Source organism: Puma concolor, chromosome C1 (assembly GCF_028749965.1).
Source record: "Puma concolor isolate L17-30 chromosome C1, mPumCon1.1.hap2, whole genome shotgun sequence".
Lineage (NCBI taxonomy): Eukaryota > Metazoa > Chordata > Mammalia > Carnivora > Felidae > Puma > Puma concolor.
This window is the reverse complement of record NC_141674.1, coordinates 73,235,291-73,379,469: the sequence shown is the minus strand read 5'-3', so window position 1 is coordinate 73,379,469 and position 144,179 is coordinate 73,235,291. Positions and strand designations below refer to the sequence as shown.

Genomic DNA, 144,179 nt, shown 5'->3' with positions numbered 1-144,179 from the left:
ATATTTCAGGTTCAGTTTCAGACCACTGCAATGAAGTGAATATCCCAATAAAGTGAGTCAAATGAATTTTTGGATTTACCAGTGCAAATAAAAGTTATGTGTACACTATATTATAGTCTTTTAAGTGTGCAGTAGCATTATGTCTAAAAAATGTAACATACCTTAATTTAAAATATTGCTAGAAAATACTAAGCATCATCTGAGCTTTCAGTGAGTCGTAAGATTTTTTTTGCGGTAGAGGGTCTTGCCTTGATGTTAATGGCTACTTACTGATCCGGGTGGTGATTTGGGGTGATTGTGGCAATTTCTTAAAATAAGACAACAATTAATTTTGCCTCATTGATTGAGTCTTCCTTTTACAAACGAGTTCTCTCTGGCATGTGATGCTGTTTGATAGCATTTTACCAACAATAAAATGTCTTTCATTGGAGACATTTTGGAGATTGGAGTCAGTTCTCTCAAACCCTGCCACTGTTTTATAAACTAAATTTATGTAATATTCTAAATCCTTTGTTGTCATTTCAACAGTCTTCACAACCTGTTCACACAAGGAATAGTTACCATTTCAAGAAATCACTTTGCGTGCTCATCTGTAAGAAGCAACTTTATCCATGAGACTGAAGCAATTTAGCCACATCTTTAGGCTCCACTTCTAATTCTAGTTCTCTTACTATTTCTACCATATCTGTAGTTACTTCCTCTACTGAAGTCATGAACCCCTCCAAGTCATCCATGAAGGTTGGAATCAACTTCTTCCAAACTCCTGTGAATATTGATATTTTGACCACTTTTCATGAATCCCAAAGGTTTTTGTTGTTGTTTGTTTGTTTGTTTGTTTTCAGCAATGTCTATACCCAATGTGTAGCTCGAGCTCATGACCCCAAGATCAAGAGTCACATGTTCTACCAATTGAGCCAGCCAGGTACGCTACAAACATTCTTAATGGAATCTATATGGGTGAATCATTTCCAGAGGTTTTCAATTTCCAGCTTCATCAGAGACAGGTATAGCCTTAAGAAATATATTTTTAAAATAATAAGACTTGAAAGTCAAAATGATTTCTTGATCCGTTGGCTACAGGTATTATATTAGCAAGTATGAAAACAAGATTAATCTCATTGTACATCTCCATCAGAGCTATTGGGTACCAGGTACATTGTCAGTAAGCAGTAATATTTTGAAAGGAACATTTTCTTTTGAGCAGTAGGTCTCAACAGTGGGCTTAAAACATTCAGTAAAACAAACCACGTTATAAACAAATGTACCATGATCAGGCTGTTATTCCATTTATAAAGCACAGGCAGAGTAGATTTAGCATAATTCTTAAGGGCTTTAGGATTTTTGGAATGGTAAATGAGAATTGGCTTCAACTTGATGGTAAATGAGTCACTATCTGTGTTAGCCCCTAAGCAAGAGAGTCAGCCTGTCCTTTGAAGCTAGGGATTGACTTTATCTGTCTAAAGGTGAAAGTGCTAGATGGTGTCTTTTTCACAATAGAAGGCTATTTCATTACACTGACAATCTGTTGTTTAGTGTAGCCACCTTCATTACTCTAGCTACATCTTCTGGATAACTTGCTGCAGCTTCTGTATCAGCATTTGCTGCTTCACCTTGCACGTTTATGTTATGGAGACAGCTTCTTTCCTTAAACCTTATGAAACTCTGCTAGCTTCCAACTTTTTTTTTTTTTCCTGTGGCATCCTCACCTCTCTCAGCCTTCACAGAATTGAAGACAGTTAGGGTCTTGCTCTCTGGATTAGGCTTTGGCTGAAGGGAATATGGTGGCTGGTTTGATCTTCCATCCAGACCACTAAATCTTTCTCCTTTCAGTAATAAGTCTATTTTATTTTTTAACATTTCTGTGACCTCTGGAGTAGCACTTTTAATTTCTTTCAAGAACTTTTCCTTTGTATTCACAACTTGGCTAACTACTAAGCACAAGAGACCTAGCTTTCAGTCTGTCTTGGCTTTTGACATGCCTTCCTCACTAAGCTTAATCATTTCTAGCTTTTGGTTTAAAATGAGAGACATGTGACTATTTTTTTCACTTGAACACTTAGAGGCCTTGTAGGGTTCTTAATTGGACTAACCCAATATTGTTGTATCTCAGGGAATAGGGAGGCCTGGGGAGAGGGAGAGAGATGCAAGAATGGCTAGGGCAGTCATGGGGCAGCAGAGCGCACAAAACGTTTGAGCTCACCATGTTATATGGGCACAGTTCACAGTGCCCCAAAACAATTACAGTATTAACATAAAAGGTTGCTGATCACAGATGATGGGAACAAATATAATAATGAAAAGTTTGAGATATTATAAGAATTACCAGAACATGACACAGAGACATGAAGTCAGCAAATGCTGTTGGAAAAGGGTGACAATAGGGTTGATCCATGGAGGGCTGCAACAGACCTTCCGTTTGTAGAAAATGCAATGTATCTGTGAAGTGCACTAAGATAAAGCACAGTAAATAGGTGATTACTGTATATAACACGTCATATATACTTTAACCTAGTTCCTAGAATACTTATGGAGTATTCGTTTTGTGATAAGCTCAGAAGATAAAAAAGTGCTTGCCCTTAAGTAATCTACAGTTTACTGAAGAAGACTGACCTATGAAGATCTCAAATACAAGGTGATAGATGCTATAATAAAAATATGTGATAACATGAAGGAAGGAGCAAAGAATTCTGAGTCAGGGCTAAAGATGGATTTAGGAAATCAATCAGAGTCTTACAGAATAGATAGAATTTTAGTGTTTTATTTTATCTTATATATTTTTTTACCACAGCATAATAGTTTATTTAATCTCTACATCAACTCCAAAAGTTAGGTACTATTATTATCTTCACATCATAGATGAGGAAACTGAGGCAAAGAGATAATAAGCAACTTGCTCAATGTTCAGTTTAATTCAAATTAATTGACTTGGTTTTCTTTCTAAAATGAAATTAGTCATATGTTTAGTATTTAGAGTTTTTTTGTTTTTAGGAGATTAGTTCAGAAAAATAGTATGGCCCTAGTTTTTGGATGAAAAAAAAGTACTTGTGGAGTTCCAGTGTGTTCAAGACTTTCAACCAGACCTTGTTGGGGGCCTAGCATGTAAGAAATCAATAGCTTATTATTTTACTATTCTGATTTTTTATTTTGTTTTATTTGGAAATTTTACTTATTCTATTCTTTTTTTCTAATGTTTATTCATTTTTGAGACAGAGAGAGAGAGAGAGAGAGAGCTCAAGTGGGGAAGAGAGAGAGGGAGACACAGAATCCAAAGCAGGCTCCAGGCTCTGAGCTGTCAGCACAGAGCCTGACATGGGGCTCGAACCCACAAACCATCAGATCATGACCTGAGCCGAAGTCAGGCGCTCAACTGACTGAGCCACCCATGTGCCCTACAAGCACCTAGATCTTAATGTATTTGCTCTTGTGGTCCAAATAGCGGTGCTTCTTTCTCTGATTGACTGATAGAGTAGGCTGGGTCATTGCTGTCTTAGGATAACCCCAAATTACTTTATAATTAGAATTTTTGCCTCCAAACAGTGGCTGCTTATATTCATAGCTATATTAAACATCTGATTCTAAAATTGAAGTTTTAAAGTTTCAAATGTTTCCAATATGGAAATGCCAACCTAGAGATGTTAATAGCAGCACTGGATTGGGAGAGTAATTTCCCACCTGTGGACAAAGCCCCTTGGGGGACTAAAGTTTATTGAGATGAGTGTTCAAATCCGTATGCATATATGTATTCCTTTTTAAAGCCACAGATACCAGAGGTCTTATCTTATGTGGCAGCGATAAGATAAAGTGCCTGAGAATATGAGGTTTTGGTGTTGTGCTGCCTGAGTCCAAACCCCAACTTTATCATTAAGTAAGTGAGTGAACTTGGTTAAGCTACTTAACCTTTCCATGCTTCAATTTCCTTATTAGTAGAGTGAGGAGAATATTAAACTTGCCTCAAAGAATGGTTTAAGACTTAAATGAATTAAACATATATACATATGGGACATTTAGAACACTGGCTGACACATGGTAATTGCTCAGTAACTATCAGTTATTGTTATGTATGTAAGTTGGGAAAGCATATCACTGACATTATTTTTGATGAGGTTTTGGCATGATGGGGGTTCGTGGAATCCGGAGCCAATGGCCAAGAAAGAATTCTTGTGACGTCTTTCGTGCAAAACGTGATTTTATTAAAGCACAGGGATGGGACCCATGGGCAGGAAGAGCTGCCCCGGGACCACGAGGACAAGACTGGTTTGTTCTGCCTGCTTCAAGTATTTGCCAATGGGCTGCAGGTTATAAGGAAATTTAATTTTATCTGCCATTTCCTTCTGCCTTTGTTTCCCATATCATTCCCCACTGAACAGTTATGACCCTTAAAATCTTTAAGGTTGCTGAGGGTGGATGGTCTTCTTTTCTGTAACTTCTTCCTGCTGGATAGGGGCATAGAGATGTCCCTATCTATAGGTCAACATTGGTCAGTTAGAGAAGGTATAGGGTAGTTGCAAAAGGCAAAGATGACCAGTCCAGGGGAAACAGCATGTATGAGCTTCCTTGAGTAGAAAGAATCATCGGTCTTCTGGAAGGTATGGTGATGAAGGAGTCTTGGCACCAGGCAGGGAGACACCAGAAAAGACAACAAAATAAAGGTTAATATTATGAGAAAGAGAAGCCTAAATAAAAAACCTTTGTTAGTTTTCCTCCAGTCCTTTATTGTAGTTTGAAGAGAAAATTGAGGTTTTCCACTGGTTCACAGGAATAAGAAGGTGTGTCAGCTTGTATGCTGGATTTCTGTGAGGAAGGGACAGGTTTAATTCTTGATTATGGCAGTCCATGAGGAATGGCCTTCTAATTTTATGACAGTGGGGATACATACTAGGACCTGTCAGGGGCTCTTCCATTTTTGAGTTAAATCCCCTGCTGTATTAGACTTCCAATCCTTTAAATAGAGTGTATCTGCTGCGTTTATATGGGATAGGTTTCTAGTAACTGTCGGATAAGTTTTAGGAAGGCTATGACTTGTATATTTATTTAGAGATGTATGAATTAACCTGGCCTCAAATGAATAATTTAATAAGGCACTATAGTCTTTTCATACAATTGTTGGGAAAATCTATCCCATTTTCCAGTTGTTTAAACAATCATATGCCCATGGGGTCCTGTTATCCCCACAGAATAACAAGCAAGAAGATTGTCCATACCTGTGCTATTGTGACAATTTTTTTCAAGTTCATCTCAAGTTGTCCAACTTAGACAAACAACATTTAAAGAGTATCAGAACTAGAATTTAACATCCAAAAAGTTGCATTATTGAAACATAATTTTTCTCTCTAAAAACCCTCATTTCTAGAGATAGCCAAATAAAGACTAATTCATTTGTAAAACAAGTCCAGTTTTAACAAATTTGGCCTGATTATTTACATAAGCTCAGCAAAAGTAGCAATTGATCATATACATCTCTTAAAGTTTGCTTTACTGGAACTTTTCATAAGTAATCTAGATTGAACATTTAGTAGCCTCTCCAGGCAGAAGCCAAGCCAAATACTTGACATCAGACATGCCTGCAACACCTGTAGATTTGGGCGAATTCTTCTTCATGAGGTCCCTGCACCTGCCGGGAAGTGACATTCTTTACTCACCTGATAAGGCTGCTGGGACCTCTGTAAGCAAGGTATCAGGCCAACATTAACAAGGGACTTTATTGGCATCAGGCTTCATAAAGTCAACCTTAGTTCCTTAAAGCTGTATGGTCTTATAACCAGTATTTCCAATGGTGTCCTGTTATAAGATGAACAGATTCTTATTGAACTCATGCAAATAAGTACAATTGCCATGGAAGAAAGAATATTCACTGAGAGTTTTTGAATTTCAGAGGGTTTAGGTAGAAAAGTTAAATGATTTAGTTTGTTGACAAAGGAATACTTTATCACATTTCTGTATGTCATAGATATTTTAAGAAAGTTCCCTTAATCTGGAAGAGCAAACATTGGAGACCCAACCATACTTCCAACAAGAGCCACAAAACTACGACAGAAGAGTCAAAAATGGACGTGATTAAAGATCTGATGAGAGTTCCTTATAATGCAATTGACAAGGAAATTCAGTTATTTCTGTGGCACATAACACTTAAATAATCAGAATATCAAGTGAAGGCCTTTTACCAGGAAATATTACAACTTTAGGAATCACACATATGTTTGAGCAGTTATAGTATTTACCCAAGCAGTACACCCTAAGGCTTATATTTGACAGTGCTTCCAGAGTAACTTAACATACCAAAGAAGGCTAATTGGTCAAAAAGACTTTATTTACAACTTAAGTCCTGGGAAGTTTGTTAAAAAACAAACACAGGAAGTTATAAAGTACAAGGCTTGTTTACCATTAAACCCAAATATCCTTAGTTTCTCTGCAATTAAGATAAAAGCAGATAAATCTTATGTTTAGTAATTAATTAATGCTGTAGCATTCCATTCTGCTTGGAAAAGACCTAGAAGTCCAATGGATTCAATCCCAATTATCATGGAAGCAAAACTTTAAAGCTTTCAAAGATTGAAAACTATCTTAGCTACTCATGAAAATTTTGAGACAGATATTAACCATTATTTTAAGTAATCTTCTTGCTAACAAATTGTAATAGGGACAACACAAGCTTATTTGACCTTGAGCACACCTAGATAGAATAGAAAATTTATATTTAATGCTGATAGGTCTATTTTAATTAAACCAACAAACTTAAATTAGTTTAAACACCAAATATGTTCCACTTGCATCCACTTCAAAAACAATCTGTTCCCCATGGTCAATTTTTACCTGGGACACCAGTGGGGAAATCAGAAATGGGTAGTCCAAGTGGGTGCTCTTCTCTCCTTGACACCGAGGATGGGAGGAGGAGTCAGTGGTGCCAGTGGAGGAATGGAGGATGGTATAGAATCAGTTATGCAGGCCCTAGGTGGTGCAGAAACAGGAGGCTGAAGAGGCAAGATGCCACCAGCAGGTAGAGAAAGAGGATTCCCAGTTCTAAATCTCATCAGCTGGGACAGAGGAGTAGATGTCATGTTTGTTTTCCTTTCCACCACCAAGTGGAAATATGCAGTCGTCAGGCCAGAGAAGACAGGGAATCTCCTCCAAACAAAGGGAGTTTTGGCAGCTGCTTTGCTTGGGAATATTTCTTAAAGCCCCTGTCCTGGGGTACACTAGCCACAGTTAGATCCAGTTAGAGCCATTACCCAGGAAATGAGTAAGGGAGAAACCCCCCATGAGGAACAGAGAGAAAGAGTCAGCATCCCCTTCATTAGGGATGGCCTGTGTTCATCCAGCGACTGAGTTCTATCAGGAAGAGGCCTATTTAGACATCCAATATATCAGGAGGGAGTTTAACACATTCTGTTAAGAGGCTTTTTGGTCTGGGTCCTGATTTAGAGTCGTGAGGGCCTGGACCAAGGGTACCTCTACCCATTTGCCCTGTTTCCTGCAGAAGAGATGTAACTGCTAGATCCTATTGAGGCCATGCAGAGTTAAAGAAGATCAGTCCTTTCCCAAATTTTGCAGTCCAAATGGTTTTCAGTGGGTTAAAAAGGCATCCCAAGGGAGAGTCCTTGAGGACCAAAGAGAAGCTCCCAATCTCCTCCTAGAGAGAGAGAAGCTCCATTACCATGAAAATCTCCCCCCCCCCCGCCCCATTCCTGGGTGGCGTCCCATGCACAGGATATGTCAGATGTTCCTGAGGTGTCAAAGCAACATGAGGCGTCCCTGAAACAAAATCACTCTGACCACTGACTAAGCCACTAAGGGTTCCTGAAAGAGGGAGGCTGGCTCTCCTCCCGCTTCCCCAGTGCATTCTAGACCACAAATGGGTGCCAGCGTATGGACCTAGTTGGCCTTGCTGACTTGTTGCAGAGCACTGGTGTGGGGTGGGGCGTTTGCTGTGCTGTGCTGTTGGTGGCCATGTTGCACCACACTATGGCTTGCCTCTTGGAGAAGGCCACGAAAAACCCTCCGTTTTTAACCCATGGAAAACACTGGAAAATTTTTACAAAATTACTCAATTCTGCAGTTTTAGTTACTGGAAGACATTGACTGAAAAAAGTAAAGACAGAAATCCATCATGATCTAAGCAACATTCCAACACATATAGTCTTTACACCCAACTTCCCTAGGAAATGTTTCCTGCTTGGGTTTTTAATTCAGTTGGGTACTGGTTTCTGCTGGCTCCCAGTGGAGGTCCCTTGGCCAGAAGCAGCTGGATCATGTTAGACCAATGGGAGGAAACCTCACACGTGAGTCTTAAGATTGGCAGCCATCCTGGTGACTTAGGTGGCTGTCCCATGCCCAAGACAGACAACTTTATACAAGGACAGGAATAAAGAGAGGGCATCGAGTTTCTGAGGCTTAATACCATTCTGGCCAGGGTACTAACTTCCAGCCAAAAGGCAGGCTTTCTCCTCCCCATAGAACAGCCACAGGTGAGAGGATTACAGCCTGAGCAATTGACATGAAAGTGTTCCAATAAGACCATACTTCTCAAAAGGCCCCTGAAATGAGAGTAAAGGAAGGAAAGACTACTCCTCAAGTTTGCACCGGCTCAAAGTCCAGATGAAAGGAACCATAGCCCCGTGTTTGGGCACCAAATAAATGATGAAGTCTTTGGGGTGATAGTGGGGTTTGTAGTGTCTGGAGCTGAAGGCCAAGAAGGAATTATTGAACACATCTTTGGTGCAAAAAGGTGATTTTATTGAAGCATGGGGACAGGACCCATGGGCAGAAAAAGCTGCCCCGAGACCATGAGGAGAGCCTGGTTATATACTATGGCATTAGGTGAGGTGAAGTCCTGGGGATGTTTCCAATGAGATTTTCACATGCTAAAGAAGACTCACAGGATACTGGAGGCCTGTCTGTTGTCAAACTGAGGTTGTTTTCCCCTCTAGCAGAGCATTAACATTAAGACAGTAGGGAGAGTTTCCTGGAGAAATGTTTTGCTCTGCCAGCCTCAAGTATTTGCCAATAGGCTGCGGGTTAGAAGGAAATTTAATTTTATCTGCCATTGCTTTCTGCCTTTGTTTCCCACATCATTTTGACATTAAAAGAAGTTCTTAGTGAATTATTTCTGAAAAAGCTGGTCTCACTAGTCTCACTAGCCCCCTGACGTGGGACTCAAATAAGATCCTTGCTTATTCAAAGAAGCTTATAGCAGTGGATTACCCAGGTCCTTTGCTCTTCATACTCCCTTTCCTACTAGTCTGGTTTTGGATTTTGTTTTGTTTGTTTGTTTTGTTTTGTTTTTGTTTTGTCCTTGGTTCACACATTAGTATCTATAGCCTGTATGTGTTTTCACCTAATTAATAGTAGTGTCAGGGAGGAAGACTTTCCTGCCCTTTGAGGTCCTTCTCGCTGGACTTAGAATCAAATTGAGATGAGATAGATTAACAGGAGAAAAACAAATATAATAGGTGTACGTACAAGGAATCCACACAGACATGGAATTTCAAAGACCATGAGACCACTAAGGAGAGGGGTAGGGTCTAAGGATACCAAGGGGAGGAAGGCCAGTAGCAGGAAGGTGAAAGGAGATGGTTTGAAAAAAAAAAAAAGTTTGCCCTATTATACACATAACGTTCTTAGGTAAAGGGGAGTCTCTGTTAATAGCTCTCTTCTTGGTACAGGCTCTCCTTTCCAATGTAAATTTAGGCAGTTGCTGGGGAGGCAGAGAGCTTTTCCTGCATCTGCTGGGTTTTGATTACTTCTTTTTTTTTATTTTTTTTTTATTATTATTTTTTTTTTTTTTTATTTTTTTTTATATGAAATTTATTGTCAAATTGGTTTCCATACAACACCCAGTGCTCATCCCAAAAGGTGCCCTCCTCAGTACCCATCACCCACCCTCTCCTCCCTCCCACCCCCCATCAACCCTCAGTTTGTTCTCAGTTCTCAACAGTCTCTTATGCTTTGGCTCTCTCCCACTCTAACCTCTTTTTTTTTTTTTTTTTTTTTTTTTTTGTTCCCCTCCCCCATGGGTTTCTCTTAAGTTTCTCAGGATCCACATAAGAGTGAAACCATATGGTATCTGTCTTTCTCTGTATGGCTTATTTCACTTAGCATCACACTCTCCAGTTCCATCCACGTTGCTACAAAAGGCCATATTTCATTTTTTCTCATTGCCACGTAGTACTCCATTGTGTATATAAACCACAATTTCTTTATCCATTCATCAGTTGATGGACATTTAGGCTCTTTCCATAATTTGGCTATTGTTGAGAGTGCTGCTATAAACATTGGGGTACAAGTGCCCCTATGCATCAGTACTCCTGTGTCCCTTGGATAAATTCCTAGCAGTGCTATTGCTGGGTCATAGGGTAGGTCTATTTTTAATTTTCTGAGGAACCTCCACACTGCTTTCCAGAGTGGCTGCACCAATTTGCATTCCCACCAACAGTGCAAGAGGGTTCCCGTTTCTCCACATCCTCTCCAGCATCTATAGTCTCCTGATTTGTTCATTTTGGCCACTCTGACTGGCGTGAGGTGATATCTGAGTGTGGTTTTGATTTGTATTTCCCTGATAAGGAGCGACGCTGAACATCTTTTCATGTGCCTGTTGGCCATCCGGATGTCTTCTTTAGAGAAGTGTCTATTCATGTTTTCTGCCCATTTCTTCACTGGGTTATTTGCTTTTCGGGTGTGGAGTTTGGTGAGCTCTTTATAGATTTTGGATACTAGCCCTTTGTCCGATATGTCATTTGCAAATATCTTTTCCCATTCCGTTGGTTGCCTTTTAGTTTTGTTGGTTGTTTCCTTTGCTGTGCAGAAGCTTTTTATCTTCATAAGGTCCCAGCAATTCACTTTTGCTTTTAATTCCCTTGCCTTTGGGGACGTGTCGAGTAAGAGATTGCTACGGCTGAGGTCAGAGAGGTCTTTTCCTGCTTTCTCCTCTAAGGTTTTGATGGTTTCCTGTCTCACATTGAGGTCCTTTATCCATTTTGAGTTTATTTTTGTGAATGGTGTGAGAAAGTGGTCTAGTTTCAACCTTCTGCATGTTGCTGTCCAGATCTCCCAGCACCATTTGTTAAAGAGACTGTCTTTTTTCCATTGGATGTTCTTTCCTGCTTTGTCAAAGATTAGTTGGCCATACGTTTGTGGGTCTAGTTCTGGGGTTTCTATTCTATTCCATTGGTCTATGTGTCTGTTTTTCTGCCAATACCATGCTGTCTTGATGATGACAGCTTTGTAGTAGAGGCTAAAGTCTGGGATTGTGATGCCTCCTGCTTTGGTCTTCTTCTTCAAAATTACTTTGGCTATTCGGGGCCTTTTGTGGTTCCATATGAATTTTAGGATTGCTTGTTCTAGTTTCGAGAAGAATGCTGGTGCAATTTTGATTGGGATTGCATTGAATGTGTACATAGCTTTGGGTAGTATTGACATTTTGATAATATTTATTCTTCCAATCCATGAGCAGGGAATGTCTTTCCATTTCTTTAAATCTTCTTCAATTACCTTCATAAGCTTTCTATAGTTTTCAGCATACAGATCCTTTACATCTTTGGTTAGATTTATTCCTAGGTATTTTATGCTTCTTGGTGCAATTGTGAATGGGACCAGTTTCTTTATTTGTCTTTCTGTTGCTTCATTGTTAGTGTATAAGAATGCGACTGATTTCTGTACATTGATTTTGTATCCTGCAACTTTGCTGAATTCATGTATCAGTTCTAGCAGACTTTTGGTGGAGTCTATCGGATTTTCCATGTATAATATCATGTCATCTGCAAAGAGCGAAAGCTTGACTTCATCTTTGCCAATTTTGACGCCTTTGATTTCCTTTTGTTGTCTGATTGCTGATGCTAGAACTTCCAGCACTATGTTAAACAACAGCGGTGAGAGTGGGCATCCCTGTCGTGTTCCTGATCTCAGGGAAAAAGCTCTCAGTTTTTCCCCGTTGAGGATGATGTTAGCTGTGGGCTTTTCATAAATGGCTTTTATGATCTTTAAGTATGTTCCTTCTATCCCGACTTTCTCAAGAGTTTTTATTAAGAAAGGGTGCTGGATTTTGTCGAAGGCCTTTTCTGCATCGATTGACAGGATCATATGGTTTTTCTCCTTTTTTTTGTTAATGTGATGTATCACGTTGATTGATTTGCGAATGTTGAACCAGCCCTGCATCCCAGGAATGAATCCCACTTGATCATGGTGAATGATTCTTTTTATATGCCGTTGAATTCGATTTGCTAGTATCTTATTGAGAATTTTTGCATCCATATTCATCAGGGATATTGGCCTGTAGTTCTCTTTTTTTACTGGGTCTCTGTCTGGTTTAGGAATCAAAGTAATACTGGCTTCATAGAATGAGTCTGGAAGTTTTCCTCCCCTTTCTATTTCTTGGAATAGCTTGAGAAGGATAGGTATTATCTCTGCTTTAAACGTCTGGTAGAACTCCCCTGGGAAGCCATCTGGTCCTGGACTCTTATTTGTTGGGAGATTTTTGATGACCGATTCAATTTCTTCGCTGGTGATGGGTCTGTTCAAGCTTTCTATTTCCTCCTGGTTGAGTTTTGGAAGAGTGTGGGTGTTCAGGAATTTGTCCATTTCTTCCAGGTTGTCCAATTTGTTGGCATATAATTTTTCATAGTATTCCCTGATAATTGTTTGTATCTCTGAGGGATTGGTTGTAATAATTCCATTTTCATTCATGATTTTATTTATTTGGGTCATCTCCCTTTTCTTTTTGAGAAGCCTGGCTAGAGGTTTGTCAATTTTGTTTATTTTTTCAAAAAACCAACTCTTGGTTTCGTTGATCTGCTCTACAGTTTTTTTAGATTCTATATTGTTTATTTCTGCTCTGATCTTTATTATTTCTCTTCTTCTGCTGGGTTTAGGCTGCCTTTGCTGTTCTGCTTCTATTTCCTTTAGGTGTGCTGTTAGATTTTGTATTTGGGATTTTTCTTCTTTCTTGAGATAGGCCTGGATTGCAATGTATTTTCCTCTCAGGACTGCCTTCGCTGCGTCCCAAAGCGTTTGGATTGTTGTATTTTCATTTTCGTTTGTTTCCATATATTTTTTAATTTCTTCTCTAATTGCCTGGTTGACCCACTCATTCGTTAGTAGGGTGTTCTTTAACCTCCATGCTTTTGGAGGTTTTCCAGACTTTTTTCTGTGGTTGATTTCAAGCTTCATAGCATTGTGGTCTGAAAGTATGCATGGTATGATTTCAATTCTTGTAAACTTATGAAGGGCTGTTTTGTGACCCAGTATATGATCTATCTTGGAGAATGTTCCATGTGCACTCGAGAAGAAAGTATATTCTGTTGCTTTGGGATGCAGAGTTCTAAATATATCTGTCAAGTCCATCTGATCCAATGTCTCATTCAGGGCCCTTGTTTCTTTATTGACCGTGTGTCTAGTTGATCTATCCATTTCTGTAAGTGGGGTGTTAAAGTCCCCTGCAATTACCACATTCTTATCAATAAGGTTGCTTATGTTTATGAGTAATTGTTTTATATATTTGGGCGCTCCGGTATTCGGCGCATAGACATTTATAATTGTTAGCTCTTCCTGATGGATAGACCCTGTCACTATTATATAATGTCCTTCTTCATCTCTTGTTACAGCCTTTAATTTAAAGTCTAGTTTGTCTGATATAAGGATGGCTACTCCAGCTTTCTTTTGGCTTCCAGTAGCATGATAAATAGATCTCCATCCCCTCACTCTCAATCTAAAGGTGTCCTCAGGTCTAAAATGAGTCTCTTGTAGACAGCAAATAGATGGGTCTTGTTTTTTTATCCATTCTGATACCCTAAGTCTTTTGGTTGGCGCATTTAATCCATTTACATTCAGTGTTATTATAGAAAGGTATGGGTTTAGAGTCATTGTGATGTCTGTATGTTTTATGCTTGTAGTGATGTCTCTGGTACTTTGTCTCACAGGGTCCCCCTTAGGATCTCTTGTAGAGCTGGTTTAGTGGTGACAAATTCCTTCAGTTTTTGTTTGTTTGGGAAGACCTTTATCTCTCCTTCGATTCTAAATGACAGACTTGCTGGATAAAGGATTCTCGGCTGCATATTTTTTCTGTCTAGCACACTGAAAATCTCGTGCCAATTCTTTCTGGCCTGCCAAGTTTCAAAAGAGAGATCAGTCACGAGTCTTATAGGTCTCCCTTTATATGTGAGGGCACGTTTACCCCTTGCTGCTTTCAGAATTTTCTCTTTATCCTTGTATTTTGCCAGTTTCACTATGATATGTCGTGCAGAAGATCGATTCAAGTTACGTCTGAAGGGAGTTCTGTGTGCCTCTTGGATTTCAATGCCTTTTTCCTTCCCCAGTTCAGGGAAGTTCTCAGCTATTATTTCTTCAAGTACCCCTTCAGCACCTTTCCCTCTCTCTTCCTCCTCTGGGATACCAATAATGCGTATATTATTTCTTTTTAGTGTATCACTTAGTTCTCTAATTTTCCCCTCGTACTCCTGGATTTTTTTATCTCTCTTTTTCTCAGCTTCCTCTTTTTCCATAACTTTATCTTCTAGTTCACCTATTCTCTCCTCTGCCTCTTCAATCCGAGCTGTGGTGGTTTCCATTTTGTTATGCATTTCGTTTAAAGCGTTTTTCAGCTCCTCGTGACTGTTCCTTAGTCCCTTGATCTCTGTAGCAAGAGATTCTCTGCTGTCCGCTATACTGTTTTCAAGCCCAGCGATTAATTTTATGACTATTATTCTAAATTCACTTTCTGTTATATTATTTAAATCCTTTTTGATCAGCTCATTAGCTGTTGTTATTTCCTGGAGATTCTTCTGAGGGGAATTCTCCCGCTTGGTCATTTTGGATAGTCCCTGGCGTGGTGAGGACCTGCAGGGCACTTCCCCTGTGCTGTGGTGTATAACTGGAGTTGGTGGGCGGAGCCGCAGTCAGACCTGATGTCTGCCCCCAGCCCACCGCTGTGTCCACAGTCAGACTGGTGCGTGCCTTTTCTTCCCCTCTCCTAGGGGCGGGATTCACTGTGGGGTGGGGTGGCCTGTCTGGGCTACTTGCAGACTGCCAGGCTTGTGATGCTGGGGATCTGGCGTCTTAGCTGGGGTGGGTAGGCAAGGTGCACAGGGGCAGGAGGGGCAGGCTTAGCTTGCTTCTCCTTAGGTGATCCTCTTCAGGAGGGGCCCTGTGGCAGCAGGAGGGAGTCAGATCCGCTGCCGGAGGTTTGGCTCCGCAGAAGCGCAGAGTTGGGTGTTTGCGCACGGAGCGAGCAAGTTCCCTGGCAGGAACTGGTTCTCTTTGGGATTTTGGCTGGGGGATGGGCGGGGGAGATGGCGCTGGCGAGCGCCTTTGTTCCCCACCAAACTGAGCTCTGTCGTCCGGGGGCTCAGCAGCTCTCCTTCCCTTTGTCCTCCAGCCTTCCCGCTTTCTGAGCAGAGCTGTTCACTTATGACCTCCCAGACGCTAAATCGCGCTTGCTGTCGGAACACAGTCCGTCAGGCCCCTCCGCTTTTTGCAAGCCAGACTCGGGGGCTCTGCTTGGCCGGCGAGCCGCCCCTCCGCCCCGGCTCCCTCCCGCCAGTCCGTGGAGCGCGCACCGCCTCGCCGCCCTTCCTACCCTCTTCCGTGGGCCCCTCGTCTGCGCTTGGCTCCGGCGATTCCGTTCTGCTAATCCTCTGGTGGTTTTCTGGGTTATTTAGGCAGGTGTAGGTGGAATCTAAGTGATCGGCAGGACGCGCGGTGAGCCCAGTGTCCTCCTACGCCGCCATCTTCCCTCTCTCCCTACTTCTTTTTTTTTAAATACGTGTATTTTAAAATATTTATTTGAGAGAGAGAGACAGAATGTGAGTTGGGGAGGGGCAGAGAGAGAGGGAAACACAGAATCCAAAGCAGGCTCCAGGCTCCAAGCTGTCTGCACAGAGCCCGACGCAGGGCTCAAACTCACAGAACCGTGAGATTGTGACCTGAGCCGAAGTCAGTCGCCCAACTGACTGAGCCACCCAGGCACCCCTTGATTACTTCTCATGCAAAATAATATTCATGGCAAAGTGGCCTATTTGGGGCAGTCTGCCCTTGGCCCCTACAGTGGCTTCACCAAATACCAATTTATTTTTCTTACAAGGCAGTCCAGGGCTGGTACAGTGGCTTAATGATGACATCAAAGACAAGCAATTTCTACATTTCTTCTTTACCAACCTTGAATTGGTGCCTTTTTACTCATGATTGCAAGTGGCTGCTGCAGAGACAGGCCCTGTATCTGTGCTGTAAACAAAGGAATATGGTGGCTTCATCAATGTTTGCTTTTTTATCAGAAAAGCAAATGTTACCAAAACCCCCAAAAGTTCACTTTCCACTTATTTTTTCAGGCCTTCTGATTGTATACATTATGCCATTAAAATTGTGGACTACGGACCACCTATATTGGTATCACCTAGGAGATTGTGAGAAATGCAGAATTATAGGCACTATCCCAGACCTGCTGACTCAGAATTTGTATTTTAATATGGTTTTCAGGTGATATGTATGCACATTAAATTTTGAGAACTGGTGTTCATCACGTTGACCATAGTTGGCACATGTTTACTTTGTGGGTCTGACCTTGATGCAAATGCATTATTATTAATCACCTCTCTGATAAGGGAAAACAGATTTATGGTGGCATTCCTAGCACCCATATAATCCTTCATGCTTAACCTAGTTTCTTTGCTAGACCTTTACACTTTGCGTTTCTTTGGTAGTGTGAGAAGTGAGATGATTCATTTTCAGAGATACCAACTAAAAGTTGTGCTGTCTAGTTAACAATAGGTTTACAATCAATTGGAAATATGTGCAACCCCCCCCCCCCCGCCTCCCAATGGAGTACCAAACCCTTAGACACTCACTTACTGGTTCTTCTTCCCCCTCCCCATTTTGTGGGCTTATTTTCATGGGCTTTGCAATGAACATGTGCTAAAGAACTTAAGTCTCTTGTGTCACCTCAAGGAATATACATTTGTCCCAATCAGATTACTTTTTGCCTTACATGGGCATAGGCTACTTCTGGGTAAGGCTGTAACCTCTGTAGTACTCAGCCAATGAGGAATCAAGGAAGGGAACTTCACACTAGGAGATAAATTGCCTGCGGTAAGTGCCCCGAATATGCCTCTCCATCAGACACTTGCTCTTTCAAGAACATTGATTATAAAGCCTTGCTTTGAGAAGGAAAGTTGGCAAGAGCAGATAAAAAAAGGCCAGCCAGATGTCCTTGGCCAGATACCTCCCTTGCATGCTTTTGGTTTCTGTAATCTTGATTGCCTCTTGCATCAGCCAACTGCCCATGTAGCACAACTGATAGTGCCCCTCCCTTTTTTCCCCTTGAGCCCCTGTAATCCCACCCACCTGTGTAGCCAATACAAAGTTTCCTGGAAAGCTAGCCAGGCATAAAAGAAGGCCATGGGGCGCCTGGGTGGCGCAGTCGGTTAAGCGTCCGACTTCAGCCAGGTCACGATCTCGCGGTCCGTGAGTTCGAGCCCCGCGTCAGGCTCTGGGCTGATGGCTCGGAGCCTGGAGCCTGTTTCCGATTCTGTGTCTCCCTCTCTCTCTGCCCCTCCCCCGTTCATGCTCTGTCTCTCTCTGTCCCAAAAATAAATAAACGTTGAAAAAAAAAATTAAAAAAAAAAAAAAAAAAAAAAAAAAAAGAAGGCCAACACCAGGCTCAGGGCCCAGCCTTTGGAGTGACTCCACTGGCTGACACCAGTGCAAAATAAACAGTCTTTTCTGATTCCCCTAGTGTCTGTCACTTGTCTCTTCCTGGATACCGCATATTTGCTGTAACAGTTTCACTGTGCTCCAAGTCTCAGTGTCCCTCCTTTGATTGGGTCAGTGGGCTTATTTCTCACAATAGGCATGGCCTTGGTTCTTGGTACAGAGTCAACTTGTGCCATTGATGTTTTTATGACTTTTTATATATTCTTGTAAAACCTGATTAGATTCTTCTCTTCTTTCTAGTTGATCCTTGCCATGTAGGGTATGGACGGTTAAGAGAGGAGGAGGAGTTCTCTTTTGTTGAATATTTGTCCAATTAATTATTGGTTGAGCTGCTTGTTTTTCTTCTTTCTACATATATGTGCATCAAAGTAATCATTCAAAGTTATTGAGCTCCTTATATAGGAGTTGTTTTGTGCATTGGGTTTCCCCTCTAGATAGAGTTAAAAAATTTAACCTATTCCTATATACTTTGAGATATTTTATTTGGAAAGTTGTCAAAAAATGGATTGATTTTAATTTTCTTTTGGGCAAAGTGACTTTCACACATGAGCTGACAAAATCTGTTCCCTTTCTTTTTTAAAAAAGTTCAAGTTAGTTAATGTACCATGTAACATTTCATCACTTATATATAACAACCAGTGATAACCCCTACAAGTGCCCCCCTTAATGCCCACCACCCAGTTAGCTATTGGCCCTTCAGCAACCCTCAGTTTGTTCTCTGTATTTAAGAGTCTCTTATGGTTTGCCTCCTTCTCTGTTTTTTATCTTATTTTTCCTTCCCTTTCCCTATGTTTATTTATTTTGATTCTTAAATTCCACATATGAGTGAAATCATATATTTGTCTTTCTCTGACTGACTTATTTTGCTTAGCATAATACATTCTAGTTCCATCCACATTGTTAAAAATGGCAAGATTTAATTCTTCTTGATCGCTGAGTCATATTCCATTGTGTATATATACCACTTCCTCTTTCTCCATTCATCAGTGGATGGATACTTGGGCTCTTTCCATAATTTGGCTATTGTCAATAGTGCTTCTATAAACATTGGGGTGCATGTGCCCCTTCAAATCAGCATTTTTGTGTCCTTTGGATAAATACCTAGTAGTACAATTGCTGGGTTGTAGGGTAGTTCTATTTTTAATTTTTTGAAGAATTCCCATACTGTTTTCCAGAGTGGCTGTACCAGTTTGCATTCCCACCAACAGTGCGAAAGTGTTCCCCTTTCTCCACATCCTCACCAATATCTGTTGTTTCCTGAGTTGTTAATTTTAGTCATTCTGGCAGGTATATAGAGATAGGTCATTGTAGTTTTAATTTTTATTTCCCTGAGTAGAAGTGATGTTAAACATCTTTTCATATGTCAGCCATCTGGATCTCTTCTTTGGAAAAGTGTCTATTCACATCTTCTATCCAGTTCTTCACTGGATTGTTTGTTTTGGGGGTGTTGATTTTGATCAGTTCTTTATAAATTTTTGATACTAATCCTTATCAGATATGTGATGTGCAAGTATCTTCTCCATTTCCATTGGTTGCCTTTTAGTTTTGTTGATTGTTTCCTTCACTGTGCAGAAGCTTTTTATCTTGATGAGGTCCCAGTAGTTCATTTTTGCTTTTGTGTCTCTTGCCTCTAGAGACATGACTGGTAAGAATTTGCTGCGGCCAAGGTCAAAGAGGTTGCTGCCTGTTTTCTTCTGTAGGATTTTGATTGTTTTCTGTCTTACATTTAGGCCTTTCATCCATTTTGAGTTTATTTTTGTGTATGGTGTAAGAAAGTGGTCCAGGGTCATTCTTCTGCATGTTGCTGTCCAGTGAGACTGTCTTTTTTTCTGTTGGATATTCTTTCCTGCTTTGTCAAAGAGCAGTTGGCCATACATTTTGGGTATAGAAAACTCTGTGGTGACTCCTCAAAATTTAAGCACAGAATTATCATGTGACCCTGCAGTTCCATTACTGGATATATACCCCAAAAAGTTAAAAGTAGAGACTTGAGCAGATATAGGTACACTCATATTCACAGCAGCATTATTCGTAATAGCCAAAAGTGGAAGCAACCCAAGTGTCCATCAATGGATGAATGGACAAACAAAATGCAGAGTATACATAAAATGGAATAATATTAGTCATCTTTAAAAAAGAAAGAAATTCTGACACATGCTACAACATGGATGAATCTTGAAAAAAATGATGCCAAGTGAAATAAGCCTTTCATAAAAGACAAATACTGTATGGGTATACTTATATGATATACCTAGAGTAATCAGATTCATAGAGGTAGGAAATAAAACAGTGGTTTCCAGGGGCTAGGAGGAAGGGGGGGAATGGGGAATTGTTGTTTAATAGATATGGAGTTTGAGTTTTGGAAGATGAAAAGTGCTAGATGTACATGGGGGTGATAGTTGCACAACAATATGAATGTACTTAATGCAACAGAATGGTACATCCAAAGTGGTTAAAATCATAAGTTTTTAAGTCATGCATATTTTAGCAGGATAAAAAATTAAGAACTTAGGAGGATAAAGGTTTAACGTTTTTCTTTTATGTTACATACTTAAGTTAATAAGTTTAGCACTCAGCACAATGTTTTTTCCTTTATTCAGCAATTTGAGAGCAACCGGAGTTTCCAATATTTCAACAAACTTTTCTTGAGTCCCCACCAACTATAAAGCAGGCACTATGGTAGGTTTTAGGAATACAAAAGCAAATTAAATATAGTCCTTGGCTTTTAAATTTTTTTTTTTTAACATTTATTTATTTTTGAGACAGAGAGAGACAGAGCATGAACAGGGGAGGGTCAGAGAGAGAGGGAGACACAGAATCTGAAACGGGCTCCAGGCTCTGAGCTGTCAGCACAGACCCGACGCGGGGCTCGAACTCACAGACCGCGAGATCGTGACCTGAGTCGAAGTCGGCCGCTCAACCGACTGAGCCACCCAGGCGCCCCATAGTCCTTGGCTTTAATGAAGTCACAGAGGAGCATGGTAGATAGACATGGAAATCAATGATTGCAATTTAGTGCAGTGCAATATGTAACAAATATATATGACATTGTGGTTGAGAGTGCAGGTTCTAGAATAAGATTGCCTGAATTTGAATGCTGGATTAGTCATCTTTGCCAGTTGATGATCTTAAATAAGTTGCTAAAACTGTGCTTCAGTTTCCTCATCTGAAAAATGGGAGTAGTAACAGTTTCTACCTCACCAGCTTATTGTGAGGGTGAAATGAGTTCGTATTGCAAAGTGCTTAGAATAGAGACTGGACCATGGTGAATTCTTTTTAACTCTAGCCAGCATCAGAATCATGGCTAGGGAAGCAGTAGCAGTGGAATGTAAGGAAGAGATTTTATCTTTTTTCTTCACTGCTAAATCTCCACTGCCTAGGAGATTACTTGATATATGATAAGTGCTTAAGAAATGTTTTTATTTCGTGATGAGAAAAGTGAGGTTTAGAACAAGTACAGAGAAGAGAGTTTGAGGCCTGTGGGGTAGGTGGTTTGAGAAAACGTCAAGAAACAATGCTTCAACAGGATTTTGATAGTTAACTGTGTTTTCCTTGTAATAATAGGGAGCAAGCATTCCTGACAGAGGGAACGGAATTGTAGCCATGCAGCTGAAATAGCATCGACCAGCTGGGGAACAATAAGTCTGGTATTGTATAGTAAAGGATAAAGTGGGGAGTGGCCTGAATGGAGGCTGAGAAAATAGAGAAGTATATATTTAAAAAATTATTTAATCATTACTAGATGCCTGATAATATGCCAGGTGTCAGAGTTGAAGTAGTGACCATGGCACTATTGTACCTCCCCCCCCCCCCAGGAGATTATGTGAGAGACCTGAAATGCCATGTAAAGGGGTTAGGCTTCATGGGGTTAACCAGGGAGTTGATGAAGAACCCTGAAAACTTTTAAGGAAAGCTTTGACCTGGTTAGAGTGTACTTACAGATAGGTAGATCTCTGGGAGAGATAGAGGGTGGGCCAGGCAGTGGCTGGAGTGTCCTGCTGCTGGTGCCAGAGGGCCGCTCATGACAAGATTTTGCTCTGATCCAGGTAAAGGGGTGTAAAGCCCAAGATACGGTGATGTCTGCAGGGAGAGAGAGGAGGGATATGGATTTGAGAGGTAATTACAGGATACATTCTTTATAATTTGGTGACTGAGATTGAAGAGAGAGAGAACCAGCTGACTCTAGTTTTCTGGCTTGGCTGTCTTGGTGGAGAGCTGGGACTCCCTTCTCCCACTCATGCAAGGAAGAAAACAAGAAAAAAGCAGGTTAAAGAGTTATAGGCAGAAGCAAATTCAATAATTCAGTTTTGGACAAATTGAGTTTGAGGCATCAAATTCAAAAAGGCATATATCTAGATAGAAAAGATTTGTAATGAATCTCTCTCTCTCTCTCTCTCTCTCTCTCTCTCTCTCTCTCTCTCTCACACACACACACACACACACACACATTTCTCTCTCTTTGTGTGTGTGTGTGTGTGTGTGTGTGTGTGTGTGTGTGTGTGTATGGGTTGGTACTTGGGGGGGGGTAGTTCCTAGAAACAGAGATCTGGGAGTAATTAGACTAGAATATAGCATTTACTTACCCACAAATCTATTTATTACTATCTTTTGATAGAACACAGGCTCTGTGTTTCAAGCTGGATAGGTGAAATTCTTGCTGATGGATATGTGCAGCATCTTGGCCCAGGTTGCAAAGTCTGAACATCAGGATTAAATATGATGGGGATGGAGGCATCTTTTAAAATCAAATCACTCCTGTCCCACTGTTTTAGTTTTCTCTTTGTGTTGTAACAAATTACCACAAACTTAGTGACTTACAGCCACATAAATCCATTATCTTATGATTCTAGATGTCCTAAATCCAACATGGGTCTCACTGGGCTAAAGTGTCAATAGAGTAAGTTTCTTCTGAAGGCAGCAGGGGAAAACCTGCTTCATTGCCTTTTCCAGTTTCTAGAAATTACATGCATTTCCTGGCTCATGGCCTCTTATACCATTTTTAAGGCCAAATGTATTGCATCTTCAAGTTTCTCTGTGTCTCTGTTCCCATCATCACCTCTTCTCTGCCTCTTCTCCCACCCTATTTCCCTTATAAGGACCCCTGTGGTTATATTGGCTCCACCTGGAAATCCAGGATAATCTCCAAGTTTTAAGATCCTCAATTATAATTTTTTTAATGTTTATTTTTGAGACAGAGAGAGACAGAGTGCAAGTGGGGGAGGGTCAGAGAGAGAGGGAGACACAGAATCTGAAACAGGCTCCAGGCTCTGAGCTGTCAGCCCAGAGCCCAATGCGGGGCTTGAACCCATGGCACCTTGTGAGATCATGACCTGAGCCAAAGTTGGACGCTTAGCCGACTGAGCCACCCAGGCGCCCCAAGATTCTTAATTTAATTATAACTGCAAAGTCCCTTGTACCATGTTAGGTAACACATTCACAGTTGTGGGACATGGACATCTTTGGGAGGCCATTATTTTGTCCTACACATTTACTTTTACCTGTAGAATTCAAGTTCATTTTAAGTTTATTCACCTTTGGTATTTAAATTTTTTTAATGTTATTTATTTTTGAGAGAGAGAGTGTGTGAGCTGGGAGAGGCAGAGAGAGGGAGACACAGAATCTGAAGCAGGTTCCAGGCTCTGAGCTGTCAGCACAGAGCCCGATGCGGGGCTGGATCCCACAAACTGTGAGATCATGACCTGAGCTGAAGTTGGATGCTTAACCAACTGAGCCACCCAGGTGCCCCTCACCTCTTACATTTGTCATGATGGCTGCTTATCTAGCTCTGCATACTTGAACTAGTCCTTGTCCCACCTCAAGTAAAGTCATTAAATCTTTCTTGACTCCCTAGACCAAAGACATCTCTCTTTTGAACTCCTAAAATGCTTCTTTCTGTCTGGTTCATTTGCACTAATCATTCACTAGTATGAACGCTCTGTTCCAACAAATAGAAATTTACCTCAAATTGGTTTAAGAAATTAAGTGGAAGTTATTTACTTGGAGAATCCTAAAAAGGATTGAACAAGGAATTATGGTAAGGTCAAGATACAGCTAGTTTTTATGAGCAACCAAAACCAAGGACTTAAACATTATCTTTCCTTTCTTTGTTGCTACTTCTCTCAGAGTCACTTCCATTCTTTCCTATGAAGGCCGACTTTGTCTATATGACAAGAAACAGAGCCAAGGACAGGAACTAAATTTTACACTTGACAACTTCCCTCACCAGAAACACAAATCAAAATGGCCTTACAAGAAGAAATATTGCTTTAATTGCCTTTAAGAGTTGTGAAAAAGAAGAGGCAAACCAAGAAACAGACATTTAACTATAGAGAACAAACTGATGGTGATCAGAAGGGAGGCGGATGGGGGGGCTGGGTTAAATAGGTGATGGGGATTAAGGAGTGCACTTGCTGTGATGAGCACGGGGTGTTGGATGGAAGTTTGGGATCACTATATACCTAATGACTAATATATCACTGTATGTTAACTAACTGGAATCAAAATAAGAACTTTAATAAAAAGAGTTGTGAAAAATAAATATAATGTTTCAACTACATGTTTAATAACCTATTGTTTTCTCTAGAAGATGTTTTTGTTCTTTGGTCTAAAGGGATATCCAAAATACTGGTCCTAATTCACCTAACTCCTTATCTATCAGCAAAATTTCACAATGAAAATAGAACTCCTCCAAATGCTTGCTTTTACATCTACAAATATACCTTTATTTAGACTGTCTTTTTCCTCATTCCCCAGAAAACACTGATAATTACCTTTTAATATACATGTACCTGTGCTCTTTGTCCTCCAGTCTCCTCCAAGAACTTAACAAAACATCCTTTCCCCTCTCTTTTCCCTTTCTCCCTCTCTACTGGCTTCCTACTGATCTCTACTCCCTCTCAACAGCATTTAAAAGTGATACAAACCTTTCTCATCTTAGAAAAGAAAATCTTGTAATTTGGATATATTGTTTTATGCGGTGAACAATTTGGAGTATTTAATATTACTTGACTTCTCTGTAATATTTGATGTTGTTGATCATTCCTTTTTTTTTTTTTTTTTTTTGAAACTGCCTCTTTTCTTGGTTTACATGATGCATTCCTGATTGTATTTGCAAATCTCTGGCTTTTCCTTCTCAGTCTAGTTCACAATGCCCCTTTTCTTTACCCCTCTTCCCCCTTAAGTGTTGGCTTTTTTCAAGAGTTCATTCTTGGCTCCCTTCTCTTCTCCCTCTCTATGTTGCAGCTAGTGATCACACTCACACACATGGCTTTGGCTATCCTTTGTACTCTTATGATGACCACCTACCCATCTAGCTCAGACTTCTCAACATAAATCCTAAGTGCAAGAAGCAAAGGAATACTATTTTCACAATATTGAAAGAAAAAATTAAACCTAATATTTTATTTTATTATTTTATTTATTTTTTAATATGAAATTTATTGTCAAATTGGGTTCCATACAACAATCAACAAAACTAAAAGGCAACCAACAGAATGGAAAAATATATTTGCAAATGACATATTGGACAAAGGGCTAGTATCCAAAATCTATAAAGAACTCACCAAACTCCACACCTGAAAAACAAATAATCCAGTGAAGAAATGGGCAGAAAGCATGAATAGACACTTCTCTAAAGAAGACATCTGGATGGCCAACAGGCACATGAAAAGATGTTCAACGTCGCTCCTCATCAGGGAAATACAAATCAAAACCACACTGAGATACCACCTCACACCAGTCAGAGTGGCCAAAATGAACAAATCAGGAGACTATAGATGCTGGCGAGGATGTGGAGAAATGGGAACCCTCTTGCCCTGTTGGTGGGAATGCAAACTGGTGCAGCCGCTCTGGAAAACAGTGTGGAGGTTCCTCAAAAAATTAAAAATAGATCTACCCTATGTTCCAGCATTAGCACTGCTAGGAATTTACCCAAGGGACACAGGAGTACTGATGCATAGGGGCACTTGTACCCCAATGTTTATAGCTTTCAACAATAGCCAAATTATGGAAAGAGCCTAAATGTCCATAAACCTAATATTTTAAATTAACACTTAAATATTAGAGTGAAATAAAAATTATGTCAGAAATATTAGATTACCTAATACACACTTTAAAAACACTTTTGGAGGAAATTCTCCAGCAAGCAAAATAAATAAAGATGAATCAAAAAGATATGGGTGGTGGGGATTAAGGAGGACACTTGTTGTAATGAACAGTGGGTCTGTATGTGAGTGATGAGTCACTAAATTCTATACCTGAAACTAATATAGCATTGTACGTTAACTACCTAGAATTTAAACAAAAACTTGGAACATTAAAAAAAAAATAAGTTTTGGTAACTAAATGCTGGTAAATAATTTAGTAAAATTTCCTGTCTAAATAAGCAATGAACAACAACGACAAAAATCTATCAATTTATAATTTAAACTCTGGAAAATATCAACAAAAGGGAGGTTGGTATTGGAGTGCAGAGAGAGATAAGAGGCTGCTAAGGCGTTTTTGTTGGAAGTGAGGAGATGAGGGAACAATAGATATTGATAAGCTTTTGAATTCTATTACTATAGGAATACATACATGAATAATAAGTATAATAATGGGTCTTAATCAGTAGAGATGACCACCAGAAGTCTAAAAGCACAATGTATCATTTTCAAACCAGCAGAGTAAAATTCAGTCAACCTAATGGACATCAGGAAAGAAGGGGAACAGAAGAAACAAAAAGGAAATACATGAGATAGAAAATATGAAAGAAGATGCCAGAAATAATTTTTAACAAATAAACCTCATGTGAATTCACTAAATTCACTTTTAGTAAGACAGGGACTCTCAGATTTGTGAAAAGATGTAGTAACATGCTGTCCACAGAGCCACATTTTAAATCATAATGTTATATTTTATAACAATTCCAAAAAAGACAAAATCAGTTGACCCTGATTTTATTTTGCCTCATTATAATTTTGCATAGTAGCTCACTAGCTCAAAGATTGCAACCTCTTTCCCAACAGAACTCTTGTCTCTATCTTCTCTCAATATATTCTACAGCATAATCTTTCTAAAGAAAACATGATTCTGTCCTGCTGTAGCTATTTTACTATCATTCCCCAGTTGCCTACAAGAAAAAGCTCAAGATCTTTGGCATTTTATTTAAGGCCTTCCTTGATTTGTAGCTTAGTTACTTCCTCATTGCCTCCCTACTTTACAGCTCCCTGCCCTTTCTTCTTTCTGCTTTGGGCATACAGAAACGTTTACATTTCTAAATGGAACACTCTGTCTCTCATTTTTATGTCTTTGCCTATTTGGCTCTTTCTGACTGGAATTTCCTTTTTCTCCTTCTATTTGTCCTTCAAGACTTATATGAGGTGCCACCTTTTCTGTGATCTTTCTCCTTTATGCTCCTATAATTGTATGACATTATATCATATCACATGAAATTACTTTGTGTCCCTCCCTAACTAAACTGTAAGCCACTGGAAGAGCAGGGACGATGCGGTCCCAGCTTCCAGCATGGTACCTGTCATACGGTATAAATTGTGCTTGGATGGATAAATGAATTCAAGTCAGCAAATATGTCAGATGCTAGATGGTGCTAGACTCAGACCAGTAGGTGAGAATCAAAAATTAGGAAATAGGTTCTGTGTATAAAGGTTACAATGAACGGTGTATTCAATTCAAAAAAGAGGATTGAGATAAATTATTTTCTGAAATATTAATTGTATTGTTTGAGTGTGTTAGGCATACTCTTTGGCTGCATGTGACAACTCAAATAAAACCAACTCAAATAAGTTAGTCATATATTTTTATATATGGAAGGATACTAGGCACATTGTGCTGCAAAGGTGAGGTTGTCACCTAGAGTTCAGGTTCTGTGGGAACTGGGGAAACTAGGGATGCGAATGTAGCCAGGTTTTTGCCCATCTCTTGGTCTATTGGCCTCATAACCCCATAGCAACTTACCCCTTTCAGCAGGGAAAATGTACAGAGACTAGTCCTGAGCCTCACAATACATAGCTTTGCTGCCAGAGAGACATTGATCATCTTCCCTAGTTCTGGTTCAAAAATCCCTAGAGAAGAGTTCTGATAAGTTTGTTATGACAAGTACTTACCCTGGGCAAATCAACAATAGCAAGGAGGGCAGGGTCAGATAGCAATGATATGAGAAGAGGGGCATTCTCAATCCTTGCCACTCGAAGTGAGGTCCTCCTGGTATCATTAGAAATGAAGAATCTTGGGCTCTGAATCTACTGAACCATAATCTGCATTTTAGCTAGCTCCCTAACTGATTACTTAAATTTGAGAAACACAGGACACATTGACTGGGAATAACTGCTCTCTATTTCTTTTGAGGTTGGGAATACTAGCACTGGTTTTAAGTTGTAGGAGATGTTTCAAGGACATGCCTGCAAGATCATCCTGAGTATTTTCACATAAAATACAATATTTTGAAAAGTTTTGGAATTTTCTTTTGAAGCAAATTTTACAGAGAAATATTATTCACTATTTTTTCTGGTATAGTTTGTCATATTTGTAAAGAAATAGACATTTCAACTTCCTTTACTGTCCCATTGTTTTTATAGTAAACTTACCTACTCTTATTTCATAGCCCAAAGACTAATTATTGGCTCCTGGAAATCCCCATTTCTATACCAGTGACCTGGTTTCTCCTTGGGCCCCACTCTTATTATGTTTTTGCCAGATGGTCCTAATTAAACAGTTGGACATTGACCATGATAACTCCTAGAGTGGCTCTATGGTGGTATCAACACACTTTCTGAGCTTGTATAACGGTAACTTATGTCAACCAGTCAACAAATATGAGACTCTGGGTCCTCAGTACTCAGGGCTGTGTCTAGTGATGTAGAGGCTCCTTCTGGAAGGAATACAATGGAAGAATTCATTTGTACATCAAGCTAATAACAGGTTGTTGAATTTACCAATCTTCTAGAGCATTCTAGATGAGGTCTAAAGACTAAAGAAATAGATATCATTGAGCTTGGTTGAATTATTATATGACCTGAAATCTCATTGGCCTGGATTATTCCACTGGTACAGTAATTTTAAGGAATGTGGCTGGTTCTGTCTATGTGAAATCATTTCTCTTTCATTTTTCTGAAAGATAATGTTCCAAAGCAGCAACTCTCCATTTGATTTATATTGAAACTAGAGTAGCCAAGAGCCCTCTCCATTTGGTTCAAAGATTTACTGAAAGTCAACTGATTTTTTTTTTTTTTTTTTTTTTTTTTTTTTTTTTTGCTCAGGAAGTAAGTCCCTGAGAAAACTTGGTTGGAATCAGCCCAACTTCAGATTAAGGACAATACAGGACTAATATTTGTAAAGTGCAAAATGCAATGCAAATTAAGGAGCCAGTATATAATTAGTTTTGCTTGCAAAATTTTCAATCCAGATCAGATTCTGAAACTATCTGGGGGATGATTTCCTAAAGTCTGGAATGGTGTCAGGTGAAAACACCCTAGTTGGCAGATGCTTTAGGCTGTGGTATAGGCAGTGCCAGCCAATCTGCTATTTCTTGTTATTATTTGTAGAGTATATGATAGCCTTGATTGTCTGTAATCGATCAGGAATAAATAATGTCACTGAAATTTCCAGATAACTGAAACCTAATCCATAGAGTTTGAAACTTAATTTTAACTGTTTTCATGCCTATCTTTCTAAAAGAGAATATATTATGTAGGATGTACTGATGATAGCTTAGGTGATGTAATGGGACCTGAGTGAATGCATGTGGCAAGAGTCTTTATGAATGCCCTCCCGTAGACACCAGGTTCATATAGTCTAAGTCTTTATCCAAAGAGTCAGATTTTATTGAGGCACACACATATTTTCACAGAGGTAAGTGCCATATTTTCAATTATTTTTAGTGATCAATATCAAATAAATGCATATGGTAATCAGTGATGGGGCAATAGAGTGGAGAAGTCTCATTTACTTGGCATGTTCTCTGAGTGTTTCTTGGACTTGCCTCTCTGTGGCATCCTCTATTTAATGTTAGAATTACTTCAGCTGCAAACCTGGGGTCATCATGTTCCAAATCAACCTTGGTCTCCTCTGGAGACCACTACAATGTTCTGGGAAGTTTGCTAATCTCTGTGGAGGTGTGTGGTGTCCTGTGTATCTTTAATATGCAACAGGGGCCCCTGAAGGCAGAGATGTTGTCCTGTGCTGCAGAGCTGTAAGTTCTCCATTTTCCTCATTTCTGGCTCTGTTCTGTCTTCCCAGTGCTCATTCTTTGTTGCCACTTTGAATTTCTGGCATCACTCTTCTGATTTTTGTTTCTCAACATGCTTTGGCTTTTGTACTATGTAGACTGTTTCCTTTTTATGTGTAAAATCTTTGTTGTGATTATAAATAATATTTATTATATAAATTGGAAAACATTACAAGGTTTCAAGAAGGAAATTTTAATTACCTATTATTTTATATATACATACACTTTTTTTCTTGAACTATTAAGACTATACTGTGCATTCAATTTTGTAAACATACATACACTTTTTTTCTTGAACTATTAAGACTATACTGTGCAATCAATTTTGTAAACATTTTTTTTTATTATTTAAAAAAAAATTTTTTTTTCAACGTTTATTTATTTTTTTGGGGACATAGAGAGACAGAGCATGAACAGGGGAGGGGCAGAGAGAGAGGGAGACACAGAATCGGAAACAGGCTCCAGGCTCCGAGCCATCCGCCCAGAGCCCGACGTGGGGCTCGAACTCACAGACCGCGAGATGGTGACCTGGCTGAAGTCGGACGCTTAACCGACTGCGCCACCCAGGCGCCCCAATTTTGTAAACATTTTTAAACTGGGCATATTAGGGGCACCTGGGTGGCTCAGTCAATTAAGCAGCCGACTTCGGCTCAGGTCATGATCTCACAGCTAGTGGGTTCAAGCCCCGCGTCAGGCTCTGTGCTGACAGGTCAGAGCCTGGAGCCCTCTTCAGATTCTGTGTCTCCCTCTCTGCCCCTTCCCCACTCATGCTCTGTCTCTCTCCCCTTCAAAAATAAATAAACATTAAAAAAATAAAAAAAAAAACCCAACTGTATATATTATAAGCATTCTACCAAAAGACTTTCTTGGAATGAGGATGAAATTGATGATGGAGGTGATAAGTAACTAATACTGACTTAGTGATTCTTCTGTGCCAGACCCTGTTCTAACTACTCTACTTGTATTCGTTCAATTAATCTCCACATCAATCCTATGATAAGATTATTATTCCTACATTTCATATAGAGAAACTGTAGTACAGAGACATAAGTAACTTGCCCAATGTTCCATAAGTGAATGGTTATATATTTTAAAGCATTTTTTATGTCAGTAAATTCTTTCATAAATCCCACTTGAAATGATTGAGTAGAATTCCACCACATGACTACCGCATACTTTACTATTATTGTTAGACATTGCAATTGTTTCCAGTTTGGGTATCATTCAGATAACGCTTCTATGAATATCTTTGTTGGCAATTTTAGTTCTTTCCTCATGATATATATCTGGACATAAACTGATGTTTCAAAGGGGTGAAGATATTTATGGCCCTTGGCGTTGCCAGTTGCTTTCTAGAAAGATAGTGCCCATTTATAGTTCATGAGGTGGTACATGAGAGTAAACACCTCATTGTACTTTATAAGCATTAACATTTAAAGATATCTTTGTTAGTTTGAAACGTACGAATAGTGCTCCATATATGCTTTTAATTTAGTAGTATGGATTTTGTTGTTACCAATCAATGGGATTGCTCATAGCACACAGGAAACTAGGGCTAGAAGATACCCTTATTCCCAGTTGAGGAAATTGAATGAACCAATCCATCCTAGTATTTAGGATCTTTGTTGTTCTTGGTTACCTTTGTCACAGCTTATTATTCAGAACTGCTAGTTCACTATCAGATATGCACATTTGATACATGAGTTCCTACAAATATCCAGTGAAACAGAGAAACAGTTCAAAGTACTGGACAACTAGGTTATGTTATATTAGCAAATTTGATCCACATACTGTCCAGTGTTAAAACAGAAAAACAAAACAAGCAAGCCAGGCAATGATCTCTGTACTTTAAGTTATTAGCAAATTTGGTTGGCAGTCAATTCTAAGTTTTTTAAAATGTTTATTCATTTCTGAAAGACAGAGAGACAGAGCACAAGCAGGGGTGGGGTGGAGAAAGAGGGGGACACAGAATCCGAAGCAGGCTCCAGGTTCTGAGCTGTGATTGACAGTCAATTTTAAAGTTAATAGTTATGTTGAGAACAGTTTCTTGTAACAGTTTTGTGAGTCTGCTGGGGTTTCCCCTTATTTCCTGGTTCCTGGATATGTTGTAAGTGTAGATAAGGAAGGTACGCAAAACATTGAATTAAATATAAAATGTTTCCTGTTTATGGAGCATTGGCTATAGGATCAAAAAGTTAGGTCTATAAAGGGAACATTTAAAATTATTTTCTGAAAAGTAAAATGCATGAAAAACTGGTTAATGTGTGGTTTTAGTTATGTCAGATAAACTAAAATGCTGTTAAAGTTCCTTGTACTATTATTCTAGGAATATTTACTCATCTTGTCTGGGTCAGTTGCTTTAGTTCCACCTGTCTTCAATAATATAGGGACAGATCTATGAAGAGAGAAAGATGATTCAAAGGAGTAGAACTGCCTGAGTTCTAAATGGTGACTTTGTCACTAACTAGCTGTGTGAACTTACTCAATTTGCTGGACCACTCTTTGCCTCTGCTTCCTCATTTATAAAATGTGGATAATAGTATTACCAACCTCGTAAAGTTTCTGTGAAGAAAAATGAGATAATAGGTCAGAAGCTCTTAGAGGAGTATCTGGCACATAGTAAGTGCTAAATAAATGTTTGCTATCCTCATTATTACTATAAATAATAAGTATTCTTGCTTTTTTGTGTATTCTAATTATTACTAGAAGGAAAGTCACTTGCTTCCTCTCTCTTCATCAAGCTAATGTTTTATGCTTAGCAATAGTGTAATTGCAACTATGTTGCTGAAGCCAGCCTGCCAATGAATCAGCCTGGAAGTTCTTGGCTATGGGGAAAAGAACTCTGTGAAAATATGAGCTTTGTACAGTGTTGATCCAGTTCACACAACTAAGCTTCTGTTTCATGAGGAACTATGGTAAACTGATTAAAGAGGTTGGTCTCTAGATTTCAACTAACTCTGCTTAAATACTACTTAAGTCACTTATCAGTTGTTGCAGGAAACTTACTTAATTCTGAGCCTTAGTTTCCCATCTATATAGCCTTTTGATATGACATTTCTTCCCTTTAGAGGACCTTGCTCTGGCTCTTTGATGGCTGTGTCTCTCTCAGGTCTGGCATCACAGGCAAGATCTGTGTAGTCACATATCAGGGCCCTCTACTCAGAAAGGTCCTGTGCTTGGTTTAATGCTTTGCTGTAGTTGTCTTGAAATCCTTACTAATTTTGTCTTTGAGCTTATGTTTTATAAGTGAAATCTGCTGGGACAATGGTTCATGCATTTAAGTAGAAGAAATACATGCACTATGTGTATCCAACATTCCTTGCCACCCAATTTGCATGAAGCACTCACGATGTCTCCTAAGCATAGAACTTGGCTGGACCCACAATGCGTTGGAGTTCAGTGAGACTCAAAGTGAATACCAGGTGAGCATGTTACATCTGCAATTGAGTAGGTGGTGCCCTGACAGTCCTGAGAGTCTGTACTTTCAGTTCAACCCAGAACTTTTCTTTGAACACAGAAAGAAGGCAATGATATTCTAAGAAACATAAACAACCAAGAAATTGTATTGTATTTTTTTCTTATTCTTGTTACTTCCCTTTATTAGCCAACTACTTATGTTGAAAATGGTGAGATAGAAGGAAAGGGAAAAATAGGGTAACCGTAGTTCCTTTTTCTTTTTGTCCTGCTTACTCACAGGTAAGCGAAAGGTGGAGAACATATATATAACAAGGTGTGAAATAAAAACTGACTTGAGTCAGTTTTGTTCAGTGTTTTCACTGTTCTGGCAAGAATCAAATATACATGCATGTACAGGCTACAAAATACAAATTGTGTGTTCCACATACAAGTTAAGTGTTCTTACATTTGCATTTAGACCTCGCATTGTACAATATGAAAATGAATAGTAAAATTCATATATGTACTTTCAAATAGTGGTTTATCTTTATTTGGAATAACTTTATTTTTTTATTTATTTATTTTTTTTGGAATGACAGGTATTTATTATTTATTTATTTTTTTTTACTCTACAGTTTGAAATTTTATTTTATTTATTTTTTATTTATATATGAAATTTATTGTCAAATTGGTTTCCATACAACACCCAGTGCTCATCCCAAAAGGTGCCCTCCTCAATACCCATCACCCACCCTCTCCTCCCTCCCACCCCCCATCAACCCTCAGTTTGTTCTCAGTTCTCAACAGTCTCTTATGCTTTGGCTCTCTCCCACTCTAACCTCTTTTTTTTTTTTTTTTCCTTCCCCTCCCCCATGGGTTCCTGTTAAGTTTCTCAGGATCCACATAAGAGTGAAACCATATGGTATCTGTCTTTCTCTGTATGGCTTATTTCACTTAGCATCACACTCTCCAGTTCCATCCACGTTGCTACAAAAGGCCATATTTCATTTTTTCTCATTGCCACGTAGTATTCCATTGTGTATATAAACCACAATTTCTTTATCCATTCATCAGTTGATGGACATTTAGGCTCTTTCCATAATTTGGCTATTGTTGAGAGTGCTGCTATGAACATTGGGGTACAAGTGCCCCTATGCATCAGTACTCCTGTGTCCCTTGGAATAACTTTAAATAACAAAAATATCACAGAAAGCTGAGAAAGACTATGGAAGAAAGGAAAAAGCTTTATATTTTAGGAACTTTTTTAAAGTTTATTTATTTATTTTGAGAGAGCGTGTGCATTCACATGTATGCACAGAGCAGAGAGAAAGAAAGAGAGAGAGAATCCCAAGCAGGCTCCACACTGACAGCATGGGCTGATGTGGAGCTTGGCCTCACAAACTGGGAGATCATGGCCTAAGCCAAAATAAAAAATTGGGCGCTTAAGTGACTGAGCCACCCAGATGCCCCTTAGTAGCTTTAATAACATTATTTTTTACTGCTGCTTGAACAAGGGGTATTACATTTTCATGTTGCCCTGAGTCCCCATAATTATGAAACTGGCCTGTCCTCTTTTTCTGGGGTAAAGAGTCCAGAGGGCCAAGGAATTATACCCATCCAGTGAATGACCCCCCTTCCCCACTTCTAAAACATGCTACTCATGCCTGAAACCTGAAATTCTCTGATTAATTAATGGCCCTCCTTTCATGGTCTTTATGGCCCAGAACTGACTTGGGTGCAAGGATCAGTTCTCCCTAGGGCAGAGATTGCATCAAAGGTGTGTGCACTTCCAGGCTAAAGAGATGGATAAAGAGCAGCTATTGATATTGTGCATGGGCTTAAAGAGGCCATACCCGTGAATGTGAGGTCCCTCAGGGTGAGGACTGGAGTTGGGAAGAGTAGGAAAAAAAAGGGTTGCTTCATGGCCCATCTGTTCCTGGGCTGCCATGTTCCAGGATGACATTGTGAGGGTCCAGGAATGTTAACTCTGAATCTGGGTTTTGAAGTCGTAATGACGGTATATTTGTGAAGATAGGGGATAAACACATTTTTTTTTATAGCTTGTTAGCCTGATTTGTAATATTTGCATATTTAGACATATTTTAGGTGGGTCATCAGTTGGTACTTAATATTAGGTCAGGACCTGGATGTGAATATGCAAAGCACTTAGTGCCTGACACTTAGTAAAATCCTAATAAATTATGGTTGTTATCAATATTAGGTAATATACCAAATGATGATGGTGATAATGTAATGCCTTCCTCTTCTTGGCCAAGGCCTTGAAACCCTGTCATCTCTCCCTCCATCAACGCTTCTTCCTCACCCCCTAAGTCAGTGGGGGTGATGGTGGTAATGCTAGTACTCTGCTTTCCAACCCCCAAATACTAAATTAAGCCTTCCTCTAAATAGCCTGATTGTCTGGCTCCTCAAAGTATTGCTCTGGGTCCCATAGCTATGCTCTATGAGTAGGACCAACTACAGTCCTATGCCTGCTGGAATCACGCATGAGCTTGCTATGGCCACTAACAGTATAGATTGTGCTATACATTCTGCAGCTCTTCACGTGTGTTTTGGTTTTTTCTTTTTCTAATCGATTTGAAATTATTTTTGAAATTTAGGAAAAACTTATCTCTAGTAATAATTGAATAGGCTAAGAAGATCGATTTAACATTTTTCCCTTTTCATATTGAGCGCCAAGAACTGGGTTAAATAGATTTTCTTAATTACAATAACTATGTTTTGCTTAGGCTTTCTAATTCAATGAATTTCCTGTCCTCATTATTTGGTTCTTACCTGGATTTTCATCTTTGACTATTTTGGTGAAATTTTACCGGAAGCTTCCTTGAACACTGTTTTATTGATTTGTCTTCTCTTTCTTAGTTTTAATCAATCCCTCAATGTTGAAAATGCTTGGACAGCATGTTCTTTGGAAAGGTTTTGGCATTTGCTCAAAAGTCTGAAGCCTTGTAGAATTATTTGAGAGCATGTAGAATTAATTCACTGAGGCCCCACGTCAGGTAGTTTTTTTAAAGTATAATTTTAAAAACGTAGTGCTTATATTCTCATCCTTATTCTTTTGCTGATCTTGATATCACCAAGTAATTCACTGAGTAAATGAAAAGAATTTGATCCCCAGGGTCACTCCAGATTGCGTGTGGCAGTAGAGTTTGCCCAACATGAAAGATGTAATAATACTTGGAGAAATGGAAGTTTGATTAGGATTATTATGCTTATCTTTCTCTTGGTTTTCCCTCCTTATTTTATGCTTCTAGCCAGACATTATGAAAGTAGAAGTACCACTTCCTTTGGCAGATACCACACCACATGTGGACTGGCTACCACACCATGGGTTCTTAAAATAGATGCTTCCCCCGCCCCCATAGCAACTACATATTGTGCATTGTTAATTTCCCACTTGCTTGTTTATTGCCAGCTGCCTATAAACTCCTTGAGAGCAGAAACCCCACCTGGTTTGTTCACTGGTTGTATCCTTGGCATTTAATGCAGTGCTTGGGACATAATGTAGATACTTAAAAAAATGTTTGTTGAATGGGTAAATGAATGCCTCAAGCACACAGACAGTATGTTTAATGCAAAGCTAGAGATTTTCCAGGCAGGTGTGATAACAAGATAAGTAGAAGTAGATGAGGGAATTGAAGGGGTTGTCAAGGAAGGACTTGAAGTGACACACCATATAGGGGCTGTACAGCAAAGGAGATAATGGGCTGGGTAAAAAGAGGCAATCAAGTAATGAGAGAGCATCATGAAATTGCCAGACAGTTTAGGAGGATAGGAAGTGAGGAAAAGGGTTAAGAGCTTGTCCCAGAATAGGCTATTGTATTTTAAGATTTCATAGGTGGGGTTGTTCTATGCAATTATTAGGTCCAGATTGGACCTTAGAAGTATTAGGTCACACCACATAGAATTGCCAATATTGTATCATTTTTTAATTTATAAAAAGGCACTTTCACGATTCAGACTAACAATTTGTTAAAGTTTAGTGGAGATCAGGTGAAGATCAAGGAATTTTGAGGTTAAGATATTGATTGACTCATTCACATAGATTATGATATCAGGCAGAGAGATTTTAGGAGGCAAGGAGAAGAAAGATTGTTACCCAGGCACCTGTCTTGGGATTGGTAGGTGACAGTGAGGGAACAGAAATGGATGAAGGCTTTAAAAAACAAAAACAAAAACATGAGACCAGAGGAGTAATGGCCTAGTTTGGAAGTTGCAAAGGGAGCTTAGAGAATACTTCTCCCCACCCATCCCTGGTTCTTGGGTACTGGGAGAAGTCTCTTCTAGAAGAAAGGGAGTCTTCCAAGAAGAGTTCAAGCTCAGTTAAGTAACAAAGGCGGAGAAAGCATTCACAAAGGAAGCAGAATGAAGCTGTGGTTCTACATGAAAAAAAAATCTACGTAGGACACAGGCCTTTATTTGAAAGTTCTATGTTACCAGTATCTTGGATATATTCACCAGATTTACCCACTCACTTAAGTGGCCTAGGAGAAACTAAAAAAACTAAGGTCATTTTGGGGTAATGATGGCATAAGGCAAAATTTTGGTACATTTTACTACGTATGACTCCAGATCTATTTTGCAACAAGCTTCCCTACATTCCCAGAGTACATACGAATGTTTTCTTTTGCTCTTCTCTACTTTCTGCCTTATTTACGTGCTGGCATTTACCTCCTTTCTCTTAAGTAACATTATATATCCCTATGAAGTTCCCTTCTGTATTCCATAGTATATTCCATTGAGTTTGTCCAAATGGGAAGTTAAAATCTCAGTGAGTAACTTAGACATTTTCCAAGCTAAACCCGTGGTAGCCATGTTCCATGAGGCTGCGTTGAAGACTTCAGACCCACTTTCCCACATGGGGCAGGTGAGTGGCCCTCTGGTCAGGCACGTGTCCCAGTTTGGTTTTATAACTGTTCAAAGAAACCTTCGAATTGACCTTCTGTCTGTTTGCTTGGAAGAGTACCTGAAAGTGCCCTTAATCAACAGTACTGAACTTTAGGACATTGGTGTGCTTCTAGCCTCAGAACGCTCTGCCATTCAATTACTATAACAAACTTGCATATAAGAACAATTTGGCATAGAAAATGGCCTAAAGGACATACACTCCATGTCTCCGAAATTTATCTTTGGAGCAAACTCAAGAGCTACTTGCTAGATTTGGGTTGTTTGGGTCAATGTAGAGTTGTCTTTCCTAAACAATGGTGGGGTATCACTCTGTTGTAACACCACAGTGAAGTGTGATCACAGTGCAGGATGTTGTGACCAACACTATATTAAACTTGTTGCAATTATTATATGGATGCTGCTGAGGGTGCAGCCCTTAATATCACGGTACCCTAATTTATTAAGCATCCATTGATGAAACTCCACATGGCTCCTCCTGAGCCTCTGGTGTGTTTTCCATTGTAGATTCTGTTAATTTTGTTACTCTGCAGGGCTCCTTTGTTCTGCCTGCTTGGAGGTTCAAAATGAAATGTGTGATCTGATTGTATCGATTGTATAGACTGTTATATTAGGCGTTGGATGTACTGAACCTTCCACTTGTTTTTATTATATACTTATTTCACTTCATTTAAAAATTTTCTTAATCTCTCTGTGTATTGAATGTGTCTCTGAAGTGCCTGAAATCCTATTTTGAAAGAAGGAAGATCTGTATAGAAATAAATTTGGGGCCTTCAGTCAGAGAGCCACCCACATCTTGAACTCGTCATGCTAATGAACTGAGAACTTGAAATACCTTTTACAAGGATACTTCCCCTTGAAGGCCCTGGAATTTGTGATTAGTTGTATGGAGGCTGCCATACTGCTAAGTTTATTTGGCTCCTTTTCCTTTTCCTCTCCTTTTCCTTTCATCTGTCATAACTTTCCCGACTTTATTCAGTTCTTCACATGGTCCTCAAAGTCCGTCTTCTGAAGCGTAGCTCTGATGATATCTGCCTCTTCATTAAAAACAGATCCTCAGATATTTTTTATTGCTTACAGGAAAGAGGCCAAATCTTACTCATGTGCTTGTACTCAGGACTTAGAATGGGCCTAGAATATAATAGGCAGCTGATGAACATTTGTTGAATGAATTATATTACATAAGATAATGCATATAAGCCATTAGTAGAGCATTTGGTACAAAGCATACACAGTATAATTCATTTCTCAATCACTTTCCCTTCATATCAGGCTTGAACCCACTTTTCCCACTTCATGTCCCACCGCTGTGGCTTTAAGCATCACTGACTTGTAATTTCATGCACATAACATACATATCTATGCCTGTGGAGATTTCATAATTCTACTATTTCTTTCTACAATGCAATCTCTTCTTGAAATGCATCCTTGCCAAAATTTAGGGAAAAGAATACACATTCCTGGTAATGTTGGTACTAACCTAGTTGGCCATTTCTGGCATCTTTCACATGAAATTACATGTTCTTCTTAATTGGAAAATCTCCTTAAAATGAACTAAAACATACTTTCATTAATAAATGCCTGAGCAATGATAAAACTTTTGGATTTGAATGGATAGTTTTTATTCATGCATAGCCAGTTGTTTAACATTTTATTTCATTATGTCGCCCTCTACAGGAAAGTTTAAAATACATTTTGGAAAATTTTATAATCAAAGAAAGGATGGATGATTTATTCATTTCATTAAAACTCAGCCCAAGGCTACTGACAGCTGCAATTCTCCTAGCCACTTCCACATAATTTTTAAAATGTGAAGGCCAGGAATGGTGCTGTTGACATTAATTTCAGGACAAGGAAGAGAAGGACTAGGTATCTCTGGAGGAATCTCGGGGGGGATAAACAAAGACACTCGTGCAATGTTAGAGATTTCTGACTTCAGGTTGGCCTTATCAACAGCCTGAACAGCAATGAAGAGATCTGTGCCATTTTCAAAAGTGATGTTTTCTGGTGTAAACACAAAGACTTCCTCAGAGTTGGCCTCCTTCGGGATGAGATCAGATGTGTTCACTTGAATAGAATCATTGAACTTGTCTCTCAGATCAAGAATATTTGCACTTATTCTAATGATATACTTTTGAGCTGAAAAGAAAAAAAAAGTTTGTGGCATGTGATTCTCAAGTTGTAAAGAAGTTTAAAAGTCTATTAGAAACTGTATCACCATCCCCTATGTTCCAATGAATAAATGTAATTGATGGTCCATATTTATAAGTATTAGTATACTTTTTACATTCTCCTTTGTGTATCTTGACAGAGTGATAAATATAAAACTGGATCAGGCATGACCTAAAGCCTTGGTCCGTATTTCTGTGCATGCTGCATGCACCTGACTGAGAAAGGAAGTTTTAAAATTACTGCTTATTGCTTTATTACTTATAGAGGAGATTTTGGTAGTGGTGGTTCTCAAATTTTAATGTGCATACAGAACACCCAGGGATCTTAAAATGCAGATTATGGTTCAGTAGGTCTGGTTGGGGACTGGGGTTCTACATTTCTAACAAGATTCATGTGATGCCCATGCTGCAATCCAAAGACTACACGCAAAATCTAGTAGGTTTCTTCCAAAGGCCAGTTCTGCTCCTTAGTAATCTATGCTCCACTCCCAATCCTTTCCAGGAGTTGTTTCTAAAAATGGGGTTTATTAAAGGACAGCTTGGCAATATTTCAAAAACAAAACAAAACAAAAAACAAAAAACAAAACCCTAAGGATTGCCTGTTACTGGTTGAAGCCTCTTAAAACTTAAAGTACGCCAGTTTTTCGGGTTCCAAACCTCTCATATTTAAAAATCCTAACCTTTCATTTCAGAGGACATTCAAGAGCCCTCTTGCCTTCTGCCTTCCACATGCATCACAACACACCCGCCTGCCTCACCTTCTTTTGCACCCCTGCGTGGCTGCTAAACTCCTTTACAGGGTGCATACCACATTCTGCTTACCTCTTCCATGATCATAATCGTCTCCAGGAGCTGTCCAAGTCAGATTAATAAATTTGTACCCATGGATTTTTGCCTTAAGGTCAGTGATTTGGCAAGGTGGGAAGAGATCAGGTATGGGAGCCTGTGGGACACCAGAGGCCACAAATGAACCTCCTGAGGATGTTCTGCTGAAACACACTTGCTTGCTTTGAGGATCATCCTTATTAATTTCCGGTCTGGGTGGATTCCAGTTTACTTCACCTGCATTATATTACATTACATTATATTACATTATGTTATGTTATGTTACATTACATTGTAAGCATTGTATGACTATACTTCCTTCTCTTTGGTTATCAGAATGCCCTCTTCCTACTGTCCCCTTTGCCTTGTTTCCTCCCATACACAAAACTAATTTTAACTATTTGGTATAAAGATCCCAAATCAGGTTGTATCTGGGGAAAAAAAAAACAGAGAATCAGACATTTTCAGGAATAACAATTCTCATGATTTATTTTCATGACATTTGTCCTGGAATTGTTTCTCTTCCCATCTCTTTGTCTATCCTGATTTTACTCTTCCTCAGTCAGTTTAAATCCTACTTCTGTTTTAAGATTTTAAGAAATCTCTTGCACCTAGGTAATACTGTTGGTTTTATTATTTTTCCTATTTATTTGGTAATCATCTGGACCATCAAGAATTGCCTTGATTATTTCTTCTATACATTTTTCTTTTCTCCATGTTCATGTTTTATTTTCCTTATTAGATTGCAGATTCTCATGAACTGTTTTATGTTGGGGTTCTAAAATGTTATGCTTTTGGAAGACTTCTTATCTTCTCATTGAATGCATGGGAACTTAGTGCCTGAAGCAATCTCAATTTTTCTCACATTGTTGTTGAAAGGTTATATAAAAGTAATCCTGGAATTCAACAAATACCCTGGCCTGCTCAGTCATTAGGGTTCTCAGACTGTCTTTTCAATAAAAATATTCCATAATACCCTAACATGGCATTAGTCAGAATTTACTCTCTTATAAACTCTACTTCCTTAGCCCTTAAAATTTTTGTCTGTAGAGACAGATTGATTTTCATACCCATCAATCTCGTCTTGGGCAAAGATGAAGTGGATACGATAGCAAGTTCAGAGTTAGTATTCAATTTAACAATAGAGACTATCTCTCTTGGTATTAAGATTCATCAAAGGATAGAGGGAAAAACACTGACTTTCCAATGCCAATCCAGGTCCTGCCACAGTTAGTTCTATCACAGTTAGACAAATAGTCTCCCTAGCCTCTGTTTCTCCATCTATAGAATGGGATAATTAGGAGAAAGTAATGTCCTAATGTGAGTAAAACACTGAGCATGAGGCTAGATATAGCCACCACACTGATCTCCCCTTGCCTTCTTCCCCTAACTCAGAAAGACGAACAAATGAAAATAAACTCAGGTGAAATATATAAAAGAGCTTTGGAAGCAATAGTGTCTTTTAAAGTGTTTTTTTTTTTTCTTTTCTGTGATCGCCTTTGCATCAGATACCACATGTCCTAGAATCCTCCTTTTACTGAGCACACACCCAACCAAGTAAACAGGACAGTGGGAAGCTACTTGGAGGAGCTGTTCTTATAATACACCAGCACCAACACACTCTGCCCAAGACAGAGTAGAAATTGATGGAAAGCAGGTCCTGGAACCCATGAGGACTAGTCTTGGTCCCAGTTCCAGCTCTAGTCTAGAGGATGTGTTTATTACCAAAGATGGTATAGGAATGTCTGTTTCTTGGTACATAATTTCCCTGCATGCTTGCATATGGGCTCTGTGTGCTGGTTGGTTTTAGATTCATCTATTAGTCTCCCTGGTCTGAGCAAGAGAAAGGAGACAGTGGACTTGCGATACTGATATATATAATAAGCCCTAAATTTCCTTATTCTATGGAAATGCCAATATCAGTGGAAAGAGCTTCATTACAAAATATTTAAAAATGGGGCGCCTGGGTGGCTTAGTCGGTTGAGCATCCCACTTCAGCTTAGGTCATGATCTAGGGTTTGTGAATTTGAGCCCTGCATCAGGCTCTGTGCTGACAGCTCAGAGCCTGGACCCTGCTTCGGATACTGTGTCTCCTCCTCTCTCTGCCCCTTCCATGCTCATGCTCTGTCTCTGTCTCTTAATAATAAATAAATGTTAAAAAAATTAAAAACCAATGTTTTAAAATTTATTAAAAATAATAGCAAACATTTATTGAACATTATTATTTACCAGCAATAGCTTATTAGATGTATTTCCTTGTTTGTTCCTCACAGCCACCATATGAGGTGGTTACCATTATTATTCCTATTTTACAAGTGAGGAAAATGAAGCACAAAGAGATTACCTAAAATATTTTATTTGCTAGAGGGCTATAATATGAACCCAGGCAGTTGAAAGCTACTTTCAATCTATTGGTTTTCAAGTGGAGGTTATTTTGCCTCTTAGAGGACAGTGGATGATGTCTGGAGACATTTTTGATTGTCATGACTGTGGGGGTTGCTTCTGATAACTAGTGAGTAGAGGGCAGAAATGCTAGTAAACATCCTACAATGCAAATGACAGCCCTCACAACAAAGAATTATGTGTCTCAAAATGTCAGTAGTTTTAATACTGAGAACCCCTGAAATTAAATTACACCATTTTCCTCACAGGCTTAATGGTTTTCTCTTGATCTCAAGCCTTTTACTCAAGTCAGATGTGTTATTACAAACTTCTTACCATTCTCAATCCAGCCAGGTATGTACATGGCTCCATTCTGCTGGGGTATCAACCTCTGACTGGCTGCGTTTATTCCTCCAAGAGCCCACACTTTCACACTGTATCTACCATTTGCATTGTAAGCTGTAAAATACCTTGAATAGACGCCATCATCCTTAGTAGCATCAGCACCTTGACAGGGAAATGAAGGAATTAATGAATATCCTAAAGGCAGCTGGGCATTTGTATATTTCCAACTTATATGAAGGTTAAAATTTTTCAAAGCAAGGATAATGTCACACTATCTCCAAGAGAGTTTAGGATTTGATTGTGTTAAGAATGAGATCTACTTTTTCTTTTCGTGTGTGTGTGTGTGTGTGTGTGTGTGTGTGTGTGTGTGTGTAGCTTTATGTGTGTATATTTTGTCTTCCTGAATTGTTATCTTTCTTTTTGAAATCTGACATCATGCCGTGTGTCTCTGCTACATCCAACATAGCACAAGGTAACTATTCAATAAGTATCTTTTGAACTGAATTGAATTGCTTTACATTACTGGGGAGAAAAAAATGTTATATGATTATTTTTTTTAATTCATGACTTCTCACTAGGGTAGATTTAAGTAGGCAATTCATTTACAGAATTTGTTCTAGTAAGATTACTTGCATCATAGTAATGTTCCTTCTAAAAAGAAATGTAGAATTCTCTTTCTCTCACTCTCTGTATTAGATTCTTTAAAAAATAATGGACAATAATTTCACTTTGGGGGCAAGCTAATACAGAGTCTACATACACAGAGAAGTAACATATGAATGCATTTGAATTTATATCTGCTGTTTTCTAAATACGAAAGCCTCAGTTTCTTTATCTGTAATGTATGGTTTATATCTCAAAAGTGTGTAATGAAGATAAAAATGTAGATAACGTAAGATAGTTATTACTTTTCCTCCTTCCCTTTTAGGGAGTGTGGAATATCCTCTGACAACTCCCTAGAGTCTCTGAGTTTATTGAGCTTAAGCCACTAATGTGTTTGGCCTTTGTGGAAGCAAAAGGTAGGCCTGTCTTCATGTTTTCCAACATTTTAAAATATAGGAATTGTGGGGAAGCAGACAGCTCTCCCAACCAGACCCCCAGTAGTGGACTCCCCGCTTCTGACTGTCCTCATCAGACCATGCCCTCTTTCTGTTTTCTTGGTTGCTTTTTGGAAAAGAAAGATGTATTTTCCAATTTTTTGAATGGTTACCTGCTCCATTGTCCAATAATTCCAGGGTAACTGTTTTACCATTCACTGATTCTATTATGGCTGTGACAGTGGCCCTGAGGATCGGTGAGGCTCCTTGATGAATCTTTGCATAAACTGTCATAGCGCTAGGGAATTTTCCTGTGTTTTTGTTAATTTTAGAGGTCACTGTAATTGGAGGCACAGTAGCACTTGATGGACGGGAAGTGACAGTCAGAGTCAGGGTTTGTGAGCTTGCTTGCAGACTGTAACTCCAAATGCCAACCTAATCAAAACAAATGGAGACAAATTTCAATTAATAACCATAGGTGACACAGACATGACTTCAATGCCACCTATAGGAAAAGCTTATCTGATACAAGCATTTTACAAGCATATCGAAGAAGATCTTTGATATTCTGTCAGCCAAGGGAAACTTAGGTACATTTGGAATGACTACATGTTTCTTATCATCAATAAAATTGTAATTTGGGAAAATGAGGTCAGAAAGCTGTGTCCTTATCATTGCTTGGTTTCTAAAAAGCAGTATCAAATAATTGGGTTCCTGAAGTAGAGAAAATGTTTTTCATGATCCCATAGTTTCAAGGACCATTTTGCATCTTGACTCCTACGTAATTTGAAAGTTCTCCTTTTAGTACATGGAGAAAACATCACCAATTTCCTTTCTCTTGATTTGCTGTCATACTAATGAGACAGAGAATTAGATGGAGAATTTTCTGTGTTCTCCCTTTCATTCAATACTAACTTTCCTTTTAGCAACCATGCACATTTAAAAAGCTATGATTTTTAAGAGTCTCTTATGCTTTGGCTCTCTTCCACTCTAACCTCTTTTTTTTTTCCTTCCCCTCTTAAAAACTGAGAACAAACTGAGGGTTGATGGGGGGTGGGAGGGAGGGGAGGGTGGGTGATGGGTATTGAGGAGGGCACCTTTTGGGATGAGCGCTGGGTGTTGTATGGAAACCAATTTGACAATAAACTTCATATATTGAAAAAAAAAATAAATAAAAATGAGAATATCTTTCAAAAAATAAAAATAGAAAGTAAATAAATAAAAAGCTATGATTATTTTGTCCAAATGTGAGAAGGATAAAACCTGGCCCCATACCTTGGCAGTGCCTGGGATTTGGAGGTAGGCCATTTTGGTGTTTGAGTCCACTACAAAGCCATCCTGTTTCTTTTTACTAGGATCCCAGAGAAGGATTTTGGGAGGCTGTTTTGTCCAGGTGATGAGAAATAAAGTGTCTTTCCCCACAGTGCTGTCCACAAGCACTGTGCCGTTCATCCACTGATTGTTCTGGAGGGTTAATCCCTTACTCTCAAGCTGTTAAGAAAAACAACTCTTTACATACTGGAGAATAGAGCCCATATCACACAGTCTCTTCCACTCTGCTTCCAGCTCTCAGTTGCCCCATTAAAAGCTTTCAGTGATGCCTGAGTTCTTGGTTTGGTACTTAGGTCTAGTCATGATTGAATTTTAAATTACCTTTCTTCCAATCTTAGCTTCCAAGATGTATATTCCTATACCCAAAACCAGACTACTTCCCCAAATGACACTCATGAATCCATGACTCTGACTTTATTATACTCTGCTTTTCCTGGAAATCTGTATGTTAATCTCCTTTTGTTCAAGCTTTATCAATCCTCCAAAATTTGGTTCAAATGTCACTTTCTCTGTGAAACTTTCTCTGACGTCCATCTGACTTACTAGCTGAGAATAATCTCTCCCTCTTGTGAGTTCCCATAGAATCTTGATTCTATCAGTCCTTTGATATTCTCAGAGTGTGTTTTGCTTTATACCTACTAGTGTTTATACCTCATCTTGTTTACTAGACTATAAACTCTTAAGGGGACTGACTGGGACTTTTTTCTTCCATCCACATATGGATCATTTGGATTGCAAATAATCAATTACTAAGTCAAGTGTTATTGCAGGCCCTGTGAAGATAAATGAAGTAAGTCAAGGGCCAAGGCAGATTTGCTGTTTGGAGCAGAATGAAGGAATGGTAGAGCAGGAACTGAGGTGAGGAAGACTTAACGGGACTTTTACAGAGAATGTGACCTCAAGGATTGTCTCCTAGATAACTATTTCTCATCCTTAAACTGATATCTATGAGAAGACAGGGTGACCTGTGATGGGATCAGATTTTCTAATTTCATAGGTAGTTTTGTTCTTGGATGTGGAGAAAGTGAAGGGCTCTTGGATCTGATTTTTATGGCAGGTAGGTAAATGAGTTCTGCTCATTTCTCTATCTCTCTCCCCGTTAGGTTTCCAAAATACAAAAATAATGGTCAGAAACTGCCTGATTATGAACTTGTCCTTTCATCAGTTTAATTACTTTTTTTTTCAGACACCATCCTCCAATTTCCAGACTGGACTCCTGAGTTTAATTTTTTGAATCTGAGCTAGGATTACCCAAATGAGTATAGTCTTCTCTAATTGAATAAATGCTACACTGGTAGCCCAGAAAGCCTGTTGCTTCAAAATTTGTCATTATTTGGTTTTGACATTACAGTATTCCTTTACGTTTGTCCAAATTTTCACAATAAAATTGTGAAATCACGATGAAATTATCACAATAAAACTCATAATTCACACACATGTGAGTTCTGATTGTTCACTCTGAGGTTTAAAAATTAATAGGAGTAGCTTTTGAAACTATTCAAGGAAAACATTTAAAATACATTTGTTCTTTTCGTAAAAAATAGCCTCAAGACTTTTGAAAGAAAATTTGGTTTTCTTGAAATTTTAGAACCAGAAGGGTCCAAGAATGTTTTCTGGTTCATACCTGGCTGAGGTCCAGAAAGATGAAGTTCTTAACCCACAGTTACAGAGTCAATGGCAGGCCCAGGCCCAGGATCCAGGTGTCTTGACTGACATCATGGGCTTTTCACAGAACAAAACACTTTCCACCCATTATAAGAAACTCTTGGCAAATATAAGGGGTTTGAGGTAATGGAAAAATAGAGCAAGTAACCCCTGAACACTTACTTGTTCCAGAAAATTTGTTTTAAGATGATCTACTGTGAAGAAAATTCTGACCCAATTATATTGCTATGGGTGCTTGTTAGCAGATGTTAAAAATGAATTCTTGGACCTATTATATTTTATGTTGCTGGTTTCCATGAGGAAGTCAGTTAGCATTGTTTCCAAACAAGTAAACACTAATTGCTTTGTTTAAATAAGTAGTGTTGCATTTTAGGAATAATGTCTAATGTCAGGCTGAAACTTCTATTTTTAATTTTAATCTACTACTAGAAGAATATAGTACTTAGGAGTTTTAACCATTAAGCTCTCCATCTTGGCTATGATTATTTATAAACATGAAAAACCAAAGAGTAAAAATTCTGACCTGGATAGAGCGCTGGGAGTCAGCTCCATTTCCAGATGAAAGGGCTCCAAAAGCATCAATGAGGCCATTGTTCTGAGCCTGATCTGAAGCATATGTCTGTAAACCTCCTAAAATGCAATTACATTATCAGAAGTTGTTTTCTAGAAAGCAAGTATTTGCAGCATTTTAGCTATTGTTAAGACAGCAGAATATGTGAAATATTTTGTTGCATTATTAAGGTATTAATTGATCAATATCAAATAGGCATCCAGATGAACTCAGAAGCTGCTACTAATTTTTTAATCATACTAAATAATAGCTTCAGCAACATCTCAGTTGCCCAACTATGTCAATTATTTGTAAAGCAGCCATGGATCTCTGATAGGTCAAAAATAATATCATAAAATTTCATGTTTTAAAAGTCATGCACTTTCATATAAGAGAATTCATTAAGCCTTATTCCAAGCCTATTGATTTATTCTTATTTTAGACATAATCCTAATAAGCTTCAATTTTGAGTTTTCCCCTAAATCATAAAACATGTATATGTAGCAACAGCAAGAAATAACAGCTGACAAAGAACAGTTATAGAAACGTATAATATGTAGTAAAAAAAAAAGATTATAAACCAGGTCTTGCAGTCTTGGGCTATTTAGAACATATGTAACTAAGATAGTTGATGTGAAAGTACTTTTAAACTATTAATGCCATCCAAAATTTAAGGTAAGTATTTTGGTAATGTTCTTGGAGCCTCACTCAGATACCCTTACCTAGAAAAGTGAATCTCTCCCCAGCTGCTCTGAGTGTTAGCTGCTAATGGCAGATAGCTACCCCTTTGTCCAGAGAGTTGCCTTACCCAAAGGGGCTATACTTGCCAGAGAAATAACATGTCCCTTCACCTCCAACTTGCCTCGACTCTTCATAGCCACTGACTGATGGACACAGTGCTACAAAAGGTCAGCGCTTTTACCTCAAGATTGCACCAGGTGTGTGATGCAATTCCAGATCGAAAGCCCGCTGTGGGCTTAGACTTCAGCTAGGCTCTAAATCCATTTCTGTGCTTACGTCTTTCCCCTGCCCTATCCTATTTTCAATTCTCCTGTTCTCCTGAGGGCTCTCCTTCTAGAACTCCCTGTCTCAGGCTCTGTTTCTAGGAAACCCAACTTAAGACAAGTAAGCAGTCTTAAGCAGATAGGAGCAAGCAGTCCTATCATTTTACCTGCCTCAGAAGGCAACTCACATAATAATTGATATGCATAATCCTGGCCCTAAGTTAAAAAAAAATGTGCCCATTTACTCTGCTAAAGAAGCCAGGCATATATGGAATCTATGTTAAACATCTGTCTCTGTATGTGAGTTAGAAGCACAAAATATTAATGTCTTATGGAGAAACTGCATTGTTTTCTACATTTTCTGTATGGTTCAGTAGACCCTTTGCTCTACCTCTGCTACTCCTTATTAAAGTCTCTGCTTGGAGGTCATCCTCCTGGAACCTTCTTCCCTCAATAAAGTCAAGGATTTCTATTCTTTCTTTTTATTCAAGTGCTTTCTACTGCTAATATGGTACTTGTATCATGGTATTATGTGGTTAGTGGCTTGTCATCTGTCCCCCCTGGGTCTCTTAGCCAGCTGAAAACTGGAAGAGAGTGGTTCCTGGGTAACCTATTAGATTCTATCCAGTCCTCACAAAGTGTCTGGGAGGAGAGACCTGCATCCTAACTAGAGTGCTGTGCTGATTCTCATCTTCCTCCAGACTGCCCTAATCCTAGAACCAAGGCCTTAAAATAAATGGGTAGAGTTAGTTCTAATGGTCATTTGGGAGGAAGGGCAGGTAGTTGGTTAATAAGATTATCCCTCTCTATATATATCCCACCCTTCTCCTTCTTCTCCTCAGTTCACTGGAGCTTGCAGTGCAGTAGAAGCGACAATTCAATGGGATGCAGCAGACCACTCTTCACCTGTCATTTTAGACAGCTCCTCTAGTTCTTTTGCTGCTGAGGGTCCTAGGGCGACTGTGTGGATGATGGCTCCGCTTTGTTTCACCTCGTTAAAGCATGAGCTTATTGTGTTATCCTCCCCATCAGTCAGTAGCACGATTTCAGATCCATCTGTTGAGTATTTCTTCCTAATAACCTGAGAACATAATTCAGGGCATGAGATATCAGGGTGCCCAAGGTGTTGGGAAAACTGCATTTAAAGGGAGATTCCAGAGGCAATAAACGAGTGCCTGAGAATGGTCACATATCTTTCTATCTTGAAATGATTAATTTTAAGTCAACAACTTTCATGGAACTTGACAGTAGTGTTTTCTCTTGATTACCCTGCTATGGAGCAGTCTCCCTTAAGAGGGATACAAGACAGTTCTAGGGATGGACACCACTGTGGAAGCAGCAAAGGAGGTTTTTCTAGTTTCTTTCACATGATCTCTCCTTGACAGGCTTTCAGAGGTTCCCAGATATTCTCAGAAACTCCCTTCATTGAATGAGAATAATATTTTGGAGATATGAGACTCAGGGCAGATTTTAGCCTATAAAATGGTTGGCATTGGTTCTGACTGGTAAGTACCCGGGTCCCGTGAGTTGTTAATAGTTTTTAATATTCCCTCTAATAAAAACAAATAATTTCATTACTATTAACCCACAGTTCCTAGTTGTCTTATGACATCTACGTTTCAACCATTCCTTATGACACAGATTATAGCTTTTTACATTGTATAGAACCCATGTTGGATAAGTTATGATAGAAGGAAAATTAGATTAAAAAATAGTGATGTTCATTTCAGAAGAGGAAGGCAAGAGTCCACTCTTCCCCTAAGAAGAGTAGAAGGGGGACCCAGAAGTAGGGGAGACAAGCAATCAAGCCTAAGCAATCTTCTCTGGACCAGACTGTCAGAAAGGGAAGGCACCTTAAGTAGCTTGAAACGAAAGCTAAGAACAGAGGGGACTTCTGCCCCACTTTGTTTGGACTCTGAGAGAGGGCTGCCACACAAGGAAAGAGGGAAGAACTACGACTGCTGCTGCATGTAGGAGTCCAGAGCCCACGATCCTCTTAGCCATGGCTGTGGCCTTGATTTGACCAAGTTGCAGAGCCTGAGAGGCCAGGGAAAGGGCTTCATTTGGATTCTTGTGTCCTACTCCCCATCACTGCTACATGCCATGGAAAACATGCAGAAGTTCCCACATACACCGTAGGGAAGACAGAAATTGGCAGATAAGAGAACAGGTCATCTTGCCAGACAGGCTGAGGGGTGTATAGTCTGCTCAGGGGTTGAATGGAGGACATGGGGTGCTCAGGACTCTGCTCCAATAGTGAGAGCCAGAGTGGGGCTGAGTCAGCCAGGAAGGATCACTGGGCCCTGATCAAACCTGGAGAGCAAAGTCCAGTGGGCACTTCAGCAGACACAAGAGCCCAGAACAGACCTGATATGGGTCCTGCAGCAGGAAACAATGGGGAACTTAAGGACAGTGTAGGACCCAAGGCCCTTTATCTCATCACTGTAAAGTCACATATAAGCTCCTCCCACCCCACATCTGGACTCCATTGGGCAAGAGGAGCATGTAAATTCCAGTTGTGTCTCTCACACTCTCTCTCACCCATCTGAGAGGAAAATGCAGAACCAGAAGTTCTGTCTTCACCACCAGGCCATCTGGCATTAGTCATCTCCCCTAAGGTTTTGCATAGCAGGAGTTTAGTCTAACACATCAGCGATTTCAATGTCAGTTCCCCTCCTTCATTTGGTTCTTTAATCAAAGCTTGGGTGAGTGGTAGAGGCCAGAGAATCCAGATGCACACAGGCATCTGGAGAAGGGATCTGCAGCTGACTGTACAAACAATGGAAACCACTTTTAAAGAACTAAACTTCAAGGTGGAATAAAAGGTCTAGAGGGACAGACTGAATGTGAGGAAATTGTCCACATGCAACAGTGTCTGTTGTCCACATGCAACAGTGTGAGCTGGGTACTAACTATTCCTGCTGCTGATTGGGAATCTGGAACAGCCCCAATGATGTATTGTGCTCCACAGCAGGCAGAAGGCCGACCTGCCCAAGATGCCACAGATATTCTGAGACCTTAGCCAGGCAGCTTCTCTCAGCCTCTTATTCTTTGTTTCATGGGGCTAAATATCTTCTAAAGAAATATTCAATATTGGATGATATATTTGGAGCAATTAAGAATCAGGTGCTATCAGATAACTCAGTTCAATTTTACTTATTGAGAACCTTCTGTATAAAAGATATTGTGCCAGCAGCCTGGGAGGTAAAGAGATAAGTCCTGTTCCTAAAGAAATTTTGCTTGAGTGAAGTACATGATTAGAAAGTAAGACAGAAGACCTAGAAGTCGTTAAGAGATTTTTTTTTTAAAGTTCACAGTGTTTAGAGAGATTCTCTACAGCTGAAGGAATCAGGAAAGATGTCAAGAAGTAGGTGGCGTCTGTGATGGATCTTTGAAGAATGAATGTGATTTGAATTACAGGAGAGGGAGGAGAAAGTATTCCAAGTGGGGGGCCTAGCAAAGGTGTGGAAGTGCTGAAGGACAGGTGATCCAATTTGCTTAAACATAGGACACCTGGAAGAGAATCCCTGCCACGTAAACACAGAAAGGTAGGTAGGCCCCATATTATGATAGAACTTGATATTAGAGGAAATTTGACTTAATTTGTTGAAACAGAGAGATGTTTAGGAAACAAATTGTAAACATTGACAGATTATAGGGGAACTTGTCTTACAGCAAATGCCGATCGAAGCCCAGAGCAGATGGACGTTCCTCCTGCGGCCACGGTTGGTAAGCTTCTGGTGAGTGCATTCCTTTCCACATCACTGTTTATCTGTATGAGTTCGCTTTGTACATGGGCAACACTGTCAAATGTCACCATCCCAACCCAGGACCCCTGCTCAACCGTCTGCAGAAGGAAAAGTTTGCCGGCTTGGTTCAGTCGATTAAGACGGTCACCATTCTGAATGAAGAAGTAGAAGAAAGGCAGTCAGTTGAGTTTAGATGAGCGGACTAATAACAGAACAGTCTAGAGGAAATTTGGAAATAGCTCCCTCAACACAGAGTGAATGACAACAAGCTTATTCAAGGCCTTTATATTAAATTAGATTTCTGTATTAAATTTCTCCTTTATATTTAGTAACATCTTTGGGTAGAATTTTAGGGCCTTTGTATAAGTGGCCCTAAAAGATCAAACCAGATTTGGCTTTAGTTTGATCATTAGATCACTGCTTTAGTAACAGTTCTATAGATCTACATATTATCAGCGAAACATAAAAAATGTTAAGGCTATGCACTTTATCAGATCAGTGCTCATAAATTGAAAGCTAATTTAATTTGGCAAGTGAGACACTTTATGATGAAATTTCTGTTGAATAGAGTTGAGGTGGGTGTTTCTGATGGTCATGTTATTGTTGTAACTGTTCTGACCCTAAGGGTTGTGTTTATTCCCAACCTGTTACAAATTGCAGTCCAGATCATATCATATACAAATGTGAGACCAGAGTCCAGAAGAGTAAGACCCAGTGAACATACCGCCATGCTTCCAGACTTATCAAGGACTAAGCACACAATTCTTTGTCCTATCTGCAGCAATGAAAATGTGGGCGTGGGTGGCTGTGTCGTCATAGGAGTGGTTTTCTTAAAGTCCTCAGAATCGCTAATCACTTCCCATGTGCTTCGGAGATTGCATTTTTGGTTTTGCAGGTTTGGGGCTTCTTTATTGTGGTTTTTTTCTGTACAGAATTCAACCACCTGAAATTGTCAATAAAATTATAGAGATAAATAGTAGAGAAGGGTATTTAAATCCCTTGCCCTCCTTCCTAGTCTGCCCGGCTAACCCATCAACTTGGCTTAATCCCACAATCACTCCAGAACACTGCTGGGGGAAATTCACAGTCATAATTCAGAGTTCCAATCTCATACCATGTCTTCAACCTTATTGGATCCTTAGTGTTCGTCAGCAGTCTAGATCTGCTCTTGGCTTCCTTCCTACTTCTAAAATTTGCCATTTCAAGCCATGACCACTATCTACAAGCCACCCATTTCTTAACATTTCTCTGTTGGTACCATCCTATGTCTCCATCCTCTTACTTCCCACTCACTTACCAACACCCTACATCCCAGCTCTTTCCACTAAGATGTCCCACAGGCTCCTCAACCTTCCTGTGTTCATAATTGAACGTATGGCCTTTCCTTTAACTCTGCTTCTCCTCCTCTTGCATTTTCTAACTTTTTAAAAACATTTTTTTAACGGTTTATTTATTTTTGAGACAGGGAGAGACAGAGCATGAACAGGGGAGGGTCAGAGAGAGGGAGACACAGAATCTGAAACAGGCTCCAGGCTCTGAGCTGTCAGCACAGAGTCCGACGCGGGGCTCAAACTCATGGATCGCAAGATCATGACCTGAGCCGAAGTCGGACATTCAACCGACTGAGCCACCCAGGCGCCTCTGCATTTTCTAACTTAAGTCACCACTATCCACACAACCACCTAAGTCAGGAAATCCTATCGTCTTCCCTCTACCAAATAACCAAGATCCATATATTTCACTCTGTCTCCAGTTCATCATTTTTCTCCTTCTCCATTGGAATCTCCCTCATTCAAGCCCTCATGGTCTGTGACTCAGACTATTTTGGTCTCCTATCTGACTTTTCCATCTTGTTTGCCCTCCAGTTGGTCCACTGCGCAGCTTCTAGAAACATCCTCTTTCTTATTTCTGTACGCAAGACCCTTTGGTGGCTAATCATTGTTCATACACTGTAATCTGGACTATTTCACAGAACAAGGAGCAATCTCTGTGTTTAGATTTTTGTGTCACTCTACATCCTCACTCTGCCTGTGCATCCCAAGTCTTTTAATTTCCCCACTGTGATCCATAAATTCTCAAACTTGCCTTGTTTTATATCTCTATGCCTTTGCTCATGGTTCCCACTTTGTCAAGGAATTCCTTTTCCTCTGTCTTCTGCATTGTGAACTTTACCTTCATTTTCAGCCAAAAGGTCATTTTCAAATTGTTTTTTCATTTCCTACCTTCCCTCCAGAGAATTTCTACTCAGCCCTTTGGCTTTCCAATACCCCGTGGAAGCTTCAGTAAGATCCCTTTAACATCGTTAGTACACTTATTCGGCTATAAACCGAATATAGCAGAAAACTGACTCATTAAATTTTGCTTCCTCAAAACTTGGTTCAGTGTCTGATACATAATAAAAGCTCAATATAAGTTTGTTGTTTTTTGAGTAACTCTAAAATCTGTGTGTCAGGTTTTTTTTTTTAATCTGAAAAAGGGTAATAGTTATTATGCAAGAATTATATGAGAACATACGGAATAGGGTCCATACTAACATAGTCAGTAAATGAAAGTTTCCTCCCCTTTCTTAAGTATTTACATTGCTAGCATTTGGGGGGATTAAAAAAGGTGGCATAGTATGCAAAGAATGTGTAACCTCATTCCTCCTCTCAGACTATTATTTGCAGTATTATCATTCAATTAAAAATCCTAAATATCCAGGATTCTAGTAATATAGAAAGTAATAATTAGGTGTAAAGCACTTATTTTTTTCTGTTTTCATTCTCCAGGTCATTTTGGTAGTGTTTCCATAATATCATTATGGCTACATTTTAGCAGGGGTTCTGAAAATCTTGTATGTGAACTCCAGGCAGAGGTTCCTAAACCTGATCATGCATTAAATTTAACTTTGTGGTTAATCTAAAACATAATGAGGGCCCTCTCTTGAAAGTTTCTGAATAAGTCTAGAAATAGACTGCAAAGCCAGAGTGAAGGATGGGCCTTTTGGACCATGGTACATCACATTTTTAAAACTTACACCACATTTTTATTGACAGACTCTTGCAAGTTACTTCGCCTTCTATTTCAAAAGGAAAACATAATTTTATAGGAGACTGAAAGACAGGAGAGTCTCCCCACAAAGTCTCTCCACTGATTTTAGTTAGTGATAAACTGATGCATTTAGTTTTAGTTTATGCAAATTTGCTGATATATATATTTAACACTAATAAGGATAATTTGTCAAATTTATTATATACCAGTTGGTCATTTAAAAAAACATTAGGACACATTTAAAAACTACTTAAAATTATTAAAACTATGTTCAAACCCCTTATAGGCAGCAACACTCTTAAAGGATTGAAAATTTCAGTTACCAACCAAAAGCAAATATGCAGACTGAAAAGAGATCTCTGCAAATTAAATTTAAGGCTACTTTTTATTAATGAATAAAAAGAAGTGTCTAATTCTCTTGGGTAAATTTCTTAGTTAACCAAAAATTGTTGTGCTTGTCTGCCTTTAAGGATATTTGAGATGATTCTAAGCACTGAAACCACAGGCTCATGGGAGGGAGATGATGGAGTCTCACTAATGGACCTAAAGAGGGGGTGCGGGGTGCGGGGGGGGGGGGGGGAGATAATGAATTTATCACTGATTTTGTACTCCCAGTTTCTCCCACAGAGAATCAGCTGCTCACTGGTGATTTCCTAAAATTTGATCCTTTCTTGCAGCAATCGGGGATAAGATACTTCACTAAATTCATAAGTGTCAAGAAGACAAAAATACAAGAACAGAATACTTACAGAATCAATACTTTGTGCAAACATTATGGAAGCCTTCACAGTCTGCAGGCCATGAGGTATGAACTCACATCCTTCTTCATACAGCCCTGTTACTTTGTCGAGTTTGCATGATTTGGTGACACAGCTGCCTCCCTGACACTTCTTTATTACATTTTTGCCAGTAATATCTGCCGAACATCTGAAAATACATTAATACGTTTAGGTGCTGTAATCATTTCGAAGGGTTATTAGACTCTGTGGTCAGGTTGTTCTGATGTCTACAATTTCCTCTTATAAACAAATAGATCACCTTAAATAGCAAAATTATTAAATTCTCAACAGAGTCATTTTTATTTGCCAGAAAGTATCTGAAGAGTTCCCCAAACGGTATCAGAATTTGTTTCTTTGCAGCAGAAAAGCTAACTCTGGCTTATGGCTGTTGTCAGAATTAAAAAGCTTCCAAGCCCTTAGCTACCTCCTAATCTAGGACCCTCATTGCTAGAAAATCAGGAACTCTCTTTTGTTTCCCTCAAAAGGCTTTAAGACATTTCCTGTTTTTCTAGTTATACAATTTTGCATATTTCTTATATGTTCGTAGGTATTTTAGATTTTTCTTTATATGCTTATGAGTTTGTGGCTATTATAAATGGACTGCTTTCCCCCAAATTTTATTTATTAAAATTTTTTTGATGTTTATTTATTTTTGAGAGAGAGAGAGAGAGAGAGAGAGAGAGAGAGAGTGTGAGCAGGGGAGGGGCAGAGAGAGAAAGGGAGACACAGAACTGGAAGCAGGTTTCAGGCTCTGCGCCATCAGCACAGGTCTCAAACCCAGTGGGGCTCGCAGAGCAGCTCAAGCTCACATACCGCAAGATCATGACCTGAGCAAAGTGGGATGTTTAACTGACTGGGCCACCCTGGTACCCTTCGCCCCTACATTTTATTTTTTAAACATATAAATAATAATGTATCAACACCACAGAAAATTTGGAAAATAGCAAAGGAGCATAAAGAAGAATATAAAAAATGGGGCGCCTGGGTGGCGCAGTCGGTTGAGCGTCCGACTTCAGCCAGGTCACGATCTCGCGGTCCGTGAGTTCGAGCCCCGCGTCGGGCTCTGGGCTGATGGCTCAGAGCCTGGAGCCTGTTTCCGATTCTGTGTCTCCCTCTCTCTCTGCCCCTCCCTCGTTCATGCTCTGTCTCTCTCTGTCCCAAAAATAAATAAATGTTGAAAAAAAAAATTTTTAAAAAAAAAAGAAGAATATAAAAAAATCATGTCCCACCATTAGAAATAAGCTACTGTTAACATATTGAAGCATTTTCTTCTCTATATATCAACATAGCATTGCACATATCTCTTTGCTTCCTGCTTTAAAAAAAACTTGGTATGTTAGTATACTTAAGATTTTAATGTATTATTATAATTTATAATATCCTTTTAAAATGTGACTTTAATAGCTGTATGTTTTGATACTATAAAATGAATCTAGCCTAATTTATTTAATTTGGTCCGCCCCCCCCCCCCCCCCAATTAGTAGAAATTTGGTACTGATTTGTCAGTACTAAAAGTAAAACTTCAATGAATAAATAAAATTTCACATGAAGTTTTGGCTCTGTTTCCAAGTTTGCTACATGATTCCCAGAGTAAAAGTTTGAACATTTTAAAGTCTGTGGATACAACCCATTCTGTCATTTCCCTTAAAATGGATTTTTAAGCACGAAATTACTGGATCACAAAATAGGAAAAGTTTCACAGATTTGATATGTGCCATCAAATTGCTTTCTAAGGAAAGTTATGCCAGTTTATGCCTCTAACAACCATCTGTGGAAGTGCTCATCCCGCTGAAAGTAGCTTTACTTACTAGGTAATAAGTGATTCTCATCCTAGTCACATTTGTACCTCTTTGATTACTAGTAAGTCTGAACGTTTATTCTATGTTTATTGGCCATTTTTATTTCCTCATTTGTGAGTTATTTATTCTTCTCCAGTGTCTGTTTTTCTATTAGGGAGTTACCATTTTGTTTTTGGTTTTAAAAAGTTCTTTGTGTGTTCTAATACTAAGCTCTTAAAAGTCTGGTTTCTTAATTTTCATAGATATGTTTTTTCTGTTGTTACCTTTTTCTTTAATTTACGTTTGATTTGTGTACAACCAAAATTTTAATTCATATGTTGCCAAATTTATTATTCCTTTAGTTACGTCTTTTTCCGATTCTTGAATGCATAGAAAGAACTTCACCAACTAACAATTCAATATTTATTAATATTTATCTAGTTTCTTACTCATTATACTTAATGAGTCTATCCAATTGGAATGAGGGTCTGTTAATTTTTTCCCCACACAGACACAGTTAAAAATTGCTCTGATATCTTAAGAAATTCTGCCTTTCCTCATAGATTTGTAATTCTGGCTGTATTAAATAATAAATTATTATATATGTGTCTATTAGCCCCATTGTTTTAATTAATGTAGACTTAGAGTATATTTAAAATTCAATAAGTAAAATGACCACTTATTACTATTATTTTTCAAAACACTTCTTAGCTACTATCTACTGAATAATCTCTAAGATTTTAAAAATGAGGTAAAAATAGATGTATTTTAACTAGTTTCATAAAATCTATGTATTGATTTGTGTTGAATTTACATCTTCCATGAATTCAAAGTCTCTCAACTTATCTTGATATTCTTTTAAATTCCTTAGAAGGATCTTACTGTTCTATTCTAATATGACTTTCACATTTCTCAGAGTTGACCCTACTTAAAAAAAATTATTTTATTTAGTTTTTAAGTTTTTATTTTAGTTACCTGGTGCTTATCACAACAAGTGTGTGCACTCATTCCTTAATCTTCATCACCTATTTCACCCATTCCCTCCACCCACCTCCTCTCTAGTAGCCATCAGTTTGTTCAGTTAATTAAGAATCTGTTTCTTGGTTTCCTTCTCTCTCTCTCTTCCCCTTTGCTCATTTGTTCTGTTTCTTAAATTCTACATATGACAGAAGTCATATGGCATTTGTCTTTCTCTGACTTATTTTACTTAGCATTGTATGGTCTTGATCCATTCATGATGTTGCAAATGGCAAGATTTCATTCTTTTTTATGGCTGAACAATATTCCATTGTTCCAATATTCTTTATTCCTTCATCTATTGATGGACACTTAGATTGCTTCCATAATTTGTACATAATGCTGCTATAAACATAGGGGTGCATGCATGTATCCCTTCGAATTAGTGTTTTTGTATTCTTCGAGTAAATACCCAGTGGTACTATTGCTGGATCATAGGGTAGTTCTATTTTTGACTTTTTGAGGAACTTCCATGCTGTTTTCCAGAGCAGCTGTGCCAGTTTGTATTTCCACTAACAGTTCAAGAGGGCTCCTTTTTCTCCATATCCTCACCAACACCTGTTGTTTCTTGTGTTGTTGAGTTCAGGTACTCTGACACTGCGAGGTGATACCCCTCCCCTACTTTTATTACACTTTTAATTGCTATCTTAAGTGGAGAAGAAATTTTCCATTATATTTTTGAACTCGTTATTGTTAATCTATGGAAAGGTAATTTGAATATTCATTTTGTATCTGGTCCCCTTATTGACTTCCTTTGTCAGTTTTAATTTCTATTTATTTCCTTGGGTTTTCTGAGTGGACTATGTCTCATCTGCTTAAAAGCAATTTTCTCTCTTCCTTTTGAGTAGCAGCTCCCTACTGCCCCACTGTTTTTAACATCTTCAGTTTAAGGTGTTAGTGCATTGGCTCCAACTTTCTAAACAAAGTTAGAATGTGCTAATAGTGGTCATCCTTATTCCTAGGAATGTCTCTAGCATTTCCCTATTAAATATGAAAGGCTATCAGTTTTCAGTGAATGTTCTGTATCTTATTAAAGAAGTAACTTTCTGTTGTGGTCACTACCATCATTTTTTAAAATTGCTCCTAGCCCTTCAAAGCAATAAAAATATTTGGAAGATAAGAAGCAATAAAAATTATTAATACACTATAATTAAATTTTTGTTAAGAGGACATGGTGATCATGTCAGCTTTGCTAATGTTATCTGTGGAAGAACATGCCGTATATGTAAATATGTCTAGAATATCTCTAGGAAGGACTAATAAGCTTACTAATAAGTTTTTCTCTTGAGGGAATATACAGCATTCAACTATGTAGAAGCTTAGAAAAGAGAAGTGCGGAAGGCAGGTGTTGGGTTTGGGATGGCATGCATTGGCTGAGACTGTAGAGGTCGGTCCAATGTATGATCACATCAGGGAAGGGCCCCTGGGTGTGGTCTGTGAGGTGCAGAGGGAATAAGCTAAAGGAATCTGGTGGACTGTGCCTGGTTCTAGGAGGCACGTAGTGTCTATTTATGCCTGAGGTGATGTAACGATGAGGGAAGACACAACAGAAGTGGACCTAGCTAACAGAGTTTGAATGTAGTAAAGAAAGGTGAAATGGTGAGTAGTAATGCTCCTGTGGGAGAAATGGGAAGCCAAGATTGAGTGCTGAGCCAAGTGCAGCTCCCCTTGGAAACAGTTGCACCACGTAGGACAGTAACTGAACCCAATCCTAGCTCCCGTCCTTGAACAGCATCAGGCAAACAGAACTGGAAGCAGAAGTGGAGAGGAGTGTTGTACCAAATTTTAGTCTTCAAAAAGGAGTTGTTGTTTTTAAACTCGGGCATATGTGTGCAAGGTTATCAAACTCCTTTGAGAATCTATTGGCATCATTATTTTTCTTCTGTATTCAATATACCATATTAATTAGTTACCTAATATCACAATATTTTCAAATTTCTGGAAGATATCCTACTTGGCCTTAGTATGTTTGTTATCCCCTTAATTCTACCAGATATAATTTACTATCCATTAATTTAAAATCTTTTTAGAAAACTGTATCTACAGAATTATTTTTCATGCCATCTGTCAGGTTTTAGTGTCTAAATTATGCTACCTCTTTAAAGTAAATTGGGAAGTTCCCTGCCTTTTATGTTAGTGCTAAAGCAGTTTATATTCATTGAAATTGAACTCACCCATAAAATAATGGCAGCCAAGAGTACTTTTCAAGTATTCGGTTTGCTTTCTATTGACAGTACAGAAAGTTTAATTTAAATTGGGATAAATTTTGTTTTGTTTTAATATTTGGGTTGTCATTTATGTAAGTTCCACAGTCCCTCCCAAGCCCATTTGTACTGATCAAATCCACATAGATACCATTCTGCCCTCAAGGCACTAAAGAATCCCATTAGGCTGGCTTATGTCCCTGATTCTGATATAGGGAGATGGAGACACTGAACATGGTACCTGTGGATTTCTTATCGTTGCGCGCACACACACACACACACACACACACACACAGAGGCAAATGATTTGTAGCTGCAGAGTAGACAATTCAACTAATTGAAGCACTTACAAAGTGAACAAAAGAAGTAGTTCTGTGGGAAGCTGAAAAAGAGGGCGCTAAGAGAATGAAAGATAAAAAATATAAAAAACTGATATTTTTGAAGTCAATTCATGGAAAAAAAATGGTTGTAATTTTAAAATAGTTTGGGAAGGTGGCTCAGTCAGTTGAGCATCTGATTCTTGATTTCAGCTCAGGTCACGATCTCAAGGCTTGTGAGATCGAGCTCTCTGTGCCCCCCTTGGGCTCTACACTGACAGTGTGGAAACGACTTGGGATTCTCTCTTTGCCTCTCTCTTTGCCCCTCCCCCATTCACACACACAAGTGCCCATGTGTGCACATGCTCTCTCTGTCTCTCAAAATAAATAAATAAGCTTAAAAATAGGTTGGGAAAAATTAAATTAAAATACACATACCTTACTGCTTGTCTTTTTCCATTGGAAAAGTAGAATTTCTGGTTATTATTGTATTCATCATATACCCCCCATCGCAGATGAGCCCATTCATGGACAAAGACCCTTCCTGTGAGAAAATATTTTAAACAGCGGATTTACAATAAGAATGACAAAATTATCTTCTCACACTAGGAGAAGGTAATTTTTCCGAACATCATTATGCATTGCTATGTTAATTTTTTTCAGTTAAAGATTTGATTTCCTCAGGGAAAGAAGAATCTAATGATAACTGCACATTTCTTTAAAATATAACTACTTATTATGAAATCTTGCCGGGAGAGCGGAAGATGGCGGCGTAGGAGGACGCTGGGCTCACCGCGCGTCCTGCTGATCACTTAGATTCCACCTACACCTGCCTAAATAACCCAGAAAACCACCAGAGGATTAGCAGAACGGAGTCGCCGGAGCCAAGCGCAGACGAGAGGCCCACGGAAGAGGGTAGGAAGGGCGGCGAGGCGGTGCGCGCTCCACGGACTGGCGGGAGGGAGCTGGGGCGGAGGGGCGGCTCGCCGGCCAAGCAGAGCCCCCGAGTCTGGCTTGCAAAAAGCAGAGGGGCCTGACGGACTGTGTTCCGACAGCAAGCGCGACTTAGCGTCTGGGAAGTCATAAGTTAACAGCTCTGCTCAGAAAGCGGGAAGGCTGGAGGACAAAGGGAAGGAGAGCTGCTGAGCCCCCGGACGACAGAGCTCAGTTTGGTGGGGAACAAAGGCGCTCGCCAGCGCCATCTTCCCCGCCCATCCCCCAGCCAAAATCCCAAAGAGAACCAGTTCCTGCCAGGGAACTTGCTGGCTCCGCGCAAACACCCAACTCTGCGCTTCTGCGGAGCCAAACCTCCGGCAGCGGATCTGATTCCCTCCTGCTGCCACAGGGCCCCTCCTGAAGTGGATCACCTAAGGAGAAGCAAGCTAAGCCTGCCCCTCCTGCCCCTGTGCACCTTGCCTACCCACCCCAGCTAAGACGCCAGATCCTCAGCATCACAAGCCTGGCAGTGTGCAAGTAGCCCAGACAGACCACCCCACCCCACAGTGAATCCCGCCCCTAGGAGAGGGGAAGAGAAGGCACGAACCAGTCTGACTGTGGCCCCAGCGGTGGGCTGGGGGCAGACATCAGGTCTGACTGCGGCTCCGCCCACCAACTCCAGTTATACACCACAGCACAGGGGAAGTGCCCTGCAGGTCCTCACCACGCCAGGGACTATCCAAAATGACCAAGCGGAAGAATTCCCCTCAGAAGAATCTCCAGGAAATAACAACAGCTAATGAGCTGATCAAAAAGGATTTAAATAATATAACAGAAAGTGAATTTAGAATAATAGTCATAAAATTAATCGCTGGGCTTGAAAACAGTATAGCTGACAGCAGAGAATCTCTTGCTACAGAGATCAAGGGACTAAGGAACAGTCACGAGGAGCTGAAAAACGCTTTAAACGAAATGCATAACAAAATGGAAACCACCACGGCTCGGATTGAAGAGGCAGAGGAGAGAATAGGTGAACTAGAAGATAAAGTTATGGAAAAAGAGGAAGCTGAGAAAAAGAGGGATAAAAAAATCCAGGAATATGAGGGGAAAATTAGAGAACTAAATGATACACTAAAAAGAAATAATATACGCATCATTGGTATCCCAGAGGAGGAAGAGAGAGGGAAAGGTGCTGAAGGGGTACTTGAAGAAATAATAGCTGAGAACTTCCCTGAACTGGGGAAGGAAAAAGGCATTGAAATCCAAGAGGCACAGAGAACTCCCTTCAGACGTAACTTGAATCGATCTTCTGCACGACATATCATAGTGAAACTGGCAAAATACAAGGATAAAGAGAAAATTCTGAAAGCAGCAAGGGGTAAACGTGCCCTCACATATAAAGGGAGACCTATAAGACTCGTGACTGATCTCTCTTTTGAAACTTGGCAGGCCAGAAAGAATTGGCACGAGATTTTCAGTGTGCTAGACAGAAAAAATATGCAGCCGAGAATCCTTTATCCAGCAAGTCTGTCATTTAGAATAGAAGGAGAGATAAAGGTCTTCCCAAACAAACAAAAACTGAAGGAATTTGTCACCACTAAACCAGCCCTACAAGAGATCCTAAGGGGGACCCTGTGAGACAAAGTACCAGAGACATCACTACAAGCATAAAACATACAGACATCACAATGACTCTAAACCCATACCTTTCTATAATAACACTGAATGTAAATGGATTAAATGCGCCAACCAAAAGACATAGGGTATCAGAATGGATAAAAAAACAAGACCCATCTATTTGCTGTCTACAAGAGACTCATTTTAGACCTGATTACACCTTTAGATTGAGAGTGAGGGGATGGAGAACTATTTATCATGCTACTGGAAGCCAAAAGAAAGCTGGAGTAGCCATCCTTATATCAGACAAACTAGACTTTAAATTAAAGGCTGTAACAAGAGATGAAGAAGGACATTATATAATAGTGACAGGGTCTATCCATCAGGAAGAGCTAACAATTATAAATGTCTATGCGCCGAATACCGGAGCGCCCAAATATATAAAACAATTACTCATAAACACAAGCAACCTTATTGATAAGAATGTGGTAATTGCAGGGGACTTTAACACCCCACTTACAGAAATGGATAGATCATCTAGACACACGGTCAATAAAGAAACAAGGGCCCTGAATGAGACATTGGATCAGATGGACTTGACAGATATATTTAGAACTCTGCATCCCAAAGCAACAGAATATACTTTCTTCTCGAGTGCACATGGAACATTCTCCAAGATAGATCATATACTGGGTCACAAAACAGCCCTTCATAAGTTTACAAGAATTGAAATCATACCATGCATACTTTCAGACCACAATGCTATGAAGCTTGAAATCAACCACAGAAAAAAGTCTGGAAAACCTCCAAAAGCATGGAGGTTAAAGAACACCCTACTAACGAATGAGTGGGTCAACCAGGCAATTAGAGAAGAAATTAAAAAATATATGGAAACAAACGAAAATGAAAATACAACAATCCAAACGCTTTGGGACGCAGCGAAGGCAGTCCTGAGAGGAAAATACATTGCAATCCAGGCCTATCTCAAGAAACAAGAAAAATCCCAAATACAAAATCTAACAGCACACCTAAAGGAAATAGAAGCAGAACAGCAAAGACACCTCAAACCCAGCAGAAGAAGAGAAATCATAAAGATCAGAGCAGAAATAAACAATATAGAATCTAAAAAAACTGTAGAGCAGATCAATGAAACCAAGAGTTGGTTTTTTGAAAAAATAAACAAAATTGACAAACCTCTAGCCAGGCTTCTCAAAAAGAAAAGGGAGATGACCCAAATAGATAAAATCATGAATGAAAATGGAATTATTACAACCAATCCCTCAGAGATACAAACAATTATCAGGGAATACTATGAAAAATTATATGCCAACAAATTGGACAACCTGGAAGAAATGGACAAATTCCTGAACACCCACACTCTTCCAAAACTCAATCAGGAGGAAATAGAAAGCTTGAACAGACCCATCACCAGCGAAGAAATTGAATCGGTTATCAAAAATCTCCCAACAAATAAGAGTCCAGGACCAGATGGCTTCCCAGGAGAGTTCTACCAGACGTTTAAAGCAGAGATAATACCTATCCTTCTCAAGCTATTCCAAGAAATAGAAAGGGAAGGAAAACTTCCAGACTCATTCTATGAAGCCAGTATTACTTTGATTCCTAAACCAGACAGAGACCCAGTAAAAAAAGAGAACTACAGGCCAATATCCCTGATGAATATGGATGCAAAAATTCTCAATAAGATACTAGCAAATCGAATTCAACGGCATATAAAAAGAATTATTCACCATGATCAAGTGGGATTCATTCCTGGGATGCAGGGCTGGTTCAACATTCGCAAATCAATCAACGTGATACATCACATTAACAAAAAAAAAGAGAAGAACCATATGATCCTGTCAATCGATGCAGAAAAGGCCTTTGACAAAATCCAGCACCCTTTCTTAATAAAAACTCTTGAGAAAGTCGGGATAGAAGGAACATACTTAAAGATCATAAAAGCCATTTATGAAAAGCCCACAGCTAACATCATCCTCAACGGGGAAAAACTGAGAGCTTTTTCCCTGAGATCAGGAACACGACAGGGATGCCCACTCTCACCGCTGTTGTTTAACATAGTGCTGGAAGTTCTAGCATCAGCAATCAGACAACAAAAGGAAATCAAAGGCGTCAAAATTGGCAAAGATGAAGTCAAGCTTTCGCTCTTTGCAGATGACATGATATTATACATGGAAAATCCGATAGACTCCACCAAAAGTCTGCTAGAACTAATACATGAATTCAGCAAAGTTGCAGGATACAAAATCAATGTACAGAAATCAGTTGCATTCTTATACACTAACAATGAAGCAACAGAAAGACAAATAAAGAAACTGATCCCATTCACAGTTGCACCAAGAAGCATAAAATACCTAGGAATAAATCTAACCAAAGATGTAAAGGATCTGTATGCTGAAAACTATAGAAAGCTTATGAAGGTAATTGAAGAAGATTTAAAGAAATGGAAAGACATTCCCTGCTCATGGATTGGAAGAATAAATATTATCAAAATGTCAATACTACCCAAAGCTATCTACACATTCAATGCAATCCCAATCAAAATTGCACCAGCATTCTTCTCGAAACTAGAACAAGCAATCCTAAAATTCATATGGAACCACAAAAGGCCCCGAATAGCCAAAGTAATTTTGAAGAAGAAGACCAAAGCAGGAGGCATCACAATCCCAGACTTTAGCCTCTACTACAAAGCTGTCATCATCAAGACAGCATGGTATTGGCACAAAAACAGACACATAGACCAATGGAATAGAATAGAAACCCCAGAACTAGACCCACAAACGTATGGCCAACTCATCTTTGACAAAGCAGGAAAGAACATCCAATGGAAAAAAGACAGTCTCTTTAACAAATGGTGCTGGGAGAACTGGACAGCAACATGCAGAAGGTTGAAACTAGACCACTTTCTCACACCATTCACAAAAATAAACTCAAAATGGATAAAGGACCTGAATGTGAGACAGGAAACCATCAAAACCTTAGAGGAGAAAGCAGGAAAAGACCTCTCTGACCTCAGCCGTAGCAATCTCTTACTCGACACATCCCCAAAGGCAAGGGAATTAAAAGCAAAAGTGAATTACTGGGACCTAATGAAGATAAAAAGCTTCTGCACAGCAAAGGAAACAACCAACAAAACTAAAAGGCAACCAACGGAATGGGAAAAGATATTTGCAAATGACATATCGGACAAAGGGCTAGTATCCAAAATCTATAAAGAGCTCACCAAACTCCACACCCGAAAAGCAAATAACCCAGTGAAGAAATGGGCAGAAAACATGAATAGACACTTCTCTAAAGAAGACATCTGGATGGCCAACAGGCACATGAAAAGATGTTCAGCGTCGCTCCTTATCAGAGAAATACAAATCAAAACCACACTCAGGTATCACCTCACGCCAGTCAGAGTGGCCAAAATGAACAAATCAGGAGACTATAGATGCTGGAGAGGATGTGGAGAAACGGGAACCCTCTTGCACTGTTGGTGGGAATGCAAATTGGTGCAGCCGCTCTGGAAAGCAGTGTGGAGGTTCCTCAGAAAATTAAAAATAGACCTACCCTATGACCCAGCAATAGCACTGCTAGGAATTTATCCAAGGGACACAGGAGTACTGATGCATAGGGGCACTTGTACCCCAATGTTCATAGCAGCACTCTCAACAATAGCCAAATTATGGAAAGAGCCTAAATGTCCATCAACTGATGAATGGATAAAGAAATTGTGGTTTATATACACAATGGAGTACTACGTGGCAATGAGAAAAAATGAAATATGGCCTTTTGTAGCAACGTGGATGGAACTGGAGAGTGTGATGCTAAGTGAAATAAGCCATACAGAGAAAGACAGATACCATATGGTTTCACTCTTATGTGGATCCTGAGAAACTTAAGAGAAACCCATGGGGGAGGGGAACAAAAAAAAAAAAAAAAAAAAGAGGTTAGAGTGGGAGAGAGCCAAAGCATAAGAGACTGTTGAGAACTGAGAACAAACTAAGGGTTGATGGGGGGTGGGAGGGAGGAGAGGGTGGGTGATGGGTACTGAGGAGGGCACCTTTTGGGATGAGCACTGGGTGTTGTATGGAAACCAATTTGACAATAAATTTCATATATAAATAAAAAAAAAAAAAGAAAAAAAAAAAGAAAAAAAAAATATAACTACTTATTTTGCCTCATCAAATGTTAATCAGGCACTAGTAGGTGCCAGGCAGTTATTCATACAAAGACGAAACAACTGCCTTGTCCTTACACAGCTCACAGTCTAGCAGATGACACAAATGATCAGATAACTAAAATCCCTAGTGGTGCAAGTATAACGATGGAGGCCAGTGCAGACTGTTGTGGGAGCCAGAGGCATTCATAGGGCAGCCAGAGCAGCATCCCCAATATGTCCTTCTCCCTCATGGTTCATATCTGGTTAACCCTCAAGGTCTGCCTACTACACCTCTGGCTTTTTGCTTTGACCTAGTCTCCTCTTTCCAATCTTACTGCTGCCTACTCCTGAATCACTGCAATGGCCATCCAACTGGCCACCATATCTCTAGTCTTAGATGGCTCCCCTATGGTGCTCAGGTTAAGTCCACCATCTCAACATGGCACACAAGATTCCTGATCCAGGCTCTGCTCCTCTCTGAAGCCATATCTCTTGCTGTTCTTCATCCACTACCAAAACTCTGAAATCACAGTGAATTCCTAAACTCCTTTTGCTGTCTGGAGTCACACCATGTTCTTGCTCATCTCTTGTTCTTTTCACATAGTTTTCCTCTGACTCAGAATACTCTTTCCCTCTCTCTGGATAAATCCTACTCCTCTTTCAAAATCAGGCTTATCTCCACCTAGAAGCCTTCTCTGACATCCTAAACCTGTCCATATACCCCTCCTTTGCACTTTCATTATATCCCATTATGACACTTTATCATGTTATATTTTCATTACTCTTTAATGCTAGTCTGTCACACTAGACACATCTCCATGAGAATAGACATCATTACTTCATTGCCGTGCCTTGGCAAATAATGCCTAGAACTTAATAGGCACTCAGTGAGTATTTGAGCTTACACTCAGCTCAGTTTTTCTGGAATGTAAATTCCTAGGTAGGCTGAATTTGGACAGTTATATGAAGGGATGTATGCTAAGGAAGACCTAGAATCTCACATTAAAGATTTAGACTATTCTGTCAGTGCTGGGGAACAACTGATGACCTCTTAAAGGGAAGGGAAAGTTGTAGGGGAGCAGGCATGGAGGCACAGTACAGAAAGAAGGGATTATAAATGTGGTGACCATGATGTCTGAGGTGGGCTCAGGAGTGGGATGGGGCACTTAGGTAAATCAGTTGAACACATATTGAGCCATAGGTTGGGAATTTTCTGTTCCTGTTATGGAGTAGAGATGGAATGTTGTAAATTTGTTTGACACCTCTTTCTGATAAGGTCTATAAGTGCATTCGTGTATTTGGGGGTGGGGTATTGAGGTGCTAGTACTCTTTTTTTGTTTTCTCTGCCTTCCCTATTTAAATGAAGAAAATCAAATGGGTCCTAATCTTTCCAAAATAGAGAAGAAACCTAGTACTAGTTATTAGTTACCTTAATTATCTAAAACTTATTGCATTTGATTATACTTGGAAAGTATATTATAATACTATCTGATAACAATTTCTAAAAATTAAAAATTCTGTACTTACACACGTGTGCTAAACATGAAGAATTTAAATTTTAACTGGGAAATACACTATTCTGAATCTCTATTTTTTTCCAATATATGAAATTTATTGTCAGATTGGTTTCCATACAACACCCAGTGCTAATCCCAAAAGGTGCCCTCCTCAATACCCATCACCCACCCTCCCCTCCCTCCCACCCCCCATCAACCCTCAGTTTGTTCTCAGTTCTTAACAGTCTCTTATGCTTTGGCTCTCTCCCACTCTAACCTCTTTTTTTTTTTTCCTTCCCCTCCCCCATGGGTTTCTGTTAAGTTTCTCAGGACCCACATAAGAGTGAAAACATATGGTATCTGTCTTTCCCTGTATGACTTATTTCACTTAGCATAACACTCTCCAGTTCCATCCACGTCCCTACAAAAGGCCAAATTTCATTCTTTCTCATTGCCATGTAGTATTCCATTGTGTATATAAACCACAATTTCTTTATCCATTCATCAGTTGATGGACAATTTAGGCTCTTTCCATAATTTGACTATTGGAAGTGCTGCTATAAACATTGGGGTACAAGTGCCCCTATGCATCAGCACTCCTGTATCCCTTGGGTAAATTCCTAGCAGTGCTATTGCTGGGTCATAGGGTAGATCTATTTTTAATTTTCTGAGGAGCCTCCACACTGTTTTCCAGAGTGGCTGCACCAATTTGCACTGAATCTCTATTTTAAGTGAAAAAAGTTATAATAATTTATTTTGCTTGTATATGCTTACTCAGATAATGCTATTATTGATGTACTTTGAGAATAAAATCATTAAATTGTGAGAAATATACCAGATTATTTTATCTCTAGCCCTACCTTGAGGTCCATATTGAGCAAGCTTTTTTCCCGCTAGGAAGTCAGGAGTGAAATGAATCCTTTCCCCTTTTTCTCCACAGTTGCCCATCTGCTCCGTGTAGGGTTCATCATTACCTGGAGCAGTTGGTTCAGCAACTAGAACATCAGCCTGAAATTTAACAAATAGTCATTATTACAAAATTCCACAAATGAATTGACCTTTTTCATGCAAGAGTATTTTGAAACAATTTCATTTGATTCTAGAATATTTTGATGAAAAAAAATCTGAATTAGAGAAGGAAATTGAATGTGAAAAAAAACTTGATATTCTCACATTTTTGTAGGTCTCGAGTTTCGGTCTCACATACTCAGGTTTTGTCTTCCATTTTTCAGGAATCAAAATGGCAACCTTTTTGAAATAGAATCTTCTTTCTGTAGCTTCAAACAGATATGGAGATGCCTGGGTCACCATGTCCTGGGAAAAAAGAAAACACATATAACCAGCACATTTATGACAGAAAATGGGCAAAACTGTCAATCATTCAAATTTATATCCGTATTTCACATTTCCAAAGACTAGTTATTTATCAAGATGGGAAGGGGAAATGTGGAAATAGCTTTTATTAATAATAATAGCTGATCTTTTCTGAGTACTTACCACATGCTGTGTATTTCAGTATAATGGTTGACAATGCAGACTCCAGAGGCAGACACTAATTGTGGTTCCACCACTTATGGCAGGACATCAGGCAATTTCCTCAAGCTCCCCTGAACCTCAGTTTCTCCACGCGTAGAGTAGAAAATATTCTAGCGACTAGCTCATAAATTTGTTGTGAGGAGCAAATGAAGTCAAGGAAGCACTTAGAACCATGTTTACTTAGCAACATGAACACAACAATGTTAACGTTGTGTTAACATTATGAAATGTTAGTTATTGGTTTCATTTCATTTGATCTTTTGAGGATCAATAAACCTTTAAGGGAGAAACTGACAGTTCGAGAGTATAGGTCTCAAAGTCCCACACCAAGTAGTACTGGGAGAGAAACTCAAATTAAAATGAATGCAACTGTAGCACTGCTGGCTCCTGTAATAATTTTGGGGTTAACTAAATGATATGAGAGTATTTATTTTTAGTGTAGTACTAAGTGTTCAATATAAGGAAGTGGCGTAATTAATTTCTCTTCAAGCTACGCCTGACTTTATTTCTCTAAAATGAAAAGAGCTGTAGTGTTAAATTATAAATGCCTCTGCACATTCCCTGAGCTGCTTCATGACAAGACAGTAGAGAGGGTATCATAAGAAATTTATTATAGAAAGTGGTATTGGGTCTACTAGGACTGAAAACCACTGAAAGGTACAAAAGCAAGTATAGACAGAGGAGAGAAGAGGGCTGAAGACTGAGCCCTCAGGCCCCCAGCATTTAGGGGTGAGGTGAGGAGAAGCCAGCAAAGGAGATCCGGAGGGAGCAGCAGGTGCATGGGGAGGAAATCAGAAGGCACTGTGTTTAAGTGGCGAGAGTGTTTAAGGAAGGAGAGATTCCTCATTGGTGTCTAATGCTGTTAAGCAATCAAGTATGATGAGGACTAAGAACTGAGCAATGAATTTGGCTACCTAAGTGATCCATTTTAGTGGAACAGAGGTGATAGCTCCATATGAGTGAGTTCAACACACTAGGGGATGAGGAAGCAGAGACGGTGAATACAGACAACAGGTCAAGAAGTTTTTCTGTAGATTAAAGAGGAATGGATAAATGAAACATTAGCTGAAAGAGGACTTCAGGACAAGGGAGTTTTGTTTGGTTTAGTTGTTTCTTTTTTAAATGGAAACTATTATAACACATGTATATACTAATGGAAAAGAACTGATAATTTAAGAGAAAAATGGGTCATTGCAGGAGGAATGTCCTTGCTGGAGCAGACCAGAATGACTAGAGTCCTGTGCCTGGCAGGGATGGCCTTAGGGGCAGAAACAGGTCATCATTACATGGGGAAGTACTTGCCCGTTGATGCAGAAGTGACTCCTACTCTGCCACTTCCTAACAGGATAAACTTGGGGAATTTATTTTATCTCTATGAGCCTTAGGTTCCCTCCCTTCAGATAGTGACAGTAATGGTTGCCTGGACAGTTTTATTAAAGTTCTTGTAATTTGCATTTCCTTCTTCCCCCAAAGCCAGATTTTTAACAATTACTAGGATAATATAATATTGTCTCATTTAAAAAAATAAAAACACTGGGGGCACCTGGGTGGCTCAGTCGGTTGAGCATTGACTTTGGCTCAGGTCATGATCTCCTGGTTCACAAGTTTGAGCCCCGCATCAGGCTCTGTGCTGACAGCTCAGAGCCTGGAGCCTGCTTCAGATTCTGTGTCTCTTCTCTCTCTATGCTCCCTCCCCCACTCATACTCTGTCTCTCTCAAAAATAAATAAGCATTAAAAAATTTTTTAAAAATAAAATGAAAAATAAAAACACTAAGTCAAGATCACCAAAAAGTTGAAAAGTAGATATAAAACTTCTTACATTAGAGCATTATATTACAATTTGACTTGTGAAATGTAAATTTTCATTATCTCCAGGAAGAATAAGCAGCATGAAATTTTCTTGTCTTCTATGTTTTAATAGAAACATTAATAAGGAAACTTTGCTTCATCATCTGTTCCAGATTTTGAGAAGGCGACTTCATATCCAAATAGACATTTAAACTTAAGAGGTTTGGAGAAGGTTGAGGGTAACAGTTTATAGGATGGGCTGGTAATGCCTTAAGGGCAGGGATAGTATACTATTCACTAGTGGATTCCTAGTACTGACATTTTGTAAATGCTCTATGAATATTTGTTGGATGGATGAACAAAGAATGAATGAACGAAGCGGTTTCATGAGTGGCAAACTGTCCAGGAGTGCCAAGTCAGGGCGTGCCTGGGCTCCCACGCATTGAGAACACTCCAAACTGCTCCCATTCAATATCTTTAATGTGTATATAAGTGTGTGTGTGTGTGTGTGTGTGTGTGAGAGAGAGAGAGAGAGAGAGAGAGAGAGAGACAGAGAGACAGAGAGAGAGAGACAGAGAGCGCTCACACAAGCAGAGAGCGAGTTTCTCCCTTAGTCTCTCTCACTCTGTCATGTGTGTTCTGTTGTTTCTACAACTAAAACGGACTAGAATGTAGGTGCCGTAGATAGAACTGCTGCAGCGCCATCTGCCGGTCGTATATATGGAAAAAATGTTAGGGACTGTCCTGCTAAAGCCAGTATTTAAGAGCTGACTTAGAAGCTTCTGCCCCACAAGGGCTTGAGGAAGAGAATCCCCTTAGAAAGCAGAGAGTGAGGGATGGCCAGGAAAGGCAGCAAAGCCAACAGTGAGCTCCCTCAACTCTGCAGATCTGGAACATCAAATAGTGGGGAACCCACTTTTATTAGCTACTCAGGGACACAGAGTACACTATTGTCCTTAAAAGTGTTCCTGTTACAGAGAAGATGTAGACACCAACTTAATACCCAACTCATTTAGGACTCCTACCAGGAAGCAGATTTAATCATTGTAGTGAGAAGTACATTTCTCAGGAAGAAAATCCCCCTAAGATAGTGAGATGAAAGAGCTTTGAAAGCTTTAAAGCACAATATAAATACAAATGACCATTGTCATTCAAGATAAGGCATCTGTGTCCTCCTGGTATTTCCTGAGCCCTACTGACTATCCAGCAAGAGACAGAAACATTGCCAGCCACATTTTTTCTTCCATACTTTGTCTGTTACTTTAAGTGGCTACTTCATTTTTGCTCATGCCTAAATTTAGAGGTAATCAAAAACCTACCCAAGGTTTCTGATTTGAGGGATTTCAAAAGATGTAAATTTCTCTTTCACCAATGGTGGTAGACCTCATAGTCTTCCACTTAAACAGGTAAGCTTCTCCTCCCCCATCAACTGCTGCACTTCTCCAACCCCAACCTTCTCTTGGTGGTAGAGATGGCCCTTTTTCCAAACTCCATCTTTCTGGCCTTGCTTCTGCTCAGAGCAAAGAAACTTTGGGGATGACCTTTGGGGCCCTTACACTATTAACTTCTGAACTCACACTTAGGAACTTTGCCTAGAAACAAGCTTCAGCCCCTTTGGCTTGGTTAAGAGGGAGGAACTCTTTTGATCTAGAAGGATTAACAGTGGGATTGATGATTGATGGCTATACCTAACATTTACTGAGCTCTTATTATGTATCAGGCATTATGCATACATTTTTGAAGTTTTTAAAAAAAGTTTTGAGATAATTTTAGACTAGAAGACATGCAAAAAATTGTACAGAGTTCCCATATACCCTTAACTCAGCTTCCCTTATATGCATGCATTGTTAAACTTAATCATGACAAAGTCCTATGAGGAAGGTGCTTACTATTATTCCCATTTTACAGACCTACACTTTTGCCTTTTAGAATGCATTTCCTTCTTAAAGTTTGCTGTTGTATGCAACCTCTCTAATCCCTCCACCTTATAGCAGTTAGATGCTTCCCTAGTTTTTCCTTCCCCCATGGGGGAAGTAACAAGTGAGGTGAGCCTGCCCAGCAGCCCTGAGAGGGTCCCTTGCATTGGAGCTGGTAAAATGCATAGTTTCCTCTCATTGGAAGGGTCAGGATTGTTCTTAAGTTAGAGATTTGCATCCTGGGCTCCTGTATTAAATAGGATCACAGAGAAGGGGATTACAATTGGGAGAATAAAAGGAGAATCTGATATAAACCAATGGTAAAATCCAGTCAGTGTAGACATCATTTATTAGGCACCAATGATGTATCAAACTCTGAGTTATGTGCACTGCATTTATGATCTCATCTGTCACAAGAATCCTAATAGTTTAGTGTTATTATTTACATTTTACAGCTGAAGAAACATACTCAGACCTGAAAATAATGTGGCAATGTCACACAGCTGAAGTTAGAGAACTCATGTTTGCTCTACGACAATATTACGCTTATTTTTTTTTAAAGCATAGAGGCACCTGGGTGGCTCAGTCAGCTAAGCGTCCAATTTCGGCTGTGGTCGCGATCTCATGGCTCATGGGTTTCAGGCCCCATGTTGGACTCTGTGCTGACAACTCAGAGCCTGGAGGCTGCTTCAGGTCCTGTGTCTCCCTCTCTGTCTGCCCCTCCCCCACTCGTGCTCTGTCTCCCTCTCTCTCAAAAATAACATCAAAAAATAAAAATAAAAATAATTGGATAAAAAATGTTTTTAAAGCATGGATAATTATCATTTTGAACCTACCTTTATTTGTTGAATGAGTGTTTCATCTTCTGGCACATTAGGGTCAATTGCAATGACAATCCCTTCATAACCATTATTATTCAGCTGAATGAGTGACTTGCTCACAGCACCTTCCAAGAGATGAAGGACCAAGATGAAAACAGAACATTTAAATGACCCCATTGCTGTACATTGCACTTTGATTTCTCTCTTTGGAGAATGCTGCATTTAGAGGTATCTTTCTTTACCTCTATATATATATGAATATATAGACACACATTTTTCCAAGTTATCAGAGGTGGTTTATCACAGTGTTTAACCCTTTGACCCAAAATTCTTTCACCATTGCATTTGTCTCCAATATAAGGAACCATACATATAGCTTAGTCTCAAATTCTGTGTACTTTCAAATATTTCATTTTGAAAGGATTATTAGCCTTGTCTACACCTGTGCCAGATGCTGGGAATGAGGGTGGGGAGCCCACATCCTGTTCCTTGGAGGAATTCACAGGTGACAAGCAGCTCGGCCATTAAAAGATGTTTACTTATTACAAATGTTTGCTGATCCAGAGACACTGACCCACCCAACACCACCCTCCAACCCTCACCTCCCCTTGGAGGCCTGACTATTCTGCATATTCAGTGAGCACTATTAAGTGTAAGTCATATATCCAGTTATCTATGATGGTGGTCTTTTTTTTTTTAAATCCTCATTGATCTTGACATAACCTCATCACCTCTTGATGCTCTCTTATACAATCCACTTGTAACAACAACAAAAAAAATTAGAAAGCAACATAGATATTATTGAATATTTTATAATGGAGAGAAAAGATAAAATTTACGTATCACTGTGCAAAGCAAATTCCCTCCAGTTCCCTCATCAGACTTCTATTTTTCTATTCCACAGCTCATGGGTCAATATAATTCAAATTAACAACATTAAATTATTTTATTGAAACTAAATTTCTCTTAATATGAATTATGGACTGCCACCTACTTCATAAACTCTTTTAAATTTGTCAAACCTCAGATGGAAACTCAAGTTGGTCTACCAATTTACTGTATTCAAATTACTTGAAATATCCCTTCATCCCAAGACTTCATTTGTGATAAGCATCAATTTCACCTTTTTTATCCCCTTTCTTTGACATTGGCTCATAAAAGTTAGGTTAGTACTTACAGCTAATAAATAGAATTTATTGCTCAAGTACATGTCTTTAAGCAATTGAAAGTAAAGCATTGAAGTAGTGGGAATATCTGATTATAAAGTGGTTGTCCAGATGATCTAAATATGCTTTGGTGCAAAAATAATTTATTTAATGTGTATTGAAAAAATGTATGTGTTTATCATACATCAAAATTTTTGATTCTAAAATATCTCACACCCCCAACTACATATGTTTTTCCTGGGTTCCCTAAAAAACAAAGTCTAGGGCAAGCTTATGTGTTAATAATTGGAGAGTTTAATCCCAGAGCAGAGCAGTGAGAGTGAGGGAAAGGGGGAAATAGTCAGGGATGGCTGGGAAGCAATAAAAGGTGAAATGTTACTAAACTGGCCACTGTGGTACAATGAAGAGACCCAGCGGGCCACCCTGCAGTTGTACTTGCCCTGACATTTGGGATGTCTACTAATGGGCTATAGAATGAAACCATGCCTTGGAACAGTCCATGGGAAGGAGGAAGAGGAAGTATTTGGCTTCTCATCTCCTATAGGTGATCAGCTCCCCTGAACTTACTGGCTTTGTTGTCCAGCCCATTCAGCAGTAGCTTGGAAAGAGCGATTCCATGCCTTGTGGTGTATAAGGAGCTATATTCCAAGTGGTGCCTGCTTGACCTCCGGCAGTGGAACCACTTGGGCCCTCAAGGAGCAAGTAGGTACTGAGAAGGAGTGAGTAACTGAGGGTCCAGTGCATGGATGGGGCCAAGAAAATCTTAAGGGGGTTCTGTAAGATTAATCCAACACAATTTACCCCTTGAACTGCTCATATCCACCCTTCTCCTTCCATGATATTTAGCTCCAGTATTATAATGTAGAGGTGGCATTTTTTTGTGTGTGCGAGCCCTCGCTATTTTGCTTTTTCTTTAAGAGAATGTACAAGTCCAATCATTCATAGAATCTCCTACAAAGTGGTGGCCAATTGCAATCTCCTAAAAGACCTAAAGCAAGAGAGTTATTGAATAAATCAGTGTCTGCTGCTAGGACTAGTCTCAAGACCATGTTAAAATAAAAGTCAGTCATTTTGCTAGCAAAAGTGGGTTTATTCAGGAATAACTGAGAATTTTATTTTATTTTATTTATTTATTTATTTATTTATTTTTTAACATTTATTTATTTTTGAGAGACAGAGAGACAGCATGAGCAGGGGAGGGGCAGAGAGTGAGAAGGAGACACAGAATCTGAAGCAGGTTTCAGGCTCTGAGCAAGCTGTCAACACAGAGCCTGATGCGGGGCTCGAACCCACAAACCATGAGATGATCATGACCTGAGCCAAAGTCGGATGCTTAACTGACTGAGCCACCCAGGTGCTCCATAACCGGGAATTTTAATTTGGGGCATGCAAGCTATAGCAAAACCATAGGCAAGTCACAAAAAAAAAAAAAAGGAAGGGAACAGTATTTTATGAAGATTGAGAGAGTTTGTTTCAAAGGAAAGTCCATTGGAGAAATTGGCTGAGTTGCAGGTACAGTTGATTTCTTATAGGAGGTGCCATGCAAATCTTTCCCTGTTGAGGCCTGTAATGGATGATTCTTTCCTGTTGATGATTCTCTACTGGGGACTGTAATTAACAATTCTTCCTGTAATTGACATTGAGTGGTATGGTTCCCCCTTTCAGCCTCTGCTTCTACCCTCATGATTCCATTTTTAGTGAGGCTTCCCTATATTAATTTTCACAGCCATTATGCATATTTATCTCCTTCCTTTATCACCAATTTCCCTCACTTTTAGCCAGCATTTTGGCTGATCTGTATTGTTTGTTTGCCTGTTGGTGTAACCAGAGCTTTCATTCCTGAGGGGTGTGAGCCTTTAGTTGCCCTGCCCTTATTGAACTGTGGCTTTTGCAGTTATCTATGACAAAGTTGTGAGAAACTCAGTTTAGGTGCTTTCCCAGATTTGCTTGGCCTTTCCTGCTCACTGGGCCTTGGCTGCTTGCTCAATTGAGAGTCTATGCTGCTGCCGTGACCACCTCACCTCCTCATGTCCTCCTCGTCTTGTCTGCCTCTCCAGGGAGAGGGCCTAGTTTAGCATGGCCTCTATTGGGCTGGAGTGGCAGCTCCACTCTCTCTGGTGCCCAAGTCTGGTCTAAACTGATTCACAGAGGCTTGGCTCAGATAAAGCATTGCACCATGGCAAGTGGGATCTGGCTTTGTCAGAGGCAGGGCAGGTGGGCCAGAGGTGCACAAATCAGAGGTACAGGGAGTTAGCACCCTGAGAGACAAACTTTTGCCAAAGGTGTAGAGTATTTCCAGCACCCAGAAATCTCTTTTGTGTTCCTTTTCAGTCAGAAACCCCCAAATGGTCATCACTATTCTGACCTCCATTGCCACATAGATTCATTATTCTTACTTTTGAACTTCAAATAATAGAAATATACAGTGCATCCTCTTGTATCTGGCTACTGTCACATAACATTCACTGCATGAAATTCAGCCAGGTTGCATGCAATAGTAATATGTTCTTTATCCATTGTATTGCATTTTAAGAATATAACACTATTTACTTACCAACTGCTGTTGATGAACACTTGGATTATTTTCTGTTTGGGACCATTGTAAGTAAAACTTCCGTAAGCATCTATTTCATGGGTATATTCCAAGAGTGGAATTGTTAGGTCACAGGGTATACATATGTCTAGCTTTAGTTGACCTGCCAAACACTTTTCAAAGTAGTTATACTGATTGCTCTGCTTTTCTACCAGTATGTAGTACTGTCAGTCCTTATGATTTTAGCTACTCTAAGAGGAATGTAATCATATTGTACTGTGGTTTTAATTTGCATTTTCCCTGATGACTAATGTTTTTAAGTACCTTTTCCTATGTTTTTGGTCATTTGGATGTCATCTGTTGTAAAGTGCCTGTTCAAATTTTTTTGCCCAATTTTTAATTAGGTTGTCTTATTGATTTATAGTAGTTCTTTACATGTTCTAGGTCCTGAGTCCTTTGTTGGATATATGTATTGTAAATTTCTTTTTCCAGTTTGTGGCTTGCCTTAATGGTGCCCTTGGATGAACAGAGGGTCTTAATTTTAATGGACTCTAATTTAATCTTTTGTTTTATGGGTAGTGTTTTTTGCATCATATTTAAGACAGCTTTTTCAAGTTCATGAAAATATTATACAGTATTCTGTTATGTTTTATTGTTCTACCTTTCATGTTTAGGTGTGTGATCTATCTCAAGGTGTTTTTTGTAAATAGCGTAAGGTAAGATTCATAAGTTTTGTCTTGTTTTGTTTTGTTTTCCTTTATGGATAGCCAAGAGGCCCAGATCATTTATGGAAAAGACCATACTTTCCCCCATTGAATTGTAGTTGTGCTTTTATTCTGAATGAGGTGCCTGCAAATGTGCAGGTCTGTTTCTGGACTCTCTTTTCCGTTTCATGGGTCTATGTAGTTATCTTTACCTCAGTAGCATATAGTCTTAATTACTGCTGCTTTGTATGTCTTGATACCTGGTCGTGTAAACACTCCAGATTTGTTTTTCTTTAAGATTATTTTGGCTATTTTAAGTCCTTTACATTTCTTTCTTTATTTTTTTTTCTTTTCCTTTTTTAAATTTAAATTTTAGTTAGTTAACATACAGTGTAATATTGGTTTCAGGAGCAGAATTCAGTGGTTCATCACTTACGTACAACATCCAGTACTTATTACAAGTTTCTTCCTTAGTAGCTATCACTGATCTAGCCCATCTCCCACCCACCTCCCCCATCAACACATAGTTTGCTCTCTGTCATTAAGAATCTCTTGTAGTTTATTTCCCTCTCTTCTCTTCCCTACCCCCCTTTCCATATGTTCATCTGGCTGTTTCTTAAATTCCACATATCAGTGAGATCATATGGTATTTGTCTTTCTCTGGTTGACTTATTTCACTTAGCATAATACATTCTAGCTCCATCCACATCATTGCAAATGGCAAAATTTCATTATTTTGATGTCTGAGTAATACTCCATTACATATAAATATATATATATACACACACACACAAACACACACACACACACACACACACACACACACACACTATAGAGAGCCCAAACGTATATATATGTATATGTATACACACACACACACCACATCTTCTTTGTCCACTCAACAGTCAATGGACATTTGTGCTCTCTATAGTTTGGTTACTGTTGATAATGCTGCTATAAACATTGGGTGCATGTACCTCTTCAAATCTGTATTTTTGTATCCTTTGGGTAAATACCTAATAGTGCAATTGCTGGATTGTAAGGTAATTCTATTTTCAGTTTCTTGAGGAACCTCTATACTGTTCTCCAGAGTGGCTGCACCAGTTTGTATTCCCACCCACAGTGCAAGAGGGTTCCCCTTTCTCTGCATCGTCACCAACACCTGTTGTTTCTTGTGTTGTTAATTTTAGCTATTCTGACAGGTGTGAGGTGGTATCTCACTGTGGTTTTGATTTGTATTTCCCCGATGATGAGTGACGTTAAGCATCTTTTCATGTGACTGTTAGCCATCTGGATGTCTTCTTTGGAAAAGTATTCCTGTCTTCTGCCCATTTCTTAACTGGGTTATTTGTTTTTTGGGTGTTGAGTTTGATAAGTTCTTTATAGATTTTGGACAGTAATCCTTATGTCTTTTGCAAATATCTCCTCCCATTCTGAAATCTGCCTTTTAGCTTTGTTGATTGCTACCTTCACTGTGAACAAGCTTTTAATCTTGATGAAGTCCCAATAGTTCATTTTGCTTTTGTTTCCCTTGACCTCAGTGATGTGTCTAGTAAGAAGTTGCTCCAGCCAAAGTCAAAGAGATTTATGAATGTGATTCCCTGTAGTGTTTTGATGGTTTCCCGCCTCACATTTAGGTCTTTGATCCATTTTGAATTTATTTTTGTGTACGGGGTAAGAAAGTGGTCCAATTCTTCTGCATGTCACCAGTTTTCTCAGTACCATTAGTTGAAGATACTGTCTTTTGCATTGGATATTCTTTCCTACTTTGTCAAAGGCTGGTTGAACATGTAGTTGTGGGTCCATTTCTGGGTTTTCTGTCCTGTTCCATTGATCTATGTGTCTGTTTTTGTTCCAGTACCATACTGTCTGGATGACTACAGCTTTGTAATATAGTTTGAAATCCAGAATCATGTTGCCTCCTGTTTTGTTTTTCTTTTTCAGGATTGCTTTGGTTATGAGGTGTCTTTCGTGTTTCCATACAAGTATTAGAATTGTCTGTTGTAGCTCTGTAAAAAATGCTGGTGGTATTTTGGGAGGGATTACATTAAGTGTGTAGATTGCTTTGAGTAGCATAGTCATTTTAATAATGTTTGTTCTTCCAATCTATGAGCATGGAATGCTTTTCCATTTCTTTGTGTCATCTTTGATTTCTTTCATAAGTGTTCTATAGTTTTCAGAGTATAGATCTTTTACCTCTTTAGTTAGGTTTATTCCTAGGTATATTTTGTTTGTGGTGCAATTGCAGGTGGGATCGATTCCCTGGTTTATTTTTCTGCTGCTTTGTTCTTGGTGTATAGAAATGCAACAGATTTTGGGGTGCCTGTGTGGCTCAGTTGGTTGAGCATGTGACTCTGGCTCAGGTCACGATCTCTCCATTCATGGGTTCAAGCCCTGCATCGGGCTCTGTGCTGACAGCTCAAAGTCTGGAGCTTTCTTCGGATTCTGTGTCTCCTTTTCTTTCTGCCCCTCCCCTGCTCACACTTTGTCTCTCTTTGTCTCTCAAAAATAAATAAACATTAAACAAATTTTTAAACAGATTTCTTCAAGTTGATTTCACATCCTGTGACTTTGCTGTATTCATGTATTTGTGGAATCTTTTGGGTTTTCTATTTGGGTCATCTGCAACTAGTGTTTGACTTCTTCCTTGACAGTTTGTATACATTTTATTTCTTTTTGTTGTCTGATTGCTGAGGTTAAGCCTTCTAGTACCATGTCAAATAGTAATGGTGAGAGTGGGCATTCTTGTCTTCTTCCTGACTGTAGAGGAAAGGCTCTCCTTTCTTCCCCATTGAGGATGATGTTAGCTGTGTCTTTTTGATATATGGCCTTTATGATGTTGAGGTATGTTCCATCTGTTCCTACTTTGTTGAGGGTTTTTTTATCAAGAATGGATGCTGTATTTTGTCAAATACCTTATTTGCATCTGTTGATAAGATCACATATGGTTATTATCCTTTCTTTTATTGATGTGGTATATATCATGTTGATTGATGTGCGAATATTGAACCAGCCTTGCAGCCCAGGAATAAATCCCACTTGATTGTGGTGAATAAGTTTTTTAATGTGCTGTTGAATTCAATTTGCTAATATCTTCTTGGGAGTTTTCACATCTATGTAACCAGGGATATTGGCTCGAATTCTCCTTTTTAGTGGAGTCTTTGTCTGGTTTTGGAATCAAGGTAATGCTGGCTTTGTAGAATGAGTTTGGAAGTTTTTATTCTGTTTCTATTTTTGAAATAATTTGAGAATAATAAGTATTAACTATTCTTTAAATGTCTGGTAGGGTTCCCCTGGGAAGCCATCTTACCCAGGACTCTTGTTTGTTGGGAGATTTTTTATTATTGATTCAATTTCTTTGCTGATTATGGGTCTGTTCAAATTTTCTATTTCTTCCTGTTTCAGTTTTGGTAGTTTGTTGAGTTTCTAGGAATTTGTCCATTTCTTCCAGATTGCCTAGATTGTTCCTGTATAATTTTTCATATATTCATTCTCTTATAACTGTTCGTATTTCCATGATGCTGGTTGTGATCTCTCCTCTTTCATTCATGATTTTATCTACTTAGGTCCTTTCTTTTTTCTTTTTGTAAAGTTTGACTTGGGGCTTATCAATTTTGTTAATTCTTTCAAAGAACCAGCTTTTAGTTTCATTGATCTGTTTTTGTTGTTCTTTCTATATCCTTTATTTCCGCTCTAATCTTTATTATTTCCCTTCTTCTGCTGGCTTTAGGCTTTATTTGCTTTTCCTTTTTTAGCTCCTTTAGGTGTAAGGTTAGGTTGTATATTTGAGACTTTTATTGTTTCTTGATAAGTTTGAATTGCAATATACTTCCCTCTTAGGACTGCTGCATCACAAATGTTTTGGACTATTGTGTTTTCATTTTCATTTGCTTCCATGTATGTAAAATTTTTTTCTCTCTAATTTCTTGGTTAACCATTCATTCTTCAGTAGGATATTCTTTAACCTCCATGTACTTGAGAGCTTTCCAAATTTTTTCCTATTGTTGACTTCAAGTTTCATAGTGTTGTAATCTGAAAATATGCATGGTATGATCTTGATCTTTTTGTACTTGTGGAGGGTTGATTTGTGACCTGTGATGTGTTCTGGAGAATGTTCCATGAGCATGCGAGAAGAATGTGTATTCTGCAGCTTAAGGATGAAATGTTCTGAATATATCAGTTGAGTCCATCTCGTTCAGTCTGTCATTCAAAGCCATTGTTTCCTTGTTGATTTTCTGCTTAGGGTATCTGTCCATTGATGTAAGGGGGAAGAGGCGTTAAAGTCCCCTATTACTATTGTATTATTATCAATGAGTTTCTGTATGTTTGTTATTAATTGGTTTATATATTTAGGTGTTTCCAAGTTGGGGGCACACATAATTACAATTGTTAAATTTTCTTGATAGACTCCCTTAATTATGATATAATGCCCTTCTTCATCTCTTGTGACTGTCTTTGTTTTAAAATCTAGTTTGTCTGATATAAGTATGGCTACTCTGGTTTTCTTTTGACATCCATTAGCATGATAGATGGTTCTTCATCCCCTCACTTTCAATCTGTAGGTGACTTTAGGTCTAAAATGAGTCTCTTATATGTAGCATTTAGATGGATCTTCTTGTTGGTGTTTTTATCCCTTTGGTACCCTGTGTCTTTTGATTGGAGCATTTAGTCCCTTTACATTCAGAGTGATTACTGAAAGATAAATTTAGTGCCATTGAGTTACCTGTAGAGTTGGTGTTTCTGGTGATGCTGTCTGGTCCTTATTAGTCTCTGTTGCCTTGGTTTGTTTTTTTTTTTTTTTTTTTTTGTCTACACTCAAAGAGTTCCCCTTAAAATTTCTTTTAGGGGTAGTTTAATGGTCACAAACTCCTTTGGTTTCTTTTTCTGGGAAATTCTTTGTCTCTCCCATTTTGAATGGCAGCTTTGTCAGATAGAGTATTATTGACTGCATATTTTTTTTTCCATTCAGCATGTTGAATATATCTTGCCACTCCTTTCTGGCCTGCCAAGTTTCTATGGACACAGCTGCTATGAACCTTTCTTCCCTTGTAGGTTAAGGACTTTTTTCCCTTGCTGCTTTTAGGATTCTTTCTTTTTCTGTGTATTTTGTGAAATTTGACTATGATATGTCTTGGCGATGGCTGGCTTTTGTTAAATTTAATGGAAGGTCTCTGTGCTTCTTGGATTTTGATGTCTGTGTTCTTCCCCAGATTAGGGAAATTTTAAGCTCTAATATGCTCACATAAACCTTTGGCCCCTTTTTCTCTCTCTCTATCTTCTGGGACTCCTATGATATGAACGTTAGTCCATTTTAATAAGTCCTTGAGTTCTCTAAGTCTACCTTCGTGGTCCCTGATCTTTGTTTCTGTCTTCTTTCCAGCTTCATTATTTTTCATAATTTTATCTTCTGTATCACTAATTTGCTCTTCTGCTTTGTCCATCTTCTTTTTTATGACTTCCATTTGGGTTTTCATCTTTGTTATAGCATTTTTAGTTTTGTCCTGACTAGATTTTAGTTCTTTAATCTCTGCAAAAAGGGATTCTCTAGTGTCTTCTATGCCTTTTTTTCAAACCCAGCTAGTATGCTTGTTTTAAATTTTAGTTCATATGTCTTACTTATATCTGCCTTGACTAAATCCCTAGCCATCATTTCTTCATGTTCTTTCTTTTGAGGTGAATTCCTATGTCTTGTCATTTTGGAGGAGGAAACAACAACAATAATAATAGAATAAAATAAAAATTTTTAAATTAAAAAAATCACATAAAGGAAGCTAGATCTTAGGTGTGTTTTGGTCTGCTTGTTAAAAGAAGCTTGATAGAAAAAGGAGAAAAGAGAAAAGAAGAAAAACAAATTAAAAATTAAAGAAATAAAAAATTTTGCCATTTCTGTATCTGAGAAACAAAAGAAAAGAAAACAACAACAAAAACAGAAGCAACAACAACAACAAAAAAACATTTGAACAATCAAATGAACAAACAAAAAAACCCAAAGGAAGCTACATCCAGTTTCCCCTAGAGCTGCAACTTTGTAGTACTCTATGATCAGTAGACTTAATGCCTTCAAGGGGTTTGTGTTGGTTTTCTGGGGGAGGAGCCTGCTGCTCTAATTCTCAGGTCCATTAACCCTAGTGAAGATGTGCCTGAAGGGGCTTGGTTTAACAGCTCCATCTCTACTTGGTGGCACTCCTTAGCACACTGGGGTCAATCATTGTTGGCAGGCTATGGTGAAAATGGCTTTACCCCACTCTTTAGTCTCCAGAGGAGGAAATTCACATCCTTACTGATGTGTGATCAGTCACCCCTCCTGTGTCCCCCAGTTCCATCAGCTCCCTACCTTTCCCATCTGTGTCCGAGCTGTCAGCCTACCAGACAGTGCCTCTCTCCAGAGTTTTATCTTGGGTGGCTGTGTTTTAAAACCCCACACTTCAGAGACCCCCATGATTTGGACCTGCAGTGATTTTATGGGGGAGGTTCTCACCACCCTGTGGCTAGCTTGTCCCAGGAAACAGCTATCCCACCATGCAGTGGCAGTGGCTCACAGTTTATGGTAAATTGAAACACATAGACAGTGCCAGGGTTTGCTGCCCTCAGCTGGCATCTTTATTTCTATATGGGTGAATGTGGAGGCTTGATGTTGCCCAAAGGGTCTTTTGCCTGTGGAGAGGCTGTATCACCTCTACCAGATGCACTCCACGCAGGGGAGCTACTTCTCCCTGGGAGACCCAAGGGATCCTCCAACTGGACTGCTACCTGTTCCCAGGGCTCCACCCTGTTTCCTCACTAGAGCACCACCAGGGGCTGACCTCTGAAACTTCAGACTGTACTCTGTTGTTTATAAAAAAACTGATGGTATTGAAACCTTCTCCTTTTTCCCTATTAATGGTATGGGGAACAGTTTTCTTATGCAGTCCCCTGTGGTGTTTTCATTCTTTCTCTCTAGCTGCTTTCAGGAGAAGTGCTTTCTTATACAAACCCAATGTGCTGCTCTCTCGCGCGCTCGCTCTCTCTCTCTCTCTCTCATCTTTCTCCTCCACAAAAACTGCTCCTTCTCTTTGACACCGTGGCTCTTCTGTCCCCTAATTCACCTCTTCAAACCACGTAGCTGCAATGTTCTCTCTTTCAAATTATGCAGATTGGGGTGCCTGAGTGGCTCAGTCGGTTAAGCGACCGACTTCGGCTCGGGTCATGATCCCACGGTTTTTGGTTTTGGGCTGCACAGGGCTCTGTGCTGACAGCTCAGAGCCTGCAGCCTGCTTTGGGTTCTGTGTCTCCCTTTCTCTCTCTGCCCCTCCCTGGCTCACACTCTGTCTCTCTTAAAAATAAATAAGCGTAAAAAAAATTAAAAAAAAATAATTATGCAGATTGTTCTGTTAATCCCCAGAGTGATTTCCTAGGTGTTCAAAAGGATTTGATGCTGATCTAGCTGTGTGAGAGGAATGAAAGGAGCCTAGGATCCCCTTACTACTCTGCCATCTTAACTTCTCCTGCAAGTCCTTTGCATTGCAATACAAAATTTAGCATCAGCTTTTCAATCCCATGAAAAAAAAATCTGCTGGGTCTGATAGGATTGCATTGAATTTATACATCAGCTTGAGGAGAATTGACATCTTTATAATGCTGAGACTTTCAATCCATGGGCATGGCATATCTCATTTTAAGTTTTATTTAATTGATCTCAACAATATCTTATTGTTTTCAGGGTGGAGGTCTTGTTAATCTTTCATTAGATCTACTCCTAGGTTGTTTTGGGGGGTGAGCTATCCTAAATGGTATTTTTATAAATTTTCATTTCCTACTTGTTTATTGCTGGTGTATAGAAATATAAGAGATTTTTATGTATTGACCTTATATTCAGTGAGTTTGCTAAATTCTTATTTTTAATAATTTCTAGATTCTTTTGGATTTTATGTATAATTATGCTACCTATGAATAATAACCTGTTTCTTTCTTTTCAACTTAGGTCTTTTACTTTGTTTCCTTCACCTATTACACTTGCTAGGATTTCCAGTATAATGTTGAATACAGATGGAGAGAATGGATATCTTTTCTCCTGTTCCCAATCCTAGGTGGAAAAGCATTCTATATTTCACCATAAAGTATGCCATTATCTAGAGATATTTTATAGATATCTTTATCAGATTAAGAAAGTTTCCTATTCCCAGTTTGCTCTGAGTTTTCTTTCTTCTTTTTTAACATTTACTTGTTTATTTTGAGAGAGGGAGAGAGCACACAAGCAGGGGAAGAGCAGAGAGAGGGAGAGAGAGAATCCTAAGCAGGCTCCATGCTGGCAGCACAGAGCCCATTGCAGGGCTCAGTCTCACAAACTGTGAGATCATGACCTGAGCCGAAATCAAGAGTCATATGCTCAACTGACTGAGCCACCCAGGTGTTCCCTGAGTTTTCTTTTTTAAAATTATGAATAGATGCTGAATTTTATCAAATGCTTTTTATGCATCTATTGAGGTGATTGGTTTTTCTTCTTTGTTATGGTAACGTGGTGACTTACAATGATTTTTCAATGTTAAATCAACCTTATATTTGTAGTATAAATTCTATTTGATCATGATGTGGTATCCTTTTAATTTGCTAATATTTTGTTTAGGATTTTTGCATCTATGTTCAAGACAAAGATTGGTCTGTACTTCTCCTTTCTTGTAATGTCTTTGCCAGGTATTAGTATCAAAGCTATCTGCCTCAAAAAATGAGTTGGAACAAATTTCCTCTTTTTTTCTATTCTCCAGAATAGTTTGTCTAAAACCGATATTATTTCTTTCTTAAATTTCCTTCTATTGCTTTCATTTCATCATGTAAGAAATTTTGATGTGTTGCATTTTAATTATCATTCAGTTCCAAATATTTTCTAACTTGTAAGTTCTTTTTTAACATATGAGCCAAGTAGAAATATGTTGCTTAATTTCCCAGACCTTTGGAAATTCTCTTTAAGCTATTATTGATTTCTAGCTTAATTTCACTGTAGTCAGAAAATATACTCTAAAATTTAAATACTTGAAATTTGTTGAGACTTCCTTTTTGAATCAGATTATGGTTTATTGTGGTAAAATCTTCCATGGGCACTTGAGAAAAATGGGCATTCTGTAGTTAGGTATAGCGTTCTAAATATGTTAAGCCAAGTTGGTTAACCACATTATTCAGATCTTCTTTATTCTTATCAATTTCTTGTCTATTCTTTCAGTTATTGATAGAATTGTATTAAGATCTCTAATTATGATTGTGAATTTGTCTATTTATTTTCTTCTTTCTCTTTTCCCTTCTTCTTCTTCTTCTTCTTCTTCTTCTTTTTTAGTTCAGTCGATTTTTGCTTTATATATTTGAAAGCTGTTATTTGATGAATATAAGTTTAGGGGTGTTATATCATTATCATAAAATGTCTTTTCTGTAGTACCTAAATTTTCTCTAATATTATCTCTTGCATCAAATCTACTTTTTTAAATGGCATTGCTATGGTATACTGGTATTTTGAATACTGAAAATAAAAGCAAAATAAATACAACACTAGCTCGCACAGCTAGTACAATGCCTGGCACATAAAATTTGTTTAATAAACAAAGTCTATTTACACTTCACCTTCTCTTCCACTTACCCAAAATTTAGCCTTGTGGGGAGAGATAGGAGAGAAACCAACAGGATAGAGAAAGCTGGAGCGTTAAATTAGATTGTATCAAGTAAGAATGACCAAAGTATATTGTAAGGATATGGAACTTAAGAGTCAGTTTTAAGGTGTTTGCCATATAGGACCCCAATATGACTCCTGCCTCCAACTCCTAGTTCATTACCTCTTTTAGTAATGGTAATAATAAGACCATCAAGAAACAGGTATTCATATACTGTTGATGCAAGTAAAATTGGTATAACTGCTTTGAAGGGAAATGTTGATCAAAATTTAAGTGTGTGTATCTTTCAACATAACAATTCCACTCCTAGGAATTTACCCTACAAATATACTCACACAGGTGCATGAGATTACACTTAAAAGGGACAAACTCATAAGATTATATGCACAAGGTTAACACAAACTGTCCCTAAAAGTCTACTTTATAATAGCAAGAAACTGAAATACTCAAATTTCTTTTAATAAAGGAATAAATAAGTAAGCTTATTTATTTCAAGTCTACTTTATCACATCCTACTTAACCATCTGTACTTTTTATAATAGCATGTATTACTTGTGTAATTAAAACAAGTTTATACACAAAAATAAAAATTTTGGATTAAAGACCATCATTTTGAAATACTTAACATATTGACATAAGAGTCCTGTCTTCTTTACTCTAAATTTCTAATTTTTTTCTTTACTTTTCTATTTTTTATCCCACTCTTTCTTTTCCTTTTATCTTTTTCATGTTCTTGCTTCTTGTTTCCTATCTTGGCATGAAGTGAGGTCATGTCAATTTTAGAAAAGTTCCTCTTGGATGTTTGTTAATTTATACTGTTCCTGCTCCACAGAGCCAAGGAGGTAGGAAAGTAATTACCCACTGTACTGGATAGCTTCCTTCTCCTTGTGCCCTTGAGGCAATTGTTTTCAGAAACAGCTTTTTTTGATAAGACTCAGCAGCCTGTAGATGAGAGGGAGTGGGGAATAAAATTGGCCGCCAGCTGGGTCACTCTCCACCCTACCCAGAAACCATCCTGCTGATAAGAGTTAGATATATTCTAAGTGCAAGAGGGAGGCATTCTTTTGAGCCTTGGGGATCAGGCTCTAATTACCTCCATGGGTATGAACATATGTTTCTATGCCCTTGAGTGCTCCTCTCTCTATCATCATGTACTCTATAATCAGTATCCTTAACTTTCATATCTTATTTTGTCTCTTTCTTTGGGCCTGATCTGTGCCTTTTGTGTTTCCTCTGATACACAATGAATCAGATTCTCATTTCCTTAGCGCCCACTTCTCATCTGGCTTCCCCGCTGCTTCTATTCCCTGTTTCCCTATATTTTACATTCATAAATGACCACACATATCTTAATATGTAATAAAACACACTCCTACTTTATATTCATTCCTCCTTATAATTTTTTCATCAATTGGATTTTTATCAACCTTTTGAATTTGTATCCTCTATCATGGACCATCTTTATTTAAAATATTTTTTCTCTTCATCCGTGTCTTCTCAACCTCATTTAAATCTGACTCACAGGTTTGTGTTTTCTTAAGTTTATTTGTTTTGAGGGAGAAAGAGAGAGAGAGAGTGAGAGAGTGAGCACGTGCAGGAGCAGGGAAGTGGGAGAGATTGAGGGAGAGAGAGAATCCCAAGCAGGCTCCATGCTGTCAGCACAAAGCCTAACTCATGGCTCGGTCTCATGACCCATGAGATCATGACCTGAGCTGAGATCAAGACTTAGACACTTAGCTGACTGAGCCACCCAGGCACCCCTGCCTCACAGTTTTGTGTTGCCCCTTCCCCCTTCACTAAAGTCACTTTTTCTTATATTCATGTATTGAATATCCCTACAAATGACCCCTTTCACTTCTGTCTATAAAGCAAGGTTTCTCAACCTTGGAACTATTGACATTTTGGGCTGAGTAATTCTTTGTTGTGGGGGCTGTCGTGTGCATTGTAGGTTGTTTAAGCGGCATCCCTGGCCTCTACTCACTAGAGAACTCCTTACCTGTGATAATCAAAAATGTCCACAGATATTGCCAAATGTCCCCTGGAAGGGTAAAGTTACCTCTGTTTGAGAAGCATTGCTGTAAAGATTGCTAACAGGTAAGGATATAATAAATTCATTCATATTAAGTTTCTCTCGAGGTAAAGTTTATGTCTGATAAAATGCACAGATCAAGTGTACACAGATAAATGAATGTTGACAAATGCGTACACCCATGTAACCACCATCCCAATGAATGTATATAAAGTTTCATTGCTCCAGAAAGCCTCCTTGTGCCCCTTCCAGTCACCTCCAACCCTTCTGTTCTGAGACAAACAACCACTGTTATGATTTCCATATCCAGAGAATATTCTTATTCTTGAACTTTTTAATAAGTGGAATTATACAGTATGTGTTCTTTTGAGTCTGACTTAGTTAACTCAAGATAACGCTTTTTAGATTCATGCACATTGTTGCATGTGTCAGTTGTTTGTTTCTTTTTGTTGCTGAATGGTATTCTCTTGTGAAGTCATACAAATAGAAACATTTGTTTTATCCATTCTGTTAATAAAAACTTGGTTGTTTCCAGTTTGGGGTTATTATGAATAAAGTGGCTATAAAATTCTTGAGGAAGTCTTTTGGTGGACATCGTTTCATCTCTCTTGAGGTGGAACTGCTGGGTAAAAGGTTAGATATATGCATAACTTTTAAGAAACTGCCAAGCAGTATTGCAAAGTGCGTGCACACTCACCAATATCGGAAACTTCCCATTGTTCCACATCCTTATTGACATTTTCTTGTCAATCTTTATACTTTTGCTGGTGGGAATGAAGAACTATCTTGTGATATTTATCATTTTAATTTGTTGGGGGCTAATGGTGTTGATAGCCTTGGTGTGTATGTGCTTATTGGCCATTTATATATCCTCTTTGTCAAGTGTCTGCTTAAATCTTTTGCCCATTTTTTGAGGCACCTGGGTGGCTCAGTTGGTTGAGTGTCCGACTTCAGCTCAGGTCATGATCTCACAGTTTGTGAGTTTGAGCCCCGCATCGGGCTCTGTGCTGACCGCTCAGAGCCTGGAGCCTGCTTTGAATTCTGTGTCTCCCTCTCTCTCTGCCCCTCCCTCACTTACTCTCTCTCTCTCTCTCTCTCTCAAAAATAAATAAACATTAAAAAATTAAAAAAAATCTTTTCCCCATTTTTATTGGGTTCTTTATCTTTTGTCACTGATTTGTAACATTTTTACATATTCTAGATCTGACTTCTTTGTCAGACATATGTGTTGTGAGTATTTCTTCCACTCTGTGGCTTGCCTTTTCATTAACAGTGCCCTTTGATGAGCACAAATATTTAGTGTTGGTGCAGTCCAGCTTATTTTTTTCCTTTTATGCTTAGTGTTATCTCTGTTATAAGAAATCTTTCTACACTATACTTATGAAGATACTATATTTTTTCTACAAATATATGTCTTAATTCATTTTTATACCTATGATTCATTGTGATTTCATATTTTTATAAGGTAGGAGTAAAATCACTTTCCCAAACATATGTTTACTTGTTCCATCATCACTTATTGAAAAGAAATCTCCTTTATCCATTGCGTTGCCTTCCCCCATTGATTTGCCCATGCCTTTGTAGAAAACCTGTTGACCATATGTGTGCAGGTCTATTTCTGGACTCTATATTCTGGGATATGTTTTATGATATAGCACATGATCTAACTTGGTGACTATTATTAGACACTTAAAAAGAATTTGTACTCTGCACTAGTTGGTTGTAGTGTTTTATAAATGTCATAATTGGTTGATAATGTTGTTCAAATTCTTGTTCCATTGTTGAATACTGTTCCATAATATTGAGTTTTCCTATCTAGTTGCCACAGTTTTTGACAGTGGGATATTTATGCCTCCAAGTTTGATTATTGGTTTGTCTATTTCTCCCTTTAGTTCTGGAAATTTTTGTTGCTGTATTTTGAAGTTTTGTTTATAGGTAAATGCAAATTTAGGATTGCTATATGTTATCAGTAAATTTATTTTTTATCATTATAAAATGACCCTCTTTTTTCTCCTTTCTCAAGGCTTATTTTGTATTATGGTAATATACTAACACCAACTATCTTATGCTTAGTGTTTGCATGATATACCATTTCCTCTTTCTCACTTTTGACTTCTGTGTCTTTAAAGTTAAAATGTATCTGTTATAAATTCCATATAGTTGAATCTTGCTTTTTGTTTAATCAAGTCGAAAAATCTCTGCTTTTTAGTACTCTATTTATATTTAATATAATTATTAATTTAGCTGGCTTTCGGCCTACCTTCTTGCTATTTGCTTTCTGTTATTTCCTTCTGTTTTTTGTTCCTTTATTGTACCTTACCTGTTTTCTTTTGTGTTAATTGGTTAGTTTTAGTGTTCCATTTTATCACATTTATTAGATTTTTAGATATACCTTTCTCTATTATTAATGGGTGGCAAGGGGATTATAATATGCCTTCTTAATTGATCCCAGTCTACTTGAATATACAACTTTCAACAGTGTAAGCCTGTTCTGCCCTTACTGTCATACATCTTACTTCTTTATGTTATTAATAACACATTGTTTTTATTTTTACTTTAAACAGTCAATTGCCTTTTAAAGGAATTGAAAGTAAAAAAAGAAAACCAACAATATATCACATTTACCTATTTATCATTTCCAATGATCTTCATTCAATGCTGTAGATCTGTATTTTCACCAGACATTTTCCTTCAGCTTAAAGAAATTACTTTGGTATTTCTTGCTGATGAACATGATTGCAGCTTTTATCTATGTGCCTTTATTTTGAAAGGTATTTTTGCTCAATGTAGAGTTCTGCATTGACAGATTTTTCTTCTAGCACTTAAAGATGTCATTTTGTTGTCTTCTGGCCTCAACTGGCTCTGATGAGTAATCAGTCATTATTTCTATTATATACTGAGGTGCTATTTTTTTTTTTTTTTTGCATAAATCCTATGTTAGGTTTACTGAGGATCTTAGATCTATAGGCTGATATTTTAAGTCAAATTTGGAAAAATTTCAACCAATATTTCTTTGAATATTTTTATGCTCCCTTTTTTCTTCTTCTACTTCTGGGACTAATTGTTATGTGTGTTAAACTTTTTGATAATGTTCCACCTATTATTTTGGCTTTTCCATTTTTAAAAAATGAAATGCTTCCTTCAGTTTGCATGATTTCCATTTTTCTGTCTTCAAATCATCTGATCATTTCTTCTGTAGTACCAGTCTGTTGTTAATCCATTACAAAAATCTTCTTTCATACATTGTATTTTTCTATTTTAGTGTTCTCATTTACTTCTTTTTAGAGTTTTGGCGTCTTTCCTGAAATTTCTTCTCTTTTCATTACTTTTTCCTATTTTTACCTATAACGTACCATATTTATAATAGTTATTGTAAACTCATTGGATGCTAATTTCTAATCTGGATAAATTTTGGATCTTCTCTTAACAGATTTTGATTCTTATTAGTTACGGGACACATTTCCTGCTTGTTGGCATGTCTGTTAATTTTTTATTATATACTGTATGATGTAGAGAATCAGTATATGTTTTCTTCTAGCAGTAGTTTAATTATTGGTGAATCATCTTGATTCTGTGGAGACTTGGTTTGAGGCTTTGTGAGAGCAGATCTATTTCAGTTTTGCTCTTGTTCTACAGCATAACTCTTAGTCTGGGGACGTGGTCCTTATCCCTAATGTGGTCCTCCTGGACTTTCAATGAAAACACAAGGTTCTTACCAACCCTCTGTAACTTGAGTAAAGTTTTTTCTCCCTAGTACTGGGCAGTTACTTAAATCTATGTTTAGCTCTTTTAGCCTCCAAGCTCTTTTTTTCTATTAGATTCCTTTGCAGCTTAGGACTCACCTAAGGATTGTGAGGATACAGATTTGAGAGCTTCCCCTTGTAATTGCTTCCTTTTGGGGAGTTTCTCCCTCAATTTCCAACTGCTTTGGCAACCCAGAACTCTTACCTCAGCTTGTCAATCCAGTAAGACTGCCACTTTCTGCTTGGGCTCTATCCAGATGCTGTGAGCAAACTGGGAATGCCTTCAGAGGGAAAAGCTAGTTAAATATGGGTCTCACCTAGAATGCTTCCATTTTTTCAAGGGTTTCTACGAGTTTCTACCTACTTTTTTTTTCTTTTTTGGTGTCTCATACCTTCAACAAGTTGTGATATATATATATATATATTGAGAATTATACCTGTTAGCAGGAGGATTCATTTCATATGAACAACCCTGCCATTAGTGCAATTGGATTTGTCACATTAAGTTTTAAGTGGGCAAATCCTAAAGCAAATAAAATAACTTTGTTTTTGGAAGGCTTTCTGATACTAACATGCACGTGTAAATTATATTTGGGGGGCAGTCAACAGTGCATACATAAATAGCAATCTGCTCAGGGCATAGACTCTATTAACTCATCCCCTAGAAATTTTCTACCTCCTACTTCTCTCTTACTTCCATTCAGATTTAATCTTCTTTTGCTATCCTTCTTTTAAGAGTAGAGAAAAAAATAGAGGGGATATTCTCAGTTTCCAAAACAAATTTCTATTTATTGAATAACAACAACCATACTGGCATTGGAAGATAATAATAATATCTATCTAGTCTTCTCTTCCCTCTCCCAGATAACTGACTGGCTCACATTTTTCCTCCTCTTACAATCTCAGATCAAATCTTCAATGATGTCACTATTCATGTGGTAGTTCACCAGTGGCCACAATTCCTCATACTCCTTGGCTCAACTCTTGTCTGTTTTATTTTCCACCATTTGGTCAAGATCAATGTCACATCCGTTTCAGTGGCTCTATTCTATCGATGATTGCTGAGATCTCTAAATCAATATTTTACCACATTTATTATATCTTTCTTGTTGTCTAATGCTTCATTCCCTCATAACTACTGAACATTTTTGCTTTATCTGCTTTATGAGATCACCCTTTCTACCCTGCTACTATGTATTTCAGCTTCTCACGTTAACATCTTTAATCTATTTTGTTTTGCCTCTTTCAATTCACTAATTTTGGGATTTAAGTCCATTTATTGACTCCTGTACACACAAGATGGCAAAATAAACAAATCCGGTTCCTCAGAACTAGACTCGTTCTCTTGTTAACTGCTCTTAAAAGAGTTAAATATTTCTAGGCATAATCCTCACGATCTTCCCACACCTTCTTAAATACAGAGTAAAGGAGTAGTAGGAGAATGGGGCTCTACTCCTATATACCTCTGCTGCTAATCTGCACAGTGCTCTCTTAACCCTTTATTTTCCTATCTGTAAAATGAGGAAAACACTTAAAGACTTAAAACCCACCATGCCCTATCTCAGCATTCTATATTGCCGGCTCATGGAAGCTACGGAGAAGAAAATCCCAGACTAGCAAGCATGATGGCAATCGAGGAAGAAGGGACTGACTGCCAAGTGGGGACTTGAAGTCTGCATCTGGAAAACTTTAGGCACTATGAGATTTAGAACGTTAACAGGTCACACGTGGGATGTAGTGTGAACTGCAAGGAGGCAGCCTGGGTGAGAGATTTTCTGGCCATTTTACCCCTCAGCACTGCTTTGAGTCTCCGACTCAGGCTTTATGTGTTCTTTCTCTTTCTTCTTGTCCCAGTTACCCAGTTTTCTCCCCCCTTCTCCAGAACTTAATCTAATTTTCATTCTTAATTGGACCTGGTTATAAAATAGATCTATTCCACTTTATTGTTTGTATTTATTCATTAATTTTTAAAGTTCTTTAATATACAAAGCAAATGATTCTACTGCTCAATAATCTTAAAACCATAAGGATATTAAAATTAGATGAAAGAAGATTTCTATTTCCTTGTCACCTGTGTTTCTCTCTATTCACCCCTGACCCCCATAGGTAAATAACCTTTGATGGAGAAAGGATTCCTAGAGTCTTCTTTATTTATTTATTTATTTTTAAATGTTTATTTGTTTTAAGAGAAAGAGAGTGAGAGGGGGCAGAGAGAGAAGGAGAGAGAGAATCTGAAGCAGGCTGTACTCTCAGTGTAGAGGCTGATGTGGGGCTCGAACTCACAAACCGTGAGATTATGACTTGAGCTGTAGTCAGGTGCTTAAACAAGTGAGCTACCCAGGTGCCCCCGTAGAGTCTTCTTTAAACAAAAGATAGAATCAGTTAATCATTTCTAAAGGTCAGTCTGTCCCCCCCCCCCCCCCCCCCCGCCATGGCCTCTTCTTTCGTTGAACTGAGATAAAACTGTGTAGACCATGTATGTGTTAAAATAAGCTCAGAACTATGTCTCCTTCTTTACTTAAAGCCTTATGAGAGCTATCACCATTTTTTTTTAAATAACACCCAAGGCAATAACTTGGAAAGCTGCTTTGATGAGAATAGAAACTTATACGCAATAAATTCAATAGACCTCTGTTATCAAATCTGTGTCAGGGACAAGGATAATACCCACATGTTAATGTTAACTCTTACAGTGAACAAAGATATATCTGAGCATTAGCAGTGGGATTTGATCTTAGTATAGTTAACCAAATGGCAAGAAGTGAAGAACTTTACAACAGGGGCTTCATATATAAAATGCAGCTTGATCTTTAGCCATAAATAAGCAACCTGTTCTGAAAAGATAAGGAATGAAAAATTAATCAAAGTAACTGAACAATTGCTTCATATAGACAGTTATACCAAACTCCTTTTCTCTACTTGGGGCTATTTTTCCTCTACAATAAAACAAGCTTTTCTTGATTCTTTAATTCAACTTTGCCCTTGCCTTTGCTTTTAAAGACATTACCTTGGCGACTAATTTTTATTATTTTGTCCATAGCCAAAGCTTAAGGGTTTCCTAATTTCCTTCAAAAATGACTGTTATAAAATATTTTTTGGTGTCTGTTTAGCATATAAAAATCTGACCTGTATTATACAAAAACTCAAAGCATTTTTAATAGTTCTGATGTCAATTTGACTTTATTGGTATGTTTTTATAAAGTGCAAAGGCCATGGATCTTATATCTAAGAAGGAAGGCACTCTATACATTTGTTTATGTTAATTTTGTTCCATTCTCTTTCTTGTCTGCTCTCTTTTTCCTGTTTAACGTATAATGTGTTACAGCTATAGTGAGGCAAATGATTCCTATTGAACTCACTGCTGTCAAAACTCCTTTCAATATAAGATGGTCTCTGGCAAGTACAGGAGCAGAATTTGGGGGAATAAACAGAGATACCTGGGCAATGTTAGACACAGCAGACTTTAAGGAGTTCTTATCTATTGCTCGTATTGCCACATAAATTCTGTGGCTTTCTTGTGTCTCTCCATCAGGTTGATGGCCAGGTCCATTTGTGAAAAGCTTTGGTGAGAATGTAAATATCTCCTTGGTGCCAGCTTGCTGAGGACTTAGTAGCTTTGATATATTCACTAGAATGGCATTGTTAAAGTCATCTTGAATTTTCTGTAAGCTTTGACTCATTCTTATTTCATAGCTGTTAGCTGGAATTAAAAAATATAAATAGAAAGGTTAAGTCACTTGGGTAAGTTATCTAGCTTATTATAAATGACTAACCAGACTAGCAACAAAAAGTCAAAATACCTAGAAATAAACATAACAAAAAATTGCATATGAACAAAACTTTAAAACACTATATAAGAACTCATATTGAAACCTAAACAAGAGGAAAAGCTTACTATGTTTTTTGAATAGGAAGATTCAACATAATAAAGATGTTATTTTTCCCTAAGTTATTTTGTAAATTTTACATGATTCTATTGAAAGTGCTTCTAGTTTCCATTTTAACAAGCTTATTGCAAAACTTGAACAGAAAATAAATAATCTGGGTTGGCCACATAAAGTCTAAAAAATAGCAGTGTGGAAGGACTAAACCTATATGATATAAAAACACTATAATATTTCTATAACTAAAGCCTACACTTCTGGTACATGAATAAACTAATATCTAAAAGTAGGCCAAAATACAGCCAGGAATTTAGCATATGATAGACATAGAATTCAAATTAATGGGGGGTGGGGTGGGGAATACAAATTTCTTGATAAATGGTGTTGTGACAGTTGGGTACAATTTTGTAAAAAAATAAAATTGGATCCATATCACAAACCTTTTTTTCAGGATAAACTCCATAATTATCAAAAAGTTTGGAGTAAAAAATAAAAATATTAACTATTTAGTAGGAAACAATAGGTAAATTCCAGTATGGTTTTGAAGTAGGAAAGGCCTTTCTAATTAAAACTCAAAATTCAGTATCCATAAACAAGAAATTGATAAATTTGAATACATAAAATGAAAAACTTCTACATGGGGAATATCCTCTTAAGAAAAATATAAGCATAAATGTTAAGTGACAAAAGTATATGTTACTTAATTCAACAGTAAAAGTTTAATTCTGAGTTCTGGTAATGGTTAAGTGGCTTCTATTAGACTAACTCTCCAGCAGATAGTGGGTATGAACTCTGAAGAAAGCAAAAAACAGAACAACGACACAAAGCCATTGAAGCACTGGATTCAGATAAAAATAGGCAGAAACAAGAGGAGTTATAATCCGTAAAAAAGAAAAAAAAAGGAAACCAGAGTAGGAATGATCCATGTTTATTCAGCTTTTCCTCTGAAGGCACTTCCCTCTCCTGTACAGATAGCTGGAACTGAAAGCTACCTTCTGGATCTGGAAATCAGAGGACAGAGGAAGAGATTGCCAGAGGGGCTAAAAATTGAAGGAGCTGGAGAAGGACCAGCCCCAACTCTATATACTTTTTTCAAGTCATCGGGAGACGTCCAATTATTCATGTATGGGTGAAACATTAAGAACTCAAGAGACGAATAATAGCTAGAAGGCTGAAAAACTGAGCAGAGTTTTATATAGATACATGGGTATAGATATAGATTTTGGAGTGTGAGTGTTGCCAAGTTAGAGGAGCTTATTAGCCCTTAAATATCCATTAAACACTGGAAGAGCCATGCTTTAAGAATAGAGATTGTGTGTGTGTGGGGGGGGGTGCCTGTGGCTCAGTTTTAAGCATCCCACTGGCCTATATCACGAGTTTGCAATTCCCAAGTTCAAGCCCCGCATTGGGCTCTGTGCTGACAGCTCAGAGCCTGGATCCTGTTTCAGATTCTGTGTCTCCCTCTCTCTGCCTCCTTCTCCACTCACCCTCTGTCTATTTCTCTCAGAAATAAACATTAAAAAAAATAGGAGATTAAGAGTGGATTGGACGCAACAGAAAATAATCAGTAAGCTTGAAGACAAGTGCATAGAAATCAAACTGTAGCACTCAGGAAAAAAAGAGAAAAACCAAACATAATCTCAATGATCTTTGTGACCCACTGTCCTATCCATTTAGTGTCGGTATTGTTTATGTTATGTTATGTTATGTTATGTTATGTTATGTTATGTTAATATTATCCAAGAAAGAAAGAAGAAAAAGAATAGAACAAAATTTTTTTGAAGATATAATAGCTGAAAATATTCTAAATCTGCTCAGAAGGAATATTCCACAGATCCGAGAAACTCAGCAATCCCCAAAAAGAATATATATGGGAAAAACACACTGAGACACATCATGGTCAGTCTATTGAACACCAAAGATAAAAATAATTTAAAACAGTCAAAGGGAAAAAAGACACTTTACACTTAGGAACATAATAGTAAGAATGATAGTTACCTTCTCATAAGAAAAAAATTGAAAACAAGACAATGAAATGACCTATTTAAGTACTGAAAGAAAAATCTATTGCCCAAGAATCCTATATCTAGTGAAAATGTACTTTAAAAAATTAAGGTGAAATAAACACATTTTCATATAAATGAGTCCTGAGAGAATTTCACTCAAAGACCTGAGCAACAAGGGAAATGATGCTACATAAAAATTCAGACGTACAGCAAGGAAGAAGACTAGAAATGCTGACAATCTGGGTGACTAAAAAGGGTCAATTTCTCTCTTTAAAATTTCTTAAAAGTACAAGTGATTGTTTAAAACAAAAACCATGGCGGGGCGCCTGGGTGGCGCAGTCGGTTGAGCGTCCGACTTCAGCCAGGTCACGATCTCGTGGTCCGGGAGTTCGAGCCCCGCGTCAGGCTCTGGGCTGATGGCTCAGAGCCTGGAGCCTGTTTCCGATTCTGTGTCTCCCTCTCTCTCTGCCCCTCCCCCGTTCATGCTCTGTCTCTCTCTGTCCAAAAATAAATAAACGTTGAAAAAAAAAAATAAAAAAAAAAAAACAAAAACCATGGCAATGCATTGTGGGCTTTATAAAAATGTAGACATACGATAAATGCCAGCAAGACTGCAAAAGATGACAGAAGGGTACACGGAATTATAGTTTTGAAAGATTCTCACGTCATATGTGAAATGGTAAACATTAATTCAAGGCAAACTGTGCTAAGTTAAGAAAACTGCATGTTATAGAACAGCCAAATTTGGAGTAGCTGAGGGCAGAAATTTAATTGTTTTGATGTTCCTTATATTATTTTGAGTTTTCAAATTGGAGTAAGATACACATAACATAAAATTTATCATCTTAACCATTTTTTATGTGTACAGGTCAGTACATTTTTACGTGTTACATTCACATTGCTGTGCTGTTTTGATTTTCAACCCATGTGAATGTATTACCAATTCAAAAATAAAATTAATAACAAAGAATCACTAGATACAAAAAAGGAAACCACCTATAGTACTAACACTCTAATAAGATCATAATTCTTATCTGAAATGGCTAAAAATAGATTTAACAATGGACAAAGCAGCTCCAAACAAAGATTTTGTCCTAAGGAATGAAAACCATAGGACATTCCAAGTTTTAATTAAAAAATGAAAATTTTCTGATGGCTGTGTTTTGAACAGTTTCCAAATCTATACTACTTTTTAATAATGAGACTATTTCTATTTCCTGGATAGTAATTAAAGGAAAGCACCCTTAGAGAAGGTTGTAAAAAGAAAATAGCCTTTATATTCAAATTTATCAATCAGCCAATTCCCTCTGGGTGCTGAGTTGGAGCACTGGAGCTGAGTTGCTCCCTGCTACAGTTCAAATACAGGTGGACAGACATGGATAAGAAGCGAGGCTGACCATCTACTCCACACTCACAGTGGAACATATCCATTGTTCCTATGTCTGTGGTTCTCTATGGAGAAAGCTCTCCATGAGGTTCTCCCAGAGTCTTCTCCTGGATAATGAAACAAGTAATATTTCATAAGCCTTAGCATTTACAAAGATTGTCCACATGTACAGCCCCCGTCTGTGAAATTTAAAATAAAAAGATGGGGAGTCAGGAGGTTAAATGTGGTGACATGGTCAACAGTTAGAAAGTTGTACCGCTGGAACCAAATTCTTTCTTCTAACTCCAAATCCCATGCACTTTCTACCATGAGCACCTACTAAACTTTATGCAGGACAGCTGTGAAACTGCAAAGACTGAAAACAAACTCAGCACATACATTCATGGAGAGGCTCCTTCTGTTTACAGTAGTTGTGTTGCCCCTGTCGCTGTGAGAAAGAGAAATCAGGCCACTTCTGCATCTTTGACCTCTTAGGTATGTATCTCTCTGGGTTTCATCTCTAACTCTGCTTTAACAGTATATTTTAGCCAATGAAAGTAGTTCTATGGCCTTGGGCAAGACACTTAAACTCTCACGTTCATTCCCTTACGTTTCAAACAAGAAGGTCAGATTAGCTTGTCTTTAAGGTCCCTTCTGTCTCCAAAATGTTACAAATGCTGGTATTTCCTAAGCAATTAGTATGGACAAGGCACTATTTTAATCCCTCTTTGTGTTTTACCTCATTCAATTCTCAGCAATGCTCTGAGGTAGCTATTCTTACTATCTACTTTTGCAGATTAAAAATCAGAAAGTGAGAGAATTTAAGTAACTTGTCTCAGGTTACACAGGTAAAACATGCTGTGTCTGATTCTAGAACCCAGTACCTTAACACTATGCTACGCAGCCTCCCACTAGAGTACACTCCTTTCTATTTCTTATTTCCCAGTAATTGTTCTTTTCCAGTTGCCAAGGCTTACATCTTCATTAGCACCTTTACCAATAAATTCCTAGTATGGAAAGCTCTGGGCTTAGACTGAGGACAGAGAGAGGAAGTTGAAGACTTGGTCCCATCTTTAGGGAGCTCTCTCTTTACTAGTGAGAACAATTCCTACTACCTCTCTTCATTTGACATCCAAGCTATCCCCTAAGGATTGTTTTAGGTTTCTTCTACTAAGTGTTCTTCCAGCTCGGAAGCATAACTGAGGGTTAGGGGAGAGGATAATGGGAAGAACAGTTGCTGTCACTGCAGCTTCCTCAGAAACAGCACATTTTTAACAATTTTTAAAGACAATGTGTTCAACAATGGTTATACAAGAACATGATGAAAAGATGTCCGAGGAAGAGTGTGCAGGTCAGGCTGTTAGGCATGTAGGGAATATAGTGCAGGGAAGTACGCACAAGATTGGTGCTTTTTTTGTTGTCCAAAGGCTCTGCCCAGGCTCCTGGGATAAGAACCTGGCCTCTCCAAACCGTACAGATGGCATGGTGTTAAACTGTGTTTTTGACTATTTTTTCCCCTTAATATAGGATTATAAATTCTTGGGAGTGCAATGACCATCTTAAATTATGTTTATATAATGTTTAGCACTGTGCTGAGTATTAATAGTTACTTAGTAAATATATTTTCACTTCAATTTCTGGAAAGATATACAAAAGAAATTAACTTTTTAGCAAAGATACGTCACATGCTTGGTGCTGAATTTTAACAAGTATTTTACCCCAGACTTATAATGAAACCCCAAGGAAGTAGCCCGTTTCCATAATGCCTAGCCTGTATACATTCCCAGACATAATGGTGATCTGCTAATGTTTTATTTATAACATGTAATTGGTCATCTTTTTTAGGACATTGTGTATGGTGAAGAACGGGCACCTGGATATACACTGATACGCTTGTGCATATATTAGATATTCCTTTACTGCTAACAACGTTTTTAAGAATAGTCACATTTTTTATCATTGTTAACCAGAGACATACCCCCATTATTTCTAACTCTGGTCATAGACGTGAAGACAACGCCTTTCCAGACAATAATTTTGGGGGGGGGGAGTCAATAAAAGCACATGTTTATGAATTAAATAGGAATCTACTTGCTAGTTGGTCTATTCAGTACTAATTGGTCAGTTTTGCCATTGCTGAGCCGTCGAATCCGTTATGACTGAGTGATTTCAGCAACTTAATACACATCCAGCCATCTCCCAACATATTTTTTGTGGTTTATGGTTTTGACATCATAATGAGCCAGATCTGCTTCAGTCATCCCTGTCATCAGTGAGGTTATGTGGAGATCTCTCTATTCCCTTGATTAATGCCCTTTGTGATACCAATTCTAACATCCCAGATGGTTGTATTTCTTCTTTCCAAGCCATTAATAACCACCAATACCACACACTTTCTTTCCATTCTTTAAAAAAAATTTTAAATGTTTTTTAAAATTTATTTTTGAGAGAGAGACAGACAGAGCACAAGTAGGGGACAGGCAGAGAGAGATACACACAGAATCTGAAGCAGGCTTCAGGCTCTGACATATCACAGAGCCCAATGCAAGGCTTGAACTCATGAACTGCAAGACCATGACCTGAGCCAAAGTGGGATGCTCAACCGACTGAGCCATCCAGGCACCCGTCTCTCTACTCTTTTAATTTAGTGGTGTAGTTGAAACTCCTGGGGCACCGAAAGAACAGTTCCCAGTAGGGATGGGAATTTGAGCTTTTGTCTCATGTAGCACACTGCATTTCTGAGGCAGTGAGGAAAGAGTGAGAACACTAGGTGGCAGGCACCACTCTTACCTTTAAATACAGATGGGAGTGTTTATGGCTAGAGAAGACAACAGCAATGCAAACGAGGAGCCCAGGAAACTTGGCATACTTTCTCTCCCCTTTCTGATTTTTATGTGTCACTTCATTTATTCTTTATGATAACTTATGAAATAAATATTTGTAGTCCTATTTTCCATATAAGGAAACTGAGGCCAACAGAGGTTAAGCAACTTGCCAAAGATCAAACAGCTAGACTTAAAGCCACAGAGGGAAGAATTTTTTTCCTGAGATGTGAGTTACAGCTTTTTCCTTTATACAAGGGACATATCCATCCCAGAGTTTCAATCATTTCATATCTCCAATCTTTAAATTACGTGAATTCTTAATTCAGAATATATTTTACTTCCTTCTCCTCTGGCAAGAAGAGACAGAGTTTGATAAAAGAATTAGAAGACAAAGCTACAATATTGATGTTCCTCAGTAGCACAGAATTATTTGTAATTGAGATGGTTTCTGGTGAATGTAGTAAATGGACAGAAAATTTTAAGCCAAAAAACAATGGCCCAAGTCGGAAGCAAGACTGGTAAAGGCCCAAGGTGTTTACTGTTATTGACTGATAATGACAAAAACCTTTCGATAGAGAAGGTTGGTTCCTATAGGAATCTCAATCAGAGGCGACAGGAAATAAACCATTTAATGTGTAATCAATGATAACCATGTTTTGGTGATGGCAAAGATGTTTAGAAAGGTGATTCTTGCAGAAAAGTTATTATGTTGAGTTGCTATGAGGGTCAAGGAATGATGATGGAAGCCTGAAGGCTGGTGTAGGCCTTCGAAAAAGGAAAGTTAAGAAAGAAATTCATCAATGTCCATCCAAACAAGGCTAGGAAAGGCCAAATAAGGGGCCTGGTTCTAGTTTCCCTGATGAAAGTGAGGTTCAGAAATGGGGGCAGAAAATGCATCAAGTTTTGCATAACTTATGGGAATTATTCCCCTAACCTTGACTTGTAAATCTTTGAATTCATTATTCACTATCTAATCTTCAGAAAACTAAATAACTCCAGTATTTGGAAGTCCATGCTCTGTAATGCAGGAGCCATTTCTGTTGACTAGACCACTCTTGCATATAGTATTTATGTTTCCAGTCAAGAGTTCTAGATGATGAGTGTCAGTTAGTTTCTACCAGAGCCTTCTCAGTTCTGGGGGAGCTGACAAGCTCTTATCCCTAGACTCTCGTTCCATGTAATGCCTTATGAACAACTCAGAGCTTTTCATAACAACTCTCTGCAGTTCTGTCAGCTCTAAGCCCCCAAAGCATTTTTACCCAACTAACTCCTGGCATAGTTATTAGAAATTCTGCCTCGTAGAGAAACAGATAGTGAAACCAAGAAGCCTACCCTGGCCCTGATCATAGTCTTCTCCAGGTGCCGTCCATGATAAAGTCACCTCCTCTTCCACTTTTACAGCTTCCAGGTCAATAATTTTGCATGGTGGAAACACGTCAGGATGGGGGCCAGCCGGAACTCCTAGCACGGAAAAGGAGCCCCCTGAACTTACTCGGCTAAAGCCCCACTTTTGCTCCTCCTCATGCCTGCCCACTGATTTTCTTGGGGCATTCATCTGAATGTTACCTGTGACCATGAAAAGAATGGCCAAAACAACAAATTAGAATCTCCTGAATAGCTTGGTTTTGAGAGATTATTGAGAGACATTTTAAAACCTTTTTTTCTTTAATACATCTTTAGAATAACTGAGTTTATTTATTCTATAATTCATTAATCCATCCATCCATCCATCCATCCATCCATCCTTCCATTCATTAAATAAGTATATTGAGGGTATATGCTCTGCCAGTAATCACAGACAAAACAGTATCTCAAAACTATAAAACAGAATTTATATTCATACTAATACAACCATATTTATAACTTATGATAAATGTAGGAAGGAAAAAAGGCAGGGTGCTGTGAAGAAAAATAACACAGGTACATAAGTTATAGTGTTATCAAGGAAGTAACATTTAAAAGTATCATAAAGGGTGAGTAGGAGTCAGGCAAAGAGCGGAGGTAATAATATCTTAGGCAAAGGGAACAGGTTGTGTAAAAACTCTGAGGTACTAAAGAGCTTTGCAAATAAAAAATTAATTAAAGCAAGGAGGAGAATAGTTTGAGATAAGACAGGAGAGAGAAGCTCACGTAGGCAGGCCACTGTAATGATTTTAGAGTTTAACTATGGGGAAGCAAGGCAGTGACATGGTCACATTTACTCTCTAACAGGTTACTCTAGCTGCCTTCATTGGAGAATGGGTTCTAATGCAACAATCAGCGGGCCCTTAAGATAGCCACTACAATAGTCCAGACGGAGAGGATGGCAGGTTGGGCTGGGTGACAGCAGTGGGGAGGAGGGCAGAAGTAGGCAGTTTGAGATGTAATTTGGAGATAAATCAATAAAAGCTGGTGTTGGATTTGAATATGGAGTCATACGGGAAAGAAAGTTGGTGGAAAAAAGAAAAAGAAAAAGAAACAGCTCCCAGGTTTCTAAAATATGCAACTTCGGAGGAAAAGCAGGCTAAAGAGAAGGAGACTAAACACGTAAGTTACAGGGTTTGTGATTCCTCTAAAACATCTAATTAAAGATGACAAGGAGCCAGTTAGATATGTATTTTAAGCTCAAAAAAGAGGTTTTATCTAGATTTAATAATTTTGAACTTGTGAATTTGGAAGATATAGGCATATAGATATTATTAAAGCCATATGGGTTAATGAAGTTACCTAATAAAAATGTCAACTATAGTGTTAAATAGCATTTATTGACTGCCTGGCTCACTACGTGCCAAGTACTTATTTAAGTACCTTGTGTGGATCGACTATTGAATTTTCCTATCACCACTACAAGGAGGGTACAATTATTACCCCTCTTTTTCAAGATGATGAAACTGAAGTACACAGAAACTAAGTAACTTGCCCCAAATCACAAAGCTAGTAAATGGAGGAGCGAGGTTCCAAACCCAGGCAGTGCGGCTACAGGTGATAGGGTAAAAAGGTTAGGCCTGAGCTCTGAAAATTGCCAACAGTTAGAGGCTTGGTAGAAAAGGAGGAACTGGGAAAGGAGCCCAACAAAAAAATTCCAGAGAATGACAGGTGATCGTAGAAACCAGTATATGACGAAGGAGAAATCAATCAGCTGTGGCAGACACTGCTAAGGTCAGATAAAATGAGGACTGAAATGCATTCGTTGGATTTAACAGCAGTGCGGCCGTTGGTGGCTAGGGTCAGAGCACTTCCAGTGGAGTGATTTGGGTGGAAGTCAGACTGCGATGAATAGAAAGTGGTAAATTAAAGGTGAGAAAGTGCAGATGGCAGGATTAGACTAATGTCAAGGATGTAGATGACAGACAGGGAGGTAGGCAGAATCTGAAGGGAGACCAGTTAAAATAGGAGATGTAATAAATCATGCTTGAATGTGGTTCAGAGGGGCCAGAAGAGTGGGACCGTGCAAAAGTGAGCTCACGAGGGGCGCCTGGGTGGCGGAGTCGGTTAAGTGTCCGACTTCAGCCAGGTCACGATCTCGCACTCCGTGAGTTCGAGCCCCGCGTCGGGCTCTGGGCTGATGGCTCAGAGCCTGGAGCCTGTTTCCGATTCTGTGTCTCCCTCTCTCTCTGCCCCTCCCCCGTTCATGCTCTGTCTCTCTCTGTCCCAAAAATAAATAAACGTTGAAAAAAAAAATTAAAAAAAAAAAAAAAAAAAGTGAGCTCACAAGGCCTCTGGATGGGCAGGCTAGATGGGATCCAGAGCAGAAGCCAGCAGAGACCCTGGTCTTTGGAGAGGAGAAGAAGGATGCAGACATTACTGTGTCTGGAGATTTGGTGGTGTGAAAATAGAGCAGCTCCCTTTTTTTAAGTTTATTTATTTATTTTGAGGGACAGAGGGGGCTGAAGGGGCAGAGAGAGAGAGGGAGAGAGAGGGAATTAGAAGCAGGCTCCACACGGCATCAACACGGAGCCCATGCAGGGCTCGAACTCACGAACCGTGAGATCATGACCTGAGCAGAAATTAAGAGTCAGATGTTTAACCAACTGAGCCACCCAGGCGGCGTGAGCAGCTCCCATTTTTTAATGAGGTGTGTGTTCCAGGTGATCATCTAAAAGTGAGGTGATAAATGTTATGTTTAGTAGGAATGCTTAGGGAAACCTACCTTTTTCTTTCTATGCTGCTAAGGGCATCTCCAAGATACACAGATAAAAGCACAGTTGTATATTACTTTTCTAATCTCTATACACTAGATGCTAATATGTGTGTGTATCCTTTAAACTCATAGGTTTCAGAAAGATAGCAGACCAGAAAGTAGCCTTCAAGCTCCTCAGTAGGAATGCGGCCTTATTCTACCTGTTCTCCCAAGTTCCTAGTTCCTGTCACCTGGTAAGTCTTCAAAAATGTTTAATGTATAAATGAAAGAGGGAATATTTATTTACAAGTAAGGTATTATAGCTACGTATGAAATCATATCTATGAAGTAAAACCATGTTACCTTGCAATTTGATTTACATTGGTTTCAAAGTAACCCAAAATAAATATATGAGAGAGTAAATTATATTTTAGACATCACTAAAATTATCAGGAGATGCAAATTCACTGGAGCACCTTGATTATTTTCTACTTAAAGAACAAAAATATAGAATCATGTGTCCAAATGATTAATTATTGCTGATAAAATACATTAAAATTAAGCAAAAAGATTCTGCGGTTTTGGAAATAAGAATGTTTAAAAATGTTTTTTGAGATTGTTTAAGATGATTATAGCATATTTTTGTTTGTCTGTTATACTTTAACCACTGCTTCCCTTCAGGAACTATAATAATGGTGTTAAGAAAGGATGTGTATCTTTTACTTATTTGGTGCTTTAATCTTGAAGGAAGACAGGACATTTTCAGGAATAACTCAGTTGTCTGTAACATCCAAATCCATATTTATTCAGGAACTCATTTTTGGTGTGGATCGTCTGGGACATTTGTTTTTTTCTTTCAACTGCTGATAACTTTTGCCTTTTTTTTTTTTTTTTTTTTTTGCCTGAAACCTCTATAAAGGAGATACAGGAGCTGTAACTGAGATAAAACACAATAAATCTCTATCTGTTAGTAATTCTGGTGAAACAGCCACAAGAAAGAGGCCAAACTAATGGCTGCAATGAAGACATAAAAATATCTGTAGGAATTATCTATTGCCTTCCTGTTATCCACTACCATGAATCACTGAGAAGTGAAGAGATGGTCAACAAATTATGCATTGATGTAAGCATAAAGAGTTTTGAAATTCCAACTCTCTCTTTCCGTCACTCCCCTCTCTCTCTCTAATACACACACACACACACACACACACACACACACACACACACACACCAGAGATGTATGCATTAAACGAGGTTTATTCAAACACCAGTGCTGATGATTCTTACCATTCGCTATGTAACCTGGTACGTATATAGCACGATTCCCAGGAACAGAGTGGGCTAGGCCACTTATGCTGGAGGAGTAACTGACATGCACTTTCAAGCTGTAGCTACCATTTACAGCAAAGGAGAAAAAGTACCTTGAGTAAATTCCATCATTTTTTATAATATCAGCACCTGAATATATATAAAAAAAGCTCAATGTCAACACTGTCATCATAGTTGATTACTAATATTTAATTAAAATAAATATGCTTTAAAATAAAAAATAGGCTTTACTCCCCTGGTTCTTCCCATTTTAGCTTATACTGTGGTGGTTCTAGTTACTTTTAATATTAAAATCCAGTGGCTCCTTAATTTCTCCCTGTGATTCCTAAACCTCTGAAAAATTATTCTCTAAAGGTGAATGGACTCTATTTCAGTGCTAATAAAACATTTAATTATCAACTTTAGAGCTCTCCTTATCGTTATAAATGATACTAATTTTTCATGGAAACCAAGCATATTCTTTTTGTTTATGAGACCTTTTTGAGATAAAAGCTATTCTGTTCCTAGGAAATAAATAGAGATGCACATAAACACATTTCATAAAATTGCAAGGGGTTTATGAACATCCTGCAGCCCTCATTGGGGGGAAAAATCTGGTAGTTGATTAAGTCGTGTGAAATTATTTAATTTTCTCATTAGAGGGTACATGGAACTGTTGTTCTAGATTCTAAGGGGCTTGCTGACTTGGAGGTTGACAGGCTTTGTTTCTGTCCACTGTGCTTTGCTTTAGGAGGCATTCTGAAAGCTTGGCCAGTGCTAGGTTTCTTTCCTTTTACGCTGATCCTTAGAGAGCAGTTCATGTCCAAACCAAGTCCATGACTGAATGGGGGAGGCAGGAGGCCTGGGAGAGTTAGACTCCAGGGTAGCAGTGGACGGCAGAGCTCAGCCCAAGTGCAAAACACATTCACTATTCACGTGCAGATGACCACCCTGGGCAAATGGCTTGTCCTATCCTAGAGTCAGTTCATACCACATACTCCACTTTGGACCCTAGCCCTGTATCACCACTGCAGTGTTCCTGAATCCCCACTGTGGAGGCAGGGCTGCTCCTTAGCATGAAAAAAGTAGGAGTATATTTAATTAAAATACAAAGTGCTAAGCAACTTATTATCATAGTAGGTTTAGAAAATTTTCTTTTTATTTTAGAGAGAGAGGGAGAGGGAGCACAAGTGGAGCAGAGGGGCAGATGGAGAGAGAGAGAGAGAGAGAGAGAGAGAGAATCTTAAAGCAGTCTCCATGTGTAGCGTGGAGCCCTATGTGGGGCTTGATCCAACGACCCTGGTATCATGACCTGAGCCAAAAATCAGGAGTTGGACATTCAACTAACTGAGCCACTCAGGCATCCTGGAAATTTTTTTTTGTCTATTGGAAAGAAATGAAATCTTGGTATTTAGTGGTTTACTGAGGAAATCAGGTCTACCTTTGTTAAGAAAGGATAAAGGAAAATCTCTCTGCCACAGTTACCACTCCCACCTCCCTTAATCGCTGAGTCAGAAAGAAATGGGAAAGAACACTAGCTCAGGTGTCATGGGACTTGATTTTGAGGTCTGGATCTGCCACTCAGTAGCTGTGAAACAACCTCTCTGAGCCTCAATTTTCTCATCTGTAAAACAGGGACAACTCATCTCACAGGGCTGTTGTGTTGAGTATTTCAGAGTATTCATGAGAAAGTACATTTTAAATTATGAAGCATTTCATAAGTATACATTTTTATTATTGTTCATTAATTTGGAAGCAGGTAAATACTGCTTCCATTATAAAAATAAATGTTAGCTATGTACGTGTGTTATAAGTATTGGGTTTTTAAAAAAAACCCTAAATTTACACTTTGATGCCTAAGCAATGCTCTCCATTGTTTCTTTCATTAGAGCATAAATGTAGACAACAAATAAATGAAATGGTTCCAGGGAATAAATACAAAAGTTGTCAAGCTGACGCAGGTGATCTTTCCAAAGAGTACAGGAACTATTCTCCAGGCTAGCCCGCAGACTGAAGCAAAGGAGAAGTGTTCTGCTAAGTGCATTTTTGGACTATATACAAAAGCTAAAAGGTGTGGCCATGGATAAGCAATCAGAGCATGAGAAGCTCATTTGGATCCATTCCAACAGGCAAAATGAGAGGACTTCTCTGGTGTCTCTCTGAGATAGACTTGAATTGAAATCTTTTAAAGGAACTTTTGTTCCATAAATGTCATACAAATTTGCCATGGCAGGATGCTAATATGTTGCCAAACCTAAGATTCTTGAAAAAGAATGTATCTTTGAAACACCGGAGAGCAGGAGTATGGTTTTATTAGTAGACCAAACGCTTGGGGCTGTCAACATAGACTTTGAGGTAAATTCTCATTCTGGGGAAAATTCTTATTCTTTAGGGAAAGAACAGAACAGGAAAGATAAAACAACAAAGGAGTTTGTTTTTAAAAGTCAAAAAGAGTCCAGGTGCTGCTCTTTCCTGGCCTGAAGCTGCGCTGTCTGTGATGCATGATGATGAGGCTCTGAACGCCACGTGCAGAATGAGTGCTTGAAGTCGGGTTTTGTTTTCTTTTACTTTGTTTTCCCAGTGGTTGGTAGGAGACTCTCTGGTGTGATTCCACTACGCTTGCTGGCCTGGTGGTCTCATGAGCAAATCGCACATGCAAACACACTGGCTCTGCCCTCTTATCAACCCTGCTACTTGGCTAAAGAATAGTCTAGGGTTATCTCCTGGGTCACAAGTTCCAATTTCCAATTTCCTCTTTATAGCTGGGTCCGAGGAGACTACTACTGCATCTCACTTCTTGGGTTTTCATTTGTTATTTTAATTTTCTGATCCTATTATTTCAGTGACTAATACAGCTGGTGAATCTTAGAGGAATACGGGAATTGCCACAAGGACATATAAGCCTGTTCTGTGTGACCTCATTGTGTTACCAGTGTCACTGGCCAACCAAAAGCCAAGACCTAGGTGTCAAGCTACTTCCTCCCACCCTTTTGCTCACCCCACAGCCACACCAAAGACCCTCAAGGGGACTCTTCCCAAGTTCACATTCTCTTCCCTTGTGCAGATGTGACCTGCAGCTACTCAGTATGTCAGTGATTCTCTGAGGACTTGAGACCCTCAAAAGATTGGATGAGGGGCGCCTGGCTGGCTCAGTCAGTTAAGCGTCCAATTTGGCTCAGGTCATGATCTCGTGGTTTGTGGGTTCGAGCCCCATGTCGGGCTCTGTGCTGTCAGCCTGCTTCAGATTCTGTGTCTCTTTCTCTCTGCCCCTCACCCTCTCTCACACTTTGTCTCTCTCCCTCTCTCTCTCTCAAAAGTAAATAAACATTAAAAAAATTTAAAAGATTGGATGGGAAAAATAATTGAAGGAATTTTACAGATAAGCTTAAGATCGATACTGCAGCACCCTGGCACAACACCTCTTGAGAACGTGAAAAATGAGAAGACATTGCCTGTTACCTGCTCCATCGTCAAAAAGTTTCAGCACAACAGGATCTGCAGTCTCTGGCTCAATTGTAGCCGTTACAGTGGCATTAAGAATGGGATAAATCCCCTTTCTTACATTTGCGTAAATCATCACAGGGTGGGGAAACCGGGGGCTGTCTCTTTCCACAAAGACTTCCACAGTGGCAGGGGGCATGGCTGAGCTGGAGGCGCGAGAGGTCACCGTCACCTTCAAGGCTTGAAGAGAATGGTGGGTATTGTTCAGTGTGTAGGTCCAGAGCCCAGGCTGCAAAACAAAGCTTTTTTGTTTTGTCAAGTGTGAAGAAAAAAAAAAAAAGAAAAGCATCCCTCAGTTTTAAAGCATGAGCCTAAACTTCTAGGGTTTTACTCCTTGTTTTGTTGATGTTGCATTTTTTAAAGGAATTACAAACAAATGTAGGAAAAATGATATCGGTGAGGGTATAACAATTCACCATTACATGGCTTTCACAGCACAACCCACTTTTATCGTTAGGTAACTCTTCAGGGAATTTTACCATGAACTTATTTGTTGGGAGGACACATTTTGATTCATACTTTTAGAAGATAATGATGAGTGTCCAGCCTGAAGTATTTTGCAAATATTAATTTGAGCCCCTTCACCCAAAAGAAATTTCAATGTTTTTATTCCTTTTCTACAATTGGAAAATTACAGCAAATTAAGTAAACAATTATGATTTATGTGAATACCTGGATTTAAAAAGCGATAGCATCCTTCCTTTCCTCCATGTCCCTCAACCCCCACCCCCAATATACAGAAATCTTAAGCAACAAAACCCACATACACTATTAGAGACCAAGAAAAAGAGCAATATTTTTAATAAGTCAGGATCCTACAATGTCTGTGTTAATTTATAGAAATATTGCTAAATACCATTCTAAGAAATTCTAAATACCACTCTAAATACCATCGCTAAGAAATTTATTCTTTGGATGAGATTATCCATGAATGTTTTCTTTTTCCTCATTCTTGCTGTCACATCTTATTAAACCCTGGACATAACAGGAGTAATGAAGTAGAGCTTGAGGGAAAAGAGAGAAAGCAAGGGGTTAACTTGTGACTCAGTGTGGAAAGTTAAGATATCACCACACCCTACCCAGCCTTCTTCACTGGAATTCATGTGCGTGGCCATTTTCTTGTGAAGTCATGATTCGCAATAATTTTTTTTTTTGTAATCCTAACATTAGTAATAGACATTTAGCACAGATCTCTGTATCAAAAACTTCTCTTTGGGTGTAATATGTGTTTTGCTACAGGGACCCTGGTCCAGACTAAGAGGTCAGGCAAAGGGAGCAAAAAGTAGGTAAAGTGTTCTTGGCCCTTGTACAAAGAATATGATGTAAAAAGAACGCGATGAGTTGGGAGAAAAGTAAGGAGGAGCAGAGCCGAGGATGTTTGGCAAGAGGGTTAAGAAATAAGCTTGGGCAACAGTCAGAACGTCAATGGCCTGATATGTAATAGTAACCACATGGATTTTATCCTGAGACCACCAATGAGTTTTGAACAGGAGACAAGGTTTGGTCAGATTTATGCTTCAGAACAATCACTGGGGTAGAGGTGAAACCCAGAGGCAGGGAAGCCACAGCACAGGTTTCCACGGTGACCTGGGAGCAGGAAGGGCCAAGGACTCTAAGGACTGCACTCAGGCAGTGCAAGAGTGGGCCTGAGCAATCCCCCACCCTAATTGGAACCTTTAGTGGTTCCCTTTACCTTTAGGGTTCAGGCTCTTCTTGCCTTTCCTGGCATACAGAGCCCTTGCTGATATAGCTTCTGTTTATGTGTTTAGCCTCATCACTTCCTCTCTTTCCTGCCCCTAAATCTCCACCCTACATGCTGCTGTGTAGTTCATCCATGTTGACCTACTCTTCTATGAAGAGTTATATTCTATTTTTTCTGAGCCTTTCTATGTGCTCTTTCCTCTGCCCAGAATGTCGTTGACACCGCTGGCCCCTTTAGTCTCCATATTTCCATTTTGATGTTTTTACTTCCTGGAGGCCGTTACCTTCCCCAGAAGTCTGTGCATCCCTCCTGGATGCTCTGAGTACCCTGTTCTTATTCCTATCATGGTGTTTGATTGTAAAGCACCTAGAACAAGGTCCATCACACAGCAGATATTCAAAAATGTATGTATTGCATATATTCATATTATAAATTCTAGCTAGATTTTTCCCCAAGCCTATAGATAACTATGTCTATGTGAACTTTATAAAGAAGAAAGTAAGCGGGGCTCCTGGGTGGCGCAGTCGGTTAAGCATCCGACTTCAGCCAGGTCACGATCTCGCGGTCTGTGAGGTCGAGCCCCACGTCGGGCTCTGGGCTGATGGCTCAGAGCCTGGAGCCTGTTTCCGATTCTGTGTCGCCCTCTCTCTCTGCCCCTCCCCCGTTCATGCTCTGTCTCTCTCTGTCCCAAAAATAAATAAACGTTGAAAAAAAAAATTTTTAAAAATAAAAAAAAGAAGAAAGTAAGCAAAAAGAAATTATTTATACTGCTTACATATTAATACCTACTGTTGAAGAGAGAAGACTTTGGTATCCATTATTTAAATTTTTAAAAAATTTTAATGTTTATTCATCTTAGAGAGAAAAAGGGAGAGAGAGAGAGAGAGAGAGAGAGGGTGAGCATGAGCGGGGGAGGGGCAGAGAAAGAGGGAGACACAGAATCTGAAGCAGCCTCCAGGCTCTGAGCTGTCAGCACTGAGCCCGATGCAGGGCTTAAACTCACAGACAGTGAGATCAAACCTGAGCCAAACCTGAGTCTGTGAACTCAGGGACCTCAGCCAAAGTTGGACGCTTAATTGACTGAGCCACCCAGGAGCCCCTCCATTATTTAAAGTTTTGAACAAACCTTGTTTTTTTCTCTTAAATTAAAAAAATTTTTTTTTGTTTATTTATTTTTGAGAGAGAGAGAGAGACAGAGTGCAAGAAGGGGAGGGGCAGAGAGAGGGAGACACAGAATAGGCTCCAGGCTCTGAGCTGTCAGCACAGAGCCCGATGCGGGGCTCAAACTCACGAACCATAATATCATGACCTGAGCTGAAGTTGGACGCTTAACCGACTGAGCCACCCAGGCACCCCTTTTTCTCTTAAATTTTTAACATTCACAAAATGCCTTTGTATAAAGTAAAATTGTGATGTATCAGAATAGCATTTCTTTACATAATGCATTTAATTAATTATGTGATTCAGTTGAAAGTCATGCGCTTGACCAAATGTTGTCATTATGAACAAAGCTCACAGCATCTACCTCAGCAGTTCCAGGAATGCAGAGGCGAGCAGTCCGCAGAGCTGGGTTAGTGATAAAATCACTTGTGTAGTATTTTCTTCCATTAGGATCAACTAATGCAATTTCAGGGGGACCACTGGTCTGCCATGTGACAAGAAAGGTAGTGTCATTGCCCACACTGTTATCCACAGTCACGGTGTTTTTCAATTGATGGTGAGGTTTAACATTTTCACCCGTACTTTCAAGCTGTTCAAGAGAATACAAATATACATGAAAGTTTCTAGTGGTAGGCGTAAACATCCCATCTTTTTCTTTACTTCTAGGACAAACAAAAATACATTGGCAAAAATAAAAATTACTAAATTCTGACAGGTACTGTATTTATATAAATCGCTTTTCACAAAATACCTCACCAGTGCAAAATATTGCATATTATAGAAGTACGGAAGATATAAAATATTGTCATAGTTAATACAAATGTCTCTTCATTATTTTTTACCAATTGATTTTAGCTGTTCCCAGACTGTCTGTTATCCAAATCAACATTAGCTTCAGATCAGCAATTAACAGACTTTAAAAATTTTTTGTTTGTGAATGTGCTTCAGTGGTTTAATTTATATATTATCTCTCCAGATACTTTTATATATTTTAATAAGAAATAAAACGCTGAGTTTCAGGGAGCTTGGGTACATTAGAAGAATTATTTAGCCATCTGCAATAAGCCACGTGAACACGTGTGTGTGTGTGTGTGTGCGCGTGCACGCATGTAGGTGCACGCATGCAACACTTACAGAGTACATACAAGTGATGGCACTGAGCTAAATGCTTTACGTATATTACCTCACTTAATCCTTTTGAAAACCCTTTAAGGTGAGTACTGCTGTTGGCCACATTTCAGAGATGAGGAGACAGAGCCTTAGAGAAGTAACATGTGCAGTGTCACATACAAGGAGGTGACACAGCAATAGAGCCCAGGCCAGCTGACACCAAGAGACCCTACGTTGAATCACTGTGTATCCACAACACACACAAGCGTAAAAGTAACTTTGGACATTTTTATTTATTAAATAAATACGCTAAGTAATGCGCTGCAATATTGCTCAAACTCAGCATAAAAAATTCACTGGTGGATGACAGCAAAGACACTGTGGATTATTTGTTCAAATCCATCTTATAAGTATTTGTAGACTGCTGACTACTGGGGCACATGCTGTGCCCTGGGCCTGAGCTGCTGAAGGGGATATAGTTTTTGTCCGTAGTCTAGTGGGGCTAATGACATACGCTGGGGAGAGGTGGCCACGTTTGAGAACACAAGGCAAATTTGAGCCATATGAATAATATTTTGTTAAATTTTTGAAAACATTTTTAAACGCTTGTTTTTATTTCATAGCATTGAAGAAATCACAGGGTAGGAAGATTATTCAGAAGAGCCAAATGTAATCTAATTTATAAATACATGTTCTCATTTATGATTCCCCTTTTTTTCACTTCTTATGATAAAATTGTGGTTATTGTCTTTGCTGTGTACATATAATCTTCATGTTAAATATTTTCTAAGAATAATTTAACTGACTTCATTGCTCACATCAAGTCATTAACTTGGCAGGTTAACTTACCATCTGTGAGGAAACAGCAGATGAAATTTTGTTCAAACCCTCAGTTATGTTCAAAATATCTTTAAAGCACTTAGAAAAAACTTGGCCCTTTTAAATGGCTTGATTAGAGGAAGCCTTTGTGAGCAAAGTCAAGTAAATTGCAGTAGTGAAGAAATATTTAAATTTGTTTAGAATTTAATGAAATAGTTGATGCTTTTAACACAAGGGAGGAGCTTCAAAGAAGTTTTTAAAAAAGCAAAAAAAAAAAAAAAGTAAAATGGATTTTGATTGATGGAAAGTTATTATAGAACTAAACCTAAGAAACAGTTTCTTATTTGTCATCTTGGTCTTACCTCTACACCCCCCCCCAGCCCCACCCCATCCCCATTTTGAGCCACTAGGAAGGAGCAAGTTCTGCTTACAGACTTTAAAAGGCGAGGTAGCAATTTCAGGAAATTACTACTAGGGTTGAGAAAAACAGTCATCAGGTAACAATGAATCCTGGCTCTGGTGACACCAAGAAGCTCTTTTAAAAGCCTTCTGTGCAAGAATTGTTACATATTCCAATAAGGTTAATGAGTGAGTTAACACAGTTCATTTGTTTTCCTTGCTTCCTTCTCCCTGCCCCCCAGCCCCATTGAGGAAATTCTGACCTGAATACGTTGTTGAAAAATGTCTCCGGTTCCAGAGGGGATTCTACTGAAAGCATCAATCATGCTATTGGAGTTTGATTTATCTGGAACAAAGAACTTTACACCTCCTGAAATACATGATTGGGATGTTAACCATTAAAATGTATAAAATAAAACAAAAAATAGTATGTGAGGTCTTTTGCAACAACCTTTTCCATGTAAGAGGCTTAGTTTTGGGGAAGGAGGTGTAGCACTTGGCTACACATGGCATCCTGCCAGCCACATGGTGAGCAGCAGAGGTGAGTAGTTTTGTGTGTTCTGTTCACGGCTGTAATGTCAAGGTCTACACCTCTGTCTGGTGCTTGATAGAAACTCAATGAATATTGTTTGAATAGTCTTGTAATGAAGGTGACTCCTAGACACTCTAGGTTCATTGCTATCTGCAGGGCTATATGTTTACACTTACGCTTACATTCTGAAAACATTGTTTTCAAAAATAATTCAATAAAAACCTGACTTTTAATTTGTAAGCCAGCAATACTCATTTTTATTGGCTATAAGGAATATAAGATAAAATTATTCCATGCCTCATTTAGAACAAAAAAAAAGATATGGATCTTACAATTTGGTATGTGTCCTTATCATGAAAGTTAGTGCGTTTAATCTTAAATATATTTTTAGCTCTGTGATTATACATGCTCAGATTAGTTTAACAAAAAAATTATAAAAATTATATTTCCATTGGATGTATATGATTGGCACCTTCTAAGGAAAATCTTTAAAGGTCAACAAAATTTTGGCAGATTTTAGCAATGATTTTTGTGTTGTTTTCCTTAAGATAGCTGTTTCTATTTGTCTTTTTCCAATTAAGCCACACATTCTATTGTCATAATATGAGCTTCATGGTTGGGAGTATTCAAGTTAAAAGGCTTTGAATATTCAATTTAAAAGGAAATGCTCTAAAACATAAGTGTTTACAAATATATTTACCTGTATGATGTGATAATTCCTCCAGGTTTTCGACCACAGATGAGCCCAGGGCAATGGAATGAATGGTTGAACCACTGCTGAGCACAGTAAGTAAGCAATTGCCAATGTGCTCATCACCTCCGCTGGTCACTAATATCATCACAGAGCCATGGGCTTTTCCATTCAGTTTTTCAACCACCTGAACGTAGAGTATCAGTCATTTGGAAGGAAATGTAATTCAAGTTGCCATTGAATGGAAGAATTCACTCATTCCAAATTCCCATCAGTAAGGCATATTCCTCTTTGAGATCCTCTGTGGCTTGCTGCACTCCAAGCCCATCCCCATTCCATCCTCAACTCACCTCATCAAAGGACTTGTCACTGTACATGCCATTGCTGGATTGCTTGTACAGAGAGACTCTTTCTGTTTGAATCATCACAATATGCCCCTAGTTTAGAAGAGGGTCCATGATAGAGGATATGGGGCACATTCTTGTATGTTATCTCTGCCTCTGACATCCGGTGAATGACCAATAAGAGGCCTTAGAGAAGTGGTTCTCAACCTTGGCTACACATTAGAGTTAGATGGGTCTAGAATTACTATAAGCAAAAGCCAGACATTACTGATTTTGACTAGAAAACCCAAGCATAAAAATGGCTACAGTTGGGCCAATCACCGAATGCAGAGGGTCAGTGTTAGAAATTGTCCAGATGATGCTGAAGTTCCCCAGCCTTGGCCAGTGTATTTATTTATTTACTCATTCCTTCAACTAGCATTTATCGAACAGCTAATATGTGCCAGGTACTTTGCTAGGCACATGGGGTTTAATGGTAAACAAGACATGGTTCCTGACCTTAAAAATAACCCATTGTTACTTTCCTATCAGTGTCATGACCACACTGTAACAGATTGCTCCATATCAGAAGGAACCTTAGCTATAAAATGAAGGAAAGGAAAGCGATGGTGATTTGGGCATCGCGTACCCAACTGTACCTCAAATCCCTTCTTAAGCCCTGAGCAGATGCTGGTTTGTGCTTCTGCTGACACAGTCGAAGGCAGATGTGAAACCAACAGCTTTCGGTCATCATCACTGTTAATTTGGTGTAGCTGGGCTCTGATCTCCCCTTTGCTGTTGAAACTGACAATGCCCACAAAGGTATGAATTTCAACAATCTGCATCAAGTAAAACTCTGCTGCCTGTTGCAGTCGAAGGAGTCTGTCAGCCTGTGTCCCAAAAAGGAAAAAATAAAAATAACAACCTTTGGTTGGTAGACAAAAATATGACTCAGCAACCTGGCAAATATCTCTGCCAATCATTTAGCAGTGTCACATTGTAACTTTTTGAGTTTTATAGAGTGACACTATGCTGGAATCTTATTTTATTAATTGCAGGCTCAAAAATAAATGTTTTTCAAGGAGGACAGAGGGGTTGAGAACCCTGCCTCCAACAAGCTGTTCATATTTACCGCTCTCTAAGAACACATATTCCCACTATTTCTCTCCAACTCAGAATTCGAGATCTATGAAACCAATTTAAACTAGATTTGTAACTGCTTCTTTTAAAATCCAGTCTGGGTAAGAGGAAACATAACATTTTTCCTATTTATTAAAATAGGATTGTATGAGATACATACATGACAGTAGAGATAAACCTGAGTGTTAACCAGATGAAAAGTAATATTAGTGACCAGGTTTGGGCATGTGATGTTACTGATGTTCACTAGGTTCACTAGGCTGTGGGAGCAGCAAAGCTGAGCTTCAATGACCCCCCGTTCAGTGAGGCCTGTGGTCTCTTTCTCCAACTTAGACATCTCCCTTAATATCTGGATCTACATTTCACATTGCTTCAGAAGCATCGCAAATTTAATGTCCCACAGGTATCTCAAACTCTACACACTTTGAGTTCATTGGCTCCCTTTCCAAATGGGAAATGATGCTTCCGAAGCAATGCGAAATGTAGGTCCAGATATCAAGGGAGATGTCTGAGTTGGAGAAAGAGACCACAGTCATCACTGAACAGGGGGTCATTGAAGCTCAGCTTGCTGCTCCCCCAGCATCATTAGATTGTGAGCATTGTGAAGTAGAGACTATGTTCTGTCATCTCTGTGTCCACCAAGCAAGCACAGTCCAGGCACCTAATGGAAGAATGGCTATGATGGTTCAAGGACAATATTGGCAAGAAAAGGGAAGGGAGTTTGCTTTGCTGTGAGTGTGTTACTTTAGGTTTATTTCCCTTCTACTAACTTCACATCTTCTCTCAAGTACAACTATCCCTTTCATTCTACCTATTCTTGCTCAATAGAGGTAGCTAGCCAATATAAATTACCCTGAGACCATCTTTAGAAGATCATGGCCTAGTCAACTGTAGGTGGGCAAGATTACAAAATTATCCAGATGCTGAATGTATTAGTGGTGGTTCCTAATATTTCAGAGACAAATTGAAAAAGGCAAATTTTCCAGGACTACTGATCCAGAGAATATAAGAGGATGAACTCTTCCTTAGGACAAGTTCTATGATTAAATAATACTGCCACTTTTGAACCAAAAGCTTCATATTCATTTTTTCACTTATTCCCCCTCAACAACTTTATGAAATAGATGGTGGTGTGCTGGTAAATGTTTTTCAAAAACTGGCTTTCCGGCAGAAGAGGGAGAGACACCCTGATCTGTTGCAATTGAAAATCTCTGTGGGATTAACTACCCCCACCATGGTTGATTTCAAGTTGTCAATGTGATGTCACTAAAAGCAGAGTTGGGAAGAGATGTTGACCAGATACAGGTGACCAGAAGTAATCTTAAGAGCACAGATTGGGTGTCAGCAGACATTTTCAGAAAAGGGCTAGAAGTTAAGTTATTTCAGGCTTGATGGGCCATGTATTCTCTGTTGCAAGCACTCGATTCTGCTGTTTTAGCACTAAAGTGGCCATAGACAAGATATAAATAAATGAGTGTTGCTGTGTTCCAATAAACTTTATGGAGACTGAAATTTGAATTTCATGTAATTTTCACATATCATAAAATATTACTCTCTTGACTTTTTTCTAAACCATTTAAATCGTAAAATCCATTTTTAGCTTGTGGGCTATGCAAAAACAGGTAGTGAGCCAAATTTGGCCCATGAGCTGTTGTTTACTGACTCTGGGCATAGATAATAGTAAAAAATAGTAGAAGAATATTTAGGAAGTGATGACTTTTGAGCATTTATTATATGTTAACAATTTTATTTAATTATAAATCTACGTGGTTTAATTTTTAATAATGGCTGTATTTAACTACTGCTTGCAAATTTCCTAAAAATTTAACTATTGACTCTAAGAAACCAGTATCAGCTGCTCCTGTCACCACACTAAAAGTAGCTATTATAATCCCTATTTTACAGATGATAAAATAGTTCAAGAAAGTTATTTTGGTCTTGACTATAGAGACAGTAAGTGAAGAAGCCAGGAATTAAAGCACATCTGCCTGGTTCCAGAGATTAAGATTTTAACCACTATCTGAGAGCTATGAGATTTTCAAAAGAGGATTTCTGCAAGGCTCCTCGATTACTGCATGGCTGAGGTATGGTTTTCCATCCATGGTGACATGGGAAACATAAACACAATGGATATGCACACTCTCTGCAAACCCATAGTCTCTTGCCTCCGCTAGGGCTATGTACCAGTGAGTGAAATGTGGCCAAAGGAGATTTTGTTACATGTCAGAGTTTTAGAAAAAAGGTCTTGGTTGGAAAAAAGTTGCAATTAGTAGCAAAACTCAGGGCTAGGAATTACCTGTGGCTTTCATTTATCTGCTTTATCTCAATTTCTGGCCTACATTGTGAATTTGTTCTTCTAGTCCCTAAGAAAAGACGAAATGCATGAAGATTCCAAACCTTTGGCCTCCCCTCCTCTGCCCTTACCCTCTGGAAATAAAAAGAATTAAAAACTGATAGAAAAAATGGTGAATGGTTTACAGCCATTAATTACCAAAATGTTACCTCTTCCATTTTACTGGACACATCCAGCACTAAACAGACCACTTTGTCACCAGCCTGAATAAGGGAGAATACAGGAGGAGGTGGAAGCCCAGTCCCATTCATGGGAAAGCTATGATTGAAGTCAGCAGAGTCTGTGATTACATCCCATGCACTTCTTAGGCTGCACATTTGGTTCTGTAGGTTTGGAGCTTCTTGATTGTGGGTACGTGCATTGCAGAATTCAACCACCTAGAAATAGAACAATGCCTATCAGAAAATGAAGGGACTCTTCCCATATTAGACATACTTCTCATTCTCAAGCAACTAAAGGTAAAAGGAAAGGTGAGCTGAAAGATGAGAAATTAGAAGTGCCATAGCAGTCCTTTATTACTTCAAGAATGACTTTGAGTTTACAAATAAACCTTGGCATCCTTTGCTTGAAACACTGGCACCTCGTGGTACTTGCAATCAGTCTCTATTATCGTCTATTTGCACTTGGATAACAGAGAGCAGACTGTGTATATATATCTCAGTCTTAGGAAAACAAAACAATCTCCCGCCTTTTTTTAGTATGATAACGTGTTAAAGAAAACACCCCAGAAGATATTGTCTTCGTCAGCCTATTCCTTGAAATTGTATTTAATGACCCACCTGCACCTTTATTTATTGATCAGTCAACATAAATCGATCTAGTTCAAATATTGATCTCGGTAACAATAGGATGAGGAAAAAAAACAACTTAAACTTACTTCCTGGTCTTTCTCCCCATTTTTAAATATAGATATGGTCTATTTAATAATACTGAACATATTTCACCCCTTTTAAAGATATGTTTCACATTGCAAAATGATGTGTTACCACCTACTCCCAGTGGCTATGTTCCTGTAGCTACTTCGTGCTAACAGAAACATGGGAGCTTAGAACTAGAAGACGCCTAATAGACTTTCCAGTTCTATCTCTATTTTCATAGAAGAGGAAGCTGAAGCTTCAGAAGGTTAATAATTGCTTAAAGAGATATTCTCAGTAGCATGCGGAGACAGGAGTAGAACCCATTTTTGCTGTCATAATTTCTTTGTTTTTAACTCCTTTCTGTTTATTTCATGACTATGAAACTTCTTGGATTGGATAGTAATGATTAGGTCTTTCAAAGATTCACAAAGATAATGCCTAGTCACGAACAATGTGGATGAATACATGGAATCAAGTTGGGTTCAGATATTAAGGCTATAAATTAAAAATGTAATGGATCAGACAAGAAAAGTGAAAAACCACCTTAAAGTTACAGAAGGACTCCTAGCCTTGACTAAAACCAGACTGAAGAAAAAAAAGTGTCTAAAGAAAAGAATGTGTCCATCTAAGGGACCCTGGTCAGCCGTGGAAACAGAAAACTTCACAGGGGCATGTGCCCATGTGCTCCCAGTACCATGGAAGGGAGACGACACACAGACGTGAGTTTCAGGTCTTTGTGAAGATGGATGGATATATCCAGTCATGAAGGCTGATGCCCTTAAACCTCTGTACCACCAGTCTTCCTCCTTTCTGATTCCATTCTCTCAGAGAGGCTTCTGGGGACAATTTGGCTGTTTCATGCTGCTTCCTCTAGAGAGAGAATGAATTGGCTAAAGGATGCCAGTATTGGATCCCCATGACAGAGTACTATTTTTAAACAATACATTATTTAATAATAATAAATTATCAATAATAAATTATTAATAATAAATAATAAATTATTATTTAAAAATAGTGTTCTGGATTCATACACTAGGCTCTTATCAGTGCGGAATACTGACAAGGTAAGTTTCTGAACCTGCAAAACTAAGGGTTAGTTGACTTGGTAATACCTGGTTTTCCTTTTTAATTTCTTTTTTTTTTAGATGTTTATTTACTTATTTTGAAAGAGAGAGTGCACATGAGTGGAGGAGGGGCAGAAAGAGAGGGCGAGAGAGTCCTTTTTTAATTTCTGTACTATGCAAAACAAGGGAAAGAACTAGGAAACAAAATAAGAGTCGTTTGCTACTTCAAGTGAGAGAAATATAATTGTGTGTTTTATTACTCTTACTCATACACCTTCCTGTGAAAGCACCACTATATGAGCAGTTTATTTTGAGGTTTCCAGAGTACCCTTGTTAAATCACCTTCCCCAGAAAGCAAATAATCACTTTTCTAAAGGAATATATTTTTTGGCGATCATCTTTGGGGCCTCAGTGTTTTTTTGTTTTATCTGTGAAATAAAAACTAGATGAACTCTAAGGCCCTCAAGCCCTAAAACATAGTGAATCTTAATGTCTTTTTGTTTAAACACTTTAAACATTTCGGGCCATCTTGGGAAGAGATGGATGCTGTAGGAGATTTTCATTCCAAGGCCATACTTACAGAAGATAAACTTTGCATGAACATTATCGATGCAGTTGCATTTTGGGTGCTATTGTATATAAACATACATCCTTCTTTAAAAAGTTTACTAATAATACAGTTTTCTTGGGGGCAAGGGCCTTTTTCACACACAAAAATGCCTGTGATGTCTGATGAACACCTTAAAATAGAAAGAGAAATTGGTCTATTTTAGAAATACTTCTGTTTCTTCTTCATTTGGTTCATATAATAATTTGTTGCAAAGCTTGTAGCTTGCAACAAGCTACACATAAAACATTTTAAAAACTATTCTGTTAAGAAAGGTCATTGATTTAGAAATACACTCCACTTTGTTTTAAAGCATTTGAGCTGCATAAGAAATTCTGTATCACCAAAGGCTTTAACCAACTAAACAGGGTCAAAGGAAAAGATACCAGGAAATGGACGTGAACTTTTAGAGGCCCAGGAGACAGCATGACCAATAGTATCCTGAATCACAGTGTCTTTGAGCTCATTGCCATTGGACAAGAGGGCAGAAGAGAATGAACATGGAATGAGGATATTTTAAAAGGATTCTTTCCTAAATGAGCAATCTCAAATTCTACCAAAGGGAATGAAAAACAGCACAACCTTCAAAAGAGAAATATCTTCCAATTGATGATCAAATGATAATTGGTCAAAATCTAGCAAAATTACAGAAGAGGATACATTTTGACCCAGTAATTCTTGGAAGCTACTCAACAGACATATAGCTCTGCCTGCATACATGAGAAATTATATATATATATATATATATATATATATGGCATTATGACCTGCAGTGCTGTTGGTAATAACAAAAAATTGAGAGCAACCCACTTGTCCAGCAATAGGAGACTGGTTGAAAAGATATAGTATATCCATACAATGGAGCATTAAGCACTTATTTTTAATTAAAAAATTAATGAAGAGAAATATATATTCATATTTATTTGGATTTGCTTAAAGAAATACTAAAAAATAAACCAGAAACTAATACAAATGGTTACTGGAGGGGATGAGAGGGAGCAGGGTGAAGACAGTGGTGGTAACAAGATATCTTAGAGTATAACTTTTTATATTGTTCTCATATCTGAACCACATAAATATTTACCAACTTTTAAAAAAAATGAAATAAAATTTAAAAATAAAAGGATCTCTTTCTTGTCAATTAGGTTTTAGCTGCCATCATCAACTTCATTTTAGAGTAAAAAAAAATAAACAATGAATTTTAAACATGAGAAAAAGTACCAACCTTGTTACTTTAATTTGATTTTGCCCGTTTATATAGAAAGGTTTCTCATTGTTGTATTCATCAAACACACCCCAACGGAGATGGGCCCATTCGTGGACAAACACCCTACCTGTGGAAGAGAGAGCTTTTGTTTTAAGTTCCTAAAATCTCAGCAGCGAGCTTTGCTAACTAGTGAACATGTAACATCACTTGACCATATACACTTACTACGAAAGGTTGGAGTGCAATTGCCTCCCGCTTTTCTCTTCCTCACCTATTTCCATCTCCTCCTTTACCCCTGTCATAAAAGAGGCAGTCTGAAATTATGCTTAGTCTTTGTAGATGCAAACAAGTGATTTACTTTGTGCACATCTATTGGGTACTTGTGATGAGTCCCACATTCTCTCATTTCCCCAAGTGAAGCTGCCTAACATGTTTATATTTAGCTTCATACAGGCCTACAGTTTCAGGATGTAGGGGAAAGGGAAAGAAGCATATGTAAGTACAGTGGATTGAATGTTTACATCCCCCTAAAATTCATATGTTGAAATACTACTGCCTCATGTGATGGTATTAGAAAGTGGGGCCTTTGGGAGGTGATTAGATCACAAGGGTGGAGCCCTCATGAATGGGATTAGTGCCCTTATAAAAGAGACCCCAGAGAGCTCCCTCCTCTGCCTTCCATGTTAGGACACAGAGAGGAGATGGTTGTCTATGTACCAGGAAGTGGGTGCCAGACGCTAAATCTTCCAGGGCCTTGAATCTGGACTTCCCAGCCCCCAGAACTGTGAGAAATAAGTCTCTGTTGTGTAGAAGGCCCTCAGTTTTTGGTATTCTGTTAGAGCAGCCCAAACAGACTAAGATACCAAACAAGCAAATAAAGATTTCCTATTCTTTAGTCTGGGTTAGCCAAGCATGCCTATTTTTTTCTCGTAAGTATTTCTCCTCTCTAGAGCAGTGATTGAAACTCTGGGGCCAGGGAGGGATGAAGGAGTAAAAAAGATCCTAAATGTCCTCTCCAGCTTGGATGGTCCTTTATCTTTTATTTTATCTCTGATCCTCCATGTTTATATTTGTCTCCAGCTCTTGGCCCAGGGAAACCCCCATCCTCAGCATCAAATTCTTTCTATCTTAACCTCCACTTCTCTAAATCTTGCATTTCCTTCATTGTTCCCAATCAAAACCACTCCCCAATAAAAGCTTTCCAGATTAACTCCCTCCCAAAGCCCTTTCTTTTATTCTGAATTCTTTTAAGTTCTGGGAACCCAGGAATTGTTTACAGAGTTGACTGAGGCTGCAGCATATTGTGCAATTTCTGGACTGTGGGACAAAGGAAGGGAGGGGAACCATCTAAGCTGAAAGTATTAGGGAAAAGTTTGTGCCTAGTCATGGAATTTAGAAGTGTTGATGAAGTCATCATCTATTTGTGCAGAGATTATCAGCACCTCATAGTTACTGGGGAAAAGACATTTATTTATTTATTTATTAAAAAAAATTTTTTTTTAACGTTTATTTATTTTTGAGACAGAGAGAGACAGAGCATGAACAGGGGAGGGCATAGAGAGAGGGAGACACAGAATCTGAAACAGGCTCCAGGCTCTGAGCTGTCAGCACAAAGTCTGACGCGGGGCTCAAACTCACGGACCGTGAGATCATGACCTGAGTTGAAGTCGGACGTTTAACCGATCAAGCCACCCAGGTGCCCCAAAGACATTTTTATAAAGTGTTTTACAAAGTGTATTTTATACAGTGTGTCGCTCCAGCTCCTGTTCGCATTACAGAGGATAATAAAATCTATTTAGATTTAAATGGGGGTAAAGTGAAAACATAATTTGAAAGGCACTACTGTATGTTAAAATCAAAAACAAAAAATAAGCATGGGATAGTTAGCCCTTGACTTGCTGATCTGTTCTGTGTACAGGTTCTCCCTTAGATCTCATCCACTAAATGCCAGTCTCCAAACCTATGACCCTGACTTCTCTCCCAAACTCCAGCCGTCTACAATCACCACAGGTTGAGCCTATCACAACAGTCCACTGCTCCCCACAATCAACTTTCCTAGATCCAGAGTTGTGAATTTCCCCTTTAAACAGGTCCCTCCTACTTCTGTCATAAACCTGGTGTGTTCCTTAATGCTGCTATACACTCCCCCCCCACCCCATCCCTGGCCTTTCACTCTGTAGCAGTCAGACCTCTGTTTCTTTCCGCTCCCCCACCCCCACGCTGGAATATCTCCCATCACTGAAAGTTGTTAGGATTAAATAACACGAGAAGCAAACAGCACAGCACCTGGCACATAGAAAATTCTCATTGTTCTTTTTTTTAAAATTTTTTATTTTAACCCAAGTTAGTTAACATATAGTGTAATAATGGTTTCTGGAGTAGAATTTAGTGATTCATCAGTTACATATAACACCCAGTTCTCATCCCAGTAAGTGCCTTCCTTAATGCCCACACCCATTTAGTGGCCCCCCTGCTACATAACACCCCTCCAGCAACCCTCAGTTTGTTCTCTGTATTTAAGAGTCTCTTACGGTTTGCCTCCCTCTCTGTTTTTATTACTATTTTTCCTTCACTTTCCCTATGTTCATCTGTTGTGTTTCTTAAATTCTATATGATTGAAATAATATATTTATCTTTCTCTATTTTGCTTATCATGATACACATTCTAGTTCCATTCCACGCTGTTGCAAATGGCAAGATTTCATTCTTTTTGATCGCTGAGTAATATTCCATTATATATATCACATATTTATTATTTATTATATATCTGTATATTTTTTTCATTCTTAATACTCTTTCGTGTCCTCATCTCACTGCCCCCACTCTTTTCAAGTCTTATTGCTTTTTGCCTGGACTTCTAGTTATTCTCCTGATACTCACTTTCCCTCTCATTGATTTGAAGGAGTCAGATCATCCATACAGCCAGGTTCATCTTATACAAACACTTTTTTACTGATTTCACTCCTGTGCTCTTAAACCTTCAGCAGTGACTTGCTAATTTGGGCGTTTGAGGCTCCGCGTCACCTATCCCCATGTGCATTTCAGCATTTTCTTCCACTACTTCACTCCCCATGGTTTCTGCACTATCAGGGCCATGACTGCTCCCATCTCTTAAATATGCTCTAGATTCTTCTGATGCCACTGGTTTATTCATACTCTTGGCACTGTTCTCTGCCATCTTTCCATTTATCAACATGATATTAACCTTGAAGATCCCCTCCATTGTGAGGCCTTTCCTGAGGGCCCTTAGTGCAAACTATCCTCTCCTTTCACTGAATTCTCATAGCACTCACTGTCTGGGCTACGAATCTGGTGTCCAAGTGTTTCTGGCTCACTTTGTCTCTTATCTTTTCATGGGTATGTTGCCTATCTCCCCATCCAAATGGTAAGACTTTAGAAGGTTTCAGGTTCTCTGAGTTGCTTTTCAGCATCAAGCACAAAATATTGCAAACAGTACTGCCCAATGTCTGTTGCTGGATAGGTCGCACTTACCTCGTGGTCCATAGCCAGCTGTTAAGTCATCATTTAGTAGAAAGTTAGATGTGAAATGAATGTGTTTTCCCTCTTTTCCACACCCTCTGTATTGCAGTGTGTAGGGGTCATCTCCGTGTGCCCCATACCAGTCAGTCACGATGACATTTGCCTATATTAAAAGAAATGTTTTACAGTACTCTGTATCCTACCAGTGATGTTGGTGACATGAACATATACATTTGTTAAAACACTTTGAACTGCACTCCTATGATCTGTGCATTTTATTGTATGAATTGTGTTCTAATTTGATAACAGATTTAGAAAATTGTATGTCTTATAGATGGAGTTTAAAACGCACGCACAACTAAATGTCAATGAAATTACTTGGCACTTTCAAAAACATCCGTATTTTCAAAGGTTTGCAAATGCCCGTGGAGCTTTATTATTTCCATTTGACCTTCCCATTTTCCAGATTAAAATTTTCTGAAAAGTCAACACTGTAAAATTCTGACGTTATAAGACACTATAAAATGTAACAAAAAGTTGCACAAATGTTTAGAAACAACAAATGTCACTCATAATTGCACTGTAAAGTGTTATAGCCTTTTGTGAACAGCTTTCTGTGGGTTACTTCATCAGTAGGAGACAATAAGATGTGTTTGTTTTAAGCCTTTCCCTTTCATTCCCATTACCATTAGATCAGCAAAACAGTCACTGTCATGAGGTTGCATTTCATCTTGTACCCTGACAATTTCAGTTATTATTGCTAAAACACAGTATGTTAAGTCCAAAACTAAAGTGAATAGCTATTCAAATAACCATCTAGAGAATATAATTTTACAGACAAAATTGTTTCTTTTACTTTTAGGAAGAAAGATAACATGTTGTCCGAAGACTTTCCCTTAGAAGTATGTTGTTAACTTTTTTTTTAAAGCTGATTTTAGAACTATAGATCTAATATGATCCTATAAGTATAAATCACATTGTCACTATGTGTACCATATGTGTAATATTTTATGTGTGTGTGTGCATGCCACTGAGTAGAAGAAGGTAATATTTTCAGTTTTATTTTGCATTATTTCTACAGTGTTTGAGTTTTTTTGCAACAAGCATTAATTATTTTTATAATAATCAACATTTATTTTTAGAAAGATAAGAATTAAAGCCAGGGCCTTTGTAAGACAGAACCCGCAAAAAGGGCCACAGATGTCATGCCCTTATGCCCTTGGATAGTTTTCATATGGACAAAATCTCATTCCTGTGTCTCACAATTTGTCCTGAAGCTAAAAGGAAGGGGTGCTCCACTAGGGATGAAATACTCAGAGGCTGTTTGGGGTCCATTCTACTATAGACCATAGTAATACAGTTCTTACCTACCTTTTTCTAACCGCCCCCCCCCCCCCCATCTATATTAGGCTATGGATTCACAGGGACAGGAACTACCTTGCTTGTCCTTGTGTCCTCTATAGGGCATAGCATGGTCCTGTATATGATGATCATTCACTGTTTGCTTAATTGACATGATGAGGCTAAAGGAATTGGCATCCAATAGACATATGAACAGCATTCAATGATTATTCTTTCCTTTAATGTTTTGGTCCAGTATTATTCTCATTTTGTTTTAATTCTTTATTTCTCAGCCCTCCATTAGGATCAGGAGTATGATCTGGTTTCGATGTTAGTTGTCTCCAATGCTTCTTTGTTTCACGGAAAGTCAAATTGATTAATGCCATCTGTATAGATAGCTGGAGACAGCATGGCTTGGTGCAGAGAGCACGGGTTTGGGAAGCAAATAGACGTGGATCGAAATTCTGGCTTTGTAATTTACTGTTTGACTTGGGATAAAATCCTTCCCTTATTTGAGCGTCTGTTTCCTAACTTGTGATAATAATTTGGGATAGCAACTAATTTTAGGGTGTGTGAGGACAAAACAATATACATAGCATGCCTGGTGCTTAGTTGAAGCTTCAAAACACTAGCTTTCTTTCCAGTTTATCCCAGTTCCTCTCTTTCTCCTAGCTCCGTGGCCAAGCAAATTGTCAAAAGCTTTCATCTGGCCATAAATCGAGTGTCTGAAGAGCCTCTTTAACTTCTTCAGGACACCGGCATGCTATCTAGATTGCTAGTCCATTTGGTTACTGAGTGACTTCAAAGAAGAACGGAGAATTAAAATAATCTCAGGAAATTTCATGCCAAATGGCACACATGAGGAAAAGGCAAAGCTACACCACATGTCCCAGCCCTTCGGTCTGAGCTGTGGTTGTGGATCTGGAATCCACTCCGTTGCTGAAGACCTGAGCTAAATAAGTGCACACTGTCTCTGTTCCTGCCCCTTCTCGTGGCTGCCAGGGCTGCTGTTCACAGTAACTTCAGCCAGTTGCCAAACGTGTTTAACATTTGTTTACAGCGTGCAGACATAATCATGGATGCCTGACTCTGATCGACAGTCTGTGAGAGTCCTTCGAAGGTTAAGTTCTTTTAGGTTGGAAAAGAAAAGGTAGCCACTCCTCTCCTCCCCACTTTCTTCCTTCCTCCTTATCACCATACTCCTAAAAAGTGTCCTGGACTTGGGCTCATGTGAAATTCTGCGAATTTCCAGAGCTCCTATTCCTGGGAGCTGGAGTGCAGCTTCAAGACAATGGGTGTGACGGATTACTCGCTGCAATCAATCCTTCTCCAGGGCAGGAGAAGTCAGTCATATTTTTATGGCTTATGTTTCTGTCTGGACATGCGTGTCTACTGCCCCAGACAGGATGGGAAAAGAAGGTAGTCGTAACTGGAACTGTTCCCTGCACAGCTCATAGTCAGGAGGATAAAACCTGCTTTTGGGCCTTAAGCAGAAATTTCAGAAAGGAACCTGTAAGTTACAAAGCAGAGACCTTCTGAGAAGCTACTTGGGCAATGGCATTTTGCTTATTTTTTGTTCCATAATTTGCACTCATTTGTTGTACTTCCATGTATTTTGTGAACAACAATCTTCCTAATAATATTACTTGTATATTAACATCAGTTATTTGTTTTTTGCTTAAGTTCTCACTTTTAATATTTGAACACCATGTATATTGGTTGCTTTTTCCCAAGTTACGTTCATTTAAGAAAATCCTGAATTCTTACCTTTTCATATAATTCTTGTTTTACTTTGCTGTAATTATTAGCTTTCCATGTGGTGGGTATTAAAATCTTTATGTTTCTGAAAAACACTCTTCTCTTGGTAGCATTGAATAGATAAAAAGAAGCTTCAGTTATCATTTCCTATAACCAAAGAAAAGAAAAGCTTACCTTGGCACATGTAAATCTTTCATGTTTTGGTTTCCTGATTATACTTGAGTGAGTAATAGTAAATCATAATGAAAAGATTTTAAAGGAGCCCATTTCTTTTAGAGACAGCCTTTAGACTTTGGGAAACCTTGGGAGCAAAATAAATAAACCTCAAATAGTTAACTGGAAGAGATTTTTAGGACACTAATAGTGAGTCTGGGCTTGCCTAAATACTTTTTCCCAGTTTTGTGAAAGGCTTTCAAGCTTTTACCAGACAAATCCCTTTCATGTCACTCCTATGGGCATGTTCAAGACCACACCTTATGATGATACCAATTTCTCTTAAGCAATACCAACAGAAGCTCTAAAGTCATGGACCTATGATCCTTCTGCACCACATTAAGGTGAAAATAGTCAATTACTTTACAGAACATTCAGGTGAAAAGAATTTTGCTCTCAGATTCCCTTTTTGTCTGAGAATTCTCCGTCTCAGGATGAAATCCAACAATTTGATTTTAATAAGCACAATCATGCTTATTCATCAGTCAAACATCTGGTCTTTGTTACCACAATGGGTTATTTTTTAAGCTGCTACCCCAAAAGCAGTCATGTTAGGAAAACAAAAAGGCTAAAATTAGTAGTAACCAACAAGAACAAATCAAGAAGGGCTAGATCAACACTCTGAGCCGAGACTGTGCAGAATTAGATGAACAGACTGGTTTGGCCGTAATTATAATTTTGGGTACTTAAAAGAAATGCTGGTCTCTTTACTACTCAAATACAAATCAGGGAAGGTTGTTAGCTTTTTAAAGAAGGCTACAGTCCTGTTCTAATAGGATAATGGTATTGACTTCACGCTTGCCACTCACCTTAATGTTTGGGATGAGGTTCTGATCTTCAGATACCTGAGGATTGATTGCAATGAGTAATCCGTCATACCCATTGTCTTGAAGCTGCACTCCAGCTCCCAGGAATAGGAGCTCTGGAATTAGGGCCACCAGGAGAGTCACAAACTTCAGACTGCAAACAGGACCCACATTGTCCCGACGGGTCATGTTGTAGAGAAGTGTCCAGTTTACTCACACTGGTCTTCCTGGGTTCATTGCACCAGGTTGTCAGTGGGGAAGCGGAGAGTCTCTTCCTGAACTTGGAAGGTCCCAGAACTTGCAATGAAGGAGGTGCCTTTTTTGCAAAACCTGGGTGGATCTCCCTGAGACCTGCCTCTGCATGTCTTTTTTCCCTAGGCAAAGCCACACTTACTTGTTCTGTGGCTGAACTTCCTTTTGAATCATGGTTGGGCATGAAATTACTCCTTATTCACTGTAGATCTTCTCAGAAGGAAGAGGGGAAATAGGACAAAAGGCGCTTGAAAGAGGGAGGCCTGGTTGGGCTGAAAATCAGAGAATTGGATTGTTCAGTCCACTTTCAGCAGACACACAGAAATCCGTAGTGACTTTTCTCTCCTCATCCTTGACAATCCCTTCCATCAGCACAACAACTTTTCTATTGCCTTTTCTATTGACTCAAGTCATTTTTTGATTGTTGTAAGATTCCCTTGTCTGCTTATTTTGAATATTTAGAAATTCATCCTGCAGCCCTGTCCCTGGGGCCCTTGGAATAGGTCGTCTGGGCAATCTCTCAGCTGATGGCTGAGGGAAGGTATCAGATATCCCCTAGGGAGGGCCAAGTGCCAGGAACCTGGATGCCTGTGTGGGCCACAGAGGCCTTTTCCTCCGCCCTTGCTGCCTTTTCTCTTTGGACCAGGGAAGAGAATAAATTTTTCCTTCAGCAACCCTCTCCTGAGGACAAGGCTGTGATTCAGTCTAACCTTCCATTTTTCCAGGACCTATCACAGGGTCTGCACATAGTAAGCATCATACCTATTTTGCGAGCGATTAATAGTACCTGATAACTACCAAATAATGCTTTAGAGTTTACAAATGAACCCATTTAAATATCTATTCCCTGATGCAAGCATGATTCTTATTTCTATTTTCCTTTTTTTTTTTTTTTTTTTTTTTTTGGTGAAGACACTGAGTCTCAGAAGGATTGAAAATTAGCCAATGGGGGAAGGAACTAACTTTTATTGTGTGATAGGTTTTACGATGCCTATTTTTTCAAAAAAAAATTTCTTAATGTTTATTTATTTTTGAGAGAGAGAGAAAGAGATAAAGCGCAAGCAGGGGAGGGGCAGGGAGAGAGGGAGACACGGAATCTGAAGCAGGCTCCAGGCTCCGAGCTGTCAGCACAGAGCCCAATGTGGGGCTCGAACCCACGAACCATGAGATCATGACCTGAGCAGAAGTCAGACGCTTAACTGACTGAGCCACTCAGGTGCCCCTACCATGTCTATTTTATGGGTGACAAAACTAAAGCTCAGAAAATCTAATTTGTTCAAGGTTGTACAAGCATTGTCATAGTGCTAGAATGAGACTGACTGGCTCCAAATTCCATTGTTTTTCACTATATTATGTTTTCTTGCATTCTCAAGGAACTGGAAATAAAGTGACCAGAGCTGTGACATTGAGGGATAGTAAAGGAAATTTTTCTCCTGCTATCTCTCTATTTGGAAACTCTTGTTTCCAGTCCTGGCCTGGAAGCCTGAGCTGAGCTTCCTAAGTCAAATCCCCTCTTTCATGCTTTCACAGCATCAAATGCCTCCCCTTTGAAGTGTGATTATAGTTACAGTGTCACATTCATTTTGTGTAATTTGCATAGTTGTCTGCTTTCCATGAAAGGCATATGAGAGAAGGCATCGTGCCCTGTTATTATTACTACCTCCTGAGCACCTACCTCAGTAAACTCTCAATAAATATTTGTTGAATGAAGGAATAAATGGAGTCAGGAGAAGAAAATAAAAGCTTGATTGCAAAAGAGCCCTGGATTATAGTGTGGAAATGCTCCCCCCTGCAACTTTATCTCTTCTAGAAGTATCTCTTCTAGAAGTATCTCTTCTAGAAGGTACCTCTTCTCTGAAGCAGTTTTCCTCTTGCTCCCTCTTGTCAGAAGGGGCTCGGGTATTGGTGCTCCCCAGGGTATGTAGGAGAAGGGAATGTCTCTGGTAACCACACAGCTGTCAGAGTTGCTCACTACACAGCTAGAGGTCAGCTTAGCTGTCTTGTCTTCCCAGGCTAATGCCCAGCTGTGGATTTTTCCCCCACACCTCTCTCTGTGTTACAGAGTGGAAGCCCAGAGGTGTGGTGACTCTGAAGGATTTGCCTGTAACTGTGACTCATCGATCAACGGTGAAATTTATTTTCAACTTTTCTTGGCAGTTTATTTTCTTGTGCCAATCTCTTGTGCTGAGATTATTGGCATCAGTAAAACAATATGTTCGGGGAACCTGGGTGGCTCAGTCGGTGAACCATCCAACTTTGACTCAGGTCATGATCTCACGGTCTGTGAGTTCGAGCCCCAAGTCTGTGCTGACAGCTCAGAGCCTGGAGCCTGCTTTGGATTCTGTGTCACCCTCTCTCTCTGCCCCTCCCCTGCTCACACTGTCTCTCTCACTCTTAAAAATGAACAAACACACACAAAAAAAACTAAAACAAAAAAACCCAATATGCTCAAAAATTAAAATCGTAAGCCATACTAAGAGTAGCTTTCCACAAACAATCAGATAAGAGTTTCTTCTCGCCACTGTCCACACTTGTGTGAATTGTTCTCTGGCTGCGGGGACCAGTGAAGGCTCTCTCTCTGTCTGTCCTTAACAACAGCTACAGTAGCTGCCACAGCATGTGAGGTGGAATGCTGGCTAGTGACTGTGGGCAGGTTTATAAAGAACAGCCGTATGTGAACGGTCTTGTCCAGTTCACCTGAACAAGGACACTCAGGCTTTGCTCTTCCTAGGTTGAGGGCCTAGATATGACATCCATTCTTGTCTACCTGCTTTTTGCTCCATTGCTTTTGGAACCTGATTACCAGGTCTGGCCACTCGACTGGCATCTACTTTCATCATCTGTCCCTACAAGATTCCCGGTCATTGACCCATTCACTCTTGAAAGCCTTTCCCCCACTTCTGTTCCATCTTACTCTCGACACCCTTTTGCTGTCAGCAACTAGGCCTGGGGCCAGGCCAACTAAAGGTCTCTTCTTACCACCTTCTGCTCTGACCAGGCTGACCGCACAGGAAACAAAAGTAAAAAGCTCTCAAAAACTGTCTTCTGAACATCTTAAACGTCTAAATGACTTAAACGTCATTCCTGAGCGGAGTGTCCACTTCTGATAAAGTGTGACTTTGTCAGCAACAAAAAAAAAACCCACAATTTATCCTTGCATTCAAGAAATATTAATTTCTCATGTCTATAGATTTTATGATATCTGAAAAATGAAATATACCTAAATTGAAGAAAAGTGGGAATACAAGGTTCAGACATTTATTTCAAGCTATAAATAAATTCTAAGAACCTGCTCTGCTTTTATCTGCTTTCAAGAAAATAGTAAGAGTTATTCACTTTCAGTAACTGAAGAATCTAAAGCACATCTTTGTTCGTTGTCTGAATTTGCAGTTCATCCTGGCCCCGGAAGGCCTCTCTATCCATTTTCATGGAGTCTGCAGGTAGAGACCCACAGTCAAAGTGACTAAAACATGCAAATGGTGTCAGAGAAGTCAGGACATCTGGCATCGTGAGGAGTCCAAGGAAGTTTTGGATTATTTCCTCTCAGGCTTTTGTTTCAACTCCTTAGCAATTGCATTTAAAGCAGGAAAGTTCACTATGTGGCAGGGCTACAAAGCTTATGGACCACTTTGGTTTTGCAACATTTGTGCAATAAATCAAAACAGAAGTAAGACTTTGAATAAAACATAGTTTACTAGCGACTCAGATGGCACGTTTCATACCTCCCTTATCCCATTTTCTTCAAACTTAGACTCATTTTCAAGTAAAGGAGTGAAGTGGATGGTACAGATAGGGCCTGGGAAGTCATTTGTGTTTTGTTGAGTTACCACCATGTCAGAGCATAAGACTCTTATACTTCTCGTTGTTTTCATTCTCCCTATGTGGTCTTTCACCCCCAGACTTTTGCTACTAAGCCTCCTCCCCACCCTCACTGTGACAAGAACTCCGCAGATGAGTTTGTGCATGAAAAAAAACCACCACTAAAATTTGCCAAAATGAATGGGAAACAGCAACTACTTTTACTGATAACTCAGTTAAAAAAAACATGGAGAAAAGGGTATGGAATATTTCTCACTTGCAAAATAGGCATAAAAGCGCCTTCTATAAAACACTCATGTCTATTATGTACCAGATTGCATATGGCATCATGTGGATGTAAGATATTATCTTCATTATTATCATTATTTTCCAGGGAAGAACACAAAGAGAAAGCAGACATGTAAAGGAAAGTGTTTAAAGAGATGAAACATAAACATGAAGACTCAGAGAACAATAAATGAAATGAGAAGCGCAAACGCTACAAAGTTCTTCCCGAGACTCCGGTCCTGTTTTCTTTCTGCTCTGATTTTGTCCATCTGTGAAGCTCCAAGGCTCTGCCAGATTCCCCCGCTGCCCCCAATCCCACCATGGGGCAGCACGTCCTTGCGTTTTCCTTCCTCTCCTTTTGCTGTTTCTATTACTCCACTTCACCCCACCAGCCCTGCAAAGAACAGAAGCAGTTCCAACCAGCTGAAAGATCTGGCAATTGGGGGAGTAGGGCTCCCCCTTCTGTTCTCAGGGGGCAGCTACCTGGGGCTCTGAATCTCCAGACAAAACTTGCAGCAAACAGAATCGACCTGCACAGACCTCCCTCCCAGAGTACACCAAAAGCTATTCAGAGTAGTACTTTTCAAACTTTAATGGACCTAACAATCACCTGTTCAAATTCAATTCCGACTCTGTAGGTCAAGATGAGACCAACATTCTGCAAGGTGAGGCCACCTCCCAGATGATACTGAGGCTGCTGGTCCTTGGGCCACACCTGGAGTAGCTGGCCTCAGAAAAGCTCTTGGGGGATATCCAAGGATTTGCTTTGTGATTGTAGCTCTTACAGGGCAAAGAGGCAGTCTATGTAGTCTTTAAAAATATTTTTTACCTTCTTATGGGAAAAGCCTGTGCTTTCTTCAGACCTCAGGAGAAAAACATTGCATTAATTATGCATTTTTTATGGTGACACCATTGTTTAAATATTCTTTGTAAAGAAACAGCTATAGAGTACAGAGTTAAAGTTTAAATATAAACCAACAGCACAGAATTTAGATTCTTTTTTTTTTTTTTCAACGTTTATTTATTTTTGGGACAGAGAGAGACAGAGCATGAACGGGGGAAGGGCAGAGAGAGAGGGAGACACAGAATCGGAAACAGGCTCCAGGCTCTGAGCCATCAGCCCAGAGCCTGACGCGGGGCTCGAACTCCCGCACCGCGAGATCGTGACCTGGCTGAAGTCGGACGCTTAACCGACTGCGCCACCCAGGCGCCCCCAGAATTTAGATTCTTGAAAGTCACAATCACCTTTCTATGATTAGAGCCCCTGCCTCAAAGTTAGTCTATTTTCTTATTGATCATTATATGAGCCATGATAAGATTGTTTCAACGATCTCCAAAATGTAGTTTCAAACAAGTAATTGCCAAGGATGTACCTTATTTAAACAGGGGACTGTTTCCTTCACTGTTATTTCTCCTCCCTCAGTCAGTTATTCATTCAAAAACAAAATTGTGTCAAATACACCTCAATAAAGGTGCTAAAAACATACAATCATGTTTTAGGTGCCAGGCACCATTCTAACTGCTGGATGTGTGTGAACGAAATAGAGTTTACGTTCTGTCCTAATGGAAAAGGGAGAGAGACAACACACAAATGTGATGGGATATCTAGTGAAAGTGTTATGGAAAATAAGGAATCAGGTAAGGGGAGGAAAAAATGAGAGGGTAGAAGTTGAAATCTGCTGTTTCATATCAGGTGGAGCAGGAGGCCTCACAGATAAGATTATCGGGAGTGAGGAAGGAAACAGGCAAATATCTGAGTGAGAAGTGGCACAGGCAAAGAGAAGGGCGAGTGGGAAGCCCCTGAGGCCGGAAGCTGCCTGGAGTGGAGCCAGGCACAAGAGGCCATGAACGGGGCCCTGAGCTTGGAGGGGCTGTGACACGGAGGCCGGGTCCAGTGCACATACCACATAGGCAGGCAGCTCATGGGAAAGACTGGAGTTTACCTGTGAAATGGGCCTTCAGTGATGGATGTGGACCAGTGACACAATCTGCCTTCCAGATTTCCGTTCTGTGAGGAGGCCAAGGGTGGTAGCAGAGGCCAGTGAGGGGTTTATCGCTGACCACATGTGAGGCAATGGAGTGGACGGACCTCAGACAATGGTCTTGCTTGTCGTTCTTTAGCCTTCCTTCAGCTTTCTAGGAGTTTCCTTTCTTCTCTACAGGGAATACTTTTTTCTGTTAAGGTGAAATAAAAGTCGTTCAGTTTGTAGGATTATTAAGAGAGGAATCAAAGAATACTTTGCCCAGAAATGCCTCACATAATGCTGACTGACAACAAAAGAGATAAAATGAGGAGAAATGACATGAAAATGATGTGAGGTTATCTGTAGTCGAATTAAATAAAAAATATAGTCCAAGTTTATAACATAAAGCTGTGGTTCTTGATGCTTTGTCCATAGGTGTTTGGTAAGTGGTAGATACAGTTATTATTAATTTAATTATCTGCTGTTGTCAGCTGGGGTCCCCTGTTCCTCAGAGACTTATGGGTAATTGGTTTTTATCCATGTCAATTCAGTACCTGAGGAAGACAGGTCCCTCTCCTAGATTTCCACAACTTCTTAAAATTCCTGTTTCCTGGAGCCACAGGAGCTGTCCCTGTGCTTTGCTATTTTGTTCCAAATATAATGTTTTGAGTTTTCCAAAGAAACATGTACATAGGTTGTGAACAATTGAGACTTTATTAGTTTATAGGTGGACCTAGAGAGGTATTTATGTCACAGAAAAATAAAATAAAACACTTCCCAATCACTGAGGGCATCGGCATTCCTTAAGTAATTTTCCACAAATG

General features: G+C 38.9%; 2 protein-coding genes and 1 long non-coding RNA gene across 5 annotated transcripts; 1 reads left to right on the top strand and 2 right to left on the bottom strand.

The window, feature by feature from the left end:
* Positions 1 to 39,818: 39,818 nt before the first annotated feature.
* Positions 39,819 to 76,947, bottom strand: CLCA1 (chloride channel accessory 1). The gene is made up of 14 exons (XM_025934650.2): positions 76,710 to 76,947; positions 71,806 to 71,946; positions 71,493 to 71,640; positions 62,857 to 62,962; positions 57,073 to 57,250; positions 54,018 to 54,236; positions 53,218 to 53,445; positions 50,451 to 50,625; positions 48,514 to 48,620; positions 46,269 to 46,484; positions 45,167 to 45,428; positions 43,948 to 44,118; positions 41,227 to 41,466; positions 39,819 to 40,372 (listed from the first exon to the last, which is right to left on the bottom strand). The coding sequence occupies exons 1-14, from the start codon at positions 76,914 to 76,916 to the stop codon at positions 39,984 to 39,986; spliced, it is 2,787 nt and encodes a 928-aa protein (XP_025790435.2). The 5' UTR covers positions 76,917 to 76,947; the 3' UTR covers positions 39,819 to 39,983.
* On the top strand, positions 52,884 to 126,777 carry LOC147578145 (uncharacterized). The gene is made up of 8 exons (XR_015254841.1): positions 52,884 to 53,092; positions 53,220 to 53,284; positions 57,001 to 57,128; positions 110,835 to 110,935; positions 111,601 to 111,804; positions 120,924 to 121,222; positions 121,939 to 121,999; positions 125,273 to 126,777. It is a non-coding gene; the product is annotated as an uncharacterized LOC147578145 (long non-coding RNA).
* On the bottom strand, positions 99,663 to 137,410 carry CLCA2 (chloride channel accessory 2). Of its 3 annotated transcripts, XM_086717449.1 has the most exons (15): positions 137,057 to 137,410; positions 136,044 to 136,181; positions 132,948 to 133,098; positions 129,474 to 129,582; positions 128,222 to 128,381; positions 125,870 to 126,097; positions 122,887 to 123,117; positions 121,914 to 122,091; positions 120,945 to 121,051; positions 118,718 to 118,942; positions 115,449 to 115,719; positions 111,969 to 112,139; positions 107,915 to 108,148; positions 103,807 to 103,885; positions 100,090 to 100,201 (listed from the first exon to the last, which is right to left on the bottom strand). In XM_086717449.1, exons 1-15 carry the CDS (start codon positions 137,240 to 137,242, stop codon positions 100,198 to 100,200), a joined length of 2,472 nt encoding a protein of 823 aa, XP_086573575.1. In that variant the 5' UTR covers positions 137,243 to 137,410; the 3' UTR covers positions 100,090 to 100,197. The 3 variants fall into 3 exon arrangements, with proteins under 3 accessions (XP_025783042.2, XP_086573574.1, XP_086573575.1); XM_025927257.2 differs by lacking the exon at positions 103,807 to 103,885 and having other exon boundaries at positions 99,663 to 100,201; positions 137,057 to 137,404; XM_086717448.1 differs by lacking the exons at positions 103,807 to 103,885; positions 111,969 to 112,139 and having other exon boundaries at positions 99,663 to 100,201; positions 137,057 to 137,404.
* Positions 137,411 to 144,179: the final 6,769 nt, after the last annotated feature.

What these genes read in the sequence shown, in the direction of transcription:
- CLCA1 (XM_025934650.2), bottom strand. Translation starts at nt 76,916, where the DNA reads ATGCAGCATTCTCCAAAGAGAGAAATCAAAGTGCAATGTACAGCAATG. An exon ending in GGAGCTGTCTAAAATGACAG is followed by an intron (nt 48,621 to 50,450) that starts GTGAAGAGTGGT and finishes ATTGCATTTTAG; the next exon opens with GAGGTTTACAGACATATGCT. An exon ending in ATTATTGGACAATGGAGCAG is followed by an intron (nt 44,119 to 45,166) that starts GTAACCATTCAA and finishes TTCCCTGTCAAG; the next exon opens with GTGCTGATGCTACTAAGGAT.
- CLCA2 (XM_025927257.2), bottom strand. Translation starts at nt 137,242, where the DNA reads ATGACCCGTCGGGACAATGTGGGTCCTGTTTGCAGTCTGAAGTTTGTG. An exon ending in AATCAAATTAAAGTAACAAG is followed by an intron (nt 128,382 to 129,473) that starts GTTGGTACTTTT and finishes TTCTATTTTAAG; the next exon opens with GTGTTCATCAGACATCACAG. An exon ending in TTTTTCAACAACGTATTCAG is followed by an intron (nt 118,943 to 120,944) that starts GTCAGAATTTCC and finishes TCTCTTGAACAG; the next exon opens with CTTGAAAGTACGGGTGAAAA.